The sequence below is a fragment of the Dufourea novaeangliae genome, unplaced genomic scaffold, assembly GCF_001272555.1.
Source record: "Dufourea novaeangliae isolate 0120121106 unplaced genomic scaffold, ASM127255v1 scaffold21, whole genome shotgun sequence".
NCBI lineage: Eukaryota > Metazoa > Arthropoda > Insecta > Hymenoptera > Halictidae > Dufourea > Dufourea novaeangliae.
Window position 1 is genome coordinate 5,350,279 of NW_015373910.1, and position 123,614 is coordinate 5,473,892.

Consider the following 123,614-nt stretch of genomic DNA (forward strand, 5'->3'; position numbering starts at 1 on the left):
CTCGACATCAACCTACCAGACACTTATCTGCTGATTTCTCGAACGATTATTTCACAGATGAATCATCATCCATCAAAGAGATCGATGAAACATGTTATTTCGGTAAGTTGGACCGATTACTGGGTTTTGGAGTTCATGTGTTTTTTTCGCAATTTCCCCATCAGATGACACTTATATATGTAATTAAGAATTTTTCAAACCTCTAGATTTATGCACATATAATAACATATTTCAGTCGAAGTCGCGATAGAGACAGGAGACGTCGGTCTCGTACAAGATCTCGTAGTAGATCACCACGAGACAGAAGAAGTTGGGGTGGTAGCGGGGGTCGGGATCGAGGCGGAGGCAGAAATAATCGTGGTCAACCAGGAGCAAATTTGAGAAAACCTCGTTGGGATCTGAGCAGACTGGAGCCTTTCAAAAAAGATTTTTATGTGCCACACGAGGCAGTTCAGAATCGTGATCCACGAATCGTTGAACAATATCGAAGCGAAAAAGAAATTACTCTTAAGGGAAAAAATATACCCAATCCTGTATTTACGTTCGAAGAAACAGGTTTTCCCGATTATGTTCTCAAGGAGATCAAGTGAGTATTATTTGCATAACAGTTTTTTTTTTTAGAGGAAAAAACTGCAACTAATCAAGTCTTGGTGTTGATTAGTGCAAACTAAATGCAAACACGTTACATCTGTTTGTATGTTACAGACGACAAGGTTTCACCGAACCTACGTCGATTCAGGCACAAGGTTGGCCAATTGCTTTAAGCGGAAGGGACATGGTTGGAATCGCGTCAACTGGTTCTGGGAAAACATTGTCTTACATATTACCAGCAATTGTGCACATTAATAGTCAGCCGAAATTGGGTCGAAAGGATGGGCCTATCGCGTTAGTATTAGCTCCTACTAGAGAGCTCGCGCAACAAATTCAGCAGGTGGCCGATGATTTTGGGCATTCGTCGGGTATTAGAAACACTTGCCTATACGGTGGAGCACCGAAAGGTGCGCAAGCTAGGGACTTGGACGGCGGTGTAGAAATAGTTATAGCTACACCTGGTAGATTATTAGATTTCCTTGAATCAGGTCGTACAAACTTGAAAAGATGTACCTATTTGGTACTAGACGAAGCGGATAGAATGTTAGATATGGGATTCGAACCCCAAATTAGGAAAATTATCGAGCAAATTCGACCAGACAGACAGACGTTAATGTGGTCTGCCACATGGCCGAAAGAAGTAAAAAATTTAGCCGAAGATTTCTTAAAAGATTATGCTCAAATTAATGTCGGTTCTTTACAATTAGCTGCAAATCATAATATATTACAAATTATCGATGTTTGTCAGGATTACGAGAAAGAAAACAAGTAAGTTATCGAATGAGGGTATTCGAGTCTGGTGTCTAAGAAATGATTGGTTAATTTTATTTGTATTTATAGATTAAGCACTCTTTTGAAAGAAATAATGGCAGAGAGTGAAAACAAAACAATAGTGTTCATTGAAACGAAACGCAGGGTAGACGAAATAACTAGAAAAATGAAGAGAGACGGTTGGCCTGCTGTTTGTATACACGGTGACAAAACGCAGCAAGAGAGGGATTGGGTTTTGCAAGGTAAATATTCCAAATTGATCCTTAAACCGACGATTAATTAGAATTATTACTTGAATGACAACATTACATTTCAGATTTTAGATCGGGAAAAGCACCAATTCTTGTTGCAACAGATGTTGCTGCTCGTGGTCTTGGTAAGTAAGATACTTGCTATAACATAACAGAATTGTAAGATTAAGCATCATTGCTCGTTTTCCTGTGGTATGGAGAATGGAGTACTTTAAATCACATTATTTCTATAAATCTTATTTGAGCTTAATTAATTGGTGCAACATGCAAGACATCTTGTTCTGATAAACTCCATTATTATTATTTATTATTTATTATTAAAATATTAGTAGAAATAGTGGATAAGTACAATTCAGTAAAACATGTGTATACTTGTAAATGAAAGTTTTTTGCTTAGAGAATCGATCAGAGCAAGGTTACGTTGTGTATGCATTGATTTAGACTTGGACCACTTTATGTGTCAGAAGGGTAATAATGAGTAATTTGTAGCAAGTGAACAGATAACCTGCTACAGACTAATACACATAAGTATGTAACGTAATTCAGAACTATTTATTCATTAAAATTCGCGATAACTTGTACGGTCTGAATAGCGGCAGTTTATTGAACGTTGCATTCAGGTATAGCAAATATATGATAAAAATAGGTCTATCAATCTTGTACGAGATCTCTTTAAGGACTAATCCTTTTAAATGTAGAGTAAACATATAGAATACTTGTTTCTGTGAAAATAAACAACTTTGCATTACATTTCGATCGGGCATACGGAATTTTCTAAAAGCATAACGTGGTTCATTTAACAATTTCAATATTCGTGTTTCTTTGCTTCCTGACTCTTTGCTAAAGGTAACAATATTAAAATAACACATGAAAGTAAGATAAAGAGATTCATATTAGATACGATCGGCAAGCAGTACAGCTATCAATTTTAATATGACATTGCATTCTTTTCTTTGTTTTTGTCTCAGTTAAAGACAAATTGTAAATTCAAGCTTGCCGAAACTTGTGCTGTCACGACAGTTTCTTTAGATGAGATTTGAACTGAACTTTGTTGAGCATGATTTAAAAGTCAATTGTGAGTTTAATGAGAACTCGTTCGCGGTTGAAGATGCTAGAGAATAAAGTTAAAGAAAGAAGGAAAGAAAGAAAGTAAAATCTAACGAAAATAAAGGGAAGGAAAATGATAAAGAAAAGAGAAAGAAACAGAAAGGGTGTAATAGAAAACTTGATATTGAACACAGGAAGATAACGAGGTAAACATATACCTAACGCGGTTGGATCTTTGTTTGTATTGCAGAGGCACATTGCGCGCAGGCCCACGCCGGGTAATGCAAAGCAAATTGGAGGTGCCCGCCGCCTGTTTGTTCGGTGGTGCACTGGTTTGCATTGTCTGCGCTGGCTGCGACGCGTGCCTCTATACGTCAATTCCGTGAAGGGCCAGTCCGGGCCAAATCGGGATCTACTACTTAACCTCCTACATACTGGATATCAGTTCTACGCTACGCTGTACGCCATCTGGGCTGGCCAAGTCGTTGTTGCCAGAATAGAATCCCCTGCGCTGGCCGCTCAAGCTAATCAGACCCAACAACGGTCCAATGAGAGGCGGTGGCATGGTAGCTGATGCCAGAGCCTCTAAGTGTGCCCTGTAGCAACAGAATGGCGGAGGCTGTAGCTGGAGCGAGCGCAAACAGCCAGGCCCTGCCCGTACGTTGCTAGCGACACTCACCCACTGCCTAATTTTAGTATAACAGTAATATTAAATTAATTGCTATACAATATATATATATATATATATATATATATATATATATATATATACACTGGTCACCCAGAAAAAAAACCTTGTATTCACTGTATATAACGTTGTTCGCATCAAAAATCTAGGATGATTCTTGATTAAAGAAAAGTTGTTCCAATTGTTTCACTATGTATAGATATTTCAACTTGACTAGAACAATGACGACGACTAGGACGACTATGACTACGTTACAGTAAAGTAGTAACTCTCTGAACAAAGTGTTAAGCAACATTGTACTTGATTCAAGAGCATCTTAGATTTGAACAAGGTGTATATGGTTCAAATGGATTTTTCTGGGGGACTCTGTATGTGGATCTTTTTTAAGAGCATATACATATAGCAAGGTGTTTCATAAGTTGCTGGTGTATCAAAAGACAAGAGAAATTCCCGAGACAAGACTAACTTTGATTCTTGATACTTTCATGGGATCACTACATGTATATGAACTTTGTATCGGACAGTAGAATAGAAACATGTATGTTTAACTGTTGGAAAGAAGCATAGCTTGTTGTTGCCTAATGGTTTCACAAAATTACCAAGAGTTCTCTTGTTTTAAGCTTGGGAATTTTGAATGTTTTCCTGGCAAACCGCACCTCACGAGACACTGAACGTGTATGCATACGTATATCTCTATATTTCGGTATATTTCTTCGTTTCTATATACGTATACATATATCATTTATCTCCATTTCTGAAATTCACTGTTCCATCTTATCCTTTTACGTCCTGTATGATAACTGTATCATTATATATTCACATCATACTAACTATTATACCAATTGTAGGTTGTATGTATATATCAATTCTGGTTTCAATTTCTCATTACGTTTACTTTTTATTCTAGTATTTTCAGTATGTTCAACTGTGAGACTAAACTGTGCGCGGTAGTAGCTATCGCAATAAAGCACTCAATCAATTTAAATCGGAGAAACGTAAAGCCAAAAGTACTACATATGTATTAAAACGGAACCAGGATTGTCTCTGTGCGGAAATCTGTCTTTATTTCAGAGCTTTCTTCTCACATCAAAACGCTCTCTAAACAAGTAGATTTTCTTCGTCTTTAAAATATTTGCAAGTTTAACGGAATTTTTCGTAAAAAATTAGAAGCACAATTGACAAGACTGTACGCGTGAAATGAAAAAGATTCATAAAAACGATTGTAGAGAGTCGATGATACCGTGGCAGCTACCTTTTAGAGAGCGTATTAACAGAATCATTTAATTTAAAGTACACGATTGATATTTAATACATACTTTACGTACACCTTGCCATACTACTATTTTAACCAAATGTCTGTCCTCGAGACGGATGTCTCTGGAAACTAACCGCTAATACCTTATGCTTCATTTCAGACGTCGAAGACGTCAAGTTTGTCATCAATTTTGACTATCCCTCCTGTTCGGAAGATTATGTTCATCGAATCGGTCGAACAGGTCGTCGACAGAAAACTGGTACAGCTTATACGTTTTTCACGCCGAACAACTCGAATAAGGCCAACGATCTGATCCAGGTATTGAAGGAAGCGAATCAAGTGATCAATCCAAAGTTACTGGAGCTTGCAGATAGTAAAACCGGCGGATACGGGAGACACAGAGGTACTTGGCGATTATTTCGTAGACAGAAAATCTGAACGATTAAAGCTCGAGCCCTCTCAATAATTAATCACTCAGAGATAATAAAAATTTGAACTGTACTTCGTGTAGGTGGACGAAACCGATGGCGGTCTCGGGGTGGCCGCAACGGGAAGGATCGCAGCTACTCGAGAAGCAGGAGTCGAAGCCACAGTAGGGAACACAATGGCCGTGGGAACCGTAGAAGTTACAGTAGGAGCTACTCTCGAAGTCGTAGCCCTGTTAGCAATCGTACAGGTAGGTCTGGGTCAGGTGTGTCGTACACGTAACAAGGTAAGGTAGACAATTTCTATCGGGTAAACGACGACGACGATAGCACTTTGGAATATCAATCGGTACAGGGTATAAAGAAAAGGAACTGTACGTTTGTTTCTAGAGGTTATCGGTAAGAGTTATTGGAGCAGCGAAAGATGATCTTCCAGCAGCGACTAAGGACCAAGAGCATTCTACGAATCGTGTCTTTTTTTTTTTTTTTATGTCCATTTTAAACTACACTCGATACACATTATAGAAATTGTAACATTGGTGTTCCATTAACGTGAAACGTTAAAACACGAACGTATTTACGTACAAGTCTCGTGCATTATAGCTGATTTATTTTAAAAGTATAGGATAAGCGTGTACACGTATTCCCCGACTCGTTACGGAGTAACAAGATGCGACGTCGTAGTTTATTCGCTCGACAACTTGACTCGCGATCAATTAGCCGGTATCCAGTTGTCGAAATCGAAGGTGTAGCTTTTAAAAAGAGGTTCGGCGAACCTTTCGTATCGTTGTACCGCCGCAATATTTGTACGTCCGCGTAGAGCTTCACCTCTTAGTTGAACCGTGTCAGAGCTTCGATATCGTAGAAAACTGGAGCGTATGCGTGCCCTTCCCGGATATTAGACTTCAATATTATGTATGCACACGCGTGTATCTTTTTTTAACGATGGATTATTGCTCGTCGATACGATACGACTCAACAATTGACACGAATGGCCACGTGCGAATGTAATTAGAGGGCGAATCATCTAGAAGAAGTTACACCGACTCTCGAAACGTGTCTCACTATTTATAGTTACGAATAACTTCTTGTAGACGTCTAGTGCTTACTAGCAATCAATTTGTACACGTATTCAAGCATTTCAAACTAATGGAATAATGTACAGTATTTAACAAAAATGTCATAAATAAATTTATTAACTATTTAAACGCTCTTGTATCTGTATCCCTTCCTACCTTTCTGTCACAGGTTTTCGCTATGTAATGGCAAATCTGTTATATCGTCAAAACACGGCTTTAGAATAATTCTTTGGCGTGACGTTCGGCTCTGCTAGCGTTAAGATAATTAATTGTTATCGATCGATCGATCCGACTCGTAAAGAAGGATCTGTCGATCAATTTCCATTTGGCAGAGATGAATGAAATCGATTGCAACATCGATGACGTATAATTCTCTACAGAAAGGAAGGACGAGACCCCTAAAAGGCAGCGTGTCCGGAGATTGTTGCTCGCGGCGCACGTGCTCCCTCGGGTCTATACACAAGTTGTCGATTGAATTGCCGTCGAACGATATTAAAGTTAATGGGGAGGAAAGGGGGTCGATAACGAAAGGAGCCGCGGATCGATTTCGCGTCCGGTACGGAATTTCACGGGATTGAACTCGCGGGAGAGGAAAACCTAAAGTCAGCGGGAACGGGGATATCGAGTGAAAAGCAGCAAAGATTTATGAATGAACTGTAATACAGGTGGACGGGTCGATAGAGCGGCCCTCCACCCGTCCCCTCGGGATCGCGCGGAACGCAAGGGCGTAGTAATCGATAGAATGAAGATGAAAAGGGATGCCACGTTTTCTGTTCGAACGGACAAGCGTGCGAGAAGGAGCGCGGAACGGCGAGGAATAGCAACCGGCGACGGGGGACGGGGACTGTGGAGGGCAGAGTCCATTCAGTAGAAGCGGCAAGGCTGCTATCGATTGCGTGGGTGGTTCAGAGGAGACGAGGTTACCCCCACTTTAGGTCATTCAGCAGCCGCACTGCTGTGACACAGGCTGGCAGAAGGAGAAGGGGCCTTGAAACGCGAGGGGGAAAATCGGAGCGAATACTCTTCTTCCTCTCCCTTCGTCCACCCTCTTGCTCGCTCTCTTTCACCCTATTTCACCCTATTCCACCTTATTCCACCCTCTCGACAGGCACGGACGGTAGCCCGATTACTGGAATTCCGTGGGTGGGTTAACGAGAGAAGGGCTGTTCCATCCTTGTTTTCGATTACACCGAAGGACCACGGGCAGGATCGCGACGAACGGTTAAAAGGCTGTGACGGAAGACTACAGAAAGGGCGGAGGTTGTTCGAAACCGGTGTTGCTAACTCGCCGCGCAATATTCGTGCGGATAATCTGGCATATAAGAAGATGTTTCGATTCCATTCATTGTTCCCCGACGGCATTTCCTTGGTATCGCTTCAACAGCTGCGAGACCCTCGTTTCTATCGATACGACGTTCCTGATCGACTTTTTTTTGTCGGAAATCAGACTCGGGATTGTTAAACGTTCAATGATAATTTCATCGATCCCCGTGGAATAGCGGAGCATGACATTTCGAGGACGATTATGTGTACAGACAACGACCACTGTTACGAAACAGCTGACGCAGTATGCGAGTTTGTCACGTCACATCGCAGTCATATCGCGTGTCCTCTGTATACAATTTCGTTAAACTTTACACATTTTTACACACAAATTACCGTAAATAAATAGGATCGAATATTTAACAGGTGATCTTAATAATCAAGTACACGGTGGTCCAGAAGATTTCAAGGGGATCGATCTTACGATCGTTTACCGCGAAAAATAGCTGCTCCACGGGTTATCATTTGAACATGTTCTAAAAACAAAAACAAAAAATGACTAAACACTTTGCTAGTTGATCATCGACGAACCGAGTATTACTCTGGGTGACGTAACAGCGTGTTTCTCGTTTGGGCGGTGGATGGGAGCTACAACGATTTTAAGTCCCAGAGAGAAACTTGTTGCGCAGGCGGACCGGAAGCAAACGTAAGCTTGCTCGCGCTGTTACCCTTCTTTCGTAGCTTCGTTGCTTATCACACGATTCGATCGTAGGTAAAAGATAGTCGTTTGATACAGAGCGTTGAGATCGGCAAGAGACGAATAACGCGGGAATTCGAGTCTTCAATGGAACTGTTCCAACGTAAATGCATATATCGTACATTCGGGGGAATACTAAAAGACCATGACCCAGGTCATTCGTACCCGTTTGTACGAGTGGGATTCGATAAATGAATCTATATCTGGCACAGTCGGCATATAAAAAGAAATCACAAACTCCGGTTACGCGCTGCATCGAGCCAATTTTCCCGTCGAGATCGTTGCTCGATCCAAGGTCTAATTCGCTCGATGAGAAATAAACGCATCCATTACCTACAACGTACAACCTCGCTGACCGTTTAAACGTTTCGTTTCGCGAGCGTAACGGGAACCGGTAGAGGGTTTCTAATCGACCGTCGATCGACGGGAGTTCTAACAGAAATACGGTAAATCGCGAAACGAGGTGGAAAACCGTGGGAAACGCAGCAGATCGAAAGGAATGTTCGATGGGAAGGGTAACGATCTTTGAAAGAATGCAAAGAAGCATAATGAGACCGGGTAGAAAAGGGGTAGTTTTTCGGTGAAAATCCCAGTAAGAACAGCCTCTCTGGTGTCGACGAATGGACCGTTCGGTGAGTGGAGGAGGAGCAGCAGCCGAGAAAAGAAAGAAACGGGGGAGAGCAAAGAGAGGGCGTTTGGGAGGACTGGGAGGGTGGAAGTGGTGGAGATGGAGAGGGAATGAAACGCAGGGGTGGTGTGCTCGTAGCGGGGGTGGAAAGGAAGGCGAATAGTCGGGCCGCGGATGATGATAGCAGCTCTCTCAGTTGCTCCTCGGTTTCCGGACTGCGTGGACTGGCAGGTTAGTGAATCCGATTCTCGTTCATTCACCAGCTTCTCCTCGTTCCACTCTTGACCTCCTTCCTTTCTCGGCAACCCTCTCTCTGTTTCGCTCTTTCTCTGTCTGCCACGATTCCACCCCGTATGTCCGCTGGCTCCATTCATGCTTTCTTTGCTAGTTCGTTTGCTGCTTGCACACGATTCATCGAATCATCGCCCTCCGTTTTCGCCAATTTTTCTACACGTAATATTAACTTGAAGAAAATATCAATCTTTCGATCGTTTGAAGATCACTCGAAAATGGGGACGAAGGGATAAACACTCGCGTTACGTTACTTCTTCACAGCCTCTTCGATCGAGAAGTGATAGGAATGGAAAATTCTTGCCTCGTTTATGAACTGTAAATTCCCAGAAACCCTGGCTTTCGATTAGAAAGCGAACATTCATTTACGCTCCGAATTTTCATGTACGAGGCTCCGAAGCCAACCCTGAGACTTTCGAGAAAAGTTCGAAGAACAGCTGTTACCGTTCGTAACGGTGGATAGTGGTTTTTAACGCCTTTATGCTCGATATCACATGTGTACGTGTATTCCGTGAAAATGTTGCGAAACTCGAGAATCCACTACGAGTACAGGTAATGTTGTACGATTCGAGGATTAAGTATGAAAAAAATACCACAACTTGTGAAATTAGGAACGTTCAACGACTACTACTGTCTTCCTATTTCCCGCGACAAGGGGCCGAACTGATGAACATTCTGTTTTTTTTTACAGAGTGTATGTTTACCCTCGAAAAAGTGTAAATCACCGAAAAACTCGCGTCGTTCCGATAAAATGTTCATTTATCTCGAGAGTCGAACGATCAATTCATCAATCGCAACTGATTGGAAACCACCTCGCGCGACAATACGATCAACTTTCCCGGTGACGATGAAACAATACAAGGGTGTACAATACCCGATTGAAATTCATCGTCGGGAATAATTGGATTTTGCCTTGTCAGGCGTAAAAATGATATCATAATCGACCCGTCTATTATCCGGCAGTCTTGAAAAGCCGAGTCACCGATTCGGTAACACCCGCGGCTCTATCGAATCACCCCATACAATCGAGTCGAACGACCGATCCTCCTTGTCTCGGAAATGTCAGCTGGGAAAAGAGACGAGAAGAAAAGGGAGAGGATTCAATGTCGTTAATGTGTTCTACACAGGTAGAAACTACGACGGATTGTCTGGGTCGAATGGTAATCGAGACGACACCGATTAACGTTCGATCGACATATTCGTTGATCCAGTAACGAACATACGATCAGAGTGAAACGTACAGATTCGTGAAAATAGCGTTAAAGTTTCGAAACCTGAAGAAACCATGTGCCTTTCCGAATTAAGTTAACTTGTTAACTTGGTTACCTGCCATATGGTTACAGTTTGCAAACATCAACAAACTATCGGAGATTTAGTGCGAAAATCTCTTAGACTTTTGCTTTAACGTCTATAGAACTCTCGCCCCTTTAGGAATGGAGCTCGATGAACGAAATGACTGAATCCCATTCGTCCGAAAGAAAGAAAGAAAGGAAATGCTTGTTGTACATCCCATTAAACCCATTATACCCAATTATACCCGTTACACGAAGTAGATAGTTACGATCGGCCAGTATTTTCACTTCGCAACACTTTTTCTTTGTTGTACAGAAAATGCGTACCGTGGCCGTATGGACCGCTTTCGTCTTAGCGTATTCGAGCAGCCCATTGGTGGCCGGTATACGATACATCGATCCGATCTCAACTCAGTCGGGGACCACCACCGGCGACATCGCCGAGAAGCGCGTTGACCTGACCGAGCCGACATGCGAGGAACTGAGGGCTATGTGGAGGTACACCAAACGACAGAGTAGAGCTGCTAAGACCACCACCGGATACTCCCTTTATTCCGATCCGTTCTCTTACAATATGTGGAACCGTAACTCCGAACGCGCCAAGCCTCCCCTTAACTATCGAGGTAAGATCGTTTCCGGTCGACTGTCACAGAGTCCACAATATTCATCCCCCCTCGCTCCCCCACTAGCTCGCCGTTAGAGTATAGTTGGGAGCTGCTGAGTTGGAATTGCTCCTACAAACTGAACGGCACAGGGCCAAGAGGGGTATTTCGCCGACCAATGGTTAGCGCTAAGTCAGTACCACGTGATTACTCTGTTATCGCTCTATCTCACTCGATATCGTGTGACCCGTTCGTTCTCTTTGTCACGAACGAATTTGATTCGAGGGCTTCTCGGCAGCTCCCAAGTATACCTACCCCTGACCAACGCAACCGGTGCGACCACCCCTTCGAACAACACCTATGTATCACCATCACCGGAATCCCCAGAGACGGCCGAACTTTCTTTACGCGGATCAAGAGTTTCGAGCGACCGAAACAGCTTGGAGTAGATGTCACGGACGATCCTTTATATGTACCTACTTGACCTTTCGTATAAATCGTCTAGCCTCCCATTCGATCGAAATCTTAACCGTCTCTGGTGGTCATTTCCTTGGGGGGATCTTACGAAGAATTTTATATCGATGTTTCACTTCGACTGTCAAGCTCAACACGTTGACATCACTTTACCCTTTCGCCGTCGAGGAATCATTTTCACTTTTCGTATGTTTCCAACGAGACTATTCCGACGCGTGCCTTTTACATCCAATCGCCCAAAACGATTAACAGGTCTCATTCGATACTTCATTTCTAACTTGATATAGACGCTCAAAATAATCACCGTATGAACGGTAAATAAGCGAAGGAATGCATGCTGACTAAATAATTAAATTGTCGACGGTTGCGTACGCGTCGTGTCGCTCGACGCCATCGTTTATATTCGAATCCTTGCCCAAGAATTTCCTGAATACGCTATAACGATGTATTAAAAACAAGTACGCAAAAGTGTATACATATGTACCTACTTGAGTAACTGGTAATCGACTTACCACTTTTGTACCGATGCGTTGCGACGCGTGTCGTGAGAGCTGGTGTATACGTTCGCAGGCAGATTCGCGGCGAGGGCACGAAATCGCGCTGCTGGTAGCACTCCGATTTACGGAAGAATCGTGCACAAGACCCCGGCAGGAAGCAGGTTAAGGAACGGAATGCGACATTCCCTGCGGCCACTCGACAAAATTCCACCGTTTTACGGAACGATCAATTCTTATCCCACGTCGCCGAGACGACGGATCACCAATTTCCGCACAATGGGTGGTGGTTCTCCTGCTTTGGCCCAAGTCCCACAAGCTGGCAGTTTTCAGCACTTGAAGGAGCTGCTTCGGGCCGAACGCATCCGCGAGCTACAGGTTAACAACAAACACTATTATTATCTGGTATAATGTACGACCGACGATCCCCGATACTCCTACCTCTACCCCCACCCCTGTCCCTACCTCTATACCTACCACTCGGTACAGGTATTAAATACCTGGTCCCTCGCGAAGAATAAAAATATTACAATTTACAGACAGGACAGTTGACCTGATGAAGTATTGTCGCGGCGGCGAGTTCATTTGAACCGATAACCGAACCGTTGAACCAATGTTGTTCTTTCTAGACGCCTTGTCCGCGTTCGAAATCGGCAACCAGGCTAACTCTCTGTCTCCTGAATCGTTTTATAAAAAAAAACGCGATCTCCTATCACGTTGCACGATTACGATGCATTTTAAAACATAGTTCGATATCTTGGCAAACACGATGAATGATTTAGGAGCAACACAAGGCTGAGGAAATGGCGGGGAATACGTCTGACTCCGAGGAATCAACGGACGACGAGTATCAATCACCGATGCAACAATACCGGAAGCAATTCTCGAAGACAACATTGCGAATCCCGACGAAAGCCAATTACGAATTCGGCCAGGGCCGATATCCGTCGAATGTGCCGAATATTGGTCAGGCATGGTCGGTGAGTACACTTCTATAAGATCCTGCACGGCAATAATAATTATCAGCGTTCGATTCATGGTTAGCTGTTTTCGAGTCGTTTAACAATATTGCAAACCTGATTTGGTCTCGTGTTTTTATCTTTTAGAGGAGCGGACCTCAGTCCCGTGAATACATGTTACGTTAATCTTTTCGTCGGGATGCCCAGCTATCGTAGAACCGGAAAAGGCTCTGAAGATCAATATGTCGTACCTCTGGGCACGTCCACGCACGGTATGATCGCAAAAGAATTCGCAGTTTCGGCTTCCCTAAAAATTTCTGACATCCTCAAACCCACGTGGATCGATCAATCGTGCTCGATCGTTCCGTTTTCGTTGATGCTGGATCAAGCTTGACGTTCCCGCGAGTTCTCCGCGATTTCCACCTGTGACCGACCAACTGAGAACAAAAGAAACAAGCCAAAAACGTCAACAGAACGAATGAATCGGGACAAATCGGAATGAATCGAAACGAATCGGGACGAATCACTGCGCGAAATGGCTTTACCACGAGCTAACTCTACAAATCTATATTTTCTTAATTCGTTCCATATCGTTGAGAATGAAAATCGCGCGATCGTGTTCACCGAAACACGATTACATAGTATCTTCCAGGTGTCTAAGCTTGATACTATTCTCGACAAAAATATCGACAATGGCGACGTGAACGTTCTTTGGACACCGTTGAGCGGAGAAAACAGGGACGAAACGGGGGTAACATTTCCATATAAACGCTTTCTTGAGCAAGCAGTATTCCTATTCGATCTAGCCATGATAGAATCTTATTTAGCTATAATGAAATATTATACCTGTTCTAATATTCGTTCAATATTTCACTTGATTATTAGCCGTTGACCGACTGATCGTGAATTGTTTTTCCGTACCGTTTACGATGTCGTCGTCCCGTCTCGACTCTTCCCTTCTTTCGGTTCCAGATCGAGCGAACGAAAAAAAACTGTAACGGAAATCGATTTTTCTATATACGTTGCTACAGAACAGAAGGAAAGTTTAATGAAATCACACGTTACGCCCTGATTTTCTCCGTCTCGTTCCAACTTTGACAATAAAATAGAAAGACTAATATTTTGAAAATTTTGACAATATATATATGTATGTATGTATGTATGTTTGACAGTATATTATATAAATATATGTATATATTTACACGTATATATATAATATATTTAATTATGATAAGAGACTACAAAGCATAATCAACAAAACTATACGAATGACAATAATTAATCTTAAGAGGCATTTCTCGTAGCTCGTACATGCAATCGATGCTGTTGCAATTTCGATTTTCAACTTTACGATCTGTACGTTGACAGAATAATTAGTAATGATATGAAAAGAAAAGAAAAATCAACAGAAAACAGATGAACTTCCTGGGAGAAACAAAAACGCGTTGCTTCATTTTCTTCTACTCGAACTCCGCATGTATCGATTACGCGTACGTGCGATTTAAACTTCGACCCTTAAGTAATCGATCGATTGCCCGCTGACTATGAATTACAGATTTTTACTTTAACCATGACTAATAATGCGTGCATTATCAAATTTTGGTTTCTTTCCCGTATTCACACTGAAAAAAAAGACAACAAATTATTAAGGCTACAGTTTATATGCTGTTAAAAATGCCATGCCAATAATAAAGGCTTAAGGGTCAATTCTATATTAATGTAGACGAAACACCATTCGGCGAAGCATTTTGGTGTCACCTCGAATCTTCGAGATCAATATAACGAAATATACATGGTGTTTCGTTTACAATAAAAACAGTAAATGTAATATTGTATAACAAGAAATGAAATATTATTAACTAGGTTAAAGACAGACATTTATGTGGCTTAATCCATATCTCGTGCTAAGAATTTATCACTTACAGCTCCTACAATGCGTACAAAATGACAACTTTCTGAATAATTATACATAGAAAATGGTTTGATACCACGAGCAATCCTAACGCCTGATTATAAATACTTTATACTTACATAGATCTATTTAAATACGATACGTGCTCATATACATTTAAACGAATACGCATAGATACACACAAAAATACAGACTACATAACACATATATGATGAACATTACATATACGCTTGGAACTGCAAGTATTATATACATGCATATCAAGATACACAAGTATATATGTTATGCTAATATCACTGTTCCTCCTGTGTTCCTTGTGTATCGCGTCGATGAAGTTTCTAAAAAACGGATATGTTTGACCAGGGTTCTTTAACTGTCGAATCAGTGCCTGATATCCAAGAGTAGGGACTGATTGGAAAAACTCTGGACAAAGATTCAATCTGTTCGGTATTTTACTTTCAGTATTTTCATACAACTATACTCTGTTTTTCCAACGTCTGCGCATACACGAATATATGTATGAAACTATTAAACGAACAGCTTTATCTTGGACAATATTAGAAATAGAAACTTTATGTAAACTGAAATCAATTAGCATAAGGGATGGAAGATATATACATGAGTCTACGTATAGAAACTTTAAAATTGCACGTATGTTAAAAATATTCTTATACAGTAATCGCGTATCTCATTTAACTGCAATTATTATTCGTTTAAATATCAGCCAAAAGATGAGAGAAAAGATATACCTCAAAATTAATTCACTGTTTTCTCATTGTTCTATTTATTCCGTATTACGATTATGCGTTCAAATATAAAGCTGCGTATTCATTTGAGCATTCACCCGGAATGAGCATCGCATGAACATCGAACAAGCGAACGTTTTATTCATGTGAACGGAACCAAACTCTCTCTGTCGGTACATCAAAGTGAACACGCGATTGAATCATGATCAGTATATTTAAACTATAAACGTGTGGAACGTTTCTGCGTGTAACACGTTGGCATGCGAACTCTGAATATGTAATCTTACATGAGCACCAGACGAGTATCGTACGAGCAAATCAACGCTCACTCGGTGCTCATTCGGGATCGAATGCTCAGACGAATGTGTATGCAACTTAATCGGAACAATGCTGTATTCGATCGACAGTTGATCGTTACATGCAGGAGGACTGACTTTGACAATAAAAGTCATACAATATTTTTTAAGTATATCTTTCTTACTAACTTCTTCTAAAATATTATGCAATTTATAAATGATCACTCTGGACAATAATAAAATTACTCTTATTAGCTTTAAGACTTTACTGGCATCAGTAACATTATAGTATTAGTACTATTGTGACGCCTGTATACTTTATGATAATATACAAGAACAACAAGTAAAGGAAACGATTATACAAAAGATCGAATACACAAATACCGACCTGCTAACTGAGAATGTATTAACTCTTGTACTTACGCGTAAACATGAGATCTATGAACAACATGTATTTATCGCATCTGAACGTGTAACGAGTAAATCGTTGTAAGAAATAACGTTTAAAATAAAGGAATTACTTTCAGTTCATAGGCTGCCCAATTCTTTCAATTTCTTATATCCACCTTCCAAACGACGAAGTTTCTTTTCTTTCGTTACAAAATTTCAAGCATCAATTAATGCGGTCCATTAACAAATTGAATAAAACTTTATTAAAAACGTGCGCATTTGCTGAGATAATTTGCTGGTAACTAACATTTAACGTACATTTAACAGATCAGTGGCGACATCACGCGTGTTAATACGGCATTATAGATTTTCACCAACTTAAATTCGGCCATTTCCTGAACTTCCAATGGTAATATAGTCCCTGCTCTAACCAATTTACGGGAAAAAAGCGTGATACATGTATACAATAATAATTGTTTGAACGACACAATACTGAATAAATCTTTTAATAAAGTAAATATCTAAAATCTGTTTGGTTAACAGTGAAATACTATGCGTCTACAAGTTCCATTAAAGCGGTCATAAACATAGATACTGTTATATCGTATTAAAACGCAACGAAAATGGTATTTTTAAATATTGTGCATACCACGTTTCGGCCACTTCGACAGTTAACGAAACTTCCAACGATTAATGCAAAATTAGATGCAACACGAACGTACGTAAGATGGGCGAGTCGCCGACCGGTTGCAATTGTTAATGAAGATGAACTTTACGAAGCAAGCGACACTACGCGAGAAACATTTGCCGAAAGTAAAAAGTTTTCGTCAAGGAAATCGAGAGGAAGGAATTCCACTGAAAAAACCGCAAAAACCGCAAAAACCGCAAAGACTACAAAAGCTACCAACGATGTGGAATCGTTGGCGACTGAGAAGAAAAAGGCATTCACTGTTCTTCAAGATAATGATAAAATTATAAGGTATTTAGGTTCAATGCTCGGCTATTACAGTTTTAACATTTCCGACGCGGTAGCGCGAAGTTTAGAGTATTTTTTCCATTGGGCCGACGTGCAATCAAGCGTTGGACGTTCGGGTATAGGAAGGAATTATGATTTTGAGGTGTCGTTTTCTCTATTATATTCAGAATAGAATGAAAAATAAGATGGAATATATCTTTACACATTGGAGAACGATGATCCGGTAATATCCCACTCGTTTTTAGTCTGTATATAAACATTACCGGCTACTGAAGATCCTTGTATTTATAAATAAAATAGAATAAATTATCATAAAAAATGTTAAAATACAATAACGACATAATGTTTATTCAAAATATGTACTGTAGGCCGATATAAAACCGAAAATTCGAAGGTCTGTAGAGACATATGGTCGGTGTATGTCCTTTCGGTAGTCTAGTCCTTCAGTAGTTTAGTTATACGTCCTTCATGTCGGAGGGTTTAAACGGTTGGTGTCGATCTAAAGATGAAATTATGTTTAAATATATATATTTTTTTGTTTCAGGTCATTAATGATTAAAGTTAAGTCACGAAAGAAAAGAGAAAAAAATGATAACATTGCCCTGGAAGGACAGAGATTAATTCAAGACGCGCTTCGAGCTGGTGTACAGCCTAAAGTTGTACTTTTCAGTAACTCAGCAGATATAGACAAGTTAAATCTTCCACCAAAAACACAATTGTATAAAGTCCCATATAAAACTATTCAGTTGTGGTCCACTGTATCCTCATCCCCTGGGTTAATTGGTAATAATACACTTCTATGATTTACAATACAATTTTACACATGTAATAATTTATGCTTCTCGATACAGGAATTTTTGAAACTCCTAATATAGAGAATACAGCTCCCGCTGACGACGCGTTGCCGCTTACTATTATTTGTGACAATGTAAGAGAACCAGGAAATTTAGGGTCTATTATGAGAGCTGCAGCAGGTGTAGGCTGTGAAAAATTAATATTGATAAAAGGTATACAACCTTATAATAGTTTTCATACATTATGTTGCATAGAACCTAATACAAGATTAATCGATAATAATATTTTACACGTTCTTTATGACTTCCCTGTTCAGGTTGCGTGGATTTGTGGGACCCGAAAGTTCTTAGAAGCGCGTGCGGAGCTCACTTTCGATTGCCTATTCATGCATTTCCGGTGTGGGACGATGTTCCAGCGTTAATCAGCGAAGACTCCAATATTATTGTAACTGATAGTAACTTTAAGGATGAATTCGTATCAAAATACGACACAGATATGCTTCAACCTAGCTTAGGAGTATTCGATGCAGATCCAGAAAGTCTTAAATCATACTGTATTAACGAAGATAGCGGAACGGAAACTATAGAATCAGAGCCTACATCGTCATTTAAAAAGAAGATGGCAGACCTTCTGTTGCAGCTACCTATTGTACCGTACTATACTTTGGATTATACGAAAAAAGAAACTGTGCTCGTTCTAAGTGGAGAAACCGAAGGTTTAACTTTCGATTCATTAAATTTACTAAAGGAACGAAAAGGTATTCGTATAAATATACCTTTAGTTAACGGAGTCGACAGTTTAAATGCAGGAGTAGCTTTTGGCATTGTTACGTTTGAAATCAAGAGACAATTTATAAAAAAACAAAGCACACTTTAATAAAGTTATTTTCAAAGCGTATCGGACGTGTCCTGTCTTTCTTAATCAGTATTTGATATATTATACACTCGGATTATTTTAATGAAAAGTTTAACTCTGAATAAGATAATTGCATGCTAGATTTTTCTTTGATACAATACCTTAGCTCTCGTTGTTGACGGGTTGAGCAGCAATCGGTCGAACTATCAGATTCAGATACAAACATACGTATTATTACAGTTTACTATAATTCTTGGATAACTTCTGTTGTAAGGAAAACTTACTTGCACAACTTTGAGGCTGGAATTTTATGTCGTCGATAGCGAAACCTCCGTTGCTGGCACTTCCCCTTAAGATAAGACGATACGGTACACGCGCATCTATGGTGACTTGTGCAGCTGTCCATACAGGTCTTGGATTGTTAAATCCTTTCGCCGTTAGCGACCATAACTGAAACAAGCGGAATCGAACTAATATTTCTAATTCTTCCGTTGAAGAATATTCTTCAGATTCTCACGGGTTGTTCCTGCGTTCCATTTTCTTTTTCGTCATCGCTTTGCTCTTCTTCGGCGTTCATCTTAATTACTTGCAACGTCGTAGATTCCTCGACTCCAAAGGCGGCGAACCAAAAGGTGAAGCAAACGGATTCTTCGTCCGGCGAGGTCTGTATGACCGGTGATCGCAGCCGTACGTCAGCTAATTTCTGATTGGTCGTGAAAATATCGAAAAAGACGAAGTCACCGGTTGCTCCGAACGTCTTGTCCAATAACTGGGCTGGTCTGTGAGCAAGAAACGCGCGCTGCCAGGTGACAGCGCGCTCGTTGTCCGAGGACGTGATGTTTTCCCAGCCACATAATCCTTTTTCGAAGCTGCAGTCCTCCGGTCTTGCTGATGCACTCGGTGGTTTCGCTGAAACATTATTGGAAATGCGGTAGTATTGAATGGGAACAATCAAGGCTCGATACTTGTCAACTTACCTGTGCAGTTGCCGGTATAAAAGGAAATATCGTCGACGCCAATACTACCACTGGCCCGATTGGGACCCCAGGTACCCTCGAACACCACGTCGAAGTCGTTCCTGTCTTTTATACTGATCTGTGCGTAGTTCCAGGTAGGTCCTTGATTATTGTAAAGCTGCCAGACCGGTCTGGATTCCGTAGAAGAATCTCCAGTTGTCTGTACAGACACCCGAAGCACCCCTTGAAATTGAATATGTATTGTTAAAGGACGTGAAGCGAATGGAAGAAGTTTCTTATCGAGTACGAACCTAAGCTTGGCCCGCTGGAATCGATGAATGATTCAAACATGAAGTACCAGAATGTGATACAAAGAGGCTCATCGGTGCCTTTTATCTCTCGGCTAATAAGCTGGCCTGTCCCTCCTCCGACCGACCGGGGTCCTCCTCGTGGGCGACCCAGACCAAGGAAGTATTCGTTTCTACGGTTGATCGTATATCCATTACTGTACGGTTTCCGTTGGTTCCTTGGGCTCAGCGCTTGAAACGATACCCTCTCCCATTCAACTCGATCGGGATCTCTGGAATTAATCCAATCGCACTCGTCCACTTCGAACGTGCAGTCACGTGGCGTCGGAGAAGCAACTTGCGGCGAAACTATTAACAGAAACAGTTGATTGTGTACAGGATGCTTGAAATTAATTTATAATATCTTCATTCGAGACGGTCCAATTTCAATTTGTACCAGGACAAGACCCTTGGGTAAAGGAGATGTCGTCGACAGCGATGTCTCCCATTCCAGTGTTTCCCACCGACGCCTCGAACACGAGTTGAAAATCGTCTATAGAGCCGATGGTAATTTGAGCGACGAACCAAGTGTTTCCAGCGTTTCCGTTCACACTCCAAATTTCTCGAAGTGGCGCGTCCAGGCTGCGAAAATGCCGTAAAAACAGCCTCAGCGTACCGATTCCAGCGCCAAACATGTGGAACCAGAAGTGTAGACACATAGGTGTATCGGCGCTGGGCGCAGGGAAGCTCGAGCTAAGAAGCCTAGCTTTGTCACCTGGTCTCCGTGGAAACGAGGAATCTATGTATGCATAGCCCCCACCCGTTGCACGATCACCGGAACTGTCCATTGCCGGCCCAGTCGTTGGGTTTCCACTACCTCGGCTCTGAAGGAATCATTCTTTTAAAAAAAAAGCTACGGAAGCATGCAGCTCGACTTACGAATCCTGGAATGCTCGACTCACGATCGTCCAATCAAAGTCATCCTCTGCGTCGTTACTCCAATCGCAAAATCCACCCGCAAAGTTACAGAACCCGACACAGGAAGTACCAGGTTGTAGATCTATGTCATCCACAGTTACGTATCCTCTGTATAAACGAGCCAGATCGGTGGGTTCCACGGGAATTCCCTCGATGATTATCTGCAGGCAGGAATACAGTTGTATTTTGTGATATCAGAATTGTTCCACCTTTTTGCTAGGATTGACAATTATTGGTAGGTACAAAAACGAATACTACACCGAATGTAACTCTGGATAAGTGTAGAGTATCTGTGCTTGTTGCCAAACGCCGAGACTATAATATTGAGCGTTCCAAATGACACGCTCGCTGACGGGTTCTATCGGTTTACAGGAAGGCAGCGTCGAACCGGCAACGCTCAGCCCGTCCATGGCGTATTTGAACATAATGCAGGTTCCAGTTACTCCTGTACTCCCTAACTGAGGACTATGCAATAGCCCCCCCAAGGTTTTCACCTTGCTGTCTCTCACTGGTGTCTGGGATGTTTCTAGGAAAGCATACCTGGGTGAATGAAATCGAGAAAAATTAATATATTATATTAATTATATTATATATGGGACATTGTGGAAAGGAAAAGCGAATTGGCGAACATATACCCTCCTTCCATGGTCCCAGTTGTATAATCGCTCGGTGGGCCACCCAGCCAATTGGTACCCATTCCGGTACCAGCCGCCCAATCCAGCACACCATCGCCGTTTTGCCATTCGCAGAGCGTCTGTGCCGGAAACGATCCAAAGTCGCAGAAAACTTCATCCACAGACGCTGTGGGGGGTGGTGCGGTTACTGAAGGATACCTGAAAGGAGAGAAGGTGTGTTGTAAAAGGATTCGTAAAGTCACAGGCACGATATTTTGTGTCCTCGTAAAATCAAGCGTCTATTGGACTGGAATGCAAACTTATAAGTTATATATTTATAATTACTGAAATTCGTATACAACGTATATAAGATTTACCGGGTTTTAATAATCAATATATGAAACATATCAAAATTTTGTATTCCTACAACATTTCTTCCAAATGCTATGGCATAGAATATTTCTTTTTAAATATACCACAAAAGAAAAACCTATTCTGAAGGGGCATAAGCGTATCAAATTACATTTTCGGATACCGAACCGGGGGCACTTTTATCGTGCTCATCGATTTTACATGTACTCTCGCGAGCACACTCAGCTTCCGCTGGGTGAAAAAGTGGCGTATAAAGTCTCCTACCACTTAGTAAATTTATTTCAAGTACTGAAATAAATGTTAAACCGAATGTTAATTTGGTATAAATTTAAATAACTCCCAAAACTAAATGGCAGGTGGCCCTTCGCCTACCTCACTTTTTCCCCCTAGCGGAAGCCGAGTTTGCACGTCGGTGCACGATTGTTATCGGTGTAAAAAGAAATCACCTTTGCGTCGACGGATCCCTTTGGGCGAGCGTAGGTGGATTAAGTGGATTACGGGGCAACGAGATTGCCGTGGTGGAAGGAACAGAATTTCGAGTATAAAGTATATCCGGTCGAACCGGCCATTGCCTGGGCTCGACACGTTCCACTTCGTCCAAAGGCTCGCGATCGCGATCGATGAAATTGAACGGGACTCGCGTCGAACTGAAAGCGTTATCCGTGTCCGGTGTATCGATCGTGTCTTTGGTCTCCTCGTTCTCGACGCTTTTAGTCCAATTGGGAGTGAAACTCTCGTTTGTCACACCGACGAGATCGATTTGCTCTCCGAACATCGGATTGACGGGACGCCATGGACTCGCGTCCGAGATCAATGATAAACAGTAACAAATTAACAGCGTGAACCACATCGTTCGTAATTTTAATAAAAACACTCGAGTTCAGCGGAGTACGAACACATTTATCGAAAACTGAACAGCATACACAGAGACGGAGTAACTTAATTTCTCGTCGATCGGTTCGACGAAGTGACGTATAAAGCATGTGTGTTTCAGGTGTCTCATTTTTTATTTCTTTTTTCTTTGTAGACTGGATTGCTACTTCCGATTGACAAGAAACCGAGTACAGAAATTGCACGGCTTTCCCGAGGTATACATTGTACAATGTTTAGAGAATAACTGGCGAAAATCACTGATCGTCGTCCCGATTTTTTATATACTGTAACGCGTCGAAGGGTGATGATCTTCTAACTAAACACGAGGCCGAACGGTTTTCGAGAGGTATGTAGTACGTGATGAAATAAAACGAGCATTCCGCAGTTCCGGTCTTTGCTTCCTGTCGTTACGCTTTTGATCCTGGTATAGAGGCAGGGTTCGATAACCGTTCGTCGGACAATTCCATTGAGGAGTTGTCGTGTACATATATAATAAACATCGTGATAATTATACTATACACGTTCTACCTGCTATCTCCAATTATTGTTCCTTTTACGCGCACAAAGTGCATCCGGCTCAACGTGGCACATTTCCAAAGAGTTAGTTAATCACGTTAAAATTGTTATACGCTTTTCGCGAGGCTTCAGAAACTTTAGAAATACTTCCGACATAATGTTCTTATCTCCCTGACACGGGGCAAGTGGAACCCGACCTAGATTCAAATATATTCGGGCGATAAAAGGGACAAGATGAGGGCAAGTCATCAATTGATCGGTCCTCGGACGGGAAGGTGGTTGTTTTCTCAGCATCTTTGATATCAAATTCACGATAGCGGCCGAGGTTTGCTTGGAAAGGGGTCGTGGTTTCTCGTTGCACGTCATATTCACGATTTCCGTCAAATTCTGAAAACGACACCGATCGATTAGTTTACGATGATACTTGGCGCCCTTGTACAATTCGCTGTGTTTTTTTAACGTTCCTTTCACGGGCTAAACTGTCCTTACCGTGCCAGGAAACGGGTGTCGTTTTGTAACCATCTCGTAAAGAATAACCCCCATGCTCCATATATCGCATTTGAAATCATAGCATTGTCCCCTTAACATTTCCGGAGCCATGTAGTAAAATGATCCAGCACGACATATTCTCGACGGATCGGTTAATCTGTGGCGAACGTTTGTTTGATTAGAAATCATTTATAAATTGTACCCAGAAATGTGATTCGTATTATCGTGTCCGTACTCTTGGAAATTCTTCGATACACCGAAATCCCCGATTTTAACGATATCGCCGCGACCTCCGGTTAGCATAATGTTCTCTGGTTTCAAGTCCCGATGGAGAATCTTCTTGTAGTGTATCTGATGAACGCCAAGAACGATTTGCGAGAACAAGTACAATGCATCCTGTATAACATACAAAATAGTTATCAATTAAATTTCATGTGCAGCGTTTTGTTATGGAAAAATCGGACAATTATTTATCGAGGAATGCAAACTCACTTCCTCTTTAAGAGGCATCGGACGTTTACTCAGCAAATCCTTCAGAGTGCATCGTGTCGCGTATTCCATTAGAATATAGCAGTGATCATCCTCTATCCATGCTCCATAATAAGCCACTATGTTTGGATGCCTCAACTTGTGCAAACATTGCACTTCCCCTAATATATTCTAGAATTAAATTAACTTAAGAATTTCGTTGATTTTTGAATTCCTTCAATATCTTGTACTCTAGTTTTCTCCGAAAAACTTTCATAATCTTATGTTTAAGTACACAAAAAATATTATCAGATTTATTGAAAATCCCAATTCGTAGTAAATACGAACGTTAGGATGTCATTCGATCATCTGTCCTTCTTATTTTCCGTTATTAAATGTAATTATGCTGGGGAAACGAATTGCGAAGCTTTATAGAGGATACTCTATACGTAAAATGCTACGAATTACTATAATCTTGTTTAATTATTGACACAAATGAGTGATCAATCGATACTTTAAAGTTGAAATATTGTAAATTTACAGATTCTGAAGAAAAAACATGTAGCCAGATCCCGTAGAAATTAAATTGTATGTACTTATCGGATAAATATTTTACGAGCAATAAGAAATAAAAAAAAGTAGTGTTCTCTTCCATGTACCTCACCTTAAAAGGTAAAGCGTTCACGGCATTCAAAGCTTGTTCTTTTACGACGAACGGCTTAGAATCGTTCTTTCGTCGTACCAAATAAACGGAACTAGAAATAATGAATAATAAAGATACGCGAATATAAAGATTAAATTCGAGTACATACCCGAACGTGCCCTGTCCAAGCAACGTTTCGAAAACATAATCACTGATGCGCATTAACATTGTTCACGAAAATATTATAATACAACAAATCAGATCATATGCCAACGAGCAATTACACTTGTCGACCACCAACGGATGTTATGGCCCGATACAAACATCCCGATCCGTGTCATGCCAATAATATTTTCCATTTTTTCAATACAAACGTTTTCTTCGATACAATCAGAGCACTGAATTCTACCGTTTAAAAAAAGTTTGTTGACTAAACTTTGTAAACATGCGTAAATAATTAAAACTTCAAAATATTAAAATATTAGTTTGATCCCGTTATTGACAATAGTGGCGTAATATCAGAAATATGTAATGAAGTCATAACACGACGACACTTCTATGAATTTTATGAACGTTTCAAGCGTCATTATTGGTACCATTTTCCCCACTACAAATCTTGAAATGAGTAAAAATAAAAAAAAGAACATCTGTACGAGATTAATAGTAAAAGATAAGAAATAATTGAGACTGTTCGTCTCTGCATACATTTTCACAGCTTGAAACTTACATGATCCACCTGAGTACATTTCAGGAATTTAATGTACACACAGGAATCGCGGAGTTCATTACTTAAAAAAAGGTATTTTAGAGAGACACATTGCAGATTATAATCCATAAAGTACTTTTCTTTACTACCACCTGTATATCTCATGAAACATTGCACGTACATGATTCGGTTCACATTCGAAGCCGTTGTTTTTATGTACAAAAATAACGCGTTATTCAAGCGTTGAAGTAACAAAAAGCGCACACAAATAGGGAAGATAAGTTCAGACGTCGACTTACGTCGTAGTAGTTTTATTTATATTTTTTCTTTACAAATAACGCAATAAAGGTGTACCTAAAGCGTTTAGACGTATCATATCGTGCCAAGAAGAAATGCCAACACTAAACATTACAACCGAGAACACGCAGAAAATTTAATATTGATGAACAACATCCGTGGCATTGAAAAAAAAAGGGACTGCTTTTGGTTAATTCACAATCAGATGTATGGAAACATTTCGATCATGGTGAGATAAGACACTACGGACAAAAGAAGAAGAAAAAAAGGGTTCATCTATTCTGGTATTTGAAGGGTGCAGAGCGGGTTAATTTATGCCGTTTTAGAGTACCCGTACATACACTGACAACTCCGGAATGGAATTGAACGATGAGTATGCTCACTGCATAACATTTACTTCAATGAAAAAAGCAAACCACCTTATACCCTAGTGCAATGCAGAATTAAATGATACTGCAATATATACAGAGTGTCTCATAAGATGCGCTGTGTCTATCGAACATAAAAACGTTTTAAAACAACATTAAATAATTCTCGATGCTTATACTCTGTTGTTTATGGTATCGTGTTATTACTAAATCTGAAAGTTCAATGCGTCCATAATAAACTTAAACATTTCTAATCCACAGTTTCTACCAACCAAGTTCCCTTGTGAAAAGATCTCATTTAATACCGTCTTTAATAAGAGATTCGTTTGGAACTTCACTGTACTATAAAGTCAGAGTTCAATGTATCGTGTACAGTATTGGCAGAAATTATCGTAACACGATTCGTTGAAAGTAATTAAGTTTATTAGGCATGCATTCAGCACAATCATCAACGATACCTAGTAATTATAACTACCATACGACGACAATGAATTGCTTCATTCTTTATTTGAAACTACCTTACTTTTTCGGATATATCACATCCTATGAAAAACGCTGCATATAAATGCACATACTTTGCTTCAGTATTCGTTTGAACTTTATCGATAACGGTTTTAAGAATTAACTGTTACTAGAATCTAATATATTATTAGTATCGCTTCCGGATGATGGAGAACTTCGTGATTGTTTCAAGCTGTCCAAGTATTCCTGTTGCGATGTCGCCAAAACTTGTGAGAGTACATCGCTATCTTCCCAATCCGTTAGACCTTATTTGCAAATAAATACACTTTTCGTACTTTTACCGATGCACCAGATAATATAATAATTGTCGCGTTATCGCTAATGTAATTATCACCAAAATAAATACTTACCAAACACTTCGGGAGGAAGACGATTAAACATCGATATATCTGGCGAAGCGTGAGCTTCCTTACTACTGCCTGGCATCGGTTCTTGGGAAATTTTAGGTTCAAAATCTGTGGCAAGGTGAGATATAGTAGAACCCTGGGCCGACTGGTGCTGCGGCGACCTCTTACTGTACCTTACCGCATCATTCACCTGGAATTATTTATAAAACATGTATAATTCATAAGTGGGATCCAATGTGACAGTTGATTAGAGTAAAACAGACCTTCGGGGAGTTACGTAAAGTGTCTTGGCTAGTTTGTGTCGTAGTTGGAGAGGAAGTGTGGCTACGTTGCTGGCCACGACCACCATGAGTATGGAAATGGGTAAGACTGTGTTGCGCGCTTGTCACCGTACTTGTACTGCTACTACTGGCTGATCGCTTTAGTCAAAAGGCACGAGTCAGTGTGTTTCAACATACCCAGTGGTTCGTGGACCGAGAAATAATACTCGAAAAATGATAAATAATTTAAATGAATTGATTAGACCGTATACTCACTGCTTTTCGCATTTCATTATCCCTCAACCACTGCAAGTAACTTTCTCTGGCGACTTGTTCCTCTATGGCTTCGTTCGTTGCTTCCCAATCGGTTGCTTTTATTTTATCCTCCAGCATAGTCTACAACACGATTCAAAGTTCTAATACGTATAGTATTCGTATATTAGGAGAAAGAATACAGGGAATCATAAGACTCTGTACCTGTTCAATCTGTAATTCCTCGCTTTGACGAACTGCGTCGGATATCAATTGTCGATCAGCTGAACCAGGATTGAACGCCGGTAGACCAAGCCCAACACCGACGGTAGCTTTATACGGATCCACTATACTATTATAATGACTACCGCGTTGATAAGACAATCGTATCGGTTCGTTATCACTTTCGACCATTGTATGAAAGATGTTGATGGGTTCTGTGTAATATTATAAAGGGTTAGCATTATGGAACATCCAAAAACATACAGATTAAGTCGAGAAATTCAAACATGGTGCAACATACCCGTGCTGTAGCAGTACAACTGAATGCTACGATTATACATTTCAGACATTGCTTGCATTTCAATATGATTTCCATGAACATATTCCTGCCGTTTCCTATCTACGTACGTGCTAAAGTCTTCTGCCACGAAATGAGAAAAGAACTCCTGATTGGAAGCCTAAAACGAAAGTTCACAGAAACGATGAGATTATTTTAAAACTGTATCTCGAGTTTGACTTCTGCTAAATACTCACAATATAATCCATACAATGTTTTCGCACTACTCCGTGCATTTCCTGGTCACCGTAAACCTGGTCTGCAACAGCTCTGAACAGGCACGCTCCATCTTCTCCCATCTTTTTAATAATAAACCCCATTTTGCGCATTCGCTTTTCGAACCACCTATCCCGCTAAATATAAATAAACATCATATGTATATGTTGCATTTTCATAAATTTGATAACCAAGTTTAAAGATTGATATCAACAGCATCGATGAAAACTGATTCAACTAACCTCCTGCCACTCAGCCAAAGTCATATTATTTTCATTTCTACCAGTATATTCATCCCCACTATTGTAACCGTTAGCTAATTCGGGTTCCAAGTTTGCAGTAGCTCCATCTGTAGCTAAATAAATTAGATTATGTGTCACTTTTGTGGTAAGCATTACATAGATAATACTTTAATGGTTTTGAGAATATATAATATACATGTACATGTTGTGGATTAAAATTCTGTAAATTATACATTAATATAAACCTTGCAAGCCACTGCAAGATGCAGTGGGTGGTGTAGCCTGTCTTTCGCGTTCCCTTTCCCTCTCTCTGTCTCTCTCTCTACCCCTATCTCTTTCCAAGGTGAAACATAAATTTACTAAACATTTAATAACAGAACAAGTAACGTATATACTAATGAATAAATAATTTTAAAGCTTTATGCTTTAAATCCAATCTTACCTGTGTGGACTTGCTCTTTGTCTGTGACGTTTTCCATGACTCGGACCACTTCCTTCTTCGAAGTGTTTGTCTTCTCGTCGATCAACAGTTGTCTATAATACAAGTGTAGTTTTCAAAAATAGTATGTCTAGTTCGTTGTGTTATTCGTTTTAAAGAACATATAAGAACATTTTCTTCCAAACAACTTAATCGTAAATTGGAAAAAACGGAGATCGTACCCGACAACTAATGTAAAAATTTAAGAACAAATACATTAATCAATTATATAGTGATAATATTTTCTCTGTTTCTTACCTCGTATGAGCCACCTGTGAGGACTATAGAACCAGATCCGTGATCGGTCTGAACCCCATGAAGATCGACCGCGAAACCGTTCGCTGCACGCACCTGTCACGGTTCGCAAAAGGTCGTTTAAGGTTCACTGTTGCAGCTACTGTGCAAGTATTTCGCGAGTAGCATAGTCGCAAAGTGGAGATTATTCATTCACCTGATATGGGCTATTCGGTAATGCGATGGATCCGGAGCCATGCTCGTTTTGCACTCCGTGAACATCGACTTCGGAAGTGCTGCCTCCTTCTCGTCTATCTTTCGAGGCGTTCGTCTTCTTCTTCGACAGAATAGTCATCTTGCGTAATCGATCGTCGGTAGTTGTTAAGACACGAACTCAGAGGAACACTTTCGATGCTCGCACTCACTGCACCTTGAACTGTGTACTTCCCTTCCAGAATGCAATCTCTCTCCACTTATTTATTATTATTTCCAGCGATACCTACGATGTCTTTTTTCGTGCACGCAGATTTCGACGAAATCTCACGTTCGCACCGTCGTTAATAAGCTACCCGTGATTTGAATTAGGAGAACGTTGCACTTCTTAAGAAACACGACATGATAGTCCCGATAATCAACTACTACATTAATTCTTGTTATTCCGAATGTTTTGTCAGACAGCCATTACTACACTTGCACACATTGCCAGGCTGTGTTGGTGTTGCCAATCTGTCCTGCAATGCTTTCCCTAAAAAAAAACGACAACTCGAGAGTCACCAGCCGAAATGACACACAGATATACTTTACATTTTCACCAATGATGTCAGTTAGTTTATGAAATCTCTTGAATCGATATTGTGCATTGACAATTGTCGCATTTATCGTTTTTAATTAATGCATACTTCATTTTTTCGAAACGATTCGCAACGCTATCTGTGACGAAATGGCCAAGCAATTACTCGATTAATACCACGTCTTGTCATTAGATGGTGCCTATGTGGTATCGTGGTTGACCACTAGACATCACCGCAATCTGGATGGCATTCGTTGGAAATTTTTCCGAACAATTTGAAATGTTGAATTTTTTTAAAACAAATTTTTATTGGCTATCAGCTCGGGCGTCTTGCCAGAATTTAATATAGGTTCTTCCAACGTGTTCATAGTTAAAAGTTTCTTATACCAGCATCTCGTGATAGTGCCATCTTGTGATAAGAAAATGGTACAATTCACAAGGAGCTTAGGCATTTTGCTATAGATGTCAGCTCTGATTCTTGACAAACGTAACATTAAAGGACACAGTTCGATATCTTTCCGACTCAGATTATCATTACATGCTATAAAATTAACTAACAATCAGAAAGTTCATAATCAATGTTTCTTAATGCACAGTTCGATTCAAGAAAATTTCATGGTCTGGCATCGCTAGACAAATTTTCAATCTCGATATGAACGATATTTCTGTGTTTTAAATCGTTTTGTAGGCCATTACAAACTAAAATAACAAAAATTTTCACACGATTCTCTCTTACACATCTCTTACAACTCCGTTAAATACGTATCTTCAATCAAAATATACATATTTATCACAAATTACACGCAAACACAACTCAATGATTCGTACTGTCATCAAGATAAAACTGTAGCAGCAATAGAAAACATCAAAAAGCACTGTACCTGGTAATTTCCAAGTGAACACTTCGTAATGTTCTTCTGAAACGTCCTGTACGTACATACACACATGTCCACGTTCGTGACTTATAATGCCATGTGTACAGAAAATCTTCGGATAACAGTTATCATTAAAAGTGCAACAAGTTTTCTGTTCTGAACGGAACACATTATTTTGACAGAAGCGTTTGTGTATAAGCAGTATAACCCGTAACGTTTGTTTACATAAACGGATACATCAGAATTTGGAGCAGTCTCATACGGGACTTCAAAACAAAATACGGAGCACATGTTCGTTATTTAAATGATCGCAAGTATTATTATTAAAAACCTGACATTATTACTAACGCAGTTATATTTGCGTAGCCAGCAAAGATAAATCCGTTAATGTTCGGAAATATTTCTAACACTGTTTCAGTTACTGAAAACGTCCGAAATCGAGCATGGTAAATGAGCGTCTTAAAAGATCAAGATCCCGACTACGGGCCCTCCGTTGCAAACGACGAGAATCATCAACGAATTTACGAAGAGAACGGTAATTTAACATTTTTTATCAATTATCATAAGCTGCCCCATTTAAGAATTGTCTTTTCTAACCTTAACCAGCTCCGATCCGACATTAATTCGTTGTTTTAACAGTGTGTTGACGGGTGATTTTCTGGTGTCGATAGGCCGCGACTTCAGGGTCGGTGACAACATCAAAGTTGAACGTTGAATATGATAAAAATAATACAAGTTGAATAATTCCGTCAAACGCGAAGACGGCGTGTGTGTATGTGTGTGTGAATGAGAATACAAATCAGCGATGCATGACACGTTATTTACGAATTTCTCGTGGCAGCGAGTGTGTTAAAGATTAAATTTTATTTATACTTTCAGCAAGAAGTAATACTGCAAAAAAGATAACAGCCATTATCGAAAAGGAATTTTCGCAAGAAATAAATGCAAAAGAGAAAGAGGTTTTAGAGATACAGGAAAGATTGCACAGAGCATCGAAAGCTCTGCACTTTTTACGTTACGTTATTGTTGCTGATTTCTATAATCGCAAGCAATGTCATAACTCACAAAACGGGGAAGGACGGCAAACTCAAATTCATCCGGCGATAAAACAATTGATCGGTAAATCACCAAAAATATATGACACTTCGTTAGTTGCAACATCAGCCGAGTGCCCTTTGAATACAGTCGATGGTTTAGCATTGAAATCAAAAGAGTCTGAGAAAGAAGTCTCTGAAGATTGTCCTTTAAAAAAAAGGAACAATGAAACGGACGAAGAATCACGACCGAAAAAGATACCGCGATATATTCCACCGAAATGTGGAGTCCCAGAGTCTCCTTATCCATCAAGAGGTATTAGGCACAAGGTCAGGAAACGTATAATCATTGGAAATATTTCGAAATGGATTCCACCGGAATGGAGAGAGGACGCGGCCAGTCACAAATGGACAATGTACGTTCGAGGGAACAAGGACAATCCTGATATCGATGATTTCGTCAGCAAAGTCAGATTCTTTTTACATCCTAGCTACAGGCCTAACGATGTTGTGGAAGTTACAACACCGCCATTTTGTCTATCAAGACGCGGCTGGGGCGAATTCCCGCTGAGAGTACAATTACATTTTAAAAGTGCCCTGAATAAACCAATGGACATAATTCATCATTTAAAGTTAGACCGTACTTATACTGGTCTGCAAACTTTAGGATCTGAAACTCTGGTCGATATATGGATCTACACAGATCCTCGAAGTACCAAACGAAACACAGACAGAGGCAGCGTTCAGACTTTCGATGAGATCGGATCTCGAGTCGAAACGCATTTCGACGACAGCTGTAAGATAAAGGTAGAAAGCGTCGGGCACTCCGATTCCGCGCTCGATTTTACGAATAATTGTGAAAATGCATCCGGTACGGCAAGTAAAAACTCTGCTGTACTTATTAAACAAGAATCTTCGCAGGAGACCGACGACGAATGTTTAACGAGTTCCGAACGACAGCGATTTTACGTCGATCTTGATCATGATTATTGTGGTTCAATATACTTGAATCGTTTCGAAGGAAACTTAACTATCGATCACTTATCGGTTTCCCCAAAACTAGTCGATTCATCGGTGGATGAGGTTCCGAAAGAATACCTCGAGAACAGCAATGAAAAACAGACTGAACCGATTATGAATACAGACTCGAATAGAATACAAAAAAAAGAAGAAACAAGCCTAAATGATTCTCCATTGTTAAGTGAATTTGACACATGCAAGATAAAAGCTCTTCCATCTTCGTGTTCGAAACTACGATCCAATCTTTGTCCCTTGGAAATCTCTATTCCGCCATTATTCGAATCATCGAGCAAGCACGTTTTGGTTCTCCAAAATAACGAAACAATCTCTGTGGACATTACGATTCCACGTAGCGATGATCAGGCTTATAAACATAACACAAGTCTATCACAACAGAAAGTAAATTCAGCCCCTTCACGTGGTATCAGTTTGTTGAAGAAGCCTCCAGGTTCAGGGCCGAATAGAGCTGAAACTCAGCAAAAACTCAAACTTCAGCTTTCTAAGAATGTTCTCCTGAATGTAAATTCCAATATACCAGCTTTGAAAATAGTTGAAAGACGAAATCCACAAAATGATCACCCTGCTAATCCTCAGAAGAGGTTTGGACCCGAGGAACATGCACTGACATGGAGTAATCAAGAAGAATTAAAGGAATTGAAACTGCAACCACGGCAGAAAATTACTTTGGGTAAAGATAAGCACAAACTTCAAAGTAAAAAGGAATTCTGCGATCAAGTCTTCCGTGCAATCGATGCTGCGAAGATCGGAGACATTGAAAGTCTGCTGAGATTCATTGTCAGAAGAATGCCGATTATTACTAGAGATGCTTCTGACTCAGATTACAGGCAACTTCATCCTTATGCATGCATATCCGAGAAAGAGTTCTTTGAATATAACGTTGCGAAACGAACTGCTTGTGAATGGAGTCGAGCAAAGATTATTCAAAATTTGTTGAAGAAGAAATTATTCCCAATGGAAGAATTATGGACCGTTAAAGAAATAATGATCTGGGCTCGATTACACGGGTATACGCCTTGCTCCTCTGATTTTGTCGGTCAGACGATGAAACAAAAGAATTTACCTGATTCCACAATTATGAAAAGCACTTCCACGTGCACGGAACCTGATGCTTTCTGTAAGTGGCTACAAGTTTGTCCAGGTCGTTCGTACGATCATCGGTTTGATTGTAATTCGGAACAGTCGAACGAAAACGACGTCGAAGTGGATATTATGAATGAAATACCATGTGAAAATAAAAATGCAACTGTAAGAGAGGTAAAAGATAACACGAGTCTTTCGGACGCTAAGGTCGCTGTGTTAGAAATGGAAATGAAGTCGATATCGTTTTACGACTTTGTTTGCGAAACAGCAAGAGAAATAGGTATTAAATTAAATCCTGAAGAGATTCTGCCTAGTGTGGTGGATGGTGCAGCTGGTCGAATGATAATGAAAGTAAGATATATCCAACATTTCTCTTTCTTCCTACGGCAATAGTATTTTCTCTTATCAAATATATTTTTCTTTTTATAGGCGGTCGAATGCCTTGTAGATGATTTGGTCAGAATGTCGTTGGCAAAAGCTTGGGAAAGATACGATAATGGGTAAATATTCCTTCTTTATCCGGGGTACTTGGTACATATATATTTTCTATAAAATTCATAATTACTCGTTTTGCTGTAAATGTCAATATAAGTATATGTGTATATATATACATATGTATACCACGAAGCCGTGACAGTCTTTTCGTTTAATTTGTAGACATCCGAAGGTAATCATTTTGGACGATGTACGTGGAGCCCTTCTGAATCGCGAAGAATTCGATATCTTCACGAATCAAGGATTAGGATCAAAGTATCGACTGGCGTCGACGGATTAATTAAAAGATACATAAGACGTAGAAGTCTAAATACAATTAAAGGAACAAAAACTGTTTCTACTAAACTGAAATAATAACTTTTGCTTGAATAATACGCTCCAGTACAGTTCCGAAAACAGAAGCCTCGTACATGTACAAATTTATAATGATTAATAAAACATATAAAGTTTTGTATGCATAGGAACTCAAGTTTCCTCAAATACTGAACTATTAACCACTTTTTTCTCGTCTTTATACGTAGTCGAAATAACATTTACTCGGTTTGATCTACGTTGCAAAATAAAAGTTTTACGATATTCTCGAAATAAAAAAAAAAGAAAAAGAAAAATGAACGAAAAAGGGTGGACGAGAAAAGAGAGGTAGTATATTTAGGTATCGAGTATTAGCATGTTAAAGAAACCTGTTCGCTACTTTTGTTGTAAGCTTCATCGCATATCAACATAGTCACTTTCTTGCAAAGATGCCTGTGTCTGTAGGTGATGAAAGTTGATATCTCTTAGTCTAGGTAACATGGGAACATAGAAAGAAGTATCCACATTTCTCTGCATAGCAAAAGCATTTCTTTCGCCTTGTCCTGGGTTTCGAGTGGATGCTATAGAAACGATACCGCGCTGAGAAATCAGAACATCTTGCGACCTTAAAGACAAAAACATTAATTCCGTTGAGCAATTAAATTACGAAGTAATATTAGTCATTACTAGTCACGAGTACAGACCTAACTCCTTTCATGGACTCTGAAGCGCATCTTTGTCGTGGTGGTAGAGGCGGTGGTTCTTCCGATTCGTAATCATGAAAAAACGGATCCAAATAGAAACGCGAAGTAGTAGCTTTAGCATTCTCCATCCTATCTGCAATTTCTTCGTAAATTCCCGAGGCTACCGACATGCCAGAAATTCTTCTATCGCGAGAACAATTAGACCATTCCCCTATGTTGCCAGTAATGTTTTGAACACTGGATGGTTCTGGTTGATAAACATCTTCTACTAGATTATTGTATACTGGGGAATTCATTGGTTCATGTCCTATAGTGGTTATTCTATTTCTATTTAACATCCTGACATCGATCCTCGCGCTTAGTATTGGATAATGTCGTTGCAGTTCTTCAAACCTCGATATTCTGAGGTCACCTTCGCTTAAACTGAGGGGTTTTCTACCGAATTTAGTTCTTGGACCACGACCTTGAGTCACTAAATCTTGCAGCAATTTATCAGCTTCTAAACAAAACATATGAAGCTCTCCAACTCCACCACGGAATTCTTTGGTTGTATGGATTACGCAAATACATTTAACATCGTCCGGATGTCCCGTTGTACTGAGGTGGGACTGGCCCAGTTCCCTCCATTCAAAATTTCCTATTACTTCACCCGAATGAGCATCCTTTATAAAAACTCCTACTGTACTGGCCACTAAATCACCATACAATCCTGTAAAGTTGTTGCAACCATTAGATATACACTCACCATTAAGAAAGAAAATACGTAATTACCAGTAAGTCCTGATGACTTGGAATGGACATTATCAACCATAGACATGATGTATGATCCTGGTATGAACCGATTCCTTCTAGGTCTTAACAATTGCCTGATATTCGCCATCCACCTCTGTGATTCGGTTTCTGAAGTACCAGCAAAATATATCAACGGTTTCCTTTCCTTGGTAGGGAATATACCAAAGGCGAATTGTTTGGATCTAGATTGAGTACGACAAATAATAGCATCCAATGGTATTATCAGTGAACTGTCTTTGTCATTTGGTGACATAGTAACACCACTGCTAATATTGTAATCAAGTTGCACTCTGACACCCAGACCAGGGCCTAGCTTTTTTATGGAACACCAATGTCTTCTCCAAACCTTCCAAGGAGCTAATGGCCTTTTTCTCACTTTATGAACCTTGTATTTACCACTGAGATATTTTACATCTAGAAATCCACATATCTCTATATTTTCTTCAGCCATTGTATCATCCGTTTCTAAAAGACATTGTAACATTAGTACTTGCAAAACATGCAATGATTCCTGCTCAACAGGAATAAGTAAAATTCGAAGAATTATTTCTGTCAGCAAGACAATGGAAAGAAAAGACGAACTAGTAATGTAAATGAATTACCTCTACTTTTCTAACGGATACCACAGTTTTAGTTTACTCAAAGGGGAACGGGCCAAGTGAACGGCTACATTTCAATTCAAATACTAACGATGAAGCTTCTTGCGTATAACCGGTTACATATATTTAGAAAAACGTCCGGTCATTTAACACACACGGCTTGTTGTTCGTATTATTGTTTACAAACTACTCAAATGCTTGATTTGAAACAGTGCTACCAGCACACCAAGGCGATAACCGTTGTTATGTACATAGTAATAAACCGTAACCAACCGTAACTCCCTAAATGACGTATCCGTAAGGAATAAATTGATAACGCCACTTACAGCTAAATGGTCAAACTATTAAACGATTAGTTTTTTCTTTGTATCGCTAGATGACGTTAGGTTAAAGAGCTTATCATTCGAATCTGAATTAATTGTATGCATATTTTGCCTTGTATATTACATCTATTTACAGCTCTTTATTATGCAATCTGATACAATTGTATACCTATTACAGCTTTTTTTTTCTCCGACGACAGAATTTACAGTTTGTGACGGTGTCGTTAGGAGCTTAACTGTCCCATGTTATGAATTCAAAGCATTCCTATGATTTCCTATTTACAGTGATTTGTATACATCTAATGTTTTTTTGATTTTAAAATAACATTGATCAGTTTGACTGACGTATACTTTTATATGGAATATATATATATATATATATATATATATATATATCGTATATATGTACATATACACACAGCAAATTTTTCGTGATTAAAGATTCACGCAAGCCGTTGTGGCGTTTGTTGAAACACGGGATGAACGTTACATGAAAATATAGGCATGTATCCTCTTGTTGTGCTAGATAATTTAAGTTTTTAATTATTGTCAACACTAGTGTATACACAGTAATGAATTCCGACGATGATGTTGACGTTTATGGTCTCATTACCGATTTAAGTAGACACTTGTTACAAACGTATCGACAGCCTTTTCGTCGAAACGCTCAATTTATCTACGATCATGACAACAAAACGGTCAAGTTTCTTCGGAGCAAGGCTTTCGAGATATTACTTAAGAAAGCCGATGGAAAAGCCCTTAAGCAAGGTGACATTAGAAGAAAATAGATTAGAAAAACAGTATTTTACTTGCATCTGTTTGTTGCTTTTCCTGTCTTTGATATCGTGACTTTGTTTTTATAGATTACATGGACCATGAACAGATTGACCCAATATTAGAAATACAAAAGCATGTCTTTATAATGAAATTAGGATTAATGCGTTCGGGTGATCCTGTTGCATTGGAGAGGCTGTTAGGAGACCTCGAGGAGTCTTCTTGCTCAAATGCATCCATATATTCTGTTTTACAACTACTTGTTTGTTTGAAAAATTTTAATGTTACCCCTGAGCCAATTACAGTAAGTACAAATGCTATAACTGTACACAATGTCTAAAATGTTTTGCCTTTCAATTTGTTTCCTTTGTAACTCCTAGAATATATTTTATTATGGTAAAGCTAATCCTGCTGTACCTGAAATCACATATACTACCAGTAATGCACAGTGTTTCCAACCATTCCCTATGGAATGTTTTATATTGTCCAATAAATTTGAAGCAACATTAGAAACACAAAGGCTTCAAGTTATGCATGCTTTACCAGCAGCTATTACAAATGAATTACACCTTTTACATGGAACAGTAAAGTCCAGTGGCACAATTGGGACAGAGTCTGCAGAGTAAGCTGTATAAAATGTATTTTCCTCTTTCTTTGTTATTACATTCTCATTTTGTTTTCATATGTTCCAGCATATCTATTACGTCAGATTTCACATCTGCTCATGTATTTGACACGGTCTCATCTCAAGCACTGATATTTTCGAATCAGTATTTTATGAAAAACTTAAATTTAGATTCATACTTTTCGCAGGAAGTACTGGTGAGAATAAGCCTTAACATCTTAAATCTTACGTACAGAGAAATTATTTTATATAATTTTTATATAATTTGTTCTGTTAGACATGTGGCAATGACAACGAAAGTAAGTACAGTTTTTCCAGCGAGAAAAGCCTTGTAGCCAAGTATTCTTATCTTCCGTTTTCTTGCTCGGAAGCAATTGCCTTGGAGGATGAAATTCTTATAGATGGTTGGAAGTCTTCGGATCATAGTGTCATCGAAGAATTGAACTTTCCTACGGAGTGTCAGAACTACGAATGGAACGATATCGACCATATTAATAACGTTTCCGTTTCTCACCGTCGTACGTGGGAACGTCTTGGAGAAATACAACCCCCAAAGGAACGAATGTTTCTGACTGATATTCCAACAGCTTCGATACATCTAGCGAAAATTAAACAAATGAACAGCTTATCGTTGCTTTCACGAAAGGTAAAAGCACGTGTTAAGTCTTTCTTTAGGTGGAAAGACTGCTAACCAATACCGCTATATATAGTCTTTCTTTTCATTTATTTGATACAGATGATAAACACTGTGCTGCTGTTGGAAGAAATTTCTGTAAGAAATTTTGTCGGTGATTTAAAATCAATGTTACTCGGAATAGAGTCAAATACTTTCGACTACATGCATGTGGTATGTACTTAAGTGAACTAAAATTGAACATGGTAAAACGGTAAAATATGTATGATTAATTGTTATCTGAATGTCGTAGAAGGGATTCACGTTACGAAAGAACATCAGTGTGCACGGCGTGTGCTCGCAGTCGTTACAAAAAGCTTGCCAAGAAGCTATCAATTGGGGTAACTGCTTTAGATTCTTATCGGATTTTATTATGCCGCAAATACAAACCGGCAAATTATTACAGGAGGGTCTTATATTTAAGGTTCGAGAGGAGTGTGACGTAAAGAAAGTAATGGTCGCAATATTTCAATAATTCACTTTGTCATTTTATAGGCTGTGTGCACAAGTATCAAGGAATTATTGCTTTATTATCGAGCGACACTCGTTAGAATTTTCAATCACGAAAATACGTCAGAGCGGTTGTTGAAGACGTTCCAGAGAGTGCGTCCAGTGGCCAGGTTAATCACGAAAGTTGCTAAACTCTGCAAACCTTACAAAGAAAATGAATGTACGCTTCCGGAAGGGAGCAGTATTCTAACTAGAATTTATAACGAGGCGATTCAAGTGACAGATACTAAAGTCGCTTTGGTATTCTATTTTTTACTGAAATCATGCTGCGATGTTTACTTTCGGTACGTACTGTTTGAAGGAAGAGTACATAGTGTTCTGGCTACTATGTAGTTCGAGAATATACACGTTCTGCAATTTAAAATCATTTATAGATTCTTGCAAAAATGGATGTTTGAAGGTGTATGCGATGATATTTATGGTGAATTTATGATTAAAACCCGATCACAGTACCTACGTAATAGGGATCATAAATTTTGGACAAAAAGTTTTAGCGTTCGTAACGAAGCAATTCCCGGTTTTCTAAGCAGTTTAGCGGAATCAATACTGCAGTGTGGGAAAACAGTGAGACTTCTAAGAATCTGCGACACAAAGGTATTTGTATTAGATACGTAATAATATGAAAATGTCGGACAGTTGTATATAGTATCGATTACGTTATACTGATCCTGAAACGAGGCTTTAGAATCCTGTATGTCGTGTATGCATGACCGAACAACCGGAATTGAAAGTTTGTTTGAGTGTGACCACACTCTGCGAACAATCATCAAGGTACCGAAAATACGAACAGAAAGGTAAAGCAGCTCTTGGCCCGACACTTTCTTTGTCCACGGCTATTCTCCAGCAGAAACAGTTGGAAAAGGAAATGGCCGAGTTTGTTATTCGGGCACAACACGATACACTATTGAGAATTCGACGTAAGTGTGTCCCTCGTTAAAACCTCAACGATAGTATGGTTATCGTTAGTTTTCCTATTTATTTTTCGAATGAAATCATTTTAGGAGAACGGGAGGACGCGTTGAAAAAAATCGCTCAAACGAAGCGTGACTTTTTTACAAGTTTGAAAGAACAATATTCGATTATCGAAATGCAGAAGAAGAAGAAAAGAGAAAACGAATTTTTGCAAAGTAATTATAATAAACATGTTGATACGTTGCAAGAAAATTCACGTCACGTCGAACGGTACCGTAAATTAATTTAACGAAGTTTATCTTTTTGTCCTGAACGATCTTGGTTGAAAATGAGTATTCTATTTGTTACAGAACAAACATTCTAAATTACTATGAGAATCTAGCAATCGAGATTGATAATCGTTGCATGCGTTCTAAATGGCGTGCCAAAAGAATGGCTTTCTTTGAGAAGAGGATCGACGTATTAGCTTCGATGAACCGAAATTCGCAGGATCAGTTGAAAGTTATAGAACAAGTCCGTCCTGTCCTCGGATCAAGTCCCTCGACACCGATCTCGTTTGAAGATGAAAATAAAAATTATGCGCGAGCGTCCTATCAAACGTTTGTCGGAAATGCATTTGCATCAACGACAGCTACGATTTTTCAAGCCGGCCAAGAAGATTTGAGACGAAGTCGACTTACAGATTACACGGACACGGCATTGAACAATAATAACGAGGACAGCAATTTTTGCGTTGTCGATCCATTGAATAATCAACGAGTAAAAGACTCAAAGGGGGAAACGATGTCGAAGCTACCGAGAAGCGTGACCCCAACGAGAGTGATCATTGCTACGGACGCCGATCGGTTATACGCGACAGTACCTTCTACAAATAAGAAACTTGACAACATTCTGAACAGTAAGCCCGACCACTGTGCGGTTCGTACAGCGACGATCGAGAGGCCCACTGTTTTAAATGTTGTGAAAATCGATAACTCAACGATAGAATCGGGTGTTCGCAAAAACGTATGGTCCCTGGAAGGTAACATGACACCAAATAATAACGAGCTTAACGTGGAAAAAATCAAAATTACATTCGACGCCAGCGATATGACATGCAGTGTCGCTGACAGTGCCGAGGATACTGGAAATCCGAACGAGAGAAATGATCTAGAAACACCCATGTCGTGTACGACGGACAATTTTCCTTCATCGGTGCAGAGTCCCGTTTCACAAACGCACAATTCGGAGGATCGTTCACCCATTGAGATCTCTAGTATCGAGATGCTGTCCACTTCGTCTCGTACATTTACGAAATCACCTGCAGCCATAAAACAAGATGCAACGTTTTCCGATATATTTGCATTACAACAGGACGAACCAGCACCTATCGTGTTACCGGCAACAGCCAGTAACTTGACCGTTTCCGACGTCGAGTTAATCGATCACACTTCCCTTCAAGCTTACCTGGAGAAGTCGATTCGTGTTCCTCTGGAAGTACAGAGTCGACTCGTTAACAATGCAGTTATTAAATACTTTTTAAAAGAAAACAATTTATTATTGCATTTGCATAGTTTACGTAGTTACTTCTTTTTGTTGAACGGAGAATTTTCAAAGAGCTTGACGGATGCGCTTTATACCCGTTTATACGAAATCTCTATACCCGTTGAATTATTTAATTCCGCCACGTTAACGAACCTCTTGGAACGAGCCCTCGTCAATTCATTCAACAACGTTTACGTCAACTCGGAACTTCTCGGTCTCTCGGCTACAAACCCACCGACGCAGTTGCACGTAAATGATCAATTTTCTTTTATACTATGCTACTTCTCTTCTGATTCTATTCTACAGTTTCCAAAGCTATCGCACTCTTAGCATGATTGTTTCATAGATGTCCGATCCAGCTGCGTTAGACTGTCTGTCACTAAATTACAAGATAATCTGGCCGTTGAATATTATACTCGACGATGCGGTTATGCAACAGTATGGGAAAGTATTTAAATTTCTGATAACAAGTGGTCGAGTATCGTGGGTGTTGCAAGAAGATTTCAGTATCATGAAGCGAGAACGCAAAGCACTTACATCGCAACAGTATCATAAGGTGAGCGTACAATTATCGATAATGTGCCGTTTATACGTGCAGCTGTTAATATTCAATCTGTTTACAGTTGCAGTTATACAGGCATTCGATGACGCAATTCATGAATGCTTTGCATAATTATTTAACATGCAGCGTTCTATACGCCAGCTGGACTGAATTCGAGAAAGATTTGGAACATTCGTTGACCGTGGATCAGATTTATTTGTCGCATGTGAATTACATAAAACGAATACTCTCGAGGTACGAATTATCATGAAAGCAAATCATAATGAAAAATATAATTAGTTTTCCTTACTTGTCCGTTCCATTGCGCAGATGTATGCTGAACGCTCGTGGCGAAAAAGTGCGTGTCTGTTTGAATAACATATTTAAAGTTATCTTGAAATTCCACAACAGATTACGATCTCATTCTTGGACCATGAAATCGACAGGATACGTGCACCCGAATTTTAAAAGGCTGGAACAAATGTATCAAGCATTCTGCGAATTACGCGCGTACATGGCGCACGTTGCGTTTAAATTGGCTACTAGCGGCTATCAACCGCACTTGATGCATTTTTTAAATGCTCTTAACATAAACCACATGTATGATTTAACTGTGAAGACCTATCGAGGTTCTTCGACAGGACCTTCAGAGTTATAATAAATTATACCATCTTTGATCACCCACGTTGTCTTGCTTATGGTTTATGTTGCAAATTACCTTTCATCGTAATTTAAAGATTAATAAAAAATTGAACATGATCCTATAATATTGATTACATTATAACGTATCATTTTTTTTGTACAGACCACTGCATAACATGTAGGGTAGCGAATCTCTCGTTAAAGGTATCGATCAGTCTTGTAATATCAGCTACATAACAGCAGACGCCGATTTGTCTTTAGCAACTATTCCAGCACAACGCAAACACAAACCATCTTCCCCGACTTCGGGATACCTCCTACATCGATCGCACAACACTTTTTGATTACTTTCTACTTGAATTTGCGTTTCGGTAACATCGGGATTTTCGATCAATTTTATCGAGGATAGTTGCAAAATTTCGCATAATTCAGACGTCGATCGTTGTTTCTCATCGTGCAATAACTGAATAAAATAAAATATGAGAAAACTAGTATTTACTCGATACTAGCGATTGTTACTTCACTGGATACTTACCGAAAGCCAGACAAAATCTGCCGTTGTAGCTTCTATGGTGCCGGATAACTCCCATGTATTCGTACTGACAGTATTTAGAAGTTTGTTTCGTATGCAAAACGCCGCGTTCAAGCGCTCTACGATTTTTGGATCGTTCCAAGATTCTGGTACCCTGTACGAGGTATGATGGAATGGTATCGACGCTGCATTTACAAAGAAAAAAAAAAGCAAACAATTAATGTGGCAGTCTTTAATGATTTTCTTTGCATACCTTTCTGATAAATTATTCAGTTACCGTGATTTTCAGGGTGGTATGACCATACTTCTTCCGCTAAATGCGGAACAATCGGAGCTATGGTTCTCAAAAGAACGGTCAGCGTTTCCCTTAGAACACTGAGAGCCGCGATACGCGACGGCGATGTTGCTTCGTCGCAGTAAACTCTATCTTTTATTAGGAAACAATACAAAGCAGACACATCGTTTGCCACAAAGTTCATAATTGTTTTACTTGCATGATGGTACTCGTAATTGTTGTAATGTTCCAGCATCTGAACATGGACAAAATCATTATAATGTTAAACGAATACTGAAGCAAAAGTTCACGAGAGCCGTGCGACATAAACAAATCGAAAAGATTCGATACCTGCTCGTTGTAATGATACAATGCGTACAGCATATACTTGTCGATGATTCGATAGTGAGGTTCACAGTGAACGCCTTGATGATGAGGATATAAACAACCCAAAAGGAAACGTAGAATCAAACGCAATTTGTGGATAGACTGCTTGCATCCGTCGAGCAATACCTTCGAGACAGGTATTTTCATATGCTGAGTTCCGTGACTAGCCACCCACCATCTTCATGAAATAAATGAAATCCAGAGAAAATTTGAAGCGTTTAAATTTATATTATGTAGTTGTATTGTATACCTTAGAACATCGACTCCATATACCGGACTTTTTTCTAAATTGGATCCACCTAACAGAATTTCTTCGGGATCGATCACATTTCCCACTGATTTCGACATCTTCAAGCCGTTTTCGTCGACTGCGAATCCGTGCACGAATAACCCACTAGAAAAGAAAAATAATTAAAGCAAATGGGGTACGCACGATTTCTATGTATCGTTTTGAACTTGCGTATGTATAACTCACCGATACGGTGGACAATTTTGTAAAGCGATGGAAGTTATCAACGACGACTGAAACCAACCATTGAATTGGTCGTATCCTTCTAAACAAAGATTTGCTTTACCTTCCGGTAAGACAGCTGACCATGATATACCACTGTCGAACCAAATATCCATAATATCCTAAAAAACGTTCAAACTCATAATCTCAAAATAAAAAAAAAAATTAATACCGCTGGGTTGAAGTTTAGGGAATCTGGGAACGGTACTAGTTTCCAGATGAGTTTACCTTTCCTTTTTCCACGTCATCTATTGGAACATTCATCTCTTGAATCACATTCAATCCTATTAGCTCATCCTTTGAATACTTCCACCAACAGTCGGGACCGTATTCGTCGATAGCATGACACAAACGTTCGATCAATGCCCTGAAAAGATAGAACATGAAATGTAATGGTTGAAACCAAAAGACTGTAAAGCTCGAGTACGTACGACACAAGTGGAGATATGATAAAAACAATACCTGCTCGTAAGTGATTTACCTGTTACTTTATTGAAAAGAACAGGTATGGGTACGCCCCAAGAACGTTGTCGCGAGATACACCAGTATGGTCGATCTTTTATCCCAGCGAGTAAAGCATTTGTAAAAGAATTACGATTACATTCAGGATATATCTTTATGTCCGCAATGCTGTCCTTGTGCAAACATAACGTACACATTTCCATTGTTTCATTTCAGAATAATTATCCGAACGGTAAGTTGTCGGAAAGACGAAATGATACTACTTACAATAACATTATCCCTCACAGAATTTATGTTGATGAACCACTGATTGCTAGCGCGGATAAGTACTGGCTGTTTCGTTCGCCAATCGTATGGATAACTGTGTGTAAACATTTCGACATGCAAGACATCTTTTGCCATATGGTGCAAGACTTTATCTGTTCCTTCGGTCAACACTTTCAAACCATGAAATTCTGGACCAGCAGCTTCAATGTATCTACCTTCGACGTCTACGAAGGATACCTGTGTAAATGTTCACGATTCTTTAGCGACAAGTAAAATATTCATACCGATTAATGAATCACTTACAACAGACATGTTATTTTCTAACGCGACCAAGAAGTCTTCTCGACCATGTGCGGGAGCAGTATGAACCAGGCCGGTTCCTAGGTTCATTGTGACATGTCGTGCAGGTAGAAAAGGTAATCTCTTTTCCGTGAAAGGATGAAAGTATGTGGTTCCTTCCAATTCTTTACCTTTAGTAACATCAGTATTAGTCGCATACATACTTTCGAATTCCAACTCAATAATTCAGAATCATTGATAAGCTATTGAACTTACCTTTCACGCGTATTATAGGCTTCAGAGGCCCAATTTTCGCCTCGACATTTTGCAATAGTTCTTCCCCGACAATGTTCAAGTTTCCTTCGCTATCTTCGGCAAGGCAATACATGGCATCCATTGCAAAACAGACAGCCTGATTTGCCACTAATGTCCAAGGAGTTGTAGTCCATGTAAGTGCGTATGCTATACGATTCTTTAACGAATTCAGTTTTTCGGGAAACTTGTCAATACGTAAACGAACGATGGCGCTTTTACTTTGATGCTGCTCATTATAATCCAATTCAGATTCTGCCAATGCTGTTCTGGAATATAAAATCATGGAAAGAATTTTATTGCCTTTGATGAGCCAGATAATGGAATTTTGGATTACCTAGAAGAAGGTGACCAGTAGACTGGCATGAAATTCTGAAATATAATTCCCTTCTCGTATAACTTTATGAACTGACAAAGCTGGTTTTTTATGTACGAAGATTCATTTGTAAAGTAGCATCCGGATTCGTTCCAATTGGCCATAACACCCCACGACTGAAAAGCTTGCTTCTGTCGAGCAATAGCCTTCTTCGCGTATTCTTGAGCTACGTTAAAAATAAAAGATATGAAACTGAAGTGAAACATCTATTTTTATACAACTAATTTTAGTCGACAGCCAGGTAGTGTATTAACTTAACATCAATTAACAATGCATATTTCAGAGAAGAAGAATCTTACGGTTTACAAACCATACCTTGTTGTCTAATCATTAGAGGATCATTCATGTTGACGTCTTGAATAGCTTTCATTTCGATTGGCAGCCCATGACAGTCCCAGCCAGGTATATAGTGAACTCGATTTCCCTGAACAACATTACTCCTCAACGTAATGTCTTTAAGAATCTGTAAGATGACGAAGAGAGAGACAAGATAAAGATGTTACAGATATTATAAATGGGCCAGTACCTTATTAATAGCATGTCCCATATGTGGAACTCCATTCGCGTATGGAGGACCATCGTGTAAGATAAACTCTGGTCCTGACAGATGTGTTCTTTGCCATTCATACAATTCGGAAAAGCCAGCTTTCTATAAGAAATAACACGATGTGAAACTATTAAAAACTAGAACAGCGAGATTACAATAAAATCGTATAACACTTGGAGATTACTTGCCGTGGTTAAATACTTGTCTTTCTCTATCCGTTTCTTTCCATTAATCTGCGCTGGGAATTGAGTTCGTGGAAGTAAAACAGTATCCGAATACTTGTGCCGTTTTTTCGCCGTGGTTTTCGTTCTCGTGCCATGGATTGAATTACCGTTTATTTGTATTTTAACTTCACCGAACAACGTTCGTTTCTGTCCAAATAAAAGTCTCTGCATATTTACGACTTTGGAACACAAACGAGTTTCTACCTTGGTAATCTACTTAACGCGGAGTTGCGGTTTAAACGTGAAAACCGAAATGAATTGACAATTCCATCGATCGCGAAAGAATTAACAGTTTTTCAACGGATTATTGTTTTAATGAAAAACTGACCGTCGCTTAAAGCGTGTAATTTCTACTATCGTCTTAAATAGTGAAAATAATACAGTTCGATGTGGTTAAATTCGCATCTGTTACAAGGTTCGTTCATCGGTTGCAATGAAAAGTTGATAGCCGTTCAGACAACGTGCCATAAAGAAAATTAGGAAAGAAAGAGAAAGCAATACGAGCGCATAGTAAACAAGGAACTGAAGCGTAGGAGAGGTAGGTTAGTCCATTCTGGTTCGTTCCAACCGATCAGATTTCGGTCTGGCGTACAGTTACTGTCGAAGGAATATGGCTACACTTTTCGAAAGCTCGTTTCTATCGAGCAGACTGCATCGCATCGAGCAACGGTATGAAGAACCGGCGAACACTTTTGGCAAATGTGACTGCACTAGCTATAGCTATCTAGCCCTGAGCGTTGTTCTATTCACCATTGGTACAGCTATCACTATTTTTGCTTTGGGTGACGTCGCGAACGGATTTATAGTCTTGTACCTCGGTCACATGTGGCTTATCGGTCCGATATTCATCTGTTCTGGACTTATGGTGGCTGTCAAGTGTATGCTTTATCTTCGAAGAAAGTCTGTTATAGAGATGATATTTCATCAGCGACAGTTGTTTAGGGTAAGCAGTTATTTCGCAGATTACTTCTGTTTCGATACTTTTAATTTTGATTATCGTCTATGACGACAATGACGACGACAACGACGATCGTCTTCGATTTTATTCGCGACGTTATACTCTTCGGCAACTGTCTAAGGGTGTAAAGTTCGAATCAACGGTCGCACGTTGTTCATTTTAAGCGGCAGCGCGGCAATTACTTGAACATGGAAAGTTATTTCATGCGTCTATATCTAATTAATGGATAACGTGTTTTGTAAGACTTTTTAAACGTTGAATCAATTCCAAAAAGAAAGAATAAACTTGTTTCCAAATGCAAGGCTGTAAGTAAATACAAGTACGCTAGGTTTGATCGTTGAACAGCATTTACAGGAATTGACCGGTGGTGCGCGTGCTATGGGGCCAATTGGTGCGGCGGCGTCTAGTCCTCCTTCGTACGAGGTGATCGTGCAAGAAACTCCAAACGAATTACCGCCACCATCCTACGCGGAAGCGGTTGCTCTTTTACACAGGACTCTAGGGAACGGTAAACGTTCTCCGTTCTAATGCAATCTTTTCTTTAGTAATTTTAAACAGAATTAATCAAACGTGGGAAAATTTTATTTTCATTTCTGCTTCAGATGCGAAATCGAGTCGTGGAATAAACGCTGATGGAAATGTTGCTGTAGCCGAAACTGTCAGGCAAAAACCTTGAAACCAACATCTCGATTTCTTGCTATGCCGAACGACCTTTCACACTCCTCTGAACAGACTGCAAATCTGGCGTGTAAATAATGTCTTCTCTATCGCACATTGTATTCGTTAGCGAGGACAAAGGATGAAGAATCATCTCGAGGAACGTGATCCATTCGAACTTTGTATGAGAAGTTGACAATGTGGTGAAACTACCGTGCCTTTCTTTCTCTTTTTTATTTTTTAGGCATATCTGTGGTTACTTATTTCTTCTCGACATTTTAAATGTCTTTAATACAAAAACATTACCAAAAGACACAGGAACTCGGAAGATAAATCGAACGAATATAGATAAAATCAAATGCTGTAATCGCACTAACTAAAACTACCAATGCCGTAAAGAGTAACGTACAACTAAAGTAACATTGTCTTGGCTCAAGATTATTATGGTATTAGTATCATATAGGAAATAAGGAGTTTGGATAATTTAAAGACGACGATCAAGACAATTTTTTAAATGAAAAAAAGATATATGAATTCGTAATTCGTTGAGACAATACCATTTGTTAATAATCGCATGGGTCGATCGAGTGCGTTATGACCATCGTAACGAGAAGTACGATAATCGGGGCTGTATCGCTAATCATGTAACATTAAACAAAAAAGTTTTTGACTCTAAAAGGGTTTCACGGGTTGTGACAGTTTTGCGTATCGAAATTGTTCTCAGCGCCAGGCGTAAACCTTGTTTTTATTGTTTCCATGTCGCGTGTTACTGAAACCATTAAAAAGCACTGTACGTTTCGTACAACCAGTTTATTGCTGCAATCTGGTACATGCGTTAATCACAAGACAAGAAATGCCTTTTAAACGGTTTCATTGTACAGCGAATACAAAATGTATATAAATAATATTTCGTATTTTTAATAAGTATTCCTTTCGTAGAAATGATTTTTTAGATCATACAAATTGCACACAGAAAAATCGACTGAAAATATGACACGGGGACGGTGGTGGCAAGGATACAGGGATGAAAGAAGAGGAAGAAAAAAGACAAAGTATACCTGTTAGGATTGAGCAACAGCCAACATTTCTTCTTGATGAATAAGATGGGTTGTATGATTAACAAGGCTCATTAATTTCGATAACGAAGCAGCCCAAGCGTCTAGTAAAGCAGCTGGTTCTTGAGGTCCAGTGAATCGAACGACGCCGGCCAGTCGATCTGTACGGGCATTTATTACACCGGTTTCGACTAAATTGCAGAGACACGCTTCAGTTTCTTTAGCTGGTAAATCTAATAATTCGGCCATACGTGTCAACGTGATTTTTGTATAATACTTTGCCATGATCCTAATATTCTGCAAATACGATGAAAACAGAACGATGAAAATAGGGCGATTAAAATTTAACGGTATATATATGTAGGTGCGAAATCTTGGGCTTTTACTGGTACACTTACATGTTCTACAACTCGGTTTCGGAGATCGGCCCATCGTTTACGACCTTCTTGTGTTGCAGAGCTAAAAACTTCGGTTTCCCTAAGATCCCTTTCATAGATTTCGCAAAGTCCGGACCATTTTATTAATTCTGGGTTCACGAAGAGACGTAACAACTCTCTGAAATAAAATAGAAAATCATTGAAAGGGATCTGATCATGCAAAAGAAGAAAATGATTAATGCATTGAATTAATTAAAGGTAAACGGATTCTACTTGTATGTAGGTATCTCGTCCAAAAGTTTATCCGCGAGTAGTCTGTGAGTCAAGTCCGCCTGTTCTGGTTCATGCGGGGCGAGTACAAGGTACAAAACGGCTCGTGAAAGAGCGGTATGTCTTTTCTCTGGATCATCTCGAATGGTTGGTGTCTCCAATACAGCTCGATTATGTCTGCACAATTCTAAATGCCAACCTTCATGACGAGCTAATTCCATCATAAGACTGAAATACCAGAGAAGAAATCTTTTAGTAATGATATTCATGTTTTAGTTTCCTGAAGCTAAGAGACATGCGTCAGGACTCACTCGTAATATTTTAATCTAAGAGCCTGTGCATCTATGTCCTCGTCCTCGTCCTTGAAAAATTTGATATTGATCTTTTTAGCTATTATTTGAGTGCGCATAAAGTCCCCTTTTGCTAAGCACAGTCTCATTTGCTCCAAGATAAGGGAGGCTTTTTCCAAACGCGACATACTGCCGTATGTTTCGACCTGTAGGTTGTTAAATCGAGATAAGATTCAATTAAATTGTCTTATTGTCGTTATAATTTCTCGTAACTTACGTACCTGTAATTCAAGCATAACGGCAGCAGCACCCGATGTATCCCCATCCTCTTCCTTGATTTTTGCCAATTGGTGAGTGAGCCTTGCTCTCTCGACTTCCACATAGATCTTGGAAGATATGATTTATATTAATAATTCCATATATTTACATGTTAAATTTAAACTATGCACAGTGTCTGTACCTTTCCTTCTGTCACTGTACGCAAAGTTTCTATCAATTTAATTCTAGCCTCCTTATCTGGCATTTTATCCACATAAGTACAACATTCTTGAACCATTTTTGTAACAGCTTGTTTTAACTGAGACCGCCTTTTCGACAACAAAACAATATGTTCATTCAATGCTGTCCAGTTTCGTGCTTCCAAGCAAATTTCAACAATTGCTACTAATATTCGTGACGTGGAAAGCATATCAGCACCCTGAAAGCACAAGTTATTTTCACAAAATCGAAAGAATAAAACGCTTCGAAACATTTTGCAAATTCAAAAGAATAAATGCTTAACTGTTCGTGTCAATTTTTCTAAAGCTAGCAACTGGTCTAAAGCGTCATGCAACTTTCCCTCCTGAGCCAATTTTTTGCATTCTGGGATCTTAACGTCGCAGTTGCTGCTATAATCCACTTCCATCTTTACGAGTTTACCGGAATCCATCGTGTTCCCTAGCATTGAATTCTATAGAAAAAAAGTTAATGTAAACTTATAATTAAAGGCACAGACTAATTGCAAAATAGGAGTAAATGAATTAGTTGCCTGGAATGTATCTGCAACGATTACAGACTCTCACGTTTGTCTTTGTACTTGTTATAAACCTTGCGGTGCTCGTAAGGTTATTAGCATCTATTAATTTCTATTCCTCTTTTTGTTTTTAAGATTTGATAAGAAGAATGCGGTAATACCGTTGACTTGATAATTAACTCATCAATTCGTATCACTCGTTGCCCATCAACGAATGTCACCAAAAAACGACTGTCATGCACTAACCACAAAGCAACATTGCCAATGATTGCCAACGGTTGAATTCAGAGCACGTAGTATAGTCAAGATCAAATTCATACACGTATAAATAAAGGCAGAGAAGAACCACACATTTATTACTATTATTTTCGATAATATTTTTTCCAATGTTGTTAGATTACTTGCCAAGTCCTATCCAATTGACTATCTGCATTAACAATAGTCAATTCTATCGTTTTTATTTAATATTTAATTTTTTAAATATAATGTGGCCTTATGAAAAAACTTTACATGTGGCACCATCTACGGAACACCGCTCAAGCTATTAGCCGATTAATACTATATTTTCCCACGAGATAACGTCATTATACTTATCTCTCAGAAAGGATTTGAACGCTATCTACGGTAGAATTTACAAGATATTAATTAATTAGTACCATCTTTCCGTTGTAAGATGACACCGCTATGATCCCCAGGTGTTCATTTCGATGTAAAACAAAATTGTGGCGGCATCTCGTAACGAAATTGTGGTATTGATCGGTTAGTGGCTTGGGAATTGGGCCGTAGATGGCGGCATAAGTTTTGTTAACCTCATTTATCATTACATATAGGAAATTAAATATTAATTGAAAACATCGCACTTACTAATTCGTAGCGCGCAATATCGATTCAAGGAAAACTGATACATAATCTAACATCATTGTTAAAATTATTTAATCCCAAATTTGCGTGATCTTCGTGGATCTTCCGTTACATGTCGTCAACCGATGGTCAAAATCCAAGTATATGCCATTGGTAATCACAGCATAGGTGAGGGATGTTATTTTGGCTGGCGTGTATATTTCAACTATAGCGTACGTCGTACGTGTTTGTATGCCGCATGGGGACTCCTGTGTTCTGAATCAAGTTCTAAATAAAAAGCACAATAAAATATATTTATTTCTCTATTGAGATTGCTTGCAATCGAACTCGACACGTTTGATTCGTCTAATTCGAATGGGAAATATAAGAAAACCGAGTGAAATTGGCCGTAATGCAGAAAATAACACATGCACATAAGTATTACAACGTTTACGTTAAATAAAGAACTGTTTTAAGTTACGGAAATAGGTCGTTATATGTTCACGATTCTTCGAGCTTTGTATAATATAATAAATGATGCGTAAATACAGAGATTTAAATACATATCCATTAAAAGAAAATATATGTATATACAGCGGGATCGAACGATCGAACGACCAGTCGATCGATTGCTCGATCGGTCGATCGGTTGGCCGGTTGGTGAATCGTGTGATAATTCTTTAGTTTAACAAGCTATTTAATAGATTTTCTGTTTCGTCAGAATCGTTGGTATTTACTGTGGTGTGAAGCTCTGTGCTCAGTTCCTATAATTACTACTCCTCGGGTTTCTTTTTGTTTCACGCATTTCCGAACCAGCTTTGATCTCCGCGATTTCAACTTCGTTTCGTTCGTTCGGCGGTATTCGTTCGTTTTCTATCCGCGTCTATGTATCTAGTTATCTGCTCAGTTATCTATCTACATATCTATCAATCTATCTATCTATATCTGTCTGTCTACCTCTCCTTTTTCCCTCTCTCATTCTATTCCGAAGGAGGGTTCGCTCACTTGGTGCTATGTCTACGTACTCCCGTACTCAGGAGAGCGACGCGTGGGCCCTTCTGGCACTGAAGTCGGCACCGGCCAGTCCGACGAAGATGCAGTGGAACCCGGAGGCAAAAGGTGCACCGATTGCACGGCTCGAGGGTCGCGAGTTCGAGTACATGGTTAGACAACGACGTATCACTATCGGGCGTAACAGCAGCAAGGGTGAGGTCGACGTCAACATGGGCCACTCCAGCTTTATCTCGCGACGACACCTCGAAATCTTCTATGATCATCCGTTTTTCTTTATGATCTGCAACGGTAAAAATGGTGTTTTCGTCGATGGAGTTTTTCAACGAAAGGGCGCGCCTGCCTTTCAATTACCAAAGTCGTAAGATATATTTCGAGCCTTTATCGAGCCGACTTAACCTTTCTTACACGTTTTTCGCATGCCTCTTGTACGTACTTTGTCGTTACATCGAAGGGCCTCTGTGTTTCCGACTGTAAATACTTGACCCACGTTCATTGTATATACATATGTACTTGTGTACATACATATATTATATATGTACATATATATAAATATATAATATGTAGTATATATGTATAGCTTGCGCGTGATGTGTGGTGTGTGTATAGTATATATATATATATGTATGTATATATATATATATGTATGTATGTATAGCTACTTTGATCTTTCATAGAAAAAGGTCTCTTAGGTAGTCTATACGCATTGTTTGTAATGTTCCTCCAGGAAAAGTACCATCTTGTGAACACTCTTTACTGTTACAGGTGCACATTCAGATTCCCAAGCACAAATATCAGGCTGGTATTTCAATCTCTAGTGGATGAGCAAGAGCAAAGTAGCGTACGTGTACCATCTCCCCCAAAACAAAGGGCTCCGTTACCACCTCTGCGTATCAATATACCGGATGCAGGATACAGTAGTCCATTTCCATCACCAACTGGTACTATCAGTGCCGCTAATTCTTGTCCTGCTAGTCCAAGGGCTGGTCAGGGAAGGAGAAACATATCGGCGGATCTTCAGATGGTAGCCGTGTATGCAGCCGCTGTCGCTAATGACCCACAGAATTCTGGTTTGGAAAGGCATGACGGGGGACAAAGCTCCAGCAGACAGATAAGTCCAGAGCCAGGCGTCGAGTCTCGTTATAGAAGCGGTGGCAGCAGTTCTGGGCCAAACGGTACAGCGGCGCATTGTAGTCCACCGAAGGATGACTCTAAGCCACCATACTCGTACGCGCAACTGATTGTACAAGCAATAGCGTCTGCGACTGACAAACAGCTTACGTTATCCGGCATTTACTCGTACATCACGAAGAACTATCCGTATTATAGAACCGCCGACAAGGGCTGGCAAAATTCCATAAGGCATAATCTTTCGTTAAATCGTTATTTTATCAAAGTGCCGAGAAGCCAGGAAGAGCCAGGAAAAGGATCTTTTTGGAGAATAGATCCTCAGTCAGAAGCTAAACTCATAGAACAAGCTTTCAGGAGAAGAAGACAGCGCGGTGTTCCATGTTTTCGAGCTCCCTTTGGTCTCTCATCCAGGTACACGATTCATGGTTTAGTACCTAACGATTTTCCATGTATCCGTGTCGAACATTTAACATTAACAATTATCGATAAAATGTTGATGCGATTGTGTTGCTGTTGGATATATCTAGGAGTGCCCCTGCTTCTCCGTCTCACGTTGGAATCAGTGGATTGATGACGCCGGAATGCCTGAGCAGGGAAGCTTCTCCAGGACCAGAATCATATCCGGATAGTTCCGTACCTTCTCCAGCTGGTCAACTGACTAGTCAGTCCGCACCGGGATCACCGGGTCATCCGTACGCGCCCTCAAACCAGACATCTCATAAAGGTCGGCTAATGCAGCAAATTACTGTTGTCACAAACGGCGTCACTAATGATGCGACCAGAGAAGGTATCTATTTTTGTTGTGTGTGTTTTCGCTAGTTACCTTCTCTTTTTCCTTCTTCTTTCTCAGTATCATCTTCGTCCGTAAATATTTACCATAAGAATATTGAGATAAAGACTGATTAATTTTCAGATAAATACGTCGTATCTGGAAACACTACGGAAGAACATTCTCTTTCCCCGGCTGGGCAGTATAGTCCGGCTCCTGTTATTGTACAAACTACATATAACTACAGGTACGCATTTTTCAGTTCGTTCAACTTTTTTTCACTCTTGTTTTGTCAACGCTACAATTCGTTGTTTTATATTCAGCGGAAGCTTTATTGGTCCCGACGCAGGCGTCGGAGTCGCGAAACGTTCACACGAGGAATCGGATAGCTCTCCAGGTTCACCGGCACCGCTCGCTATCGTCGAAAGTCCTGAACCGTTAGAGCACCAGCAACCACAATCGAAACGTCAACGCGTTCATGAAATGGACGACCATTGAATCCGTTACGTAGGACACTTGTTACATCGCGCTAATTCGCTCATCGTTGAATATATCTGCACGCGCGTGTACCTCATACCTGCTCATCTGTGCGTCCGCAAAACGCGCGTACGCCTTTGTACCCAAACTTTCGGATCCATGCCCATATCCATGCCACATCTAAAACTACGTACATCCTCATCTTTGTACGCGCGCGTACGAACGCGTACACTCGATGTTGTACTTTCATTCATTTTATACATAATGATTACTTTAGTCTGCGTATAAATAAATACTCGATCCAATTTATCGTTTAACGCAACAAGTGGAACATTTGGAAACAAACAAAAAAAAAAAAGAAAAAAAAGATGAGAAGACAAGGTCGTGTTCCCTCTTCGTTTTCGAACTTGTTTTTGGTGTTCAGTTTTACGCAACTTTTATAGTATCGTCGTCGTCGCCGCCGCTGCCACCGCCGATGACTACAAGGAGAAGCGCAACGTGTCCCGATATATTTGAAACAATCTGTACGAAGGTGATTCCATGTTGGAAGCCACGTAATATGCGTAGAGACATTGTTTACCTTGTAGAAAAATTTCATTTGGAAATAATCGATATTGAAAATACGAAGGAAATACGTGCGAGTGTAATCGATTTTCATACCCGAAGCTTTACGTTAATTCGTGTAAAAATGATCGGTTAAGCGTGGTATGATATTTATATAACTGACGAGCCATTAACATTAATGGCGAATCGGGGGCATGCAACATTTATGAAGATATTTTCATCTCGTAACTTGTCGAGCACACGATCGTTGCGTTTCTTGATTTTGACATTTTGATTTTCATTTCTCTCGAGGAATAGTCGCTCTTCAGATTGTATCAATTATTTTAGGGACACTGAGAGACATCCGTGTATATACGTATCTCATTTACGTACATATATACGGGTTTCATCGAACGCTTTCCTTCATATTTGCGAACCATGATTTGTGTACGAGGAAACGGCGCGGAGCTTTCGTTAATTCGCGGCGAGTGTGCAAGTAATTCTCGTAAGACTAATTATCTATAAAAGACACGATAGTATTTCGGTTGAAATGATATCGTAATGTATTTAAAAAAATGTTTGGCGAATCTCAAGAGGAGGGAACAGAGTGTTGTTTGTCGAGAGACAGCTCGCGTCGTTTGCCCTCGGTGCCGCGAAAAAAAAAAAAAGGAAATCGTTATGTCTTTGATGCGCTGTTATCCACATCTAAGCGAACTTTGTTTAAGAAATTGATCGCAAGATGTAAAACTTGCGCCGTAAACAAGCTTGTAGGACCCCGCGGTAGTCTTACGTTTTACGAATCGACTCGGCCGGTTACATATAGTTGTCATCCGATTTTTCCTTGAAATATTTTTGTTGAGCGTGCAACCATCATCGTTAATAGCAGGAGTAGTAGGAGGAGGTGGAAAGGAGGGTAGACGGAACAGGAGAAAGATGAAATGTTCTCTGCCTTTTGATTATTTCGATCGTTTCGATTCGAAACCGATCGAATCGATTTGTCGCTATTCCCCGAGATGCTCGCGAGCCATAGACACGGACTGTAGATTGTAGTTCTACGTAAAATTGTGAAAAAAAATTTCTATTTAAACGGAAACAAGCAATACTTTTTTGCTGAATACGTCGATCGAAATCTCTTTCCGACGTGCCTATTTATCTGATAAAAGTTATTAACGTACTATAATCATACAGGAAGAGGTGATAGTATTTTTGTTGCCACTTGTAAATAAACTCTTAAACGAATGTTCGTTGCTTCAGACTGTTCTGTATCTGGTTTTTGTGGACGTACTTATTCCCGAATTTTCGCACACGCATCTATTAGGGGTGTTTGAACGAATAATGAAGCGATTATTTACAATTTATTTGCAATTCGGAGAGAACTGAAAGATTTCGAAGATTCTGGATATCTGAAACGTCGTTTACCTTTTACCAAAAGACAACGCGATCGTAAATCTCTTGTTTTATTTTAGATGTTTATAGTATTTCTTTCGCGATGTAATCACAGGCTCGAAGCGCACAGCGGAAGAAGGTCTGCTATTTGAAAATCGGATCAACTTTTACGAATCGTTCTCCGCATCGATTCTCCTGTCTTTTTTCGTTTTCTCTTTCTACATCTCACTTTTTCTGTTCTTCGGTTCCCTGTCTCGAACACGTAAACACGATATTTGTGCGTACCATGTTGATTTCGTCTCTCTGGTGGAACAATCAATCCGAGAGAAAGGAATAAAGTCCCCGCGTCCGAATGGAAAGGGTTGACGCTGGATCGACAACATCCTGATTAGCGAAGCTCGTCATTCCGGCCTTGGTCCCAGAGGATTCCATCATTTATCCATGGTAAAATATTTTTTATGTCTGTTATCTTTTGATTAAACTTTTTCAAATTTTACTCCTTGCAATAATTACACGACGAACGTACATCCTGGGCAAGATGTTCGATTCGTTGCTAATCGTAGGTGCTGTCGTTGATCGATATCGAGAAGGAAACCACGTAAAGACTCTGGAGAACTGCCAAGGGGACTAAATTCGCGATCGAAGAAAATTTCCGAAAGAGATCTACAACTGAAAAGAAGAAGGATATTTTATTCGACCAGGATCGTGATACTGAGGAAGAGCAGGTGAAATGGAAATAGTCGAAGAGGGTGAGGCAGGGAACACGAAATGCTAGCGAATAGTCAAAAGCAAGACTGCTGGTAAAATATGCGCGAGAAAAAACGAGATTAACAGAAAAAAGATCGAACAGGGACAAAGACAGAGAGAAGAAAAAGGAGGTGAGAGAGGGCAAGAGAGAAAATGAAGAAGAAAGGGGGTGTAGCGAGCTTGCGCGACGTTCGACCCGAATCTCTCATCGGACGTTAAGCCAACCAGCCAGCCAGCCAGCCAGCTAGTCGGCCAGCCAGCCACCCAGCCAGAGCCAATCTTTTATCTAGCCGCGTCCTAAGCTTCCGTGCATCTTGTTCATGGAAGATCAGTATACTAACCGGTATAGTAACAATTTAATACATTTTTTTTGTCTGTCATTGTTTATAGTTTCGACCATTTTGCAAACGTTCCTCTTATCGTTACCATCTTCTATTCCCTTTCCGTGCCACTCCACATTCTTCTGCTTCTCTAATTTTTCTTCCTATTCCCCAGTTACTGCGTAGATTTTTACGTATATGCTAATTTGGTATGTAGTAGTCAACTCGACGTATGTGTTTGTCGGTTTCATCATGTTTCTCATTGACGAACTAAAGGATTACGATCATTCTTTTATTTAAAAAAACGCAAGTGTTTTTCCTGTCCCCCGTATACGAGAGATCGTGTCAATCTGTATTTCTACCGATCGTATATATTTCGTTCAGCAACCATGCGTGACAAGATTCGATTGTGTGTTTCACGCGGAATCGGTCGACAAACGGTGTTCCAAAAACTGAAGACTTGGGCCACTCGAAGCTCCGAAATTTAATGTTCTGAGGCAATGATACGCTAAAGTGAGAAAGAAAGGGTAAGCAAGAACGAGCCCCGTTTCGATGTTTGTGGTGGTGATACATGTATGTACATACGCGTATTGGAACGAGCGTTCACGGAAATAATGCAGCAGACTGTGACAAGTGTCTACCAGTAAGAGGAACAAGAGGGAAGAATAGCTTGGAAACACGATAATTGGTCGGCGACCCTATATCCTCGGAAGAAAGAAGCATTCGTTAATGATTTTTCGAGAATTCCGTACACCTGTATCCGTGGCTCGGTGAAGCGGTCTTGTCTGCGCTCGCGCAGTATCCGGTGTGTATTTGCTCGCCAGACTGACACGATAACCTGCGAATACCTTCGAATTGGAAACGTTCGTTTCCTCCTCGACTGTAAGCTTTCGGACGTCGATCACGATCGTCGAATGGACAGCAGAAATCACGATTTTACATTGATCGATCATCGTGAATTGGTGACCTGTTAACAAAATTTCGTAGGTCAGGAGGGTATTTTTTTTTTTTTATCGATTAGTTCCCCATTGGTTCGCCGGATCGAAGACGTACGGTAACGATATCGAAGCCTCGTTGTTTTCTCGTCCATTCTGGAGGGAAGTGGGTATGGCCTTTTTCTTAAATTAGAATTTACCTGTAACTATTTTATCGAGTTTGCACGAAGACCACCGGATACGTGGGTTACCATGTGCAATGTTTTCCTCTTTCAGATTGAAACCGTTGATCGTTGTTCCTCCTATCACGCGCTCGATTCTTTCGTGTTTCCGGTGGAAGCATCGGTACGAACGGGGTATCCATCACGGACGGTGTAGTCGCGAGAGCATCTTCGATGTAGGGAGAGAGTGAAAACGACGCGATGACGCGCGTGTCGGGGAAGAAGGGAAAACATGTGCGATTCGTTCGGTCCTGAACCGCCGACAAGAGGAGAGAGTTAACACGGATTGAACCAATCATAGCCCCGTTTTGGAGCGAACGAGCAACTTCCGGCTTGGTTAATCCATATAACGAGTAAATCAATTCTCGTCCAAGAATTCTCTTTAACGCGGTCTATGGATTGTATTTTGCGAATTGAACAGAAAGTAGAAGAAGAGGAAGAAGGAACGCGAATATCGTTCAAATACGCATTATTTTTCGTGTCTATGGTTCTGCCCATTATATACCAGTTTTATGTTTGCAGGTGGTTCATAGGAAACACGAAACAATGCTGAGAAGAGAAAAGGTAGAATCGGATTGACGGTCATAAGGTGTGCGAACTGGCTTATCCCTTGGAATGCGTGGACCGACGGTATCGAGCGCTTCGGGCTGGGGTATCTTCGCTTTTCTTTTCTTCGTATTGGCCACCCCCAGTCCTGCTGCCGTCCGCAGAGGTAATGTCTATCGTTTCGTTCGTTGTAACGCGTGGCTCTGTAATCGAGGGAACTTCTTTCACCGTTTCGACGACGAAAAGTGAACGATGGTGAACGTAACGATCGCGGTTCTTTCAGCGGATCGTGGACACTGCAACAAGACCGTAGACATATACGAGGACGTATCGAGCCCGGCCGTGACTGCAACCAATTGGGGAAAGTCCCTGTCCTGCTGGTACCGTTTTCGCGCGTTTCGTGGAACACCACGGGACTGGATTTTGCGCGTTCGCTTCAAAAAGTTTAAAGTCGGCGTGTTAGAGAATGCTACCACCTGTTCCGGAGGTTACTTACAGGTATAATCTTGTTTTTCCTGTTGTATACTGAAATGCAAACTTCCGTTAGGGGAAAAAGTGGCGAAGGGGAAAGAACTCCTACCATTTGGTTCGAGAATTACTGAAATTTATGGCAAATTAATATTATTCTTAATAAACATAAATAGTACTCCAAAACGTTGGCAATATCTCGTTAACATAGCCTCGGAGAACGTTTTCGCGAAGGAAAACGTTGTTTCAAATCACCCCAGGAATCATCCCGTTCAAGGAATTACACCTATTTCGGGACACCCTGTAATATACAATTATAAATAAGTATATGTTTTTTCAACGACCGTCCTGTCTTTCGCAGATCATCGACGGCAACACGAAAACCGAAGTGAGCAATCGCAAAGATCCCGGCGTATACTGCGGCGAATCGGAGCAACCGCAAACGTTCATCTCCGAGACGAGTTTCGTCCGAGTGATCTTCCACGCGGACAATTTCACAGATCAAACTTACTTCAGCTTCGATTCCCGGGCGGAACAGCAGTTCGAAGTGTACTTGCGATATGGCCAACACCCGGAACTGTATCCGAACCGACGTGGCGAGATCGTGCCGGGCAGTTACTGCGAACGGGTGTTCAAAGATTGCAAGCTCCAAACGTGTTACGTACAGAGCCCGGCTTATCCGGGCATATATCCGCGGGCACTGCATTGCAAGTATCGTTTGAACACACGGCTGCCGTTCATCAAGCTGTACATCGAGAACGAAGAGTTCAATATCGACGGGCAGAGATGCGAGAATATAATGACCTGCCCGATGAGACCGATTAGTTCCGGGTCGGAGCACTGCCCGTACGATTACATACGCGTGTACGACGGCAAAGACGAGAGCAGCCCGGTGATCGGCACGTTTTGCGGCATGGGCAAGTTCCCGTACAGCATAATCGGCACCAGCGAGGATCTTTACGTGGAATTCGTGTCGTCGCCGGCCGGGCCGCTGCTAAACACCGGATTCCACTTCAACGTCGGCAATTGGCCCGGCCACGTGGAGACCGCCGGCGTACGGAACGGTAGCTGCGATTGGCTGCTGAACAGCGAGTCCTTGAACACCGGAAACGAGGGGATATTCCTCTCGGTGGCCCATTGGTATCCCCCCCACACAAGCTGCACGTATCTATTGAAAGGCCGTGTCGGCGAAATCGCGAGACTCTACTTCCCAAGCTTCCGGGTGAATCGGATCGAGTCGCCGATCCAACCATACGACGGCGATTGCGGCGAAAGCCTGACCCTGTACGACGCCGACTGGCCGGATGACGCGAGGATCATCAAAACTTTCTGCGACACGTTCAGCAAACCGATGGAGAAGCACGATTTCGTCTCGACCTCGAACGCTCTGTTCGTGAAATTCGAGAGCAAGACGGGTAGCTACTCGGGCAGCTCGCTGTATTATTGGGCGCATTATGATTTCTTCAATGCGACGCGATTCGGCGAGCCGGTGCCTGGCACCGAATGCGACGAGACGTTCGCCTCGTGGAAATCCCGTTCCGGTAGACTTCGATCGCCGTTGAACAGTCTCGTCTACAAACGTCCTGGCGATCCACCGACCGATCTATCCTGCACGTACACCTTCGTCACGGACAAGCGATTGTACGCGCGTGTTATTCTTACCGTAGAATCGGTCTCCTTTAAGGAGCATCCGTACTCGCAATGTGGGCGTTGTTGGGACAGTCGAGTCGACCGGTTGATTATCAGGGAGCCAACTGTCGCGGTCTCTGGTGACCAACAGTTCCATCAAACTCAACAACAATCCCAACAACGTTCGCAGTACTATCAGAATGCACAGCAACAAGATATTGGAATGGATAAGGGTCATTGCATCTGTCGATCGACGGTTAATTCTGGTTCGCACAACGAAGGGAAACCGTTGGTTCGCATGGTCTCACGCGGAGAAAAGCTCGAATTGAAGTTACTGGTGGACGGGGCGCATTCAGCGGCGAGTTACTTCAAGCAGTCCGCCCCGTTGTTCGAGGCGACGTACGAGTTCGCTCATAGTCCTTTATGCGGGCCAGCGATTCTGCCGGCCACCACCGACGGAGAAATCGAATTTCCTCATTACGAGGCGCTCGGATACGTCGCTCCGCCTCGGTCCATCAAATGCATCTGGGAGATACGCGTGAATCGGGACAGGGACGTCTGGTTGCATTTCGATAAAATTAAATTCGCCTCGAGGTCCTGCGAGGACGGGAAACTGGAGATATTCTTGCCGGGCAGCACGGAACCGTTTCTCGGTGTGTGCGGCGAAAACGTGAGTCAAGTCCAAGAAATGCCGATCATTTCGGCGGCTCGGATAACCCCGAATGGCGTTCGTACGACTGGGGATCGCGGTTCCTCGGGATTAGACTCGATCCAGACGTATTTGCAATCGCAACAATCTATCGTAGGGGCGTCGCCGTCACAGACGTCCTCGGTGCCGAACGAACAAAATCGCCAAGAATCGGAATGGCCAGCTGTGATCGTACAATTCACAGGTTCGATGGCGCCGGCGAGGGCGGCTTTTAAGATCGCCTGGACGGAATTGTATCATCTGCCACGCGATGCCTCAGGCGCTCTGAACACGCAGAAGCTCGAGGAACTTTGCGGCTTCCGGTGTCCCGGTGACGCCGGTTGCATTCCCACGCGGCTAGTCTGTAACGGGGTGATTAATTGCCCGGTACCGGAACCCAGGTCCGTTTTTCGAAACACGAACAACGGCACCGGTTTCCTCGCGATACCAGAGGAACCGAACGACGAATCGATCGAGACCTGCGGGGCGGACGTGATCGGTGCTCGTGGTAACGCGGCTGGTTCCGGAAACGGCGTCGGCAGTTTCGCCAGCGTGGTCGGTTCCGCTGGATGGGCGGGCGCCGGTCTGGGCGCCAGCTTAGCCGTTCTTTTCGGTCTGGTCTGTTTAATCACGGTCTGCAAAATTTGCAGACGTCGCTCCGAACCTAGGAATATCCACGTACCTTATTGACACGTGAATCGGGACGGATACACGACAGATACGTGCATACGAGATTCACGATCACATTGTAGTCCAAATGACGATCGTTTTTTTGTTTCCTGTCATTTCTCGGGAATCACTGGTCTTCTACTCTACCGAAAGAAAATCGGTACAAGACTAGATCCTGGTAGGCAACGTTGCTGCAATGTGTTATCTCGAACGAAGGTACCGATGTGTTGGTGTAACCGACACCTGTTTCTCCTTGCGCCACCGAACCGTGCGTGAACCTTTGAAAGAAATTTTTATCGCTTCGATCGTTCCATCCGTGCTGTCGAGCGAACGGGAGGAATCAACCGGCCGTGACGGCCGAATGGACGATCAAATGGGTAGACTATACTGTGCTGTAGGTGAGTACCTGTAGAGGTACCGTACCGCCGCGCCTCTATTCATGCCGAACGATTAAGTATACATATGTACAGGGTGTCCCAAAATAGCTTCGACTCCCCGGAAATGAGTGGTTCCTTGGATGATTTGAAACAAGTTTTTTGGGGCCCTCATTTCCGGGAGTCGAAGCTATTTTGAGACACACTGTATATATAATATATATATATATATGTATAATTCGTACTACGTTCGTTTCGAATGCGAAAATTCGGATCTTCACCTGTACCCAACTAAGTCGTTCCCTTTTATCACACAACTATACTAGTATGTACAATCTATTCGCGTTACGTTTAACAACAAGAGTGCCTGCGAATGTTCGCACGCGCGCATCGCGTGCGTTATTCTTCGAGAATATGCCGAACAAACTTGTACATATCGGGGAGGGGGGGAATAGGATGCGTCGATTATTTTAGCGGATAAGTACCACCCCCAACGGGACAAACGATTGTGTCGAATCGTTCGACCAGGGGTTGTGCTGGTCTTTTGTATATAGTTTCGAAATTAAATTCAACAAATATCGTAGAGTCTTAGAGGATCGATAGAGAGCGTACACATACACGGACACGAGCTCATGCATCGCACACTTACGGACACGATGTTCACGACACGACGGGACGTCCATACGTTTTGTTTGTACGCGTAAAACCAGCCGAGAAAATACGCGATTTTCTTTTGGATTTCACCCGACTCGATTTATTTCATTTCATTTCGTTCCATTTCTTTTTCAATCGATCTTTACCGAATCGAGCATCGACGATCAACGTTTCGTGTCCGTTCCACTACGTCTATTCGTACCGCGTTAATTGTTAAGTTGTCGATATTTTTACCCATTTTTCTACCGTTCACGTTAACACGACACACATATACGTTGATAATCGGAAAACTGGGCGAACGACGTCGGTATCGACGTTGGCACGTTCGTATCGTTGCACTTGTTATCATCGTCGCTACCGTTGACTCTTAGGATTAATAACATAATTATATGAATAGTTATCGTTACGATCGCGTGAAACGTCGTCGTTATACCGTTGCTGTTACCATCTGTTCTCGTCGTCGCCAGTATCACAGTTGCTACCACAGTCGCAATCATTATCGCTACTGCCAGCAGCTCAGTCATTATATTATTATATTTTTTACAAATAAATAATATCCTCGGCAACGAGGTGGAAAAACAAACAGTCTTTGGACGTTATTAAACTCCTTAATCTCCTGGGCATGCGCCTGGGTCAACGTTATTTCACTCGACACTGTACTATAAATACAAGTATGTACCTAAAAATATTTCATGTTAAACAAACCGTATAAGTAAATATGGGTGACATGGTTGTCAGGTGTCAAAATTTTTGTTTACGCTCAAATGTTACTTAACCCTCTCGGATCCGTTCAAATTCTCCAGTATACAGTAGACAAATAGACGACAACCAGGATGGCCGTTGGAAACGGTAGAAAAAGTGGACGTGTTTGGAGAAGCTTCGAATCGAAGATGTCGGTCGCTGTACCAGCCACGGGATTAATTACCGAAAATGTTCTGGTACCGATAACCAAGACCATTCTCACGAAGAAAATTCCACGGGCACGTTCGAATCTCTCCGAACGAAGAATCGAACTGATCAGACCGAGAAAATCCAGTGCCAGTTCCACGGTACCGGTGCTCTTGAAACGACCGCCTCAACTTCCGTTAAAAAGATACACGAACACGCAGCTGCGTTCCACTCAGGTGTCCCTAAGCCATTCCTATTTTCCTAATTACAATTCAAATCTCAATAACGATAAGCGTGGTGATATTGTTAGTTTTATCGCTGAGATACATATGTACATATTTGATACAACCAACAAAGAATTACTATGTATATAAAATGCAGCTCGATGTGTTTCCAGAGTGAAAAAGAACGCAGTCGCATGAAGAAAAAGATCTCGTCGAAAGATTTCCATCAAAACATCGAAAATTTAACAACATCCCCTATTTCTGGTCATTTTAAAAATCCATCGCGGGGACAGCGACGGCAGCACCAGTCACAAGATAAGAAGCAACCAATTCTATCATTTCCCTCTCCAATTTCCGATTTACCTCGCGTCCAGCTAAGAAATCGCAAGCCTCCTTCGGTACACAAAAATTCGATTGTCTTCGCTCAATGGAACGGAATCGGTAAGATAGGCAAGCGGCCAACGAAAAAAATCAATCGTGCGTTATCAAGAGACGATGAGAAACGCGAGAACGTGTCAGGTAATATTACGTTTCAGTCGTTGAGCGATTTACAAAATATCGACTCTTTGTCGATGGATATGTTCACGACAATCTACGACAACAACGCGGAATTACTGGAGACCAATCCTTCGAATATGTCTGTTACGTTCACGGTGGAAACAACTACGACTGCTATTGTTCTACCGATTACGGACACAACGACCACGTCCACAACGGCGACTGCACCGAAAATAATGGCTGATCCTTACGCTTACGCGGTAGATCCAGACGTGTTTTCTCGTGACACCGAGTCAACGAATGCCTGTAAAGACACGAACGAAACGTTTATAAATATTCTCGCTAATTACGAGGAGGAGTTAAACTTACCAGACAAACTGAACGAATCAATTTTCGGGACGGACAAACTTTTGTCATGGTGCGAGGAATCGAGTGCATCGGAAAAGAAACGGAATTGCGTTTCGTCCGCGCACAATTCTCGATACACAACGAACGATATCGATCTTTCTATTCTCTCCTCACTTGGACAAAATCGGTCCGAATATTACGATAGATCAGAACTTTCCAAATATGAATATCCCTGCAAGATCAAGTATTCGTGGCAAGTACTCGGCAGAAGTTGTCAAACGTCGCGTATGCTGCTCGAAAATTTAGTAAAGGAAGTGAACGCTGACGAAGAATCGGCCTACAATTGCACTATCAAATACTCTTGGCAAATCATTGGCATGGCCACGCAAACTTCGAAACAAGATCTCTTTGGTTCAGAACCTCGGTCTGTTTCATTTTTATCCGCGAGGACGAACGCGATCCGTAACGTTGTCGGACCGCCGAGCACCGCCGAGCCTGCTACCATCTGTCGAAACGGAAAAAAGTTCTTCGTATTAAACAATCAGAGTACGCAAACGTGCACTCATAAAGAAAATCAAACCAATTTCGTTGAAATTCATGCGACACGATCTTAGACGGTCATACGATCTTCGTTTGCCAATAAAAGATAAGACGATAACGGTAGAAACCAAATAAGAGATCATATCACAGAAACTCGATGGATTTACTTGCTTCCCCAAAATAGCCCGCAATTACCATAGTTTCGTCGCTTTAATTTATTTCTGTTTTGAAACTAAAACTTTTGTACATTCGAGTGTGTGTATATATATACATACATATACATAATAATAATTATAATAATAATAAAAAAAAAGAAAACGATCCTACTTACAGGTCAAGAATCGTTTACTTTTTCTCACCGTTCAAATCACTCATAAACTCCAAACCGTAAAATACATTTCCTATTGTTGTTACAATTAATGTTGTTGCAACGAGCAAACAGGTTTTACAGAATCCACAATCAAGACGATGTCTCGTTTACCTTGATATAGCTTTCCGTTGATCTTTGTAGTTACAATAGACAGGCTTTGAAGACACATACAGTTCGCCAGCATTAACGCCGACCAACGAGCCAACAAGATCACCTTAATTTAATCGCCAGAGGTTATCCGGAACATCCTCTACAACCGCAATGAATGCATTCCACTATTCTACCTTCTTCCAGCTTTCCTTTTGGTACTCGACATATACAATTGGTTCCGAAATTAGTGTCTCTAGTTTGTATACACCGTAAACAACATAAATTTTCATAGCCCACTTTCTTCCACTTGGCTATCAAATTTTTGTCCGCGATGTTTTCGTTTAAACAATAGTCATACAATTCTAGAAAGAAAGGAAACACAAAAAGATGCATAGTCAGAAACACGATCTGGGCTGTCAACATGATGAAACGATAGGAATTGTGAGAGTAGGTTGTAATTGTACTAACCACGGCTTATGGCTTTGCGTCTGTAATATAAGTCGTATATGTACCGCGACTTTTGATGGTGGATTTTGAATATTGGCCACAAAGATTCTTGTTTACGTTTGCCTTCGTGAGGTTCCGTTTCGGCTGCAATTCAAACAGTATACAAGAAAATAAGACAATACATAAAGCTGCGTATTCATCTGAGCATTAAATCAGCTCCGTTTATTCTTGGGACAATGCTCAGATGAATACAATCCTCGCGGAGGACTATACGGATTTTAAAACGGAGCACTCGTGTTCTAAACATAACCTTCGTCTACAGTGTATCGGAGTTACCTTCTCGCATTTTTTGTTCCAGTTCTTCTAAAGTTGGTTCGATAAGTTCCCAGCCATCGGGTGGAGGTTTCTTACTTCGTCGTACTTTTGGCATGTTTTTATTCGAATGTAATCGATTCCTCGCGTATATTTAAAATAAACACCGCCACAATGACTCTTTTGATGCAAACAGAAGCACACCACTGCGCATACAAATGCGCGCAGCAAGGCAGGCATACAAGCGATACTCGAATTCGTTGATAATCGATAATCGACACGACGCGATACGATACGAGTTTATGTTAATCGACTCTACGATTTGAAAAGTATCGAGACGTTATTATCGAGAAGTTATTATCGAAAATTATTGGATGTGAATCAATGAATGTATAAAGGTAGGCGAAAGGCTGTTGAAGGGAAAAAATATGAAGAGTAGAACAATAACTGATCAAAGAAACAATCTTCATTATATTATCATATATGAAACAGTTGCATCTCACAGAGAAGTAATCGGACACAATAATAGAGTTTTAGGTGGTAAAGAACAAGATACAAGGAGGTTAATTACTGATCTTCCGGTAACCATATGTCGGATGTACAATCACCTCCGGGGTAACTGAAAACATAATGATTATCATGTATTACAGATTAATACTTCTTGAAACGTTCAATGATTTGAGAATGCTTACCGCATTTCATGCGCAAGTAATATATCATTCTTATCCTCGCCAAAGTCAATCAAAAATTGATCGTCAAGTTTTAAACCACCGTTTTGTACGTTCACGTCTAGTTTGACCATCACTGACCCATTCCTAGCGGGAATACGCAGATCAATAACATTTTATATCTTTGAATCACTTCATAACTAACTTATGCGTATATATTATATGTGGGTATAGTAGTAGATCCATGCATATTCATACGTATGTACCCTCACGACCAAACTCGACTACCACTAGGGGAGAAAGTGAGGTAAGCGAAACGTCTCTTACCATTTAGTTTTGGGAGTTACTGAAATTTATGCCAAATTAATATTCGGTTTAACATTTATTTCAGTACTTGAAATAAATTTACCAAGTGGTAGGAAGTCCTTACCCCTCCGTTACTTTTTCCCCTAGTGGAATCCGAGTTCGTTCGCGAGTGTATACATATATGTAGATTGATTGATGGATTGAATGGGGAAAGGATGGCACACGCGTTTGGATGAAAGATGCAAAGTGAAAAAGTAATAAGGTGAGTCGTACGTGACGTGGTCGGGGTAAAAAAGCTGGTCCCAAGGTTTGAAAATAGATGTAGTCACGTATAAGCGTGTGCCGTCGAGGCTTAGTTGAAGCATCTGTGGCGATCCGTAAAATCGGCGTCCTTTTATGTAAACAGGACTCGGTTGAGCTGTCAGTTCCTCATCGTCAATCACGCGAACCTTCGAATCGTTTAAAATGGATCCACCGAGAAAGATTTGGCCCGTTAACTTTGGATTCTTCGTATCGGAGATATCGTATTGCCTGACGTCGCCGTGGAGCCAGTTGGAAAGATACAGGTATTTATCGTCAAGACTGATCAATATGTCAGTTATCATTCCTACGTGGCAATGGTTGATCGAATAGAAAAACTCTCAACATCGAATTTATACAATATGTATACAGGGTGTAGCAAAAATGTTGCAGGTACTTGAAATAAGACAAAATTATTTTGGGACACCCTGTATGTTTGTACGTAAGCCCACGAGGCGAGTGTACCTGACATCTGCGGAGTAAGCCAGCCCTCGACTTTCTTATGAGGGACTTGAATAACCTTTTCGGCATGCCAAACGCCTTCGGGTGTTTTGTGAAATCTATGAACGTTCGAGGTGACTGCGCATCCAACGAATCCCTCGCTGGCTTTTGGATCGTGCAGGAACCTTATTTCGAGAGGCGCGATACCATCATCGCCCAAATTAATCACTTGCTTCAACTTTCTCTCGCTCCAGGAATAAAAGTTTAAGCTTCTACCGTAAATCGCTGAGAAAACGAATTGTACAGTTGCATTGTGAAAAGATTGAGTGAGAATTGCGATGAGAAAATTATCACAGCTCGTCCACAGTACGATACTAACCAGGATCGGAGCTATCGGTCGGCTGGTAGCCCCGTTTAAACACTTTTGGTACGCCCCATTCACTGCCGACGAGTACGTCGTGATATGGTTGGTACCAGAAATCGTAACCGAAAGCTGCTTTTTTTTCTCCTGTCGTCCATAAACCTTTTACCTCGAACGTTTTCGAGTCGACGCACAGAAAGTCACCTTGCGCGTCACCGTTCGTTTTGCCCATCGTGGATATCATGATCTCTCCTGTCGGTGCGCAATGACTAGTATGCATAGTCGTTACTCCACATCCGTGTACATCCGTCGATGACAATACCTTGTCGAGTTGGGAAGAAAGGAAGAAAGATAGAAGAGATGTTCAACCAGTGATTGTTTCATGCACATACGTACAGGGTGCCTCATCTAACTCGATCACCTTGGATAACGATTTAACAGGGCACTTTATGGAAATTTTTAGGCGCGGAACTTAAATGACATCAAGGGGCATATCTATCTGTATCATAAGTTGGCGAACCTTCTTTATGGATGGTACCCGTTCCTTGCTCGTATCGATGAAGTATACACGATCGGACATCAAGCACGGGAGTACTAAGGTGTCCCGTTTCCGCGGTGTGCCGTGACAACTGCTGCAAATGTTCCATCCAGAATGGTGCAATTCATCACCGACATGAGGCATCCGCAGCTTGTGGATAATCTGCCCGAGTTTTTACCAGCCGGAACGGTAATGGATTATTAGCACAGTCGAGACATAAGTATTACACAGGGTGTAACAAAAATGTTGGAAGAACCGGAAATGGGAGATTCGTGTGATGATTTGAAACAAGTTTTTCCTTAACAAAAATGTTGTCCGAGGCTTTGTTAACGAGATATTAACGAAAAACGCCGACCAATCAGAGTTCGGCCAGCAGACTCGCGCTCTGATTGGTTGGGGTTTATCGTTAATATCTCGTTAACAAAGCCTCGGACAACGTTTTTGCTAAGGAAAAACTTGTTTCAAATCACCTCACGAGTCTCCCATTTGCGGTCCTCCAACATTTTTGTTACACCCTGTATTATATCTCGTCTGTAGTGTTAGATCGAGTGGTCTACGTGGATGTGGGTGCGTCGATCCCATACCTTGCAGTAAGTGGCGCTCGTTGGGTCCACGTCGACGGTGCAAAGTACATCCGCTTTCTTTGGATCCGTGTGAATGCCAACAACATACATCAGCTTCTCACGAGGACCCTGGGTCATCGCGGCCATTGGCGATTTGTAGCCGGGGCCAGAGCAACCCGAACAGCCTAAAATAATTCCATCCGTCGAATAATCATTCATTATCCGATTAGTATGTGCTGCTTCAACCCTTGTGTGGGCAACCAAAATATTCACGGCTATTGAACAATCGGAATACTACTATTCTGATATATTAGACAAACATAGGAAAATTTTACTTTCATACTTCTCCGAAACTCTTAGTTTTCCCTTCCTGTAATATACCAACTGCTGTGTTAAACGAGAACATGAAAAATGGTAACAGGAAATTTAGAAATGGGTATACCGGATTTCCTACACAAGGGTTAAAGATATAGCGTTAGCCATGAACCTGACCGACTTTAAAGTTTGCGTTTCGGTAGCCTAATCCTATCATTCGATGCCCTTGAGTTGTAAAAACTGTGCTCGACCGTCGTTTAGAGGCGTACGACGTCAATTTGGGATCGGTTTGTCCGTTTTAATGTAATCAAACAAGTTCTTATAGCGTACTAATTTCAGATTCAAAATACTTCTGGCCCATTTATTTTTGATGGAAACTTACGAAACGTAAATTTCTTTCAAATATTCTAGTACTTTTTCTTTTATTAGAACCCCACAGCTGAAAGTGGACTACGACCATGATTGCGGAGGGACAGAATGGGCCCTCGATGATCGAGTGCCAATGGTTTAAGGATCAGCCACCTTTATGGCTAACGCTATATCTTTGAAGCAGTTATACCTTTGCTTTCCATGGTCGACATCCTTGCGATCGCGATCGATGGTGAAATGAATCTTGCGGGCGTCCCAATGGAGACTGCGCGGTCGAAGCGGAAAGAAAGTCGAGGCGATATTGCACGAAGAGAAAAAAGAAGATACTGAACCACTGAGAACTTGCCTATTCACAGCAGCGTGACTGCTCGTCTGTTGAACATACAACCGACAACGCTTCTCGTGACGTACAACGTATGACACGATAACAGATACAAAAGCAAAAACTAGTGGTGGGATAGATACACGCATTACACCTACAATACACACATTTATTGACCGGACGTGTCCGATATCTTCTACCAATCTTCCTTCGGAAACTAAAAACATTTATGTACTGTACATACTACATAGTCATTCGTACTCTCGTCTCCTTCTAATTCTTATCACTGGTCGCTTTCACTTTACCCGTTCGATGCCCTGTTCGAATCTGCGCGGTGAAAGGTCGAACTTGAGCCAGAAATTCATACGTTCGACTATAATCGCTTACGTAACAACGTAATTCGATAATGATAATTATCATAGGTCATCGTTATGATTTAATCTCAGTGTACGCTGTCGAACGATAGCTTCTTTTCGTTCTTCGGTATTCTTCCCGTGTCTGGTTTGTTATTGCGCTTTTCGCGCAGTATCGCGCATACCAGAAGATTCTCGCGATGCAATGTAATCAGCTGGGCTAAACGATTCTTCGCAAGATCCATCTGCGACGTTATACCGTTGTATCCCGCGTCGAGTTTGTCTAATTCGCTGCTAATATTATTTATCATCTCTAATAAAAGTCCGTCTCTTTTCCGTAGCTCGAGATCGTACCGGTTCGAGACTATTAACGCTATTAAACCGAGGACGCTCGTGAGTATCGTTAGTCCCAACAGGCTCTTTTGCAAAAGTGTCGTCATGTCTGAGGGATCTTTGCTCGCGTATACTTTCGACATTCTCGTTTCGTAAGTTTTATCGTTATCCTTTTACTCATTATAACGGTCACACGGTTATTCTTCCAATTCTTTCGATTCTTCTTCCCTCGAGATTACGTGTATAATCCTACGAGATTGTTGTCGCGCGTCACAGGAATCTGATCGATCGATCATCATCTCACCATCCTAATTTTTCTCGAATTGTCCGAAATTCGACAATTCCCGACTTCTGTGTTTGGTCCCCCGTCTACTCTCACCTTCTTCCAATCTGTTGCTTTTCCAGCTGGTCGATTCACGACGACAACGACGACGACGTCGTCGATGCCGACGCACCAGACTAACGTCCGTGGAGGCATTAACACTAGAACTACCAGCATTGAATGTATGCTAAGTTAAATTCTGTAATATATTAATGTATAATGCAATATAGTATCGTATACTATAATATAAAGTGTATAATGAATTAGAGGTTAACATGAATTCCGATGAAAGTATCTCTAGAACTTCAATAATTGTAAAATAAAAAATCCGACATCCGTCATTTCGACGGGTCGGTAGTTCTAGTGTTAAATTACCGATATTCGAAACTATTCGTAGAATCCCAAACAACAAAATCCGAATAATTCTACTACTATCTAACTATAATTAATCGAAACTATTCTTCTTTCGCGCTTTCCACTGAATGTACTGCAACAACAGCGGGCCAGTCACGGCATTGATATCCAATGCGCAGCTCTCGGCGCTATTTCTTCGATCTTTTTTCGGCGTGAACGCCCACGTTTTTTATCTATTATTAAATGCGCGACGCCGAACACACAGGACGGTTTCTTGGTTGCCGATTCCTCGTCCCATCGTCTTGTACGCGTGTTATTCGACGAGAATATTTCTCCTTTCTCGAATCTTGATCATCCTCTTGTATTATTCCGGAGGGATGATTTTCTCGGGGCGTATATGCGCCAATTTGAAACTCGCGATGTTGTGCCACGGTCTGGAATTCCTTGGAAATTCGTTGTCCTTGCTTCTCGTCGATCACCGTCGCGGCGAACAGTCCGTCAGAAACGGAGAGATGCGGTCGTGTGCTCGATGCTGAGGATATCGATCTTAATTCGAGCATAAGAGAGGTATTAAAAATTGATATTCTATCGCGTTTATTCGGCAATCTCTTCGTAGGTCGAACGAAATCCTGGTTTAATCTTTATTCTCGATATTTCACGTTCGTGGTGGTCACTTCTATCGCTACAAACCTCCGTTTCGTATCGATCTCGATCCTCTGACCTTTGCTCTAATACGCGAGAATTTACCAGAAACGATTTCACGCTACTGCAACCGGAAAGGTATTAAGATCGTCGGATGAACGGCCCTGTCGCGTAACAGAATTCGAAGCTGGTTCGTGCGACACGGATCACCGATTCGAAATAATCGTCGAGCCTCGAGGAATTCGAGAACGACCGAAAAACGGTGAACGTCGTGAAAAGGGAGGACCGGAGGGTTGAAGGTTAAAATGGGAATGAATGAGTGGGAGGGGAAGAGAAGACGAAAGCTAAACGGAAACGAAAAAACAGGACAGTGACTGAGAACGTGGAGGGGATGGGGCTGATGAGGGAGAGAAAGAGAGAGAAAGGGAGACGACGAAAAGTGACATGCGCGAAATCGTATGTATTTGAAGGCGCATCCGCATATTCGCACGCTTCTTAATCGATAAGGGTAAAACTTGACTCTATATTCGATCGAATCCGCGTCTAATTTACATACATACAGGAGAGTTACCCATTTTGGACCAATTTTTTGTTTTGCTCTCCTATAAAAAAGATAAACATTACGTCTAGATTGTATCGTGTATTTGTCGCGTTGAAAAAATATCTTCTACTTCGGTCAATGGACTGAGCAACTGGTTTCCTAATTTGGACCATCGGTTTCCTACGTTGGACGTACGTGGAATCTACAATTTAAACAAAAATTGTTCATCGAGAAAAGTAGAAACAGAAAGGAAAAAATATCTTACGGTGTACTTAGTGCGATAACGTTTTTTCGGTGGGCATCACATTTTCCATACTTTCGTGTTGTAGTTCATTTTGAATAAAAAGAACAATTTTAAAAAGAATACCTTTCTAGTATGCTTTGAACTATTCGCTACCGTGATATAGATTGCATCCAAGAATGGATCAGTCCAATTCAAGCAACTAGTGGTTCAATATTAGGCAGCTTGTAGGTTGCATCGAAAAAATATATTTTCACGCGAATAGGACTGTATGGATATGAAATTGTAGCTAAGACAGTGCACTTTACACTAGTGTTATTTAAAAGTATGGTACTTGCAAGATGTAAATCGAAATTCACTTGAAATAACACGAAAAATAATAATCATGCACCACGTATTTCTAGTAGTTCGTCATATATTAAGTCGTTCGTACATTCTTCTCGCAAGTTTTATCTCCCTTCCTAAAATCAATGTAGCCAACGGGAACACTGTAAATATATTTCTTTATCGAGATACACAAATGGTCCAATATAGGCAACTCTCCCCTATACCACGTCCGTTCATACACCTAATGAAAACCTTTTTGAACGAGGCCACGGTGTTAAGCTAGCAAAGAAAGAAAAGAACAGGCGACCAAAGTTTTCGAAACGACGATGGTAAACGATAGTTCGCGTTGCCAACCGCGAAGGCAGATAAAGTGCAACCAGTAGGAAAAGAACAGCACGACCATACATTCCTGCGATCGATTATTACGTAAAATAAAGGACGGAACAGCAGACGAAAACAAATATCGGCTATGTAAATCGAAAAATCGATTCTGAGACGGGAAATAGAACGGATGCTCGTGCAACGATTTCGGGTACCGCCGGGTATAGCTTTCTATCCAAACATTATTTCGCGATACGTTGTCGGAGCATCGCAGAAGAGGCGCCTCCCAAACATCGTCCTTCCACGATGCTAAAAGCAATGCATAGTCACCGTTCCAATCAAGATTTACTCTCGCCTTGAACATCAAAATCGCTGGAGCCTCGACTGTTTGGGGTATACAGTTCTTCGACAAGGTTATTGAAATAGCGTCATCTGTAATCGACTCTGTCGCGTTTCCGGAATCCGTAAATGTTTCCCTGGTTGCATCGCAACGAGCCAGCAGTTCGATCAGTCTGTCGGTGGGAATCGAACGACTCTCCATCACTTGTAATTTCAATTCAATCGTTCCGGAAGGTAACGGCGCAACGTTTTTCCCAGAAAAATGGACGATTCGATTGGCGGACTCGAAATAGCCCGTTTTCGGTCTACTTCGACGACGTCCTTGTCGCACGGTCGAAGCAGCAATCGGTAATCCAGTCTCGGATCCTCCAAAACTTCGCGACATCCGAACGGGATAGAGATTCGAGTCCGACCTTTCCAACGGTTCACCGACTCCAAGGTTAATGTCGCGAGCAAACGCGTCGTGCGCGGCAAGATTCGAATACAATGATGGTTCGACATCGTTTCTAGCACTCAGAATTTGTCGTTTTCTTCTCAAGGCTCGTTGCAGGTAAGTGCCGGCCGCGGTAACTGTATACAAAAGGATCGAACACGTAGAGTCGGCGTAGTACGTCCAACGCGCTGCCCATCGACCTTCCGCCGAATAGATTCGAAACACCCTTCTAGTCCAGAAACCTTCATCGACGCTTTCACACCTTTGGCTCAGCCAAAGTCCACCGATCAACGCTGGCAGCGTCGGAGCTTGGTGCAACAGTGGCGGATTGTACTCTGTCGCGCGCAACACGTTCCCACAAATTGGACAGTCGGACACCTAAAACATTCGATCGATTAAAGTACTTGCTCTCTCAGCAAACGGTATTATTATTTATTCTACATATAGAGTACCGGACAAATGTTTTCGAGCAAACCATAACAAGAAATACAACGAAAAATGTCTTTGTTTGAATTCATTTATCCGGCACTGTATGTATATTCGTATCGTAGATATAACCGTCGTTACCGTATCGGCGCGTAGTAACGTCACAGGCTGCAATCGGCTCGGCGTTTGCGTGGGGAACTTGAAAAAACGTCCGTTTCGAGGTGATCCACCGAGTAGCAGTTCAATTCTCATTCCCAGCTGGTTCCTGTCGACCGAGTCTCGATTCGACGATCCAGAAACGCTCGATATCCCGATTCTTCTCTTCTCGACACGGAATAACTTTAGCTCGGTGAACTCGACGCCAAGGAATTCCAAGCAACTGAACGTGTCTCGATTTTTCGGCCTTCGTAAACGGCTTTCAAACGAATTCGAGTTCAGCCCACGAGAATCCAGACTCGGACTCGACGAAATATCGACCGGCCGTTCGTAAATTAGTTGAGCCCGGTACGGACGCCATTTTGTTTCCATGCCACCGTCGCCGCCGCCACAATTTGTATTTATTCTACGTCCAAATTTATGAGCAACCTATTAACGGCGACCAGTGTACCAGTGTACGAATTCAACCAAAACATGCAACGATGCAACATACAATTGGACAACGAGTCAGTTACAATGATGATAGTACAGACTCCTCTCGATTATTGTCAGGAACTTGGGTCTGCGCCTGGACAATAATCTTGTAGGAAGAATGCTTCAGACCCTCGTGAATTCGTTTTTTAACCGAAGCACGATCTTCGGCAACGAAGTATGCGCTTGACAGCCTGGACAATAATCGTGTAGGACAAGCCAGACAATAATCGAGAGGAATCTTTAATAGATATATCTACCTGTCTGGTAAACGGTATCAAATGAACCGAGTCCAACCGAACGTTAGCTTCAGTGGCACCGGGAACTTTGATGGACGGTGAAGAAATTTCGATCGAACCACGCGCCACTATACCATAAGTTGCGATACTACACGATTCTTCGGCGTAATGGAATCGTAACAAAAGAAATGTGCTGTTTTCGAAGAAACCGTATTTTCGTATCACGTGTTCAGGTCCGGCACGCGTTTCGCATCTAAACAGAGAATTTCTGTCAAAATTAGTCTCGTTGGTGAACGTTGGAGACGAAAGCTATCATTGTACTCACTGTTGCGATAACCAGATCGAGTGAAGTCTAGACGGTGCATCGTCCGTTACTGTTGCTCTATCTTCTGTAACGATTCGTTGCACGATCGCATCGCATCGATCTTCCTCCCTTTCCCATTCCAGAAAAGCCGTACGACCAATATCTGATTGCATAAAAACAAAGACGTTACGTTACGTTAATTGGAAACATTAAATTTTTCTATTTTCCCATAATTTAACACTCGAATCACGATCATGGAGCAGAAACAGAAATTTCGAATTTGATATCTCATCCTACTTGCGTAAACACGTACGGTTTCCAATGTTTTTCTTGCGTTTTTAATTGGTATTCCAATCGGATCGTCAGAAAGGCACGATAGAATGCGTGCGATGTTATATGGCAGTGCGTGTATGTACAATAATACGACAAAAGTAGATATCTAGTAAAACTGACAGGGAATTCACACTGTGCCCAACTTATGAGGAAACAGACGAATCGATTATCCAAATATCGTAATTTATTCATAAAACACGTTCAAATTCACTCACCCGTAAATAGACAAAGAATAGAGGCAACGAGGAACGAGAACATATTTTTGCACCCCAATCCGAGATTTTCTAATTTCAATGCTATGTACACCCTATCGATGAAACGTTACTGTCTGCGAAAATAATTCGAACTCGTCTGAATGTAAATCTCGAAGAGACTCGAGTCGTATTCAAGACATCCCAACAGTATATAGCCGTATCCCTTCCCAGGTTTTTCTCCTGGAACAATAGTGAACGCAACGGCATGATTAAGATTCACGATACACACGCTTTGCATTTTTCTCTTCTTGTCTGATTAGCAAGTTTCGATCGTATACGCTCGCCTCTCTTTAAATCAGTATGCGATACTAAAACGTTGTATCGTGATACAAAGCGTAAAATAATCGTCTCCTTCGAGAAGAAAGCTTTTCCTCTTAGTGCCAAAATGGTATTAAATTTTTATAACCCCCCCCCCCCCCCAAATTAGAGTTCATAGATCATCCTCCGAATACTGGAAAATTCAAAAAGAAACATTAGTATTTTTCAACTATGTACATATATATGTATGATACATGAGTAATAAGTTTTCCTGAATTTCTGTACAGTATTTCATATTTTCAAATCGAGAATTGGCAACGTGCAATACGTAGATGTATATACTTATATGTATATCTATATACATATAACCCAATTCTGTGATTCGTACATCTTTTGTAGATTTCCTATAAATATTCTGGTCGATATAATTCTAGCACGGGTATAACAATATTGGTACGACGTAGTGGCTACTTGACTAAAATCACTTCTCTTGCATTCGTCTGACTGCATAATAATGTGAATACTGATCTATGTAAATATGATACTTGACCAGCCTACTCGGACCATCTGAAATTGCTGTCTATACCGGCTAAAGTGAGAGCATTCTCTGACCTAGTGATGTTCAATGGCTTATAACGAAAATAAAGAAACGGGTATGTTTGCCAATGATGTCAGATTGATTGTGAACTTCTAGTGAATCAATGCGATGCTTAAATCATTGTCAGTTGTCACGTTTTCAGTTACAATATGTAGTTTCAATTTTGTTTATATGCCACAATAATATGGCCAAAGCTTACGTAACGCCATCTACGACACACTGTCCAAGCTACTAATTAATTAATACCACTTTTTAGATCATAGATGACGTCAAGACATTACTCTGGGTGCCATCTAGCAGCAAAAGTCTGATATCAATTTGGTCTTCTAGTTTCACGTTTTGTTGTAGATGGTACCATGCGCCTGTTACCTCAGAAGAATTGTTTTTGAAAATATGTAATCGTAATTTGCGTAGTTTTTCTGTACATGTTTATTTTTATAAATCATTAAATGCCATGGTATAAAGAGTAGCTTTTATTTCGGTCAATAACACGCATTGTCAGCTCATCGGAATAGAATGGATAACTTGAGAAGTAGCAAGCGCAACAGTCACGTATATACATGGATTCGAAATTGTCGATTTACCGGGTAGCATGGCTACGTCATAAATTGTACGTAACCAAATCTGAACGTAATAAATTTATTTCTACTCGGCGTAGTTTTATCGTAGAAACGTTCTCACACAGCACTAAGGTCGAAGAACAATTGGGAAAACAGGCTAAAACATCAGTGAAGGAGATGTTTGCATTGGAAAGACGGCGATGGTTATCGGTGAAACTGATTTTAGGTTGGCTTAGATAGAATAACAACACGTGTGCTATAAAGAGGATACTGAAACGCGTCTGCGATGGCTAAACTCTATTCATATTACACACTATGTCCGCTTATCGATCAACAGAATTTACTGGGCGTTGAACGAGATTCGGAAAGTGGATGTGCAATTGTGACATTAGGAAGAAATATTGTGATTCGGTATAAGGTAAATATTAGTGTTACTTTCTCATCGTCTGCTTCCAGCACGGACGTTCGCATAGTTTACATGTTACTCTCTGCCTCATAGCTACAAGACCCAAAGCAATTAAGCAGTTGGACAAGCAAGGATCGATTAACAACGCAAGTTATTTACGACGAAACAACGTGTCGTTATGCAGCAATATTTAACGAGAAAAAATTACGTCTTTGGTCGGAGAACGAAACCGATCTAAATAACATTAGGGGTTACAAATTTCAATCTCCTTTACATACGATTCTTACGTTTGAAACATGTCCTCCAGTGTTGGTACGCAAAGACGGTGCTACTGCCTCGTTAGAATGGGCTGTACAAAATAGAAAATCCTGGAGCAAAGAAGGGATATTAAGGGCGGGTGACAAAATTCTAGACTGTCATTTGATTTGTACAGGCATCAAAGTTAGCTTATGCTTGTTGACTAAAAACAAAGGGACCTACACTTGTGTTGTGGTCAAGCTGAACAGCGAAACTTATTCTCAGGACACAGATCGTGCAAGGAGAATGGAATTGAAGCGAAGGTCGGAAGAATTGGTTGGTTATACCGTGCTTTGCACCAAGAAAACAGCCTGTCTCCTGACACTATGTAAGCGAATATATATCTTCTTAAATATGTACAAATGTCATGCGATATTTAATTACATTGAACTATCCATAAATACGATCTATGTTTCACATTCTTTTGTTAGGGTCCCATGGTAGATTGTACAGCCATTCTTTGATGGAAACTAGCAACGAAGCCAGCTTAAATACATTGGTCGGTATTATCAATAACATCGATACCAAACACCCAGTCGTAATGACTCCATTGAACGAGGCGACCGTGGCAATTTACGGAGCTGACGCTTCGGCAGAAGGAGCCGTATTAATGATCTATAACGTTCAATTCAAGTTGGTACAGGACGCGCAGAAATTGAAATTATATACAAAAGATGCAAAATTGTGGAAAATCGAGGACAAGTTATTATTAGCCGCCAATAGACATCTAGCAATCGCGCCGTATCACTTGGCACCTCAAAAGATAGCGTCTTTGCTTGGTTCGTCGTTGCGCTTCAAAAGTAACGACGAGAACGAGGGGGAGGACGACGATATAGTTGTGATACAAGAGTCGAAGTTAGCGCAGTGGGAAGGGAAGAAACCAGCTGCCTTGAAGCAGATTCCGCAATTAATAGAATCAAAAGACATTGGAACTATTGTATGGTGTTTAAATACATATAAAGACCTGCCAGAGAAATTATTAATCGATCTATTGATCTTTTCTCTTCGGAGTCCTGACAGTACATTCCTACCGACGCAAAACGGTAAGATCAATGATCTACCGAGGACCAACAATTATTATTCGAGAAACGCATTTCTTGATAAAATTTTTAGCCTCACTTATTCCGACGTCTCTTTGGCTACATATCTGAAAAGTGGTTTGAACTTTGACGAAATACTTCGGCTGTTGCAATACTTGATACAAAAGTTAGATGACCGAGAACAAGATTCTCCTTACGACGATCTCGCGCAGGAGCCCGCAGAAAAACAGCTGTACGAATGGTCTAGCCTTTTGTTAGAGTCTCACTATCAGCAGTATGTATTGTCGCGAGATCCGGAAGTGTCGATGCTTCTCAATAAACTTAACTATGTCCTAGACGATCATGTAAGTGTTTATACGTATAGAGTTGCACGAAATTGATTTTATCACCTTGCGAGCTTTATTTTTGCTTCGACGATCAACCGATTTTTATTTCAGCTACGCCTACTAAAAGATATGGAGAACTTGAGACCTCTCTTAAACCGGACCATTAATGGCAAGTCATTGAAATTGTTACAGAAAAATCGTAACAAGTTCTACGCAATAGAGGATATTAAACTTTATTAACATGTAACATAATCTAAGAAATGTAAAGAAATGATGGAAGAGAGATAATCTTCCTCCTCGTTCAAACAGGAAGTTTTTTTTACCATTTTTTCACTCGAGACTTCTTCTTTCAAGTAAAAGAAAAGTCAAAAGTTTTAAAGATTGTGCCGACAGATCAGGAACACACGTAGGTATACAAATTATTTCTAAAACCTGTTACGCACATACCTGTTTGTATTCTTCTCTCTTCAGACTAATAAATACAGTATGTGCATGCGTCTTGTCTTCGTAGGCAAAAGAGTCACGTGTAATACCTGCACTCAAGCCTGGACCATCTTGTGACACTTCATAAAAAAGCACACACTATAAATTGTAGCACATTAAATCTGATTACTCGTTCAAATCCACAAGGGATCACGGGTAGACACAACACACCGCATAAACACTAAAGAAACGAACTCAAATTAAAACAAAACTCACTATAAATAAATTAAATTAATACCATAAAAATATTTGAGGGCTGTTTCACGTCTAGGCTGTTGCACCGAACTAAAAAACGTTACTCGAATCCTCCACCCTTTTCTTTCAAGGGACTCCAGCGTATGCGCCGTAACCACTATGCCCTGCGTTTACTGCTTGTACGCAGATTACCTGGTTCAGACCCCAATTTTTGATTGTTCATAATTTGAAAACGAAGCCTCCAAGACAAGTTCGTCATTCGTAATTTGTCCTTTACCTTGACATCTAGAATCCCCCTTAAAATTTCTGATACCAGTAACCGAACACCCTGCATAACTATACTCTCACCGAATATTTGACGTGATAAAAAACAAAGCTGATAATAAAGATGTTTTATTTCTATTCGTATCTACAGAGCGGTTTCGTTCACTGCGAGGAAACACGTACGCTACTGGAGCATTTCGTGAGAATCCGTATCGGTAACGTGACGCGTATTTTACGTTTGACTTTTAACAGCGAGAAGAATCTGTGTGACTACGCTGTGGGCGTTACTCGCATCTTTGGAAGTATAGATTTTAGATTTATTTCAATTGATCGAGATATGGCACAGTCTTCAAGTCACCAATAGCAGCCATGGATAAACTTCCACTAACTAGTTTTTGGCCAACCTGGAACGAGTTTACAATAAGTCACACCAGGTAAAGGAAAAATGATCAGTTATACTTTATCGTAGTAAGTAGGTGGACCATGTCGTCACAGTATACGTACAGATTTAACGTCAGACGCCGAAACTTTTTCAATATTAGCAATTAACGATGCCGGTCCGGAAACCTGACCTTTGAACAAAGCTTGATATTGTAAACTCTCCAATACAGCGAACCCGCTGTCCGCTTGGCTCAATACTTCAGCCTTCAATATAGCTTTGCCGCGAGCAATATCACTGTCGGATAACTTTAAAGATTTCAGCCATTCGCAAGCGGCACTTGTTAACTAAAATAACATTAACGCCGACATGAAAATTAGGTTCAAATAATAACCTGCAAGGTGTTCGAAGTTTTATTGTCTGTACTTACGGATTCCGCTGTATTAGGTGAAGAGCATAAAATGAAACCGAACAATCCTGAATCGGAATAACTAGCATTAAACGTTGACAACCCAAATGGCTCAGAGCCAGCATTGCTAGAGACTTGTTTGTACAATGGACCTACATCCTGACCCCACTTAACGCGTGTTCCGGTACCACAGGCTCTTTGAAGTACAGCGCATGCCAAAGCATCTTTCTCATTCTTCAAATTTACGCCTTCGACAGCCACTGCTACGGTGGTTAGCTCACTAGCACTCTCCTTACGAAGTTCTCCACCACCATATCGCGATGGTTCGACCGCACGATCTTCTGTACCAATTTCCAAATTATTTGCAAGGGCAGTGAGTTCCGATAATGGAACACCGGTTCCTACAACTGCACATTTAGGTCCAGTAAACCAGGTACTGACAAAGTGTTGGAGCTAGAAGCGAAAAGTTCAGTACCATGGTTAAATAGTTGAAATATTGGCTATGAAAGTAACTTCACAGGAAGAAACTTACAGTTTCGGAACCAATTTTTCCCAACTGATGCTTAGGAGAAAACAAGGAGTATCCTAATCCGGAGCGGAACGCGGCTTTGTGCAAGAGCTCCAAAATTAGAGTTGTGTCTGGTATAGAAGCCAATTCATACTCCATTCTAGGTAACTGGTCTGATACCTCCCATGGTTTAAAAACTTGTTTGGTGGCAACATGTTCCAAAAATTGAAGAGCCTCCGACCTGTAAAAAAACATATTGGTCTATGGAACGCGTACAAGTAGGCGAACATTATATTGCGCCAGAAATTATTTACAAGTTATTTCTAGTGATCTGCAGCGTGTACGCGATACTTTCACGATCGACAATCGCAGTTAAATTGCCGCCTAGCTGTTGAATATTCCTTGTTATGGCAAAACCGCTCGAGCAGGATGTACTTAAACCTGCCGCTATCCGCAAAGTATGAGTGACACCTTGTGTATCGTATGTTTCGTTTCGTGATCCAGCTCTGAAGATAAAAAGGTTTGTGTGAGAAAGAGAAAATTAATGGACATGGATCTGTTTTGTTATTGTTATTGGACATGAATGTCAAATACCTGAAAACTATAGACACCTGGGCAATGGGCGAGTTACTGTCCTGAGTGGCAACAGTGACTTTATTGCTCAGAACTTGACACTCAGGAGCAGTGGCATGTACAGAAACCTGGGCAGTCGCTGCAGCTGCATAATGCCTAATCTATATGAAATACAAAGAAAACCGAGTCGAAAATATATATCATTCTATTTCCCTTTTATTTCTACTTGTAAGGGATATGCACTTCGAACTTCTATATCTGAAAAATGTATGAAACAGTATAGAAATTTCGACGTGATAATGGTTGTGAAATTATAAACAGTAAATACAAAGAGTGTCAGAAATGTTAATTACTGAAATAAAATAACTTTTTAACGCGATCCTGTTCTATGTAACACATAAGAAAGAGCTTGACACAGGAGGATAGTGAACCGTTTACATAACAGCCATGGGACAACCGTCTGGCAGTCGGTGAATTTAAAAGCCATTCTTTTGTTATTTAAATGAAAGCGAAGGAAGCGTATAATAATTACCGTGGAACCACGTAGCAACGATGACCGCACGACCGAACAAGCCATTTTCTCCGTACTCGATCACTCGAAAACTTTTCAGTCGGAGCAGAATACGGAACGTCACCGACTCTATGAATTTCAAGACTGCGTTCACAGATTATAGATGGCCAAAATATTAGTGGCGTCATCTAAAATCAAGGAAAATGCACTAATCAGCTAGTTGTTTGGACATTCTTTTGTAGATGGCATCACGGGTTTAAAAAAAAAATATAAACGTACTTTAGTACATGTATCAAAATTTAAACAGAAACGTTGATATATATTTTCAGTTCACGAACAGATCGCACAAAAAGAATATTGTTAAATTACCATTTTAAGGATGATGATTACAAGAAAGGCAAGATGGTAATGTGTATTTTCTATTTTATTCTATTTATTTCGCTTATGACGGTAATGAAATCGATACAAATGTATTCCGTGCTATATTTGTACTCGTGAAGATTGTAATTTAAAATTCTTCCTCGTTACCATAATTACAGATGGTACACGTACAGATGTATAAGGACAGAAATTTGTTCTTTTTACTTAAAATAAAAGAGGCGTACGTAAAGAGACGCTAACAGGCGGTACAGAATCGATTGAAACACGGTGTCTTGTCGGAACGTTAAATAGAATTTAAAAGAGAAAAACAAAGAAGGAACTATGTCGACAAAGATACGATTTGTCGATAAATTTGTCGGAACGTTGAATAGAATTTAAAAGAGAAAAACAAAGAAGGAACTATGTCGACAAAGATACGATTTGTCGATAATACATACATACATACATACTTACAAAGGTACATACATACACACATGCATACATAGTAAAAAAAAAAATTAAAAACTCATTGCATTATCGAAGAACGAGTGGTGACAAATACATATGTACCTCACTTGAATATGCATCCCACATACATATATACATACATACATCCATCCGTACATCTATGTACCTAGGTATCGTAACATGCTTATGAACATTCTTCAAGTAATACAAAATAAACGTTGAGTTTTTAAAATACACGTACAGTGCAATTGTTGCAATCAATGTCTCATCAATTTGGCACAGAAGTTCCACGATTCCGCGATCTTTGGTTCTGAGAAACGCTTAGCAAGAAGACTCGAAAAGTTGGAAGTTACTCGCAACTCGTTACGAACTTTGCAACTGAGCTCCATTCACATTCCATCATTTCTGATTCATACGAAACTGACTTCACGATCGAAACACTTCCATCGTTTTTTCAGTTGAAACACGGTGAAGTATCCTGAAGAAATTTATTCGGTTCTGTATGACAGCTCACTTGCAATCTCCGCGATACAATAACCGTAACTAATGCATATTTCTTATAGGTGCATACTATATGACTAGAATAAAAACGAACGCTAAAGAGTTCTTGTCGTTATGTAGATGTACTTACAACTATAATTAGGCAACTCGCTTAACTTATTCAGCGAATTCCAACTGCCTCGATTGATTGAAATGATCATTTGGGACACTTGTCAGGAAGTGAATACTGTTAACGAACAAATTGAAGTTCTTTTGTAAATTCGTTTAAATTTGATTGACGAACGATTCCATATTACGACGATCATTACGACAGATGTCGATGATCAATAAAATAGTGTTGTTCTAATATTGACGAACCAATTACAGATAATTAAAAAACAATGATTAGGCATGTACATATTAAAAGTTGAGCGGTAACTCGCAAAAGGCATCGATCGCTGCGGAAGAATCTAATTAGCCCTTAAAAGAAAGTGTAAACGTTACGTCGAATTTTGCACTGTCCAGGGAATATGTCTCAAATACAAGCACGCGCTCCAAGAGCTGAATACTTGAAATACATTTTGATCCATGGGTTGTAGCTTTAGTCGCGGAACGCATTTCACTCTACGATTTTGTTTATAAATATCTTAAAAAAATAACATTCATCTGAAAAATAACAAATACACATCACGTTTCACTATACAATTTTACGACGATCGTGTTCTACCGGTCGACTAATTCGATCGTGTAAATGTTTTAAACGTCTTAGCGATTCGACGGCCCTACCGTAACTGGTTTCTTTTTTTTTACATTTGTGCGCCTCTCTACTGCGAACTTGTACTTTCATTCGAAAGGTGAGGATTTTTACAAATTTTTAACGCGTCTAAAATTAAATCGCGGTTATTCTGTAAACATCCGGGACCAGAGACGCGATCAAGTCCCGATAATCTCTGATCAATCTCCATGATCCATTAATATTCTTAAAACGACGAGCAAAAACCGTTACAGCAAACATTAAAAATTTCATCTTAAATGCGGTAACAAAAGAAAGGGAATAGCTTGCGACTCTCATTAGGGAATGACAACATCCCGATTCCACAGTCCCAACGACTATTCGCAAGTAATACGTTCTTATTGCAGAAATTCATTCGACAAAGCTCTACAAAAAGAAAGGAAAATTGCAAGAATGTCTATGCAACCGTAAAACAAAATGTAAAAAAGATTAAAAATAAGTAAAAAAAGGGGTGGGAGTATTGCATGGAGAAAAACAATTGTGCGAAACAGAGAAGAAAGGAGAGTCAAGAAAACAGAAGAGAAAAGTTACGAATACTGGTGAAGCTAACTAATCGCTAACGAAGACTTCTCGAGTGAGCAGGAAAAGGCTGATTGAATTTATCAATAATAGCCAGTGTAATGATGGTATGCTGGCCTAGGTGGATGATACGGTGCAGGGCTCACGGGGTAACTCGGATTGTATCCTGATAAAGGTGGCGGTGGTGAGGTGGAAGACAAAATTCGACCGGCCACCACGTCAGGTACTATATGCTGGGCACCAGAGCCTGTCGGTTGAGGACTCGTTATAACGCGTGCTCCAGGCCCGTGCAGATGGTGAGACCTCGTCAAGGTGAGATCAACGGTGTGCCTACCGCCAGGAGTGAGATCCAAACTTACGACTCTCAAAATATCGTTATGAGGATAAGGCGGAGGAGGCGGAGGAGGAGGCGCAGGTGGTGGAGGCGGTGGGGGCGGTGGCGGCGGAGGAGCCACGACAGAGGGAGAAACAGATGATAGAGGAGGCGGTGGTGGTGACAGTGGTATCGGTGTCGTCACGGTTACAGAGGTGGCAACCGATTGTTGAGAGGCTGCCGAAAGAGGCGGTGGTGAAAGCGAATAGCTACCAGTTTTGCTGAGATCGACGCTTTGTCTTTCCGTGATTTCATACAAATGATGGTGATACCTCGTAGTGTTTTGCATTTGTACACCGAAACCGTGATGAAATCCCCTCGCCGACATATCCAAGCCTTGTAGCTCACCGCCATTCAAAACAAGGGGCTCGAAGCTCGACCTTTCCCTTGGAAAGTTTTCGTCCATGACGTCGTATTTGTACGACGTCGAAAGATCCAACTGCATCGTTTTTTCTTTCACGGAAAGGCTAAGATTTTGCACCACGGCGTCACCTTCGTCGCTGGACAAATTATCGGCGGATACCGACGGATGATGATGATGATGGTGGTGATGATGGTGATGATGATGCACATCTGGATACCTGGAATTCGGTGTTTCCGAGGGCGATACTAAATCATCCTGCTGAATGTGCGCTCTCGGTGTACTTCCGATGTAATCAACCGATCGATGCAGCTGGTAATCAACGTGTAAATGAGAAGGTGGAGTATTTCGGCTGTCCGGTGTAGGCGCCGGTGACATCAATTCCTCTTGTTGCTGTATATAAGACTCCAAGTGATTCGGTGATCTTTGAGGTAACGGGGATTGCAACTGGCTGGATATCGAGTACAGATTGGTATCGCGATCGTTATCCTCCAACATTGGACTAGATACAGCTCCAATATCTCTTTCAGCAGCATCGAGGGCAGCTTCAACCAGCAGACTGGCGTTTGCACTTTCGGTTCTTCTATAAACGCTAAGTCCTATTTTACCGTCCTCCAGAACGCTTTGTGATCTCCCTGTTTCTGTCGACAACGGTGGTGTTTTCTCGTCCATATCCTTTCTCCCGTCTTCAAACTCGTAAACGTTTCCGGTAACAACGCTTGTCGTTGACAAACGTGAAATCATAGTGTTCGACGTTACAGTTACATTCAACGCTGTCGAAGGAGTGAATTCACCGAGCCACTTTTTACTGCCTTTACTCTGCAATCTCGACGTACCGTACACATCCGCTTCTATACGAACGTTCTCCATTGTTGACTCTAAAGCGGACGACTCTAAAACGGTCGACGTTAACGGCGGCGTTAAAACGCGTAAATTATATTCCCCTTTGTACTTGCTCACAGAATTTGATCCACACTCGATTATATTCGAGTGAGTTGTATTATTCGACGCTTCAGTCTTCAACTTTTCTTCAAAACTACCATTATCCAAAGACGTCAGGCTATCGCTGTCTTGCTGTAAATGTTACATAGAAAAACTGAAGTGGAACGCGGACCAACAAAGTCTGCACGACAAATATCTACTATTTCCGCAAGCACAAACCTGATTTTTTCTGCCTGGTCGAGGAGTCCTCCCGCGGCCGACATCTTCGACGAGTCCACCACTGTACGCGTCGAAAGTGTACGCAACGGATCGTTCGATCTTCGGCATCATCTCCTCCGAGAGACCGTGCACTTTTTTATAATGGAACTGTAAGCACTGTTTCGTAGTAAAAGCTGCTTTGCCACCACTTTTCCTACACCTGAAAACCAGACGAATCATCGAATCATGATAAAAACAATTAGACAGAATGTCAAAAGTATTTTCGATATTATCGTTTCGTGAGTCTTACTTGAACGGTTTTACACCGCTGTGCGTTAACATATGTATTTTCAGGTTACTCTTGTTTTGAAACATTTTTCCACATCGATCGCAAGTCGCGGCACCAACTACATCCTTATGATGAACTTCTTTCATGTGACGTTGAAGAGCGGCACGAGAACCCAGAAGTTTCAAGCAAAGCTTACACTGAAACTCCCGGAGGACCTCCGACATATCTAAACGCAACGAATTTATGAGAGAATACAATTCGAAAACTCGATTGAATTATATCGGAGTCGCGTGTAGCTCTTACCGCTGTGCATTCGTTTGATGTGTACTTTCAGCTTTTGCGGTTGACAAAATTTGCGTCCACAAAAATCGCACAACGGTCGTGAACGCTGAGGATTTTGCGCACACCCGTATGTTCGATGCATCTCGAGATAATTCAAACGTAAGAAGAATTTTTTACAATATTGGCATTGATATGCTCCTCGACCCGCGTGCAATTCTGCCGCGTGTTTCATTATGTTGTCCTTACCGAGAACAGCAGCTCCGCATACCTAGAAAATACAAAGCGCGTGTTCAGTTATCTGGCTATGCAGTTGAATATGTTAAGATACATGAATCGTCTCAAATTTGAAAATCATTTAAACAAAGTACAACACTAATTTAATTATACTTACCTTACAATGATACTTTCGTATCGTCAGACTGTAGTTCGTGTCATGGAAAATGCAACAGTGCAGGCGATAATATATCGGATGGGTGAAATTCAAATTGCAACCCCCGCAATCTAAACACACGGAAAAGAAACATGCGTTTCATTTAATTGGCAATTGAACGTTTTATCGTTTTCTTCGCAACATTCACCATCGATGCTGATATTGACAAAGATGATACCATACTCGTTTTGTCTACTTTATTCTTTCTCGTCCAAGCCGAAGATTGTGAATCCGCCCAGTATGTCAGTTCCGTTCCAGATACAATATTTTGAGTAGTAACTAGGTGCAGTTCCCCTCGCTTCGTAATTACAGCCACGCTCCTTTCCTCCTTTGTTTCCGCTGGCCTAATGTAACGGATCCAATTACTTCGTAGTGGATTGGTGGTACTTATGTATGATGTTTTACCATTGTTACCTATCTAAAGAAAGAAACAAAAGAACAAGACGTATCGTTTCATGAACAGGATGTCACTGAATATTAGTACTAACAATGATGAATATCACGCAAATTTTACCTCCCAAATGTGTCTCATAGAAGAATCATCAGGAATATCCATCTCCTTCACTGGCTGTCCCACAAGGGGGCCCAGTTTTACGTGCATCGGGACAGTGCTTTTCGCATATATTCCGAGGCCGTGTTCCGAATTGGCAATCCTTAATTCCAAACAATCGGGCAAAGAGTCTCTGGCGTACAATGGTCGATCATTATTCAGAATCAACAGCTTTTCCTCCTTCTGAGTTTTTGTCTTTGCTTTACAATTGTCCATCGACGAAGAATCATCGTCCGATTCGATATTATCTTCGCCAGTTTGGTCATACCCCTCGGACATGGGGTCGTCGCATTTTACGGCTTGTAATAGTTCTGTGTTCTCCTTGTTCCTTTTTAACCAATCCTCGTACGATATGGAATCAGGAATCGCGTACTGTGGTGCGCTCAATGGACAGGCATCCTGCAAGTGACGACTGTTACATTCCTGGCAGAGTTTGATTTTAATAGCTACTCTTTGCGGCTCGGAAATTAAGGTTTCAATGCTTGGTTCGCTGTGCGATTTCGAGACTGCAGTAACATCGTCCGTTAAAGAACAAGCGTCTCCACGGTCTTGTACGATTATTCCGTCTTGCGGCGCTTTCCTTACGTCGTGGTGCTTACGATTCCTGTGTTCGCCAGTATGTTTATGCCTTCTCTTTCTATGTTTATGCACAGAATCCTCTACAAGATCCTCCGATGAGTCTCCCTTCGTGGTTTCGTCCTCTTCCCCTTGCATGTCATATTTCAATCGTCTGCGTCTTTTCTTTAATTTTCGATCGTCCGTTTCTAGTACTGAGCTTACATTCAAGCTGGCTGAATTTACAACCGAATCACTTTGTTCTCTATGACTGACATAACAAGAGCTACTTAAAACATCTCCATCCTCGTCTTCTATGTCTTCTAACTTTGCATCTTCGATACGAGAAGTTGTGTCCGATGTGTTTATCATTTGGTCTGAGAGCATTACGCTAGAATTATGTTTAACAGCAGGAGATATTACTGAACTATTTGACTCTGATGATTCTTTCTTTGTACCAATGGATATAATATTTTCCACGTCCGCATCTTTGATGTCAGAGTAAAGGGTATTTTTATCTGTACTTACATTCTCTATGAATTCTATATTATCTACATGTTCAGTCTTTAACAAAACAGATCCCACTCCTCCAGTGGTAACCTGAAGACTATCTTCCAAGTTTGTCACAATACTGTTCTTACGTATGAGTCTAGAATTACCTTTCTTTTTGGGAAGTAATCCCTCTTCACCTGACAGCGTATCATTTGATAATGGCTTTACAGTTCCTATCGACACAACAACATCAATAGTTTTCAAATGTCGTTTCTTTCTTCGTTTATCTTTGTGATGCTTAACTTTATTCTTGTGATGTTTGGATCTCGTACTGCATTGAGTATGTAACTCTATATCTTTTGACACAGTTGTTAACGCTGTATTCCCAGAGGATATTTCAAGTTCAGTAGCAACACTGTAGTTTTGTTTTCTTAAGCTTCGACGCACAGATTCCCGTGTTTCTTCTATCGGAACACCGGTCGACGTCGTTTGCGTTTTGTTCTTCCTTGTCTGATCTGTTTCTCCTTCCCCTTCACCATTGCACATGCCACTGTAATAGAATATACGGATCAGATTCAAATTTAAAGACAGTATAAAATTGAAAACTTTTAATTCACGAAATCTCTGACAGTACAAAACTGTAAATATACATATGTCATACATGTGACAAAGTAATTCTTTACCTAAACGTAATCCACGCCAATTTGACATTCCGTCGATTTCCTTACGCTTACCCAAAAAATCGAAACCGGTGAACTTAAAGAATCGACAATTATACTCTCCATAAACAAAAGATTATTGATTACTTTTATATCCGACGTCAACCCCGCAAGATGGCGATTCGGGTAAGGCACGAGCAGAGTAGAGGGGAAGTCCCCCCGTCGTCGAGTGACAAGAAGCGTTCGTGTGTCAAAATAGTTTTTGCAACTCGGACAGAATGCCGGCGATAAGCGCGAAGACTATTCAGTTGAATTTATGCAAAGAGAAAGAAAAACAAAAAAGGAACCGAATAGAACGAAACGATTTATTCTGATCATACCTGGAAGCGGATTCGGCAAGATCGAGGAGATAAACCGCAACATCTTCATCCGTTGACAGAGCCAAGCGTTTTTTCAGAGACGACCAACGCTTGCCGTTGGTAAGGCCGATGCGAACGGTGCGAAATCGTCTGGTTTCCTGTTCCGGCACAACACCAGGATTATTGGCTTTATCATGAGAACTTCTCGTTGACCCCAACTCTCTCGCATGTCTTGTACTTTTCTTCGGCATCACTACATCATAGATCCGCCGGTATTAAAGCGGCGAACTTGAAGCTACCGCGGAGGTCGCGCACCGATATTATCCTATCCTCTTTATGCTCACCGCCTAACCACCGCCGCCCACTCCGCCCGCTCCACCCACCCTCGCCGCACACTACCCCGAACAACCACGCAACCTCTCGCACCCACCACGCGCGTCATCTATTTCCCTTCTGCTTGTTCGTTATTCTACTTTCCTTTCCTATACTCCACGCACCCCGTCCCCGCGATCATCCTCTTTTATCGATCCTGCTGCCTGCGCTTCATTTCTGGACATGCACCTATCCTACGAGTTCGTTTATACATATACATACGTGGATACACCTGTTTACATACAATTCACATACATATCTGTACATGTGGTTGGTTCATACATATATGGTATGTATGTACGCACGTATCGAATATAAGCACTTACATCTTGTATGTATGTAATGTTCATACAGGTATATTCATATACATCGTACAGCTCTCCTTATTCTAGTATTGATTCGAGTGAAAATTTTGCTTGCAAACGGGTATATCGGAAAATATTTTGTGAACATATAGTACTTATCTTGACCACGAATGGACATCTTCTTTTGATAATCTGTATATAAATCGTTTGTTCATTCGAGGAAAACTTTTGTAATCTTATTCATTCTATGCTATTTATGTTTACGTAAAGATCAGCGAAACCAAACTTTTTAAAGCCACTATTTCCTTTTCGAATCATGCATACACCGTGCATGCATTATACCCCATCACCGCTGATAAACAAAACAGTTGATCCATTCCACTCTCCGCTGCCAAGAGTCAGCAACCGAATCGACAGAGCGCTCTCTCCCGCTTTCTTTCTCTTTCTCTTACGCCACGATGTTTAATGGTTGTGTAATTGAAAATATAAAAAAATCTGTTAATTATAACTGCCTATTTTTTCCGATATTAAATTGTTTGTTGAATTCCCTAGGATCAATGTAGTCCATATGCAATTGTCAGTCGTGGTGTTTTTAATTAATACCAGTCTATTAATTACTAATTTTTTACCTGTAATGATGATGTTCAGAGACCTATGACCCCATCTATGATGAAACGCACGAACCCGAAACCAATTAGTACCTCATTTTTATTGTGAGATGGCGAGACTGTATAATTTCATTAATATTTTTTTCAATAAAAAAAATTAGACAACATGATAGCGCCATCTTGTGACAATAGTAGGATATTAATTGGCTACTGGTTGAGCGTTTTGCTGTAGGTAGTGCTACGTGTCTTTTCCACCATACGTATCATTGCCAGTAAAAGAATTATATACATTGGGAACGCTACTTCGATTATTATTAATTAGCACCGCCGATTTAAGAGAATGCAACGAATAAACTGATGTACGTATTTTTCGTAACACGTACACCGATGTTAAAGCATATTACATATCGGTGAGTATCACAGCAAGAGAGAGAGAGAGTTGGCTCTCATTTTGGCTGATGACTTTTAGCTTGTCAAAGTCAGGTGGACTGGCTCTAGCCGTTCAAATGCGCTTTAGATGGATTTAGATTTACAGCAGAAATCGTTTAAAGTTACAATCTCAAATGTTGTTGTTTGCAAAGTAAACATTATTGTCTTAAATGTTAAAAATTTCAACGTGTATGCTGTTCAGAACGCGACGTGTATAATTCAGAAAGCATACATATAATATGTGACGTATACATATACATATACATAGGTATTTATATACATATACATACGTTTGTTACATCCTGCCTTATTTATGCTCGACTTCGTTCTGATCGTTTAAATGTGTGTTTCGCCTATAAAAATGACGACATTTATGCTATGTTGACAAACCTGTTTAATTTAATAGTTCGAATATACTGACTACGTAGGTATGATGAGCGATAAATTGTGGAAGAGTCGCACTTTTAGGCTGTCGTGCTGTAATTACGATTTTTATGAGATAAAAGTGCAACCAACATCTTGCGGATCGCTTTGTTTTCCTCACTCTGTTTGTAATCTTTTAGTCTGGACCGTCACTGTGGATTCATAATTCATCGAATATTGTATGAAATAATATTGCGTTCTATGGATTGTAAGAATTACCTTCGATGATTTAACCTCGAAATAACTTGCGCTCCGCGTTCACAAGGATATGCTCGTTTATTCGATTTTAATACATTAATATGCAACGTAAGTTATTCAAGTTTTTATTCATCAGAAACTTTTTTCTTGTCAATCTACGGTTATATTCTTTGATTCTCTCTTATCATAGTTTTAGTTATAACAAACTATGAGTTGGTTTGATGCCACTGGATTTGCCAATTTGGCGAAATCTGCTTTAAAAGAAGCTCAGAAAACAATTGATAAGGCATTGGATATCAAAGAAGAAGAGGATCAGAAAGTGGTGGAAGGTTGTACAAAAGACACCTCGGAGTTTTTTGCATCGTGGGGATTGAAGAACGAAGAGAACGTGGATCACTGTGATAAAAGCAAAGAGTCAAAGCAGGAAACAAGTAGCAGTATATGGGGAAGCTTTACAGGGTCCTTTTTCGAAACTCCAAAAGGCAAAGATGAGGAAACTGATCAAAAACAAATAACTCATTCGAAATCATTACAAAACACACGTGCTGTACATAATCAAGAAAGGAGGCTCACATCTTCATTGTCCTTCCCCGAGCATTATACAAGTGAAAATCTGTCCAAGGATGCGAAGCACACAGTCAGGGAATGTACAGAGAAAGAAACCCTCGGTCACGTTTCAGATGATCACAGCCAAGATTCTGTTTCCCACCTGTCCATGGGTTTGCAGTCTTCGAATAGAATTATTCCGAAGAATACGACTTCCCATATGGACGATACAATGAAAGATTGTGATCCAAGTGGCAGTACAGAGAAAGAAGCCTGGATCGAATGTTTATTAAACAAAAATGACGTCACAAACGAGCGGACCAGCGAACCAGAATCCGAGGGAAATGATGTTTGTGAACAAGAATCGACGATCGAGGATGACGCGACAAACAGAATGTCGTTCGTGTCGTCGGAGAATGATAAGAAGAGTCTAGAAAGCGTTGAAATTCTTGGTTCCCGATCGAATACAGATTGCACCACCACTCCAGAGTCGGACGATAATTCCCTTAGTAATTCGGAAAGTCCCTCCGGCACGGGTGCCAAACTGAATTCCGAATCTGTCGAAATCTTACCGGACAGTCTGGTTACATCTCCGAGTTCTGTGGAAATTTTGGGAGATTGGAAAAGCGATAGCAGTCCTTACCTGTCGCCGATAGATCCGCGGCGTTCCGAGTTGTCTTCCGTGCCGGATAGAGACGACTCGGTGACACCTTGCTGGGAGGATAGTAATATCGATCCGATTGCGTCCAAAGATGATAGTCAAGCGGAGTATCCGTCATCCTCGGACATTTCGCCGTACGAATCGCCGATAAGCGAGGATGCCAACACACCGCACGATGATTTGTGCGCAAGTAGCGTAGAGAGTACACCGTCGACAAGCACGTATCCAGGGGATCTTGGAGCTCATTTGAGCAAATCTTCGTCATCGTCCGGATGTCAAAACGTAAAAGCTTTCGTAACGGAGCACGTGGAAGCGATAGCGTATCAGGACGAACCAGACGAAGCAAGTCTGGCCGAGGATTCTTATACATCTGCCTCGGAGAGCATCGTCACAACTGTATTCGAAACGCTTCAACAAAGGACCGCCGAGCATACGAAAGCTAAAATCGAGATGCCTGCTGGCGTGTTGCTGAGCGGAAAAATGCACGACTCCTGCCCAAACGGTAAACAAGCGTCAACAATAAAAACATGTACAGAGACGCATCTCAACTTGAGTTTGGATTCCCTCAAAGAGAAGCACAATTTACATTTGCCAATCGAGGCAATCACGACCCAACCGATTCGTAAATCGGCGGAATATCTCGACGGGACTGGTAAAATCGTCGAGACAGATCGAAGCAGTTACGATCGGCTGATAAACACTACTATAGAACCAGCAGAACCGGAATCGGAACCGGTAACGGTACAGGTAACAAACCGCGAATCGGAACAACGGTATTCTTCGGAAGATGTTTCGCTACCGCATACATCCAAGTCTGACGCGATGGATGTCGTGGATCAGTATCTAATGTCAACGGATTCGAGTTGCGAAGGAACCTTGATTGAAAGTAGTTCCGAGGATAATCCGTCGTCGATTCAGAAAACTGATGGAAAAATGATTGAACCACCCTTAACAGCTAGCTCTTATGTGAAAACAATGCTAGCGGATGCTATGATCGAAAAGGGCGGTGGAAGTGGTGGCAGCAGTGGCGGCGGCGAGATCGGCGAGATCGCGGAGATCGCGGAGATTGAAGTACAGGGTGTAGATATGCCCCGAGAAAATTCTCCTACTTCCTCGGAAAGGTATTTCCCGTTTGATAAAAATATAAATTCTATGGAATACTGTAAATTCTTGATAAGTGTTCGAAGGCTACTCGACACTGACAAGGAGAGGTCCCCAGGTGTAACGCTGACTTTTTTAATGAGGTTCAGCACAGTGATAGAGCCAGGAATTATGAAGCTATTTATTTCAGCCGCGTATGGCAATTAGTTTATAAAATATTTAATGCTCAGTGCCGAGGAACCAACGAACACTCATCTAGGATTTACTGTACATAACAACGTTGCCAAGCTGTCGTTCGAAGGAAAATTTAGATTTATTGTGTTTGCTTTGCAGTCGGTCCGATTTAGTTAAAATTGGTTCTGATCAAACCAGTGGTCACACCAGTGGGGACGAATTGGAAACAACAACCTCCAGTGACATTGAAATTATATCCAGGTATAGGTATGACTCTGATACACATCGATTCGATACGTCTCTTAATGTACACGCTTTCTGTGTAATGGGTTTTCATCGCGCAATTAGGATTTACAAAATTGATAACGGAAAACATTTGTTTATTTGATAAGTCCAAATGGCGATTCGAGTTCGACACAATCACGGCAGAGTCACACAAGATCGCAGTCGGCAAAGGGTAGCGATCTCTTGACGAAAACTTTAAAAGCCAGAGGACATTCCAGAGAATTGAGCGAAATTAGCGTAGGATCGGACGAAGCGAACCTCGAGATAGAAACATTGTTGAAACGTATACAAGAGATGACGGAAATCTTAGAAGCTAGAGAATCGAAACTCATCGACGTTAGCAGAATGAATATGGAATTGCACGAGCAGAATAACAATTTGAAAAAGTAAGTTTTACGCGTCATGATACATGACGACACCACATCTCGTTTTCTTTCACTTTTCTTTGTCCAGTAATTTTGTTTCGTTAATTTACGTTTCGCCATTCCTACCAGACAGCTGGATAATTTTGAAAAATGCGCGGAGCAAAGTCAGAACTTGAATCAAATCGCCGACGAGTACACCCAAAGGCTGTCTGCGTTGGAAAAGAAATTTCAACAAGCGATACGAGAACGGGATTCATTGCGGAAGAACTTGGAACAGTTGAAAATGGAAGCAGCCACACGCTTATCGTCCCAGGAGATGTTTACGTTGAGCGCTGAGAAGGATGAGATCATTAAAGAGCTGCGGGAAGAAGGAGAAAAGTTGAGCAAGCAACAGCTTCAGCATAGTAACATTATTAAAAAATTACGAATCAAGGAGAAGGATAACGATGCGTTAATAAAAAGTCAAAAGTACGTGGGCATATTTGTCAGACGTAAATGATACTTTATGGTATGGTTGTAACGCGATACTTTAACGTCGAATGTCCATAGGGTATTGCTAGAAGAACAACAATTGGAGTTGGAGCGTCTGAAAAAATCTCTGCATGCAAAAGAAGAAGTTGAAAGAGTTCAGATAGAGGCTGTCCACACGTTGACTGCAAAAATGAAGAAGCAGGATAAGGAGACTTTAACGTTACAGGAGAAATTGGACACCGCTTTACATAAGATGGACGCTTATAAGAAAAGTTTGGATGCGGCGAAAATGTAAGTGGCAAATTCTCAACCTATCTTTGGCCTGCCGCCGCCACATTTCACCAAATACTTCTCTATTTCCCGATTCCTTCAGGTGCCCGCCTCGGTGCCGATTTTGTCCTGTGTACATGTTAATTGTACCGTCCTATTTTTCAGAGATTTAATCGAAACAAAGAAACTTTTAGAAGTGACAGAAGCGGAATTGAAGGACGCTTCGAACAACGCTGGAGAATCGTGCCAGCTGCTTGCACAAGTGGAAGAGTTGAAAATTAAGTTACGAGAGTCCGAGGAAATGCGCGTTAAGTAAATGTCTTGAAATCATAATGATAAGTTGTAACGCTAATTAAACTGTACCACCGCGTGTCTGATTCCGGATGCAGATTCATTGTACTGTTCTGCATTTAGAAAAGAAGAGTTTCTGAAACACGAAAACGGCCAGTTGTTGAAGCGTCTGGAGGCAGCCGAAGCCAGAAGCGAAGATCTCTCCGAGTCGGTGACAATGGCCACGAAACCTTTGCTGAGACAGTTGGAACAGCTTCAAGCGAATCTGTCGCATAAATGCAGTAACTTCATGAAGCAGGAGAAAGCATTGTCGGAAAAGAACATCGAGTTGCAGACAAAAGTGGAACACTTGGCGGAGGTGGATCGCTACTTGAAGGAAGAAAATGTGAATTTAAAGTCGAAAATATCCCAATTAGAATCGAAGCTCACCGCCAAAGAGATCGAGATATTGCGATTGCAGGAGTTGTACGACGAATTAACGGTAGAGAAGGAGAGACTAGTCGAAGAAAATGACCGGTATGGAAGTTTACATTGGTTTATCCTATTCATTGTTTCGGATCAACCGATCTTATGACGTCGGCATCATCGGACTTGTTTTTCTAGGCATCGACGAACGATAGAAACACTCGAGCAGTCGCATTCTTCGCAAGTAATGGAACTGAATAGGGAGATTGTAGCATTGGAAAACAAATTAGCTGTAGAAAAAGCAGCCACGAGTGCAGAGAAACGAAAGAATCACGAGACGATGGAGCAAAGACGAAGCATTGCTCGAAACGAGCCGCTGAATGTTCCCATCGATACTAGCGATGATCAAGTCACTGGAAACGTAATGGACACTACCTGGCCGGTAACATTTGAATACAATTTAAAAAAAAATGTCTTGTACGCAGTTTGTAAAATTATATCGAATTGATTTACTTTTAGCTGTGCGATTCTTCTACCGCTGAAGAGCACCACGCTGACAGATACGCAATGGTATACGATAGTATTAGAGCAGGCTCGAGTAGCACGTCTATATTTGAAAACTTACAGGCACAACTGAAACAAAAGGACGGTAGGTGTTCGAATACATACGCGTCGGTGATATATGCTGCGTTGAAATTCATTTTACTTGGTTTTGTAGGTGAAATACAACAACTTCAGTGGGAGTTATCGCGCCGTAATGTAGAAAGAGACGCACTCAATTCCGAATTATCCACGTTGATCTTGAAAATCGAAGAATTGAACGGCAAAGTGTCACACGTTACAGTCTTGCAGGAAAATCTGCACGAAATACAAACACGGTACGACGCGTTGTTGCAAATGTACGGCGAAAAAATGGAGGAAAACGAAGAACTGCGCCTAGACCTTCAAGACGTGAAAGATATGTACAAAACGCAGATTGATCAACTTTTGAAACGAGACAGTTGAAGTTGCTTGCGACGATAAACTTGGACAGGTTGTACGGATATTTTGGTTAATTACTTTAATGGGAATTCTTCTAAAGAGCGCAGCATAAATTTTCGTTTCTTTTTTCCTTCATATTTCAGTTATCACCGTTGCAACACTGGACGATGCTCCGACGAATAGTCTTTCAGTCGGTCTCTTAATTGCGTACGTACACACACATAATGTGCACGGTGAATGCAACTTGAATAAGAAACAAACAATGTGATATGAGGTGTAATATAACGATTAAAGTTTACAATATTGTAATATACAATTGAACTACAATGTAATTTATTAAAAAAAAAAAAAAGTCACGTTTACTGAGAGTTATATCTTTCTTTATAGTCAACCGTAATTATGGGAATGAATTGGGGAACTTTGAAACATTCCGACACAGTATTGCTGCCTCGTTCGTACAGATTCTGTAAGAACTCACAAACAGAAACATATATGAAAAATGGATACTTTAGTATTTAATGAAAGAAAAAAAAATGAATTGAAATCACGCGGAAAGTGTTAGCAAATGTGACGGAATATGTTGAGAAGTCTGAATCCTTGATATTCGGTAAAAAGAAAGGTAGAAAAGGTAATGCAGAATGTAAGAGAATGAAGGTGTATTGTACCGAAAAAGAGTGTGTGTGTGTGTGTTTGTGTGTGTGTGCTGCAAATTAAATTCTAGGTAAGAATATTTCTGGAGACTGGAATTAAATCGAAGTAAATATATATGTTTTCCATTATCTTTCGTATATGCCGTAAACTTTATTGGTTACAAAGTGCGACCTTCTCTCTGTTCCTTTTTCCTCGCAACAAAAAGAAAAAAAAACGAACTAAAAAAACCGGAGAGAAACATGCGAGACAATTGAGCGCTATTTTTGATCGACGGTATTTTTTTTTTGGCTTTTAAGGTGAGAAAAAAATTAATTTTTTCGTATGGAATATATCTCCAATATCGTTTTTTCTTTGCTCACTCGACGTTCTCTCCTTTAGGAGCTATTTTTTGTAAATCGGCGATCGATTATTACGACTGTTTCTTTCTACACGATTGCGGTAAGGCGATTACTAATCACTGATAACCAAATTATTAGTATAAACGAGGGGAAAAATCTTTAGTAAAAAAAAATTGATAATACTATGAATTCGTTCGAATAAGAAAACAGACATACACTCGATGAAACAAGTATAACGACTGCCTTGTGACAGTCACGAATAAAAAGTGCGGTATGGCAAATGATATTACAGTTTTTGTGCGTGTATACATGTGTTACATACATGTACAAGCAATCAAACGTGTTTTTCGCCATTATAAAGTCATCGATTGCTTACAAAACTAATTGTTACTGTAGTATTTGGTCCAGGCATTTTAACAGTATCTTCTAAATACTTGTATCGGCTACTGTAGTGGACTCACACAAATCCAATTGTTTCAGCTAACTTGGTCGAGTACAACAGGGATTATGGGATTTTAGGAAGTCCCTATACTTGTTCCACCGAGCATAAATGTAATTCAGCGGCATAAAACGTAAATTTGTTTTCGAGCGGAACACAAGCAACCGCATATCTAATTTGTTAAATTTACTATTATAATAACGGTCAACCTACACCACTGACAATGAGACATGTTTCTGTCGACCAGTTTTCTCCTTCGGTGTCCCGACAATCAACGATCAATATTGCTTGTTTGAAAGGTAACTAATTATAGATGTTCCTATTAACCCCGCTTACAGCTTCGGAATTGTATTTAAAATGGTAATCACGAGTCCCCAATAGACGTAACCTATGCAGATGTTTCGGAATTCGTGGAAATTAAGGGTCGCAAAATTCGACCAGCCGATCAATCGCTACATTAGCTGTGTACCAAGGAAACCTTATTGAATAAATTGGAAAATGAAATTAATCGAAGTTCAGAGAAGGGTCGTTTCTTCGAACGGATTACGTTCGTCGCAGACAACACGTCACAGAGACAGATGTTCTCTTCAGAGTCTCGAGCGTCGTCGTCATCGACACGTTAATCGTCATCGAGTTTCTCCGCATCGTCGACTGAACTTGCAGCCGTTGTCCCGTTTTATTTCAAAGATAAGCGACAGATTCTATGCTTTTCCCAAATCTCACATCGATGCGTGACTCGTTAATGTAATTTTCATAGATGTCAACGAATACAACAGTGAGTTAAACGTAACTTTCGTTCGGTCACGTGTTCACGTGTGTCACGGTACATGTTTGCGCCATCGATACCAATTAATCACCCTTTACCGTTAACGTTTCATTATTTTTTTCTTTTTTTTTTTCGTGTCAAAGATACCTCTTGTCTGTTCGGTCCTAATGGAAACTGACGGAAATCCAGAATGTAAAGAAGAAAAGCGGGTTACAGATTTTTTGGGAAATACACGATACATCATGCCGTTGGCGAATGGTATTTGAGATAATCATAGAACCGATGCCAGAATCGAAGTTCGATCGCGAATCACGGATCACGGATCGCGCAGAATTTTTTTCCTTGTATTGTAGGCGAGCGTTGCCGAACTCGACGCGGCATCCGCGTCGAGCGTATTGAACTTTCCCTTTCAGGTAACGATGAACGTGCTTCACACCTGATCTGACAGAGAGCTAGCTCCATGGAGCGTAGAGCACAGAACGGTACAAACTCTGGTACCGTGTGTAACGAGCATTGAACCATCGACGCGATCGCGTCAACCACCATTCGTTCAGACCCACGGTGTCCAACCCTCGTACAAGAGGGCTAAATTGTCGGTGCTTTGAGCCTCGCGTATAACGTATTCCACTTGCTCGGCCGTCGTGTATTTCCGGGTCGAATGCGGATCCCGTCCCTCCAGCTTCATTCGTATACGACGCCAAACGTTCAGTGCATACGCGTTCCGTTCTTGGACAGCTGTACAAAAGAATAATATATGAAAAGCACAGACTAAACGAATGAACACAGGAAAAAAGACCAAGACGAACAAGGAAATGAAGAAGTAAAAGAACAAGAAGAAGGGCCCCCCGCTTACCTTTACCGGTGGTCGGATCCCTAGCCAACGGAACCCCCTTCTTCGGGCTATAGTAAACACCTTCCTGTCGAATCAACTTCCTTTTCCTCTTGCCCGTTACGGTGTCCAGAGTTTCACTTTTCTTCTCCCTTCCTCGTACTCTCGCCTTTACGTTTTCTTTCTCGGCGTCCTTGTGGTTGTCGAGCAGCTTGCTGTGCTTTGCTTTCTTCTCGTTTGCGAACTCCAACAGTTCCGTGTACAGGTTTGGCACAATGGTCGCCAGAGTCTCCAATTCTTGTTTAATCGTTCTGCCTCTGTTCACGTCGAGGCAATCGGATTCGAGTTCTTTAACGATCGCCGATATGCTCTCGGTGAAGGACCGGTACGAAGAGAGAAACTCTTGAAGGCCGTCGATGTTCTCTTGCTTGGCCATGGTTCGCAACAGAATCCGTACATCGGACATCAAACAATGATGCAGTGTTAAAACATTTTGCAAATTCGAAACCTGCTCACGTAAACGTTTCTGGGTGGTCAGCAAACATTCTTGCTTCTCCTGTAATTTTTTCTGCGCGTCAAGTATCGCTTCTGAAATAAATCTCTCCGCCTGCTTTAGCCAGTTTATATCGACGTTGCTCTCCATCGGTAGTAATTCAACTAGACTTTCCTCGATCGGTGTCACGGTAATGGTTAAGCTCATGGTTAAGATACAACTCTCCTCCCAGTGCTTGACGAGCTTGACAAAATTCGCGTCGTGCGTTACGCTCTCGGACGTTCTGGTTCTCAATGCCTCGTAATGCAGTATCGAGTTGCACGTATTCACGACGCTGGTCGCTAGTGTATGCTGCCGGGTCAACTTCTCGCAAGAGGCAAGCACAGCGTTGTCGAACGCCGACATTACTTCCCCGAGGGCTGGATTTGCTCCAGCGGCCCATTTCAAACGTTGTACCGCGCTGGATACGAGGTTCTGTTGTTGTTCCCGTGCCTCGCAAACGCGAGACTGTAGACCGCTTAGTGCCGTGGCCGTCTTTCGTAATTCCAGCATGAACGCCGAACGATCTAAAAAGCAGAACAGCAGAAGCATAAGGAAGAATTCAAAAGGATAAAAAGAATGAAATCAGAAAAATGGCAAAGAAAAAGAAGACCAATATATGTGTGTCTTTATGCGCTGTGTCGAAATAAACTTACTTAGAGGATTCATCAGATTTAGGTTCGATCTAAGGAGCAAACTGTCTTCGTGCAACCAATGGTGAGCTGTGAGCTGCAGCTGAAGTCTCTGCATACTCGCTCTGGCAACTTCGACGCATTGCTGAGCCAACCTGGCAGTCTGTTTCCTTCGCCAAGCGCTCTCGAGAGTGCTACTGAGCGCGCTAGCTTGCGCGAGAACAGATCCCGAGAACGAGCCTCTCTTCAGACAAAGATCGACGAGCTTTCTGCACAATTCCTCCAACGAGACCTTGCTTTCAGCCCCGATATCTCTCTGTTCGATTTCGGTGGTGACGCTCAGGCCCATTCTTTGCAGCAACAGGCAAAGCCCGATCGCCAATGTCTGAGAAGTGACCCCGAGCAATTGCCTGGACACGTAATCCGCCGTGAAGATACGTATCGGTTTGTTTAACCGTTCGTCGTCGTAGACGTTCGCCAAGCCGCCCTTGAACGCGGTCGCGATGTCTCTGCACATCATGAAGAACTCTTGAATCGTATGCAATCGTTTCACCAGAAATATATCTTCGAGGACCTGGCAAGCAGCCTTGTTGAATATTGGCGCGGACATTTCCTTCGCTTCCCGAATCTGATCGATTTTCCGCCAGGCAGCCGGGATTTCGAGCGTGCTCAGCGTAGCGATCAGCGCGTTACCTTCCATCTGAAGTTTTTCGAACAGTCCGTTGAAACCCATCAACAGCATCTGACCAGGTGTCAGAGCCTCGTCTTGATTCGGCTCTTGAATCTCAGCCGGTCGCGACAGCAACGCGTCAAATCGTAGTCTCATGTTATTCACGACCCCCTGCATCATAGCGTGGGGGCTTTCCATTTCCATCACGGTGAACCTCAGATGCATCTCGAGTTGCCCCAAGATCTCACCAAGCGGTATCCCAGGCGACACTATGATCTCGGTTAGCTCGCCGATCATTCTGATCACGGTCGGCTCCTCCGTTATGATTGTTTTCATCGCTTCCGGTAGAATGATCGTGTGAAAATTGTAATTGAGCTCCTGCAAACCTTTGTAGATGCAATCCGATCCTCTCAAACACTTGAGCACCAGAGATATCTTGGGATCATTGTTCGCTTTGTGACACTCTGGTATCAGGCTTACCAATTCGGCGATCAGCGACGACATCAGCCGCATCTCGTCCAAAAACCAATCCCCTTCCCTGGACGTAAGATCAACCAAACAGTCACCCGCGCACTTTGCGGCGCCTTCCATCATCAAGTAACGCTTGTTCAGAGCGCACAGGGCGGTGATATTCACGCATTCGAGCGCTCTTTCCGCTCCTTTTTCCCGCCTCAAAAAACTCTGTATCTGCATCCTCGACTCGCCGTACGCTTTCTCGATTCTGCCGACCGATTCCGGCAACCCTTCCGAGACCATTCTCTCGTACGCTTTCTTCAGTCTCTCGTTCACCTCGTTCAGAATCCCTTGCATTCGATAAGAGAACGTTATTATCTGTTGCGCGTGCTGGTTGTTCGTGCCCTTTATCGGATCGAAGCTGCCTTCGAACTGTGCCATTACTTCGCGACAAACATCGACGTTTCCTGAATTCATAAGTTTGTTAGCCCAACCGTGATAGAGCACCGTACGATGTTGCGACATGCTGCTCAGCGGATACAAGTTACAGATGGCCGAATACTGACTCAAAAGGTCCAAGCAACTTCTTATTAAAATGGTCTGTTGCGTCGCCAATTGAGTCAGCTCATTTTCCGACTGTTCGCACTGAAGAACCATTTGACTCTGACCAGCATTCTGCAGAAATTCTTTCACCAAGTCGAACATTACGTGCTCCTCCGAACTCGTAGACGTTCCCAGTTCCGATAACCATTGTCCCAACTGAGGACCTCTTATCGCGGAAAGCGACAACTGAAACAGGATAACATCGCATATTATGTCAATAATATACAATTCCATACGTAAATAGATAAAATATAGTATATGTAGTATTATTCGTCCTTTGTATGTACAGTAATGTCTCGATGAATGCGACGTACTCGGACTTTGGAGCATTTGTGACAAGGTGCAAATGTTTTCAGCGCCTCATAAATTTGTTTTTTTTTTGCCCGAAGCAGAGCTTCTGCTTAGTTTATGTTTACTCTGTTCGGCAGGGGGACTCTCCCAGTGGTTGGAATAACACCATTGCTCGTGTCGCATTCATCGAGAAATCACTGTATGTAATTGTACATTGAAGATGATGATAACGATTTTACGTTTTGTTTGCTTACATTGTGCATGTTGATTTGCTTCTCACTGTCCTCTATTCTTTCCTTCAACGCACCCTTTGCCTTCTCGTGGGCGTCGCGTGCTCTCTTGAAAGAGTTGTAACGCTTTATTACTGTGTACAACGGATGATTGCGTCCCATTGCCTGTGCTTCTTTCACTAACGCAAGCTGTTGATGCCTGTCCTGCAGCAAGTCTTGACATTGACGGGTCACCTCGGTCGCATCCATCCAACAATTCAAACGATGGCACAAAGATGGAAACACTTTCATCAGTTCATCTCTATAAACCAAGAAACCGGTTAATTTCTCGCGGTATTAGACTCCGACGATTGTTTAATCCTTTTATTATACAGAGAGAAAAGAAGAATAGCGCGTCAAAGTTGACCGTTGTTTGCCACCAACCTGTTCGCCAACCATTCGGCGCGCATCTCTGCCGTACGAACGGCGAACATCGCTCGTGTCAATTCCTGTTCTAATTGCTTTCTCCCTATACCTGTGCATCTCGCTCTGGCTTGACATGCCCCATAACTCGCGATACTATTGTCTGCACCGGCTCGCCAATCCACCAACGGATCGTACACGAATGCTTCCAATAACGTCAGCAGAGTCTCGCGTCCTCGACGCATCACACGAAGAGTATGTTCACAAGCCAGACGAAATATACCCTAAAAAAGGAAGATGCTGTTACCGCGAAATCCGTAAAAAAAAGTACATACGATACACGACATCGTTACAATCGATTAATTTTGAAGAAAAGAGCGATCGATTGTATCGATAGTGCCGGTGTACCTTCACGAGCAAACTCGACTTCCGTTAGGGAAAAAGTAGCGTAGCGGTTTGATCTTGAGAGTTACTGAAATATATATCAAATTAACATTCGGTTTAACATTTATTTCAGTACTAAAAATGAAAATGGTAGGAAGCCCTTTCCCCCTCTTTAACTCCCGAAGTCAAGTGAGAAGAGGCCCCTTGCTCGTGGGGGTATACGTGTGCGCGTGGTCATACCTCGACACCAGTTACGCCTAACGCAGTTCGAATGTTTGGAGTCATTCGGAAAGGCACCTTCTCTGGCACGCGTAACGTCTTGCCTTTCTCGAAGCATACATTATAATCGATGTGTACAACTTCGCCGGTGTTCAAATCTACCAGCACGTTGTCCAAATGCCTATCGCCGAGGCCGATGATATAACCGATAACCGACATCACGGCAACCGAGTAGGAGTAATTCTTCGTTGCCTGCCACCAGTTTCCAGCATTTATGCTGTTACACCATATCTCTCTGAACAAAAAAGAAACAAGTATTAACAGGTATGAAAACACAAATACCATATTGTACGTATGTACCCTGACGTGCAAACTGGGCTTCCGCTAGGGAAAACAGTGGCGTAGATTTAACATTTATTTCGGTACTTGTAATAACTTTTCCTTTTTCTTGCGTCACTTTTTCCCCTAGTGGAAGCTGAATTTGCTTGTGGGTATACATATACAATATGTAGGTAGGTACATGTGGACAAAAGCAAGATAAAAATAAAGAATAAATGACTCACTTTGCCAACAGATCCTTTGGTGTTTCAGCCATCAACTCGGACAAGACCTGCTTCAAAATCTGAATCGGCCACTCCTTTCTGTTTTCCAGACCGATTCCCCGCTCTTTCAGCAGCGGTGTCAACTTGTTATAAAAGAGCTCAGATGGCCGCAGAACCGCGGCACTGCCAGTCTTGTTGGTCATGGAGTTCTCCCTTTGTTGCCATCTCTTGTAAAGAACGAACAACGGGGTGACCCCATCGACCCACTGTATCAGACCAGATCGCGGGCCTAATGGTATAACGGAATAATGCCGAGCTCTGTACACCTGTTTCGAATCGCCTTTCTTGGACATCATCGTGTTACATATACTTAAAAACTGCATGATTCTCTCGTCTAAATGAAGGTCTTCCAATCCTTTGAACAGATACGTGTAAACGTGTCCATCGGAACCATGGAAGACGAGTTTCTTGGGTTTAGTCTTAGTCGGCAGTATTTGAACGTTGTTATCCACAGACTGGATGGTAACGATTTTATTATCATTAGCGACGACACCTGGCATAGCAATACAGGTACTCTTTAAATTGGCTAACACAGGGCTGATATCGTTCATAGAAAGAGAGTAAGCTGCCCGTCTGTGCACCCGTTGCGCCAATTTACTTTCCAATTGTTTCAAACATAAACTTGCGATATGAGGTTTCGCAGGATTTTTTGGATTCGTTAGCTTGCCGATCGCTTCCTCGATCGCGGGACCGAACTTCTCCTGAAAATTTCTCTCGTGCGGCGTTTCGGCCGGCACGGACGTCATTGCGTACAAATTCTCCAGGATGAAGACGACCGGTTTCAATATAATTCTATGCTTTTCAGTGATCAACCGGTCTTTCTCCTCGGCACACAACCAGGCGTTGTCTTGTACCTTTTGCACCTCGACTTCTAGCTGCTCGAATCGCTTCGAGATCTCTGTGTGATGCTGGCAAAGCGTTGCCAACCATAGCTCGTCCCATAACAAGGTAATACGACGCAGTTCTTTCACCAATATCTTTATCTGCTCCACGGAACCTTGAATTCTATTCGACAGACAGTCAACCAACTGCGAGAAACAGCAATCCATAAATTTTTCGTGTTCGTCTTGGTATCGATAAACCGTAGAAGAATTATCCCCCGTGTTCTCATCTTCATCTTCCTCATAATCCTCCATCTCATCCTCCTCTTCCCTGTCTTCATTCTCCTCTTCTACATCATCTTTATCCAGTTCTTCATCCTGTTCCTCTACCTCGTCCTCTTCTTCCTTCTGCTCCTCATCCTCCACCCCTTCTTCCTCCTCATCATCGTGCTCCATCCCCCTTTCCTCTTCGACAAAGCCCAACTCGTTCTGAGTGGAATTGTTCTCCGTCGTTTTTTCGTACAGCACCTTGTCACAAGTTTTCCGTTGACCGGACACCGCTCCCACTACCGCGGGAAAAGTGATCAGGTGCGGCGAATTCTCGGCGACTCGGCACAACAGTTCCGAAACACGTGTCCGTACGTAAGCCTCGGGATGACTGAGTCTCGAAAATAGCTGTGGAATGATTTCTTTCCAGGGTGCCGTCGGCGTTGAGGACAGCCCTGATTCAAGCACGTTCTGCAACTCGAGGGCGTGCTTAACAACCAGACGCAGCAACCTGAGCGTGGCCGTAATAGTATCGCAATCGTTCGTCTCCTTTTTCGCGGCGAGTTGCAGATACTTGAAGTACGCGTTCGCGGAGAGCTCGTAATACGAATAGATTCTTCTCTGCGCTTGCTTCCAGATGTCGATCAGCATACCGATACGATCGGAACTGGCCAGACTGAGTATCGGTACGTTCCGTAGTTGGTGTTCTATCATGTCGGACGTGTTGATGTCGTTCGCCGTGTCCGTGATGTCACCCTCGTCCTCGTTGATCGATTTACTTTGATTCAATATCGAGAAGATCGCCAGCAGATCGGCCTCGTTCGTATCGAACGGTAGTAAATTCCGTATGGTCGTTTTGTCGGTGTCAGTTAACCGACCGGTATTCGAATTATCGACGATCTTCCGTCCCCATTTATAGCACCAACTGGCGAAGCTACACCAGGCGATCGGTAAATCCGGGCATTGATTTACCCCAAGTTGCATCAATTTACCAATGATCATGTCCGATACAGGTATCGAGTCCGTGGTCGAACCGAACAGTTTGCTCATCAGACCGTCGTTGTGCACAGCCTCGAATTCGAGCAGTTGCTCCAGCTGAATGTTCTCGGTGTTCTCGATCTCCTGCTGTTGGATCCATTTACCGAGTGTCAGCAGAAGCCTGGTTCCATTCTCCCGGAGATCGGTTGACGCAGATTGCTCACCGTCGACGATGGCTCGCGATATCCCGAGCGCGGTTGCGCTGCACACTTTCAACGCTTTATCAACGTGTTCCATGTTGTACAATAATTTCGAGTATTCACGGAACGCACGCATATTGTTCTTCGACCATTTCACGCGCATCACATTCCTCAGCGCGTCGTCGGTCACCCGATCGAAATCGAGATCCACGCGTACGACCCCTCTGTTCTGGCTATCCTCGATTCGACAGATCTCCCGTTCGGATCGCAGATAATTCACAAGTTCGCGTTTCGCCAACTCAAAGTTTCCCTCTTTTCTCGCTGTACGGACAATGTGCAACCGTAGATCGGCCACCTCGTTCAACGTGCAACTGCCGTTATCTTTCTCCCGTGCCTTTCCAAAGTACTCCGACCACCAGAGAATTTGCGTCAGAACGCTCGAATCCATACGCTCGAGTTTCTCGGTTTTATACAACCGAAACGCCCCGGCGCTCCCCTCTCGACCGGGCACCAGCAATCTCTTCAACGCGTTCGCCGAATATCGTATCAATATCGACTCGTTGAGATATCCGGAAAGTATGTTCCGCAGACCCTCCTCCATTGTCTCAGCCGCCGCCCTTCGGCACCGTTCAATCTCCTGCTCGAAATAATCCTGGTAATCGTTTACGTGGATTCGAAGCGCTATGTTTCTTAACGTATTGTTGCAATCGATCAACGTCTTGCCACAGCTCCAGTCTCCCGGTTTTCCCATTTCATTTTCCAGTACATTCCAATTACTCAGATCATCGAGAGATATCGTTTCACCATCCTCGAACATTTTCAAACACCTAGCCCGTCGATGATCATCGTTCTCTGTCGGAACTTGCTGTTGCCTCCCAATGTTCGAGTTCTTTTCTCGGACGAGTATTCTTGCTTCTTGAAGTTTCCATGCTTTCAGTCGGGACCAATCGCTAACCGCTTCGTAACACTCGGACAAACGTTGCACGCAAAACTCAAGCACCTGATTGTCCCCCTCGGTCTTAACGTTTTTCTCTTTTACGTCAGAGGAAGGTTCCTCGTTCCCGCTTCTGGCTCCGTCGATGTCATCGTCGTCCTCGTTGTCATCTTCATCGTCGTCATCGTCACTGTCCTCGTCTTCGTCTTCGTCGTCGTCTACATTGAAACCCTCGATACTATCGCTGCCGTGCTCCAGCCTACGTCCTCGATCCTCCTCTCCCCCTTCGATCGCCAAATCTTTTCTAGCGGCGTGCGTGTGGTCCTCGATAATTGATTTATAAGCTGTAGCGGCTGATTCGTAGCGGCCCGCAGCTTCTTCCATCGCGGCTTTCAACCATGGAAATTTTCTCTCCTTTTCCTTGGTGTACATGTAAAGTCCTTGTAACGCTTCCGCTTCTCCCAGCATCACCATTGCCTGCGCTGTGCAAAGTGTCGCCCTCTCGAATTCGATTCCGTGCGTATTTTCGCTGTTGCTCAAATCCTCCAACAGCCGTTGACTGTTCCTCAAGGCGCTGCCAGCCAATCCCGAGTGTAACGAGACAACGCACAGTGCCAAACGGATTCGATTCAACCATTCCCTGCAGGTTGATTTGTTCGTATGAAAGAACGTTCGAACCGGTTTCGAGAGCGGTGGCAACGCCATCGCGCATCCCTCAGCCGCGTTGTGTATCACCCTCTCGAGATGCTCGAGAAACTCGATCAACAGTCGAACTCTGGTATGTTCGCTCAGCAGGTGATCGAAGTTCCGTTTTTCTTTTCTCATCGTTTCCACGTTATACGATATCTCGCGAGCCAACGTTTTCAACGCGCTTTCGATCGACGTGAACGTTTCTTGCGGCTTTCCCAACGATGTACGAAGCTTGTTGATCACGCAATGCTGAGCCGCCTCGAAACCGGACCAGAAATATAAAAAGGATCGATTCGCAAGCCCCAACCAGTACGTTCTCCTTGTGATTTCGTTCTCGGACCTGGAATGGAAAATCTCAGAAATCCTGTCCTGGTCCCCCTTTAATACTATCCCCCATCATACTTACATGATCGGCCAGCACAATGTGAACAATTCCGACAACCCGGAAGCGTCTAGATACTGATCTTGCAACAGGAAGGCCATGTACGTTTTAAAATGTTGCGATTGCATCTCTCCGTTACTATTTCCCCGCATGTATAATTTCTCAGCAAGTATCAATGACTCGGTCGAGTATTGTTTAATTCCCTGGTGTTTCTGTGGACAGATATACACAAATATGTATACAGCAGTTTTGCATTCAGGAAAACACCCCCTACACCCATCCTTCAAATATCAAAACTTTTTGCTCAAACAGAATTGTTCTTTTGCACACCTTCGTTTCCGATACCAAACACTCCTTGTTCAGCTTTGGTACGACTATATTTAGAGGCACATGCGTCAATAAAGAGCCGTACTTTTCCCGTACAATATGCTCGCGCGAAGTCAAATGTAACGTCGCCAGATCCACTATGCAGTAATAGATCTCTTCCTTCCATGTCACGTTCTTCGCGCTCATTAAGATTTCGAAGAGTTCGCAAACAGCAATGGAGATCTCTCGGTCAATACTGGCCCCGCAAGCAACCAAACTCCCCAAGACGCGTTCATACTCTTTCGTTTTACTCAATATGCCAATATAATTTTCCGATTGCATGCAAATTTCCTGCATCCACGTCGATAACAACAACAACGTTTGCTCTGGTGTACGCTCATTGAAACTTTTAGCTATCAGGTTCAGAATTATTGAAAGATGGCCGCTGGTCGGAGATGTAGTTGGTACGTCAAGTGCGCCTGGAAACATATCTATCGGACGACATGTGGCAGTTCCAGTTATCAAACTGGAACTCGGCACAAAGTGATTATACCTGGAATAACCGAGACGTAAAGTAATGCAACATAATATAACGTAATATAACGTAATATAACGTAATGTAACGTAATGTAACGTAAGTCTTGTAAACAAAGACCAATGGAGATTGAAGGATATAATGAAAAGTACAAAGTTTGGCAAGTTCTCCGCTGTTAAACCATCCTACCTGGAACAGTGAGCGTAGAGCAAGTATAAAATACTGTACTGCAAGAACGGACTGGTCACTGACAAACTACTGTCATAAGGTCTTAACTTGACAGCCAACAATTCCAAAATACTTGGCTTCAATGCCCACATACCAATGATCGAGTTGCTTGCGTTCGCTGAAAATATCAAACACAATTAATTCAGTAACCCGACTCGATCGTTTCGACTGATCTTAGACCATACGATGATATGCTTGTACGTTTTTACCTATATCGGACAATGCACGCAACAGGAAAGTAATCACGATTTCCGCATCCTTTTTTTTATATTTGACACCGTTCACCAACGGATTGTCAGGCACCAAACTTTCGATATCCGTCAGCACAAGCTTATAAGCGATCTCCAAATCGGACAGTATGTATCGATACGATTCCTGTAGTAGTGGAATATTTTTTAAACTGAGCAAACTGTGATACACGCCAAGGCTGGCATTCTGAATGGAAATAGAATCGCGGAATCGTAATTTTAGTAACGCAGAATCTTTCCCGAGCAGCTTGTGCACCAATTCCAATGGTAAATTCGCAGAGACTTCTTTGATTATTTTCGAAATAGTATTCAGCATGGAAATTATAGTATCGTCCCAGAACATGTTGATTCGTTTTAACTGAAGATCGATAAACTTGTAGAGTAACTCGTGATTTTTCGTTATGCGACTCTGAAGATGTCCCAACAACAAGAAAGCGCATTCGTTCGCCGTTACTATCAGCTCTTCCTTTTCCTCCGTCAAATCCACCGTCTCCTTTCTTTCTTTCAAGTCTTTCGATTCCTTCGATTCCAACCACCGTACAACATTTAACAAAAGCTGCCGTTCTTCCTGCGACGATCCCGTTTCTTTTTCGATGCTCGACTTCAAATCCTTTAACTCGTTCTTATCGAGCTTCAAAGATTTATACATCCTGACGAGATCCTCCTCCTTCTCCTCCTCCTCGATTAACTCAGACTCGTTGAAATTTCGTTGCTGAACGGTGCTGCTTATAACTTTAACATGTTTCAATAATTCATCGACATTTTCTGGTGTAATGGTGAAACTCGAAACCAAGCTTTCGTTACTGTCGTCTAATTCGATTGCTTTCACGACTGTTTTCAACATTTTCGACAAACAGTCGGACAAGAACGACCATCGCACGTTCGGCGTAACATTTGGATTCAAATGCTCGGATATGCTTTTCGTGACTGTATTGAACACAGAGATCAGAGACGTGATACGAACGATACACTCTTTTGGCGTAGGAGACGTTTCGTCGCCGGGTGAACTTCTGCCAGATTCCGGCAAAGATAATTCCTCGTCATAGCTCTCCATGTCCTCTAAAAATTGTCCCAATAACGTCAATGTAAACTGTAAGTCTGCTATCCAAAAGGTTCGCAATCGTTGCAAGCTGCGACTGGCGTAGCTTGCAATCGCCTTTTGCTGCGTCGAATCTATATGCCAGCCGACTAATATGTCAACTGTGTCGCGAAAATGATTCGAGAACGTTTCAGGATAGGATTCCATTATTAACAATATCGCGTCTACCGTTGCCACCAGCAAGTCCGAACGATCGACATTTTCCAGTGTTGACTGCAGTTGCGACATGATTAGCTGAAAATAAACCAAAAACAAAAAAACAAATGAGACCATATAACATAGTTTATTAAACCATCATGCGCGCAACGTCGATAACAACGAAACGACAATTTAATGGAACGTCTAAGTACCATTGAGAATTCTTTTAACCTCGGTGTTTCTGCGTCCATTTTGAAAACCTCAACGAACGATCTGATCAAAAGCCATTTTATATCGTCCTTCCTTTCCAATGAGTACTTGTTGAAAATCCAGTCCATGTATCTGTAAATGAACACGCGAAAATGTAGAGTGATTGAATCAAAAGAAATCTTCGACGTGAAGAATAATAGAACACGATTCGTGCTTTTCGATCTGTACCGTTTGAAGTCTTGTTCGGCCGCGTATCCAACGCGTCCTAGGCATTTTGCGATTTGCTGTTTCGCTTCTGGTCCTGGGCCTGTATGTAACATATCCAACAGACTTTCACAAATCGCATCCAAATTTCGACGTATGTATCTTTGATTTTCAGGCGCGATTATGCCTTCCTGCGCCTGCTTGCATAGGGATATGAAGTGATCGTAATCGTCTTCCCGGCACAGTCTCCTCAAGAGTTTGGAAATCCTGGAGTCTTCTGTAACACGTCCAAGATGATTCAACCATGTAAACTCGGTTAACTAGAACGTTTAGTTTAAAACGTTTTCAAAGTGATTAGTTCGGACCATTTATTCGTTTGTCGTCATAATACTTTCCCTGCGAGTTCTCCTGATTTTTCAACGATTCTTGAAATTTGGGTCTAGTTGCAGAGTAATAGTTGGTCTCTGAATTTGAATCTCTATCGATGGCCGTCTTTTTAAAAGCTCTACCCCGTAATGCGCCTCTGGCACGGTCCCCGGAACTGCCCCCACGAGCCATTCGAAACTCATTGCGTGGAGCACCGCCAATTCTATAACAATTAAACAAACCAATTAGAGACGATACAAGGAACCTCTTTGTATACAGTTGCGGTCATAAGTTTAAGACAAGGGACTGGAATTTAAATTGTACACATGTTCTTATAAGTATACACTGTCTTTCCATTTAGTTGCCTTTTTCTTCTTTTTTTTTGGGATTCTTTGTAACCTTCCTAATTCCGATGTCTTGGACATCAAATGTAAACAATGTGACCGTTTCTGTTCCTTATTCCTTATGAGCACCTACAAATAGCAGGCATTAGCTTAAGATGATCCTTCTAGCAAATTACTTCTACCGGATTCCTTCAACAGTGGTCTACACAAATATCGAAATCAATATTTAATCAGTGCCTCTTGTTTCATCGTCTGAAGCTCAACTGTGCAGCAGAGAAATATGGATAAAGCTGAGAATTTGCTATCAGACGAAAGCGAACTGGTTGTAACGTTACAAAAGTAAAATGAGACAGATTCTGCTTAAATAGAGACTAGTATTAATAAATCAGAAACTGGGTATAAGCATATAACACCGATTATACTTATTTTCTTCCTAAGTATTTCATTTTATATGTTTACAAACACTGTACCAACCTTTTAATAAATATGTAAACCAACGATTAATCAGTTACTATAAAAGAAAAATCAGTGTCTGTACGTTTTTCACATACATAATGAATCGTTCTTATTAATCTTTCCTTTTAGTCTTAAACTTTTGTCCGCCTCTGTGTGTCTGATTGAAAAAATATATCACCTTGGTTTGAACCTGGAAAAACTATGATCAGACGAATAATTGTTTGAATTTCTTTGGCAAATGACCAATGTTCCGCGTGGAGCATTAAAATCATTTGTGTTGTAGCCAGTCAAAACGTTGATGTCTCCTTTATCTAACTCTGTAGCTCGATTGTTACAAACAGACTCTTCCTGCACCTCCAAACACTTAGTTCCACGTAGCTTTGTGCTAATATTAGAGTTCCCACAGCTATTCATTACATTACTGTGCAGACGATCTGCATAACCTACACTTTGCATGTACAAAATGTTCTAAACATGTATAATAACTGTTACCTATAGTGTAAGCGGAAAACAATGCACAAGCACAAATATTACACGGGGAGGCAATAGACTTTGGTAATCAATTTGAAATCGCCGACACTGACAACGAATAAGGTTGTATTGTTCATAGGCACATTGTGGTTAACACACAGTCAGTAAGAAAGGATTCAGTGAGAAGAACAAATAATTTATTTACTTCGGAGGAACGAGCAACTTATGTTGAAACAGCTTTAGCAATAACTAATTCCGTCCTCGAAGGATCGCTTGAAAGGCGCTTTCGGATCCGCGTCGATTTTATCATGAAAATATTTAGAAATGTTGATCGAATAGACGAATCGAAATGTAAAATAGAATTTGTAAATGATTCTTTACGCGTTCGAAATCCCGATGAAGCAGAATCATATTGACAACACCAGCGATCAACGAAGCCTCTATTCTAACATTTCCAAGTCGGTGAATACCGAAATACACTACGACCTTATTCGTATACGGCTTCGTCCAAGAGAGGTTCTCGACAATTGCGATAAAAATTACACGTGTGTTCTCCTATTAATTAAACACTACTCAAACCATATAAGAACGAACCGTATGAAGGGGAAACCGATCAAACATCGTTTACCAGTGGTAGCCTCCACGCTATCCCGTTGACGTGATCTCTCAGTAAACATCGAGTAACACTTCTGACATTACCTTCTCACTCATAAAATTCGTTCTTTTAAATTCATCGAAAGCTGTGCAATGTAAAGAAAAAAAAGATAGGAAAAGAGAAAAACGAAAAAAATAGATGTGGATCAACTAATGGATACACCGCATGCCTTCTAAGCACTAACGAATAGTCGTCTAACGAGGACAACCCACACTATTCTTTTACCACACGCACGACACGATGTCGTTCACGTATGTACTCACGCAAAGGGCGCGCGCGCGCGCAAACCATACACACGCGTTCGTTAGCGCGTGTAAAAATAATTATTCACGACTAATACGATAACTTTGTACCTGACAAATAAACTGGGAACTATAACTTTAGCTATATGTAATTGAATTACACCTCTTGAATTTGTGTACATACACTGGAACGGTATCAAGTGCTTGCAACGCAGTACGACAAAGCAATAAAATTTGGACCAATGTAAACTATCGTTCGAACGATATTTTGACCAGTTCTGATACCTGATTAGCCTGAGTTGACCAATAGTATTACCGTGAACTAGTAACTTCGCGAGCAAACCCGGCTTCCGCTAGGGGAAAAAGCAGTGTAGGAGAAGGTCCTTCATGTGATCTTGGGCAGTTTTGGGTCTTCCGTGGTAGCGTTGGATACGCGTTGCGATTGGTAGCCAACGCTACCGCGTGAACTCGGCCGACAGACTTACGCTTTGATTGGTCCGGGTTTATCGGCAATATCTGGTTAAAGAAGCTCGGATAACATTTTTGCCAAAGAAAAAGTTATTTCAAATCACCCCAGGAACCCTCATTTTCAAGAGTCGAAGCTAGTTTGGGACACCCTGTATAACCGTATTTTGTTTTCGGGACAGACAATTGATTTCGGGAGAAACAAAAGTATCAATACCTACTTGTATAGAATTATATTTTCCTAACCTTGATACCCAACATAAAAGTTGTTTCTGCGTTGAGAGAGAATAAAATACAATACTATACCACCGACTAGGTATAGAATAGACCTATCATCCAATGCTTTTTTCTGTCCCATGTTCATAGGGCTATTTTATGTTTATTTGTTTTTTTTTTTCTATTATGTTTTATTTTGATTTATTTTAAGTGTTTAGCCAATTATATGGCTAGCAGTTTCAGCGATTCGCCACGGATGGCGCCACCAGTAAAAAAAAAAATAGTGGTACTCCGCGATTAAATGCAATTTTAACAGTATTCTGGTCGCTTATTGTTATTATCAATAACAGTGGATAAATCCACGTACTTTTAGCTACAAATTGAGTGCTTCAGCTAAACAAAAGCTGTCCGTATAACGGTGTACGAGCTGTCCAAAGTGAACTAACCGGGGTACACATGATAAGATACAGTGTCAACCGTTGCAAATAAATTGTGATTTTAACAGTGTTCTGGTCGTTTATTCTTATTGCCACTGACAGGAGATTAATCTACGTTTTTTCAGCTACAAGTTGAGTGCTTGGTCAAGACGAATCAGCCGTTATAGGGTACTAATCTACATTCTTTAAACTTCGAATGTGATGCATGACGAAGAAAAGTGTTGCCTGTTTAGTGGTTATGTAATTGCCACAGATTTCGATCGGATTTACACTGCTAAACGAGCATCAGTTTACCTCGTCATGGATTACATTGGAAGTTTAAAGAACGCAGATTAGTACTCTGTAGCAGGTGGGAACCAGTAATTACAAGAACATTGTTAATATCTCAATTGTTTGCAACGGTTGACACTCTATCTCGCGATGCGTACCCCGTTTAGTTCACTTTAAATAGCTGTTCCAACGTTCCATGGACAAGTTACGTCTTGATCAAGCATTCAGTTTAAAGCTGAAAGAACGTAGATTAATCTCCTGTCATTGAAAATAACAATAAACGACCAGAACACTGTTAAAATCGCATTTAATCGCGGAATACCACTATTTTTTTAACCGGTGGCGCCATCCATGGCGAATCGTTGAAACTACTAGCCAATTATTTGGCTAGGAGTTTAAGCGTTTCGCCACGGGTGGCGCCACCGGTCGAAAAAATAGTGGTATCCGCGATTAAATGCGATTTTAACAGTGTTCTAGTTGTTTATTGTTATTATCAATAATAGTGGATTAATCTACGTACTTTCAGCTACAAATTGAGTGCTTCAGCTAAACGAAAGCTGTCCGTATAAGGGTGTAAGAGCTGTCCAAAGTGAACTAACCGGGGTACGCATGACGAGTACGGTGTCAACCGTTGCAAATAAATTGCGATTTTATCAATGTTTTGTAATTACTGGTACCCAGCCGTTGGAGAGTATTAATCTACGTTCTTTAAACGGTGTATCTAATGCAAGACGAAGAAGAATGATGCCCGTTTAGCTGTGTAAATGCGATTGAAATCTGTACAAACAGGGTTGCCACTCCATAAGGGTCAACGTTAATACAGACAATAATAATTGTACTAATTGTCGGGTTCTGCAGTATTGAGTCGATGCATTAAGCCCTCGGGAATAGTTTGAGACTAACGGTGTTCATTTTGAACGCTTAAATACTGAGATATTCGCATTTTTCCATCACTAGGAATTTTCACTCACCTGTCGGTATGATTTAGCTAGCAGTTGGAGCGAATTGCCACGGTTGGCGCCACCAGTAAAAAAAATAGTGGTATTCCGCGATTAAATGCGATTTTAACAGTGTTCTGGTCGTTTATTGTTATTGTCAATGGCAGGGCATTAATCTACGTTCTGTCAGCTTCAAACTGAATGCTTGATCAAGACGTAACCTATCCATATAACGTTGGAAGAGCTATTCAAAGTGAACTAACCGGGGTACGCGTGACGAGTGACAGTGGCAAACGTTGCAAACAAATGCGATTTTAACATTGTTCTTGTAATTACTAGTGTCCAACCGTTAGAGAATAGTAATCTACGTTCTTTAAACGTTGTATCTAATGCAAAACGAAGAAGAATCATGCCCGTTTAGCGGTGTAAATGCGATTGAAATCTT

At 41.3% G+C, this 123,614-nt stretch overlaps 22 protein-coding genes across 24 annotated transcripts in view; 10 read left to right on the top strand and 12 right to left on the bottom strand.

Moving 5' to 3' along the window:
* LOC107194179 (probable ATP-dependent RNA helicase DDX17) overlaps positions 1–5,485 on the top strand; it is a 6,589-nt gene extending 1,104 nt beyond the window's left edge. The window contains exons 2-8 of the mRNA XM_015583753.1: positions 236–586; positions 706–1,359; positions 1,432–1,604; positions 1,679–1,738; positions 4,764–5,006; positions 5,115–5,279; positions 5,419–5,485. Coding sequence (XP_015439239.1) covers positions 236–586; positions 706–1,359; positions 1,432–1,604; positions 1,679–1,738; positions 4,764–5,006; positions 5,115–5,279; positions 5,419–5,456 — 1,684 coding nt within the window. The 3' untranslated portion in view covers positions 5,457–5,485. The remainder of the gene's footprint in view (positions 1–235; positions 587–705; positions 1,360–1,431; positions 1,605–1,678; positions 1,739–4,763; positions 5,007–5,114; positions 5,280–5,418) is intronic.
* Positions 5,486–8,932: 3,447 nt separating this feature from the next.
* On the top strand, positions 8,933–13,053 carry LOC107194129. Its single transcript, XM_015583694.1, has 5 exons — positions 8,933–8,986; positions 10,655–10,961; positions 11,985–12,286; positions 12,691–12,888; positions 13,015–13,053. The coding sequence occupies exons 1-5, from the start codon at positions 8,933–8,935 to the stop codon at positions 13,051–13,053; spliced, it is 900 nt and encodes a 299-aa protein (XP_015439180.1).
* A 3,594-nt stretch (positions 13,054–16,647) lies between these two features.
* LOC107194057 (rRNA methyltransferase 3, mitochondrial) lies at positions 16,648–18,871 on the top strand. The gene is made up of 4 exons (XM_015583621.1): positions 16,648–17,190; positions 17,732–17,970; positions 18,039–18,194; positions 18,299–18,871. The coding sequence occupies exons 1-4, from the start codon at positions 16,835–16,837 to the stop codon at positions 18,856–18,858; spliced, it is 1,311 nt and encodes a 436-aa protein (XP_015439107.1). The 5' UTR covers positions 16,648–16,834; the 3' UTR covers positions 18,859–18,871.
* On the bottom strand, positions 17,628–22,894 carry LOC107194058 (MAM and LDL-receptor class A domain-containing protein 1-like). Its single transcript, XM_015583622.1, has 11 exons — positions 22,491–22,894; positions 21,694–21,891; positions 21,319–21,598; positions 21,043–21,219; positions 20,538–20,964; positions 20,105–20,449; positions 19,815–20,036; positions 19,355–19,746; positions 19,122–19,287; positions 18,999–19,040; positions 17,628–17,686 (listed from the first exon to the last, which is right to left on the bottom strand). Exons 1-10 carry the CDS (start codon positions 22,892–22,894, stop codon positions 19,000–19,002), a joined length of 2,652 nt encoding a protein of 883 aa, XP_015439108.1. The 3' UTR covers positions 17,628–17,686; position 18,999.
* A 60-nt stretch (positions 22,895–22,954) lies between these two features.
* LOC107194090 (serine/threonine-protein kinase Nek5-like) lies at positions 22,955–25,333 on the bottom strand. Its single transcript, XM_015583655.1, has 6 exons — positions 25,203–25,333; positions 25,055–25,145; positions 24,415–24,582; positions 24,158–24,318; positions 23,923–24,079; positions 22,955–23,820 (listed from the first exon to the last, which is right to left on the bottom strand). Exons 1-6 carry the CDS (start codon positions 25,259–25,261, stop codon positions 23,527–23,529), a joined length of 930 nt encoding a protein of 309 aa, XP_015439141.1. The 5' UTR covers positions 25,262–25,333; the 3' UTR covers positions 22,955–23,526.
* Positions 25,334–27,025: 1,692 nt separating this feature from the next.
* LOC107194067 (OTU domain-containing protein 5-B) lies at positions 27,026–29,900 on the bottom strand. The gene is made up of 12 exons (XM_015583632.1): positions 29,732–29,900; positions 29,539–29,631; positions 29,245–29,336; positions 29,048–29,196; positions 28,803–28,915; positions 28,542–28,697; positions 28,309–28,465; positions 28,011–28,222; positions 27,810–27,929; positions 27,537–27,692; positions 27,277–27,463; positions 27,026–27,171 (listed from the first exon to the last, which is right to left on the bottom strand). The coding sequence occupies exons 1-12, from the start codon at positions 29,867–29,869 to the stop codon at positions 27,026–27,028; spliced, it is 1,719 nt and encodes a 572-aa protein (XP_015439118.1). The 5' UTR covers positions 29,870–29,900.
* Positions 29,901–31,221: 1,321 nt separating this feature from the next.
* On the top strand, positions 31,222–35,428 carry LOC107193972. Of its 2 annotated transcripts, none has more exons than XM_015583514.1 (5): positions 31,222–31,489; positions 31,598–31,714; positions 32,059–34,685; positions 34,764–34,834; positions 34,992–35,428. In XM_015583514.1, exons 2-5 carry the CDS (start codon positions 31,630–31,632, stop codon positions 35,107–35,109), a joined length of 2,901 nt encoding a protein of 966 aa, XP_015439000.1. In that variant the 5' UTR covers positions 31,222–31,489; positions 31,598–31,629; the 3' UTR covers positions 35,110–35,428. The 2 variants fall into 2 exon arrangements, with proteins under 2 accessions (XP_015439000.1, XP_015439001.1); XM_015583515.1 differs by having other exon boundaries at positions 31,222–31,470.
* Positions 35,429–35,436: 8 nt separating this feature from the next.
* On the bottom strand, positions 35,437–37,294 carry LOC107193973. Its single transcript, XM_015583516.1, has 4 exons — positions 37,219–37,294; positions 36,596–37,081; positions 35,825–36,533; positions 35,437–35,745 (listed from the first exon to the last, which is right to left on the bottom strand). Exons 2-4 carry the CDS (start codon positions 37,065–37,067, stop codon positions 35,535–35,537), a joined length of 1,392 nt encoding a protein of 463 aa, XP_015439002.1. The 5' UTR covers positions 37,068–37,081; positions 37,219–37,294; the 3' UTR covers positions 35,437–35,534.
* Positions 37,295–38,029: 735 nt separating this feature from the next.
* On the top strand, positions 38,030–43,775 carry LOC107193922 (gamma-tubulin complex component 6). Its single transcript, XM_015583462.1, has 16 exons — positions 38,030–38,306; positions 38,402–38,616; positions 38,693–38,934; positions 39,005–39,134; positions 39,215–39,583; positions 39,674–39,784; positions 39,864–40,034; positions 40,106–40,404; positions 40,495–40,714; positions 40,806–41,037; positions 41,122–41,178; positions 41,281–41,302; positions 41,383–42,805; positions 42,903–43,112; positions 43,180–43,352; positions 43,428–43,775. Exons 1-16 carry the CDS (start codon positions 38,111–38,113, stop codon positions 43,753–43,755), a joined length of 4,398 nt encoding a protein of 1,465 aa, XP_015438948.1. The 5' UTR covers positions 38,030–38,110; the 3' UTR covers positions 43,756–43,775.
* Positions 43,776–43,968: 193 nt separating this feature from the next.
* On the bottom strand, positions 43,969–48,173 carry LOC107193923 (isoleucine--tRNA ligase, mitochondrial). Its single transcript, XM_015583463.1, has 15 exons — positions 47,875–48,173; positions 47,666–47,788; positions 47,455–47,602; positions 47,101–47,305; positions 46,728–47,032; positions 46,476–46,642; positions 46,173–46,409; positions 45,906–46,078; positions 45,672–45,810; positions 45,408–45,565; positions 45,183–45,326; positions 44,897–45,110; positions 44,549–44,801; positions 44,275–44,456; positions 43,969–44,202 (listed from the first exon to the last, which is right to left on the bottom strand). The coding sequence occupies exons 1-15, from the start codon at positions 48,079–48,081 to the stop codon at positions 43,969–43,971; spliced, it is 2,889 nt and encodes a 962-aa protein (XP_015438949.1). The 5' UTR covers positions 48,082–48,173.
* A 160-nt stretch (positions 48,174–48,333) lies between these two features.
* Positions 48,334–49,544, top strand: LOC107193924. Its single transcript, XM_015583464.1, has 3 exons — positions 48,334–48,853; positions 49,214–49,376; positions 49,471–49,544. The coding sequence occupies exons 1-3, from the start codon at positions 48,521–48,523 to the stop codon at positions 49,542–49,544; spliced, it is 570 nt and encodes a 189-aa protein (XP_015438950.1). The 5' UTR covers positions 48,334–48,520.
* Positions 49,545–50,252: 708 nt separating this feature from the next.
* LOC107193990 (26S proteasome non-ATPase regulatory subunit 12) lies at positions 50,253–52,780 on the bottom strand. The gene is made up of 8 exons (XM_015583540.1): positions 52,545–52,780; positions 52,299–52,466; positions 51,978–52,214; positions 51,799–51,903; positions 51,539–51,723; positions 51,231–51,455; positions 50,979–51,135; positions 50,253–50,877 (listed from the first exon to the last, which is right to left on the bottom strand). Exons 2-8 carry the CDS (start codon positions 52,458–52,460, stop codon positions 50,587–50,589), a joined length of 1,362 nt encoding a protein of 453 aa, XP_015439026.1. The 5' UTR covers positions 52,461–52,466; positions 52,545–52,780; the 3' UTR covers positions 50,253–50,586.
* Positions 52,781–53,772: 992 nt separating this feature from the next.
* On the top strand, positions 53,773–57,129 carry LOC107193987 (forkhead box protein K1). Its single transcript, XM_015583535.1, has 6 exons — positions 53,773–53,807; positions 54,361–54,741; positions 55,146–55,922; positions 56,039–56,298; positions 56,425–56,527; positions 56,604–57,129. Exons 1-6 carry the CDS (start codon positions 53,782–53,784, stop codon positions 56,776–56,778), a joined length of 1,722 nt encoding a protein of 573 aa, XP_015439021.1. The 5' UTR covers positions 53,773–53,781; the 3' UTR covers positions 56,779–57,129.
* A 4,380-nt stretch (positions 57,130–61,509) lies between these two features.
* LOC107194092 lies at positions 61,510–64,930 on the top strand. The gene is made up of 3 exons (XM_015583657.1): positions 61,510–61,621; positions 61,739–61,953; positions 62,285–64,930. Exons 1-3 carry the CDS (start codon positions 61,525–61,527, stop codon positions 64,928–64,930), a joined length of 2,958 nt encoding a protein of 985 aa, XP_015439143.1. The 5' UTR covers positions 61,510–61,524.
* A 4,096-nt stretch (positions 64,931–69,026) lies between these two features.
* LOC107194112 (protein BUD31 homolog) lies at positions 69,027–69,850 on the bottom strand. The gene is made up of 3 exons (XM_015583679.1): positions 69,679–69,850; positions 69,364–69,486; positions 69,027–69,257 (listed from the first exon to the last, which is right to left on the bottom strand). Exons 1-3 carry the CDS (start codon positions 69,770–69,772, stop codon positions 69,040–69,042), a joined length of 435 nt encoding a protein of 144 aa, XP_015439165.1. The 5' UTR covers positions 69,773–69,850; the 3' UTR covers positions 69,027–69,039.
* A 299-nt stretch (positions 69,851–70,149) lies between these two features.
* Positions 70,150–73,890, bottom strand: LOC107194059 (selenium-binding protein 1-A). Its single transcript, XM_015583624.1, has 8 exons — positions 73,706–73,890; positions 72,853–73,016; positions 72,251–72,430; positions 71,749–72,052; positions 71,394–71,654; positions 70,902–71,235; positions 70,347–70,469; positions 70,150–70,273 (listed from the first exon to the last, which is right to left on the bottom strand). Exons 1-8 carry the CDS (start codon positions 73,725–73,727, stop codon positions 70,222–70,224), a joined length of 1,440 nt encoding a protein of 479 aa, XP_015439110.1. The 5' UTR covers positions 73,728–73,890; the 3' UTR covers positions 70,150–70,221.
* Positions 73,891–76,389: 2,499 nt separating this feature from the next.
* Positions 76,390–81,676, bottom strand: LOC107193925 (protein APCDD1-like). The gene is made up of 6 exons (XM_015583465.1): positions 81,667–81,676; positions 79,661–79,802; positions 79,357–79,588; positions 78,611–79,054; positions 77,528–78,421; positions 76,390–76,443 (listed from the first exon to the last, which is right to left on the bottom strand). Exons 1-6 carry the CDS (start codon positions 81,674–81,676, stop codon positions 76,390–76,392), a joined length of 1,776 nt encoding a protein of 591 aa, XP_015438951.1.
* A 1-nt stretch (position 81,677) lies between these two features.
* On the top strand, positions 81,678–84,362 carry LOC107193926 (nucleolar protein 11). The gene is made up of 5 exons (XM_015583466.1): positions 81,678–82,060; positions 82,142–82,673; positions 82,777–83,729; positions 83,823–84,117; positions 84,183–84,362. The coding sequence occupies exons 1-4, from the start codon at positions 81,929–81,931 to the stop codon at positions 83,949–83,951; spliced, it is 1,746 nt and encodes a 581-aa protein (XP_015438952.1). The 5' UTR covers positions 81,678–81,928; the 3' UTR covers positions 83,952–84,117; positions 84,183–84,362.
* Positions 84,363–84,779: 417 nt separating this feature from the next.
* On the bottom strand, positions 84,780–87,153 carry LOC107194045 (cytochrome b-c1 complex subunit 2, mitochondrial). Its single transcript, XM_015583609.1, has 7 exons — positions 87,055–87,153; positions 86,544–86,683; positions 86,264–86,455; positions 85,974–86,190; positions 85,463–85,894; positions 85,158–85,379; positions 84,780–85,057 (listed from the first exon to the last, which is right to left on the bottom strand). Exons 1-7 carry the CDS (start codon positions 87,097–87,099, stop codon positions 84,971–84,973), a joined length of 1,335 nt encoding a protein of 444 aa, XP_015439095.1. The 5' UTR covers positions 87,100–87,153; the 3' UTR covers positions 84,780–84,970.
* Positions 87,154–89,589: 2,436 nt separating this feature from the next.
* On the bottom strand, positions 89,590–95,785 carry LOC107193927. The gene is made up of 8 exons (XM_015583467.1): positions 95,165–95,785; positions 93,043–94,675; positions 92,712–92,946; positions 92,490–92,599; positions 92,120–92,366; positions 91,838–92,042; positions 91,549–91,747; positions 89,590–91,461 (listed from the first exon to the last, which is right to left on the bottom strand). The coding sequence occupies exons 1-8, from the start codon at positions 95,392–95,394 to the stop codon at positions 89,737–89,739; spliced, it is 4,584 nt and encodes a 1,527-aa protein (XP_015438953.1). The 5' UTR covers positions 95,395–95,785; the 3' UTR covers positions 89,590–89,736.
* Positions 95,786–97,532: 1,747 nt separating this feature from the next.
* Positions 97,533–103,471, top strand: LOC107193992 (TATA element modulatory factor). 2 transcript variants are annotated; one of them, XM_015583543.1, is made up of 12 exons: positions 97,533–97,586; positions 97,669–99,806; positions 100,120–100,227; positions 100,353–100,631; positions 100,740–101,078; positions 101,160–101,372; positions 101,517–101,663; positions 101,766–102,158; positions 102,246–102,489; positions 102,567–102,696; positions 102,766–103,080; positions 103,172–103,471. In XM_015583543.1, the coding sequence occupies exons 2-11, from the start codon at positions 97,687–97,689 to the stop codon at positions 103,050–103,052; spliced, it is 4,260 nt and encodes a 1,419-aa protein (XP_015439029.1). In that variant the 5' UTR covers positions 97,533–97,586; positions 97,669–97,686; the 3' UTR covers positions 103,053–103,080; positions 103,172–103,471. The 2 variants fall into 2 exon arrangements, with proteins under 2 accessions (XP_015439029.1, XP_015439030.1); XM_015583544.1 differs by having other exon boundaries at positions 100,120–100,221.
* A 2,299-nt stretch (positions 103,472–105,770) lies between these two features.
* Positions 105,771–120,680, bottom strand: LOC107194190 (serine/threonine-protein kinase SMG1). The gene is made up of 18 exons (XM_015583773.1): positions 120,646–120,680; positions 119,654–119,943; positions 118,675–118,898; positions 118,334–118,586; positions 118,108–118,237; positions 116,620–117,991; positions 116,372–116,528; positions 115,672–116,200; positions 115,366–115,553; positions 114,564–115,299; positions 112,365–114,500; positions 111,031–112,190; positions 110,489–110,762; positions 109,886–110,148; positions 109,487–109,763; positions 107,240–109,127; positions 106,076–107,110; positions 105,771–105,957 (listed from the first exon to the last, which is right to left on the bottom strand). Exons 1-18 carry the CDS (start codon positions 120,655–120,657, stop codon positions 105,773–105,775), a joined length of 11,109 nt encoding a protein of 3,702 aa, XP_015439259.1. The 5' UTR covers positions 120,658–120,680; the 3' UTR covers positions 105,771–105,772.
* Between the last annotated feature and the right edge of the window lie 2,934 nt (positions 120,681–123,614).

Excerpts from the sequence above, each read along its gene's own strand:
- LOC107193926 (XM_015583466.1), top strand. The coding sequence starts at position 81,929 with ATGGCTAAACTCTATTCATATTACACACTATGTCCGCTTATCGATCAA. Across the intron at positions 82,674-82,776 it reads AGCCTGTCTCCTGACACTAT|GGTCCCATGGTAGATTGTAC; the intron begins GTAAGCGAATAT and ends TTCTTTTGTTAG. Across the intron at positions 83,730-83,822 it reads ACTATGTCCTAGACGATCAT|CTACGCCTACTAAAAGATAT; the intron begins GTAAGTGTTTAT and ends TTTTTATTTCAG.
- LOC107194058 (XM_015583622.1), bottom strand. The coding sequence starts at position 22,894 with ATGTGGTTCACGCTGTTAATTTGTTACTGTTTATCATTGATCTCGGAC. Across the intron at positions 21,599-21,693 it reads ACTGGGACCATGGAAGGAGG|GTATGCTTTCCTAGAAACAT; the intron begins GTATATGTTCGC and ends TCATTCACCCAG. Across the intron at positions 19,288-19,354 it reads ATGGAACGCAGGAACAACCC|TTATGGTCGCTAACGGCGAA; the intron begins GTGAGAATCTGA and ends CGCTTGTTTCAG.
- LOC107194059 (XM_015583624.1), bottom strand. The coding sequence starts at position 73,727 with ATGTCGACCATGGAAAGCAAAG. Across the intron at positions 72,053-72,250 it reads GGGTACCATCCATAAAGAAG|GTATTGTCATCGACGGATGT; the intron begins GTTCGCCAACTT and ends CAACTCGACAAG. Across the intron at positions 71,236-71,393 it reads GCTTACTCCGCAGATGTCAG|GAATGATAACTGACATATTG; the intron begins GTACACTCGCCT and ends ATTGCCACGTAG.
- LOC107194112 (XM_015583679.1), bottom strand. The coding sequence starts at position 69,772 with ATGCCAAAAGTACGACGAAGTAAGAAACCTCCACCCGATGGCTGGGAA. Across the intron at positions 69,487-69,678 it reads GGAACAAAAAATGCGAGAAG|CCGAAACGGAACCTCACGAA; the intron begins GTAACTCCGATA and ends TTTGAATTGCAG. Across the intron at positions 69,258-69,363 it reads ACGCAAAGCCATAAGCCGTG|AATTGTATGACTATTGTTTA; the intron begins GTTAGTACAATT and ends CTTTCTTTCTAG.
- LOC107193987 (XM_015583535.1), top strand. The coding sequence starts at position 53,782 with ATGCAGAAAATAACACATGCACATAA. Across the intron at positions 53,808-54,360 it reads AAAATAACACATGCACATAA|GAGGGTTCGCTCACTTGGTG; the intron begins GTATTACAACGT and ends TCTATTCCGAAG. Across the intron at positions 56,528-56,603 it reads CAAACTACATATAACTACAG|CGGAAGCTTTATTGGTCCCG; the intron begins GTACGCATTTTT and ends TTTTATATTCAG.
- LOC107194057 (XM_015583621.1), top strand. The coding sequence starts at position 16,835 with ATGGTATTTTTAAATATTGTGCATACCACGTTTCGGCCACTTCGACAG. Across the intron at positions 17,971-18,038 it reads CTCATCCCCTGGGTTAATTG|GAATTTTTGAAACTCCTAAT; the intron begins GTAATAATACAC and ends TTCTCGATACAG. Across the intron at positions 18,195-18,298 it reads AAAATTAATATTGATAAAAG|GTTGCGTGGATTTGTGGGAC; the intron begins GTATACAACCTT and ends TTCCCTGTTCAG.
- LOC107194090 (XM_015583655.1), bottom strand. The coding sequence starts at position 25,261 with ATGTTAATGCGCATCAGTGATTATGTTTTCGAAACGTTGCTTGGACAG. Across the intron at positions 24,583-25,054 it reads TGAACGCTTTACCTTTTAAG|AATATATTAGGGGAAGTGCA; the intron begins GTGAGGTACATG and ends ATTTAATTCTAG. Across the intron at positions 24,319-24,414 it reads CGATGCCTCTTAAAGAGGAA|GATGCATTGTACTTGTTCTC; the intron begins GTGAGTTTGCAT and ends TATGTTATACAG.
- LOC107193990 (XM_015583540.1), bottom strand. The coding sequence starts at position 52,460 with ATGCTAGGGAACACGATGGATTCCGGTAAACTCGTAAAGATGGAAGTG. Across the intron at positions 52,215-52,298 it reads TAGAAAAATTGACACGAACA|GGTGCTGATATGCTTTCCAC; the intron begins GTTAAGCATTTA and ends TTGTGCTTTCAG. Across the intron at positions 51,904-51,977 it reads GTACAGTGACAGAAGGAAAG|ATCTATGTGGAAGTCGAGAG; the intron begins GTACAGACACTG and ends ATATCTTCCAAG.
- LOC107193927 (XM_015583467.1), bottom strand. The coding sequence starts at position 95,394 with ATGCCGAAGAAAAGTACAAGACATGCGAGAGAGTTGGGGTCAACGAGA. Across the intron at positions 91,748-91,837 it reads AGCGGTGTAAAACCGTTCAA|GTGTAGGAAAAGTGGTGGCA; the intron begins GTAAGACTCACG and ends TCTGGTTTTCAG. Across the intron at positions 91,462-91,548 it reads GACCAGGCAGAAAAAATCAG|CAAGACAGCGATAGCCTGAC; the intron begins GTTTGTGCTTGC and ends TAACATTTACAG.
- LOC107194067 (XM_015583632.1), bottom strand. The coding sequence starts at position 29,869 with ATGACTATTCTGTCGAAGAAGAAGACGAACGCCTCGAAAGATAGACGA. Across the intron at positions 29,632-29,731 it reads TACCGAATAGCCCATATCAG|GTGCGTGCAGCGAACGGTTT; the intron begins GTGAATGAATAA and ends GAACCGTGACAG. Across the intron at positions 27,172-27,276 it reads TCTTCCTCCCGAAGTGTTTG|GTCTAACGGATTGGGAAGAT; the intron begins GTAAGTATTTAT and ends TTTGCAAATAAG.
- LOC107194190 (XM_015583773.1), bottom strand. Across the intron at positions 110,149-110,488 it reads TAGGCGTAACTGGTGTCGAG|GGTATATTTCGTCTGGCTTG; the intron begins GTATGACCACGC and ends TTCCTTTTTTAG. Across the intron at positions 109,128-109,486 it reads AGCAAATCAACATGCACAAT|TTGTCGCTTTCCGCGATAAG; the intron begins GTAAGCAAACAA and ends ATCCTGTTTCAG.
- LOC107194045 (XM_015583609.1), bottom strand. The coding sequence starts at position 87,099 with ATGGCTTGTTCGGTCGTGCGGTCATCGTTGCTACGTGGTTCCACG. Across the intron at positions 86,191-86,263 it reads CAGATCACTAGAAATAACTT|GTCGGAGGCTCTTCAATTTT; the intron begins GTAAATAATTTC and ends GTTTTTTTACAG. Across the intron at positions 85,895-85,973 it reads GAAAAATTGGTTCCGAAACT|CTCCAACACTTTGTCAGTAC; the intron begins GTAAGTTTCTTC and ends TTTCGCTTCTAG.
- LOC107193924 (XM_015583464.1), top strand. The coding sequence starts at position 48,521 with ATGGCTACACTTTTCGAAAGCTCGTTTCTATCGAGCAGACTGCATCGC. Across the intron at positions 48,854-49,213 it reads ATCAGCGACAGTTGTTTAGG|CATTTACAGGAATTGACCGG; the intron begins GTAAGCAGTTAT and ends ATCGTTGAACAG. Across the intron at positions 49,377-49,470 it reads ACACAGGACTCTAGGGAACG|ATGCGAAATCGAGTCGTGGA; the intron begins GTAAACGTTCTC and ends TTTCTGCTTCAG.
- LOC107193972 (XM_015583514.1), top strand. The coding sequence starts at position 31,630 with ATGAGCGTCTTAAAAGATCAAGATCCCGACTACGGGCCCTCCGTTGCA. Across the intron at positions 31,715-32,058 it reads ACGAATTTACGAAGAGAACG|CAAGAAGTAATACTGCAAAA; the intron begins GTAATTTAACAT and ends TTATACTTTCAG. Across the intron at positions 34,835-34,991 it reads TGGGAAAGATACGATAATGG|ACATCCGAAGGTAATCATTT; the intron begins GTAAATATTCCT and ends TTTAATTTGTAG.
- LOC107194129 (XM_015583694.1), top strand. The coding sequence starts at position 8,933 with ATGATAGCAGCTCTCTCAGTTGCTCCTCGGTTTCCGGACTGCGTGGAC. Across the intron at positions 12,287-12,690 it reads AACGCATCCGCGAGCTACAG|GAGCAACACAAGGCTGAGGA; the intron begins GTTAACAACAAA and ends TGAATGATTTAG. Across the intron at positions 12,889-13,014 it reads ATATTGGTCAGGCATGGTCG|AGGAGCGGACCTCAGTCCCG; the intron begins GTGAGTACACTT and ends TTTATCTTTTAG.
- LOC107193925 (XM_015583465.1), bottom strand. Across the intron at positions 79,589-79,660 it reads TCGATCTGGTTATCGCAACA|ATGCGAAACGCGTGCCGGAC; the intron begins GTGAGTACAATG and ends TTCTCTGTTTAG. Across the intron at positions 76,444-77,527 it reads TTCTGCGATGCTCCGACAAC|GAGAGCAAAACAAAAAATTG; the intron begins GTATCGCGAAAT and ends TCTTTTTTATAG.
- LOC107193992 (XM_015583543.1), top strand. The coding sequence starts at position 97,687 with ATGAGTTGGTTTGATGCCACTGGATTTGCCAATTTGGCGAAATCTGCT. Across the intron at positions 101,079-101,159 it reads GCGTTAATAAAAAGTCAAAA|GGTATTGCTAGAAGAACAAC; the intron begins GTACGTGGGCAT and ends GAATGTCCATAG. Across the intron at positions 102,490-102,566 it reads TAATGGACACTACCTGGCCG|CTGTGCGATTCTTCTACCGC; the intron begins GTAACATTTGAA and ends ATTTACTTTTAG.
- LOC107194092 (XM_015583657.1), top strand. The coding sequence starts at position 61,525 with ATGCGTGGACCGACGGTATCGAGCGCTTCGGGCTGGGGTATCTTCGCT. Across the intron at positions 61,622-61,738 it reads TCCTGCTGCCGTCCGCAGAG|CGGATCGTGGACACTGCAAC; the intron begins GTAATGTCTATC and ends CGGTTCTTTCAG. Across the intron at positions 61,954-62,284 it reads GTTCCGGAGGTTACTTACAG|ATCATCGACGGCAACACGAA; the intron begins GTATAATCTTGT and ends TGTCTTTCGCAG.
- LOC107193922 (XM_015583462.1), top strand. The coding sequence starts at position 38,111 with ATGAATTCCGACGATGATGTTGACGTTTATGGTCTCATTACCGATTTA. Across the intron at positions 39,135-39,214 it reads ACTTTTCGCAGGAAGTACTG|ACATGTGGCAATGACAACGA; the intron begins GTGAGAATAAGC and ends TTGTTCTGTTAG. Across the intron at positions 39,584-39,673 it reads TATCGTTGCTTTCACGAAAG|ATGATAAACACTGTGCTGCT; the intron begins GTAAAAGCACGT and ends TATTTGATACAG.
- LOC107193973 (XM_015583516.1), bottom strand. The coding sequence starts at position 37,067 with ATGGCTGAAGAAAATATAGAGATATGTGGATTTCTAGATGTAAAATAT. Across the intron at positions 36,534-36,595 it reads CAAGTCATCAGGACTTACTG|GATTGTATGGTGATTTAGTG; the intron begins GTAATTACGTAT and ends ACAACTTTACAG. Across the intron at positions 35,746-35,824 it reads GAGTCCATGAAAGGAGTTAG|GTCGCAAGATGTTCTGATTT; the intron begins GTCTGTACTCGT and ends TTTGTCTTTAAG.
- LOC107193923 (XM_015583463.1), bottom strand. The coding sequence starts at position 48,081 with ATGCAGAGACTTTTATTTGGACAGAAACGAACGTTGTTCGGTGAAGTT. Across the intron at positions 47,033-47,100 it reads TACTGGTCACCTTCTTCTAG|AACAGCATTGGCAGAATCTG; the intron begins GTAATCCAAAAT and ends TTTATATTCCAG. Across the intron at positions 45,111-45,182 it reads TATGGAGTCGATGTTCTAAG|ATGGTGGGTGGCTAGTCACG; the intron begins GTATACAATACA and ends TATTTCATGAAG.